At 45.6% G+C, this 144,179-nt stretch overlaps 1 protein-coding gene across 3 annotated transcripts; it reads right to left on the reverse strand.

Annotated features, from left to right (window-relative positions):
• Positions 1-17,368: 17,368 nt before the first annotated feature.
• On the reverse strand, positions 17,369-94,117 carry MCHR1 (melanin concentrating hormone receptor 1). Of its 3 annotated transcripts, none has more exons than XM_085601072.1 (3): positions 94,015-94,117; positions 46,586-48,360; positions 17,369-18,367 (listed from the first exon to the last, which is right to left on the reverse strand). In XM_085601072.1, the coding sequence occupies exon 2, from the start codon at positions 48,320-48,322 to the stop codon at positions 47,411-47,413; it is 912 nt and encodes a 303-aa protein (XP_085457198.1). In that variant the 5' UTR covers positions 48,323-48,360; positions 94,015-94,117; the 3' UTR covers positions 17,369-18,367; positions 46,586-47,410. The 3 variants fall into 3 exon arrangements, with proteins under 3 accessions (XP_085457198.1, XP_085457197.1, XP_085457195.1); XM_085601071.1 differs by lacking the exon at positions 94,015-94,117 and adding an exon at positions 92,428-93,625; XM_085601069.1 differs by lacking the exon at positions 94,015-94,117 and adding an exon at positions 92,432-93,623.
• Between the last annotated feature and the right edge of the window lie 50,062 nt (positions 94,118-144,179).

Genomic DNA, 144,179 nt, shown 5'->3' on the forward strand with positions numbered 1-144,179 from the left:
AAGCCTCTCTGTTAACCCATCATACACCATTTTCCTCCCAGACAAATTGGTTTTGCGGACACAGCCATTGTTCTTGCCTAATTTGTGATGCCCTTCCACATCGGTCAACATATTTGCTTGCTGGCATTCTATGCTCCACTTCACCCCTCTAAGGAGTAGGTGAGACTTCATCACACCAAGAGAGCACTGAGCTTCTAAATAGATTATACCAAAGAACACCAGGTACCTGATCAGTTCTTTTTGGGATTCACTGGAGCAAAAAATGACAAGGCTGTGAAGAGAACCATCTCTTGCTGATCACGCTCTGCATTAAGATCTACTATGCATTGGCTAAAAAAGCAGCATTTGGAAAGACTGTGTGCTCATTCTACTAGGCTCAATGCTACTACCACCGAATTAGAATGCAGATTCCCTGCAGTAGACTTCTGTCAAATGCAAAAAGAACAATTGATGGACAGAATGCAGAATAATGTCATACATTCACCCCAGTACAGAGATCTGGGCCTAACTCCATCTTTTTTTCGCTCACAATGCCATTCCAGTTTGGACCCAGCATATGCAAATCAGTCTTGACCCTGCAGCCAATGGGAACAGTCCAGCCCGAACTGCCAGGCCAGGTCCTCCCTGTCTCTCATTCCGTCCATCAATTGTTTCTTTTGCATATGTCACTCTAAGTGGTAAGGGTATGCCCAGACGTGGGTCCCGTGCTCACTACACCACTGGATTCAAGCTAGCCTGGCTGATGAAAGGTGATACCCTGAAACCGGTCCCAGGATGCTTGTTTCTGGTCCAGGGAGGACCTGGCTTGGCAGTTTGGGCTGGACTGTTCCCACAAGGAACAGGGTCAAGACTGATTTGCATATGGCTGGGTCCAAACTGGGGTGGTGTGGTGAGCAAACGAATGATGGATTTAACCCAGATCCTTGTGACTGAGGGTGAATGTCTGCATTGTCTCTCATTCTGTCCATCAATTGTTTCCTTTGCATATGTCGCCCTAAGTGGGAAGGGTATGCCCAAACGTGGGTTCCGCGCTCACTACACCACTGGATTCAAGCTAGCTGGGTTGATGAAGGGTGATGCCCTGAAACCGGTCCCAGGATGCTTGTTTCCGGTCCAGAGAGGACCTGGCTTGGCAGTTCGGGTTGGAGTGTTTCCACAAGGAACAGGGTCAAGACTGATTTGCATATGACTGGGTCCAAACTGGGGTGGTGAGCAAAAGAATGATGGATTTAACCCAGATCCTTGTGACTGGAGGTGAATGTCTGCATTGTCTCTCATTCCGTCCATCAATTGTTTCTTTTGCATATGTCGCCCTAAGTGGGAAGGGTATGCCCAGACGTGGGTCCCGTGCTCACTACACCACTAGATTCAAGCTAGCCTGGCTGATGAAGGGTGATGCCCTGAAACCGGTCCAGGATGCTTGTTTTCGGTCCAGGGAGGACCAGGCTTGGCAGTTCGGGCTGGAATGTTCCCACAAGGAACATGGACTGTTCTCACAAGGAACAGGATCAAGACTGATTTGCATATGGCTTGGTCCAAACTGGGGTGGTGTGGTGAGCAAAAGAATGATGGATTTAATCCAGATCCTTGTTACTGGGGGTGAATGACTGCATTGTTTCTCATTCTGTCCATCAATTGTTTCTTTTGCTTAGACCTCTGACAGGCAGCTACATGGGCGTCCCTTCATGTATCTACAAATCACTATAGCCTCGATGGTTAGGTTTGCCAACAGGGGCATTTTGCCTGCTCAATCCTGCAGGACTTTCGGGTTTGAGTCCATTCACAGAACCTACTCCAAAATGGTACTGATTTGGTATCTGTTCAAAATGTAAGGAATCAACAGCTAGAAGTCTCTATCAGAAGTGACTTACCTTCAGTAACGCTCTTTCTGGTAGAAACTCTATCTAGCTGCAGATTCCTCACTGACCATTCCATCCTCCCTGTTCAATGGATTGGACTGTATCCATTAATAAAATCCAAAGTCTAGGAATCTTCATAATGGTCACAATAATTTGATTTTGAGGCTCTGCATCTTGCTGTGTGAGCAGTCTCGAAATCGATGCCATTTCTGGATCAGAAAGGCTTTAGTGATGAGCCATGGCGATGTAACCTACCGTCCTACAGAGGTACTCTTGAAAAGTTTCTGGATCCTGTCTGATGCCTGGGGAATATTTAAAGGGTGAGGAATCTACAGCTAGATAGTCTCCACCAGAAAGGGTGTTACTAAAGATACATAATGTGTTCCTTAGCCCCCTCATACCAGGTGCTAGAATTTCAGTTAATATCAAAGCCTGTGACAACGTTTAACCAAAGAAAGAGGCTTTGTGTTGATTCTGGTCTTTTTGGAATCCTTTGGATGCCTTAAAAAAATATAGGGTTGATTGTTGGCAGAAAGGCTGTGCTTTTATATAGCAGCCAGTGGTACCCAAGCTGTTAAGGAATAAAATAGGTCATCCCTAAAATTCCTTGGTTAAATAGTAGGACACCAAAAGATAAACTACAAGAAAAGTCTTGGGTGCTCCTGTTGCCCTTTTGATCCAATATGTGGTCACTGGTGCTCGGTAAGGAGAACACTGATCTGTTACTGATTCCACAGGCTAGTATAGGTCTTAATGGGATTGGTTTAACAAGCAATAGGGATATCTAACAAGTAACGTTCCCATCCTGGATGGCCAGACCTCAAACTGAAGGTGTCATTCTGCTAGATTACAGGTGCCCAGTGGCACTGTATAGGTAAAGGATGATTCAGTCTCATCTTTCTCAATTTCATGAAGGTGTTTGTTCAGCTCTTAGACAATCCTTCTTACTTCTCCTAGGCAGCTGGGCTGGGGCGACTTCATGACCCCTTTCAGTTTCCTAAACATTTTTTATAATGGTCCTACCAGTAAGCTGGGCCTTTCGCTCTATCCATGGATTGAGGTCACTGCTCCTTGCAGGTGTTGTCCGGCTCCTCTTGTAGGCCAGTAGATCTTCCTTCTTTTTTTCAGGTCAAGCACATAGGAGGGTGACTCCACAGGATTCCCTACTTAGCCTCGTCCGAAGGGAGAATAACAACGCTGAGACTGAGGTTCCACTCTGGTTCCTTGTCTTCTTTTCTTACACTGGTGTGTAAACTTCCTCGGTGATTGCTTCACAAAAATAAACCAATGGGGCCAGCACATAAACTCTTCTGATTCAAGAGGCTACCTGCCAATAAAGGAGTCTCCTTCATTTAAAAGCCCTGAGGAGCATTTTTCCTGGCTATGCTTGACACTTTTGTGGACTTCTTGCCCAAGGTCCACAGTGAGACTAGTTTGTGTTGGCTCAGGTGTAATGTGTTTTGGCACTGTCTAGCAGCTCCACACATGGATGATATACATAGACCTCTCATGTGGCGTTCAGGTGTCACTAATGTGTATGCCTTTTGACTGGTCTGATCTATTCGGCGAGAAGACGACCCCGCACTAGAGAGCTTCAAAGGAAACAGAGCCACTTTGCCCTTCCTCTGACTCTCCACACTTGCCTGGCAAGTTCCTTAAGTTTTATCCCAATTGTGGTATCGCCAGGGGTTTTACTTACGGGCAACGCCAAGGTCCACCACTCCAGGCACAGGTACCGCAGTCTTTTCAGGGTCAGGAATCTAGTATACCACGTCCTGGCTCACAGGACAGCAAACTTCCCAGTTCTCCGCCCCTTCAGCAGAAGCCTCTAAGAAGCTGTAGTTTGACCTTAACAGCTCACAACCACCCCTGAGAAGAAGAATCCGTAATTTTCTCCAGGGGTGGCATGCCATAACATCCAACAAGTAGGTCCTGCAAATGGTTCAGTGGGGCCACACCCCGTCTTTCCTTTCCAATATGCTGCATCTTCCACCCTCTACAGAGCAGCTTTCGAAGGAGCACTTGTCCATCTTACTACAGGAAATTCAGGCACCTTTGGTGGAAGGAGCCATATAGAGAATCCCGGCCTTGAAAATCAGAACTGGATGTTACTCCTACTATTTCCTAGTGTTGAAAAAGGCTGTAGTCCTTAATCCTATTTTAGTTCTTCGGCCTCTCAATGTGTTCCTCCATAAGAGCAAATCTAAGATGCTCACACCGGCCCAGGTTCTATCTGTCCTGGCTCCAGGAGACTCGATGGTAGCGTTGAACCTGCAAGACTTCTCTTTTCCATGGCCCCATCCTGCAGGCGTTTCTTGCAGTTCAAGTGGGCCTGGAACATTTTCAGCATGCTGTGCACTCCTCCTGCCTCACCAGTGCCCCTTTGGTGTTCACCAAGGTGACAGCAGTGTTCACAGCATAACTTTGGAGGTCAGGTGTTCTAGTCTTTCCATACCTCGATGACTGGCTGTTAAAGGGCTTGCCACAGTCACACATGGACCATCTCCTTATGACAGTGAACCTCTTGACATTGTTGGGGTTCACTATCAGTGTGTCTAAGTCACACCTGACTCTTTTGTAGAGGCTACTTTTCATCGGAGCTATACTGGCTATGGTGCCATATTCTCCCTTCCCCCTGAATCAGCAAGGCCAGGACGTGTGGGCTATGATCCTGATGTTTCAGCCCCAGTCTTGGGACTCCGCGAGGGTGACTCTGAGGCTTCTTCACCTTTTGGCCTCCTACAATTTGCTCATAGGCCATGCCAAATAGCGTACGCGGGCTCTGCAGTGGGATGTGAAGTATTAGTGGGCCCTGCACCAAGAGAACCTGTGAGACTTCATCCAGGTTTTGGATGTGACAGCAAATGATCTGTAGTGTAGGCTACTCGACTGCCATTGGACTAGTTTCCCAGAGGCTCTGTCTTGGAGTCTTTCCACCTAGAGTGGAGCACAGGAGTGCTGTATGCCTTCTAGCTGCTATATCTCCTGTCCTGTACCCTGAAGATCAGGGTCATCCGAGCCCACGTCATCCTAGAGGTTCCGGTTTTGGCCAGGAGAGTGTGTACCCAAAACTTCTGCCACTGAGTTCTGTCCTCTGTTTGAGTTGCCATTTTGTAAGGATCTTCTGCTGGGGCCTGCTCAATCTACACCTCCATGCATGGAGATTGAGCAGTTGAAGTTGACAGCATTCAATCTTTCAGTAGTGAATGTTATTCTTGTGACTAGGTATCGTTCAACAAAGTCTGTTTATGCTAGACTCTGGAACACGTTAGTGACTTTGTGTGCCACCCGTAATATGGACCCATTGCAGGCAAAACTCTTAGAAGTATTGTTTGTTTTGTCTTTGACCTAGCAAGAACCTGCAGTGGGCACTGTTAAAGGTTATTTGTCGACCCAGTTTTACCTTTTTGCATCTACTGGACCAGTCTTCCCTGTTTAAATCACCTGTTGCAGTTTCTTAACGGCCACCTCCATCGGTTTCCTTCTAAACCCTTTGGGATGCCACAGTAGGATTTGTCCTTACATTTCATATCTGCACCTTTTTTGAGCTGATGCACATCTGCTGTCTTTGCCTCAGACTCTGAAGACAGCCTTTCTCATCATGATGACTTCAGCACATTGCTTGGGCGAGCTTTAGGCTTTTTCAGTCCAGCCACCACACACCACCTTTCATGACAAACTGGTGCTGAGGCTAGAGACACCTTTCTACTTTTCTACTAGGTTGTAACTCCCTTTGATGTTATGCAGTCCATCACACGTCAACGTTCTTTGTTTTAACTTGCCCCTTGAAGGAAGCGGAGAAACTCCATCATTTGAACCCCAATGGACAGTGAGTTTTTGCGTTCATTGTACCAAAGATCATTGGATAGACGATGAGCTCTTTGTGGGGTCCTCTAGGGCAGCGAAAGGCAAGGCAGTGCAGAAAATGACTTTGTCTGGGTACATAGTTCTCTGCATTATGTTCTGCTAAGGGCTGGCCAAGAAGCAGCCTAATGGAGGACTAAGGACCCATTCCACTGGGGCCAAGACCTCTTCCACTGTGTTGACACATGAAGTGCCTGTCCTGAATATTTGTAAGGCTGCAACGTGGGGCTCAGAGCACCCGTTCACAAAGTGTACTGCCTTCACAGCTTGGTCTGACTGGAAGGGCATTTTGGCGATTCAGGTCTGCAGTACTTTTGGGTCTGAGCCTCCTCACAGACCCACCACTTTGTGAGGTTCTACTTTGATATCTATTGTAAAGGTGAGGAATCTCCGCTTGGAAGTCTCTCTCAAAAGAACAAGCTACTTAAGCTTCAGTAACTCTCCATCTGGTAGATACTCTTATCTAACCTCTGATTCCTCACTGTCCTCCCTCCTGCCCGTTCTGTGGAATGGCTTCTTTTCTATAAGAAAAAAAGTCCCAAATTGCAGAGCTGCACAGTGGTACAGTTAATTGCTTTTTGGGCTCCACTTCCAATGCCGCGGACAGTATCAAGAAAGAAACTGACATCAGCAAGCTTGAATGGTGCTTATATGGAGCTCCACCCATCACTTTCAAGGTGGAAAGGAGTAGACGTAGAGCTGCAGTGTCGCCTACTCGTGGGCAGGGACTATACTGAAAATTCTAACGGATCTAGTCTGGCACCTGAGAATATTCTTAAGGTGAGGAATCTGCGGTTAGATAGAGTATCCAACAGAAAGAGCATTTCTGTTTAGTGGATGGAGGGGCCCTGATTCCCAAGAGGCGAAGCCTTCTGTGGTTCATAATGCTCCTCATCAGCCTATTAAAATTGCATATCGCACTCTGCGGATCTTCATGTATAGTTTAAGCCATGCTGTTTTTTTCATGTGCAATAGTTGTAAAGAAAGGATTCAGATGGACATTACTTCCTACTCATTCTTCACTTTTTGAATCTCATCATTGTGGTAAACTGGATTTGGAAACTCTAGCAATAGCTCCACAGCACCATGAGGTTGCTTTGACATGCTCCACCACACCTCTCGTTCCTCACTTAAGCCTGATGACCGAGTGCCATATGAGGTGCCATGAGCCGCGATAACGTCTATTTTGTTTTCTTTTTTAGGCCTTCAATTGAGATTCGGGGCTCCTGTGTTATGCATTTTGCCAAATAAATTCTCATTTGAAGCAGTGTGATGTTTTGTGGGGCCTTATCACCGTCTAAGGTGTCAGGATTCAATCCCTACAAAGCTTGTAAGACATAGATGTCTATTTCAGACCTATACCGCAACTTTCTTTGGTGCCTAGGCTCTAAACAAGACCACATCCTGCAACAAGTGTGCACTCATACATTCGAAGGCAATTAAGTTGAGGGAGACCAAGAGGCGGGACCAGTCCCGATCAGGCAAGTCTTTAGCAAAACGAAATCGTTTCAAGAAGACAACCTCCCACAAGAAGCACAAAATGCACCTCGAAGTAGAATCATATTCCCTGCTATCAGCCTCAACATCTTCTTTGGAACTGGTGCTGGAGGGCTTTGGCTGGAGTTTCTGGTGCCTACTGCCAACACTCCGCTAGAGGCGGTCTTTATCAGTTCATGTTCTACTTCCCTCTGGCGTGCCTCTTGGCCCCAACGAATCCCCAGGACAATCGACCATGCCTCCATCAGTGTCTCTGCCCTGACTTTAATCGGCCGTGCTATGAGCCACCCCAAGACAACTTTGACACTTGGCACCCTGTTTCCTGCCAGTTCTAGCAACTGTTCTGGTTATGGCCCTGTAGAAGAGAACACCACTCTAGGAACTATTGCTTCATCCTCCTACTACTTGGAAGATACTGACCTGGGCTATGGCAAAGGTTGAGGCCTACTTCTGTGTAGTATTGTGTAATTGTGTACATGGTTTCTGCTTGCATCATAATGCTGGTGTTGCTAGGTAGCTCTGTTGCATAGCTGCATGGAATGTACTCACACTGTTTGTCTTAACTGCTGAGCCTGGTGGAGCTTTTCTCCTCTGCTCCACGTCCGTGTAATTCAATAAACCTCATGTGAACCTGTCTCGCCTCCGCCTCAATTACTACATTCTGATAAATGCTTGAGAAAGCTACTTTCTTGAGCTCAAAGGTTCGCCAGGTTTAATGCCCTTTTTATCAGTTCAGAGTCCGGTGCTCACTGAGGCACCTCACAAAGAGGGCAATGGTGAGGGGAGTAACCTTCTCCCTCCACAGATAGCCTTTATCGTGATCTTTAAAACACTAGTGGTCTGAACACTTACCCTATGCTTGAGATGGACTAGATGGCAGCACTCCATAGAGGGTCATTGCCTTCTTGCACAGGAGTCATGTATAAGGCGTCTGAAGTCTTGAACTACAGTTGCCGAGGTAAGAAACCGGAGACAATTTGCTCACTGGGATATTATAACCCACAGCTTTGGATGCTGAACATCTTTTTATTGAGGCAATTCTAGACTGTCTGCTTGCAGCCTGGGACTAGAGCTTTTCGACCACTGTTGTGATTTCTCAGGATGACATAAGCCACTCAAAGTTCCTTTCCAATCATTGTTCATTCTACAATTCAACCTAAATACTTTCCCTCAAACCCTTCAGATCAAGAGTCCATGTGCATCAACACTCCGAATGTGGAGATTGAGAAGAGCAAAATGAGCGTATTCGATTTGTTGGCCAAGGCAGTGGATGTGATCTTTGGCTACTGAACAACCTTCTACTAAGTCTGCTCATTCATCTTTGGGTCCTGATGTACTGAGTTAAAGATTCAGTGGGGGTAGCAAGGGTGCGAAGGGCCATAATGCTTCCAAGGAAAATAGATCCCGTACGCACAGTTTTGTAACCATAAGTGGGTTCTAGAGGGCACATGGGACCCTGGGGTGCTTTTGTTCCTACTGCACTATTGATAGCTATGCCCATGGACAAGTTATCCCTGTGAGTACAAGCTTCTCTGATGATTTGATATATGTATTGTCTCTAGCAAGGCAAGGTTTTGCCCTGGCCACACAAAGGTTACTTGTTGGCCTTTTTGGCATCCCTCTGCTTGCCAGATCAACTCTCCTTATTTTGCTGCTTTTTTTGAAGATTGTACATGCACTTTTCCACCCTCTCCATTCATCATGCATGGCTGTTCGTTGAGGCTTCTTAACTTGAAGACACTGCTCCTTGTTATGGTCTCCTTGGCACGCTGGGCGAGTGAGCTGCAGGTTTGATCTATCTATCTGCTATTTACTTCATTCTCTCCGGAAATGTACTTGGGTCCTCCTCTTCATCTGCCATTGAAGCCATGATACAGGGGGACAAGCATTTCGCCAGATTCCTGCTGCAGGACGTTTTGGTGTAACCCCCTGTTCACACCACTCTCCTGATGTGATTAGTGAGGAGTATGCTGGAAGAAGTACCCACCACAAGAGTAAGTTACTTCCCTTCTTTAATTATCTTCCTGATATTTACTCTGTCTCACCACAGGCTCCATACTGCTTGCCCTCCTCTCCGTTCAAGAGTGAGGTCGTGAATGGGTAAACAGCGTTAACGCATGCGAAACAACGCATGGCATTACAATGCGGTCGTTACAACGGCTGCGTTGTTGGTTCGCATACCGTTACAATGCAAGTCGGAACAACGACTTGCGTTGTAAGGGTCCTAAGGTGTTGGATTTTCCCTACTGTCCGCACAGACTGGAGTTGGAATAGTAAATTATACTATTCCAACATACAGCGCCCCTTACACAACGCAAGTCGTTGTTCCGACTTGCGTTGTAACGATATGCGAACTAACAATGCGGTTGTTGTAACGACATGCGTTGTAAATGCATGCGAAATAAGGTGGCATATTCTTGTGAATGTCCTTAAAAGATTCCAAGTTAGCATTTCCTTCTGGTCCTGCCTCTTTTTCTTCCCATTGATCTCATCCTTATGCATCTGAGTGGGAAAAGAAGGATGGAAACAGACATCATTGCACAATGGGGACCGCATTTGTCTCTTTGCCATCATGTTTAGGGGAGCCCTGAGCTACAGCCCCTTGATGCCACTTGCCGGCACGGGGGGGCTATTGCAAGAGATTCTGGCTACAACATGCTGGATATTCTTAGGGTTAGATATGTGCAGGAAGACAGAGAATCCACCTCAAAAATCCTTACCTAAGGCAAGGAAGGCACTTGTTCAAATATTCAAATACAGAATCCATGGGGTAAAATCCATATAAGATCGAACCCCAATAGTTAAGCCTTGTGTATATGGCTACAGTATTTTCCCTGTTAGTTGATGATAGAATTGAGTCTGAGAGGTAGTAATCATTGTCTCGTGTCAATTACTCTTTACTGTGGTGATGAAAGGTATTTGAACTTTACACTGTAGTACTAGATGACAAAATGTGTAAATTACTAAACTTGGTACAAACAATGTTTTTGGGTCACATTTATTGTCACTACCGTTGCTAAACAGTATGTAGGCAGATGTGCAGAGTGTGGTGTTATTTGTTACCACTGTTGAATGTGGGGAGGGGCTATGACTTATAAGAAGTGTGACCTCGAGTGGGTCAGTCATGATATTCTTCCACTCAATAATAGTAGTAAATATCACTCAACACTTCTGCATAAATAAGATATGCCATGGCATTTTGCACGAGTGTTAAAAAAAGAATGTAAAGTAAGGTGAAACCACATCAAAGTGCCCATAGGACTATTAGGGAAGTGCTTTCCCTGTGTAAACTCAGGGTAACAATATGCCAGGAAGTAAACAATGTTTCTATCTCACCATTTTGACTGTACTCTAGAAGGGTAGAAACATGACATCGAACCTTCGCATTGTGGTAAGAAATGTGTGAATGTATTAGTTAAAGAGACTCAAAATAAGGAGTTATTGGTCTATATATATTTTCATGGCCTTGGGACACACACACACAGATGTGTGTGTATATTGTATGTATGTATGTGTACATATATATGTGTGTGTGTATATATATATGATGTGTATATTTATATATGATGTGTGTGTATATATATGTGTATATAAATATATATATATATATGTGTGTGTGTGTACATTACACTGGGGTATAAGTATTTATACACTATCTTGGAGTGAAGGCATTTCCCCTTTATGTGGATATACATATCCCTCTGTGTGTGTGTATATATATATATATATATATATATATATATGTGTGTGTGTGTATATTACACTGGGGTATAAGTATTTATACACTATCTTGGAGTGAAGGCATTTCCCCTTTATGTGGATATACATATCCCTCTGTGTGTGTGTGTGTGTGTATATATATATATATATATATAACTTCAAACTCCTTTGTGAGAATGAAAACCGGCACTCGTGGTCATGGGAAGCAAGCCTGTTTATTGGGTTGAGTACCCTAGATACAGGAACACAGAGACGCGTATATAGTCTTAAGAGAACAGTTTTTGTTTAGTGATTATTTGAATGTTCTCTCTACCACCTTTTCTTCACCTTCATAGAAGAATGCATAACCCCACCTGCTGGTAGTGGTCAGTCAGTACAACCCGTGGAGATGGTGTGCACACGGCACGGTTCTCTCACCAACAGTTGCTTGACAATGCAAATTATTTCTGAGCGAGCAAGAGACATGTATGCATGAAATGCAATCCGATTTCAAATTGTTTCAAAATAAAGACCATTTGCTGGAAATAAAGAATATGTTGTGATGTTTTAAAAGGAAAAAAGGATAAGGAAACCTACTCTATGCCTTGTGATAATTATCGGTATAAAGGATTGATATTGGGGGAGGGGTGGACAATAACGAACCACTTAAGTCAATATTTACAAAATGTTTGTACGTGAGCTTGCATCACAAAAAAACGATGCCTTTCTAGGCCTTTATCACGTCAAGTACTTAAACACCATCCTTTGTGGGGTGGAAATGCAAAGGTTTAGTAAATTTTGTCTTGGGGAGTCCCATGGTTATATGTACAGCTTTATTTTGCAACCATTGAAATCAGCAGATGAGTCCTGATTTCGGTGATGAGTCCTGAATTCAAATCATTGTACTGATTCATAGCTTTATTTGGCAATGATTTGAATTCAGGATTCATTTCCGAAATCAGGACTCATCTGCTGATTTCAGTGTTTGCAATATAAAGCTGTAAATCAGTACTATGATTTGAATTCAGGACTCATCTGCAGATTTCAATGTTTGCCAAATAAAGCTGTGAATCAGTACCATGATTTGAATTCAGGACTCATCTCTTAAATCAGGACTCATTTGCTGATTTCAGTGTTTTCAAAATAAATCTATAAATCAGTTTCATGATTTGAATTCAGGACTCGTCTGCTGATTTCAATGTTTGCAAAAGAAAACTGTAAACTTGCACGATGATTTGAATTCAGGATTCATCTCTGCAATCAGGACTCATCTGCTGATTTCACTGTTTCCAAAATAAAGCTGTGAATCAGTACAATGATTTGAATTCAGGACTCGTCACCAAAATCAAGAGTCATCTGCTGATTTCAATGTTTGCAAAATAAAACTGTAAATTTGAACGATGATTTGAATTCAGGATTCATCTCCGAATCAGGACTCATCTGCTGATGTCAGTGTTTGTCAAATATAGCTGTAAATCAGTACAATGATTTGAATTCAGGACTCATCTCTGAAATCATGACTCATCTGCTGATTTCAGTGTTTACAAAATAAAGCTATAAATCAGTACTTTTGATTTGAATTCAGGACTCATCTGCTGATTTCAGTGTTTTCCAAATAAAGCTGTTAATCAGTACCATGATTTGAATTCAGGACCCATATCTGAAATCAGGACTCATCTGCTGATTTCAGTGTTTCCAAAATAAAACTGTAGATTTGAACGATGATTTGAATTCAGGACTCCTCCTTGCAATCAGGACTCATCTGCTGATTTCAATGTTTATAAAATAAAGCTGTTAATCAGTACCATGATTTAAATTCAGGACCCATATCTGAAATCAGGACTGGCAAAGTAAAGCTATAAATCAGTACCATGATTTGAATTCAGGAATCATCTGCTGATTTCAATGTTTGCAAAATAAAGCTGTGAATCAGTACCATGATTTGAATTCAGGACTCATCTGCTGATTTCAATGTTTTTCAAATAAAGCTGTAAATTAGTACAATGACTTGAATTCAGGACTCCTCACCGAAATCAGTACACCTCTGCTGATTTCACTGTTTGCAAAATAAAGCTATGAGTCAGTACAATGATTTGAATTCAGGACTAGTCACCAAAATCAAGACTCATCTGCTGACTTCAATGTTTGCAAAATAAAGCTATAAATAAGTACCATGATTTGAATTCAGGACTCATCTGCTGATTTCAGTGTTTGCAAAATAAAGCTATAAATCAGTACTATGATTTGAATTCAGGACTCCTCTCCGAAATCAGGACTCACCTGCTGATTTCAATGTTTGCAAAAAAAAAACCTGTAAATTGGAACAATTATCTGAATTCAGGATTTATCTCCTGAATTCGAATCATCGTTCTAATTTACAGCTTTATTCGGAAAACATTGAAATCAGCAGATGAGTCCTGATTTCGGTGAGGAGTCATGAATTCAAATCATTGTGCTAATTCACAGCTTTATTTGACAATGATTTGAATTCAGGATTCATCTCCGTAATCAGGACTCATCTGCTAATTTCAGTGTTTGCAAAATAAAGCTGTAAATCAGTACCATGATTTGAATTCAGGACTCATTTCTGAAATCAGGACTCTTCTGCTGATTTCAATGTTTGTCAAATAAAGCTGTAAATCAGTACCATGATTTGAATTCAGGACTCATCTGCTGATTTCAGTGTTTGCAAAATAAAGCTGTAAATCAGTACGAGGATTTGAATACAGGGCTCATCTCTGAAATCAGGACCCATCTGATGATTTTAATGTTTGCCAAATAAAGCTGTGAATCAGTATGATGATTTGAATTCAGGACTTATCACTAAAATCAAGACTCATCTGCTGATTTCAGTGTTTGCAAAATAAAGCTGTCAATTGGAACAATGATTTGAATTCAGGACTTGTCACCAAAATCAACTCATCTGCTGATTTCAATGTTTGCAAAATAAAGCTATAAATCAGTACCATGATCTGAATTCAGGACTCATCTCTGAAATAAGGACTCATCTGCTGATTTCAGTGTTTCCAAAATAAAAATATAAATCAGTACTATGATTTGAATTCAGGACTCATCTGCTGATTTCAGTGTTTTCCGAATTAAGCTGTTAATTAGTACCATGATTTGAATTCAGGACTCATCTCCGAACTCAGGACTCACCTGCAGATTTCAATGTTTGCAAAATAAAGCTGTAAATTAGAACGATGATTTGAATTCAGGATTTATCTCCTGAATTCAAATCGTCGTTCTAATTTACAGCTTTATTTGGAAAACATTGAAATCAGGAGAGGAGTCCTGATTTCGGAGATGAGTCCTGAATTCAAATCATTGTACTGATTCACAGCTTTATGTAGCAATGATTTGAATTCAGGATTCATCTCCGAAATCAGGACTCATCTGCTGATTTCAGTGTTTGCTAAATAAAGCTGTAAATCAGTACCATGATTTGAATTCAGGACTCATCTCTGAAATCAGGACACATCTGCTGATTTCAGTTTGCATAATAAAGATATAAATCAGTACTATGATTTGAATTCAGGACTCATCTCTGCAATCAGGACTCACCTGTTGATTTCAATGTTTGTCAAATAAAGCTGTTAATTAGTACCATGATTTGAATTCAGGATCCATCACTGAAATCAGAGCTCATCTGCTGATTTTAATGTTTACCAAATAAAGCTGTGAATCAGTACGATGATTTGAATTCAGGACTTATCACCAAAATCAAGACTCATCTGCTGATTTCAGTGTTTGCAAAATAAAGCTGTAAAGTGGAACAATGATTTGAATTCAGGACTCATCTCTGAAATCAGCACTCACCTGCTGATTTCAATGTTTGCCAAATAATGGTGTTAATTAGTACCATGATTTGAATTCAGGACCCATCTGCTGATTTCAATGTTCGCCAAATTAAGCTGTAAATCAGTACAATGATTTGAATTCAGGACATATCTCTGAAATCAGGACTCATCTGCTGATTTCAGTGTTTACAAAATAAAGCTATAAATCAGTACTTTTGATTTGAATTCAGGACTCATCTGCTGATTTTAGTGTTTTCCAGATATAGCTGTTAATTAGTACCATGATTTGAATTCAGGACTCATCTCCGAACTCAGGACTCACCTGCTGATTTCAATGTTTGCAAAATAAAGCTGTAAATTAGAACGATGATTTGAATTCAGGATTTATCTCCTGAATTCAAATCGTCGTTCTAATTTACAGCTTTATTTGGCAAACATTGAAATCAGGAGAGGAGTCCTGATTTCGGAGATGAGTCCTGAATTCAAATCATTGTACTGATTCACAGCTTTATGTAGCAATGATTTGAATTCAGGATTCATCTCCGAAATCAGGACTCATCTGCTGATTTCAGTGTTTGCTAAATAAAGCTGTAAATCAGTACCATGATTTGAATTCAGGACTCATCTCTGCAATCAGGACTCACCTGTTGATTTCAATGTTTGTCAAATAAAGCTGTTAATTAGTACCATGATTTGAATTCAGGACCCATCTCTGAAATCAGAGCTCATCTGCTGATTTTATTGTTTACCAAATAAAGCTGTGAATCAGTACGATGATTTGAATTCAGGACTTATCACCAAAATCAAGACTCATCTGCTGATTTCAGTGTTTGCAAAATAAAGCTGTAAAGTGGAACAATGATTTGAATTCAGGACTCATCTCTGAAATCAGCACTCACCTGCTGATTTCAATGTTTGTCAAATAAAGGTGTTAATTACTACCATGATTTGAATTCAGGACCCATCTGCTGATTTCAATGTTTGCCAAATTAAGCTGTAAATCAGTACAATGATTTGAATTCAGGACTCATCTCGGAAATCAGCACTCCTCTGCTGATTTCAATGTTTGCAAAATAAAGCTGTTAATTAGTACCATGATTTGAATTCAGGACCCATCTCTGAAATCAGGAATCATCTGCTGATTTCAATGTTTGCAAAGTAAAGCTATAAATCAGTACCATGATTTGAATTCAGGACTCATCTGCTGATTTCAATGTTTGCCAAATAGAACTGTGAATCAGTACCATGATTTCAATTCAGGACTCATCACTGAAATCAGGACTCATCTGCTGATTTCAATGTTTGCAAAATAAAGCTGTAAATTGGAACGATTATTTGAATTCAGGATTTATCTCCTGAATTCAAATCATCGTTCTAATTTACAGCTTTATTCGGCAAACATTGAAATCAGCAGATGAGTCCTGATTTCGGTGAGAAGTCATGAATTCAAATCATTGTGCTAATTCACAGCTTAATTTGGCAATGATTTGAATTCAGGATTCATTTTCGAAATCAGGACTCATCTGCAGATCTCAGTGTATGCAAAATAAAGCTGTAAATCAGTACCATGATTTGAATTCATGACTCATCTATGAAATCAGGACTCATCTGCTGATTTCAGTGTTTGCAAAATAAATCTATAAATCAGTACCATGATTTGAATTCAGGCTTCATCTGCTGATTTCACTGTTTGTCAAATAAAGCTGTAAATCAGTACAATGATTTGAATTCAGGACTCATCACCAAAATCAAGACTCATCTGCTGATTTCAATGTTTGCAAAATAAAGCTATAAATCAGTACCATGATTTGAATTCAGGACTCGTCTCTGAAATTAGGACTCATCTGCTGATTTCAGTGTTTGTAAAATAAAGCTATAAATCAGTAATATGATTTGAATTCAGGACTCATCTCCGAAATCAGGACTCATCTGCTGATTCAGTGTTTTCCAAATAAAGCTGTAAATTGGAACGATGATTTGAATTCAGGATTTATCTCCTGAATTCAAATCATCATTCTAACTTACAGCTTTATTTGGCAAACATTGAAATCAGCAGATGAGTCCTGAATTCAAATCATTGTGCTGATTCACAGCTTTATTTGGCAAACAATAAAACTGTAAATGCAAAATACAACTGTAATTGGAACGGTGATTTCAATTCAAGCCTTGTCCTGCTCATCTGCTTATTTCAATGAATGAAGAAATACAGTTGTAAATTAGCATTATGATTTGGATTCAGGTCCAATTTCCGAAATTAGGACTCATCCACTGATTACAATGTTTGCAAAACAAAGCTTTAATCAGTGCCACAATTTGAATTTAGGACTCCTCTCTGAAATCATGACTCATCTGTTGAAATCAATGTTTACAAAATAACTGTAAGTTGCACAATGATTTGAATTCAGAACTCGTTCTGATAACAGGACTCATCTACTGAGTTCGGTGGTTTAAAATAATGCTATAAATCACAACGATGATTTGAATTTAGGATTCATTCCGAAATCAGGACTCATCTGTTAATGTTACTGTTTGCCAAATCAAGTTGTGTATCAGCACGGTGATTTGAAATCAGAACTCAATTCTAAAATTAGATCTGCTCTATTGATTTCATTGTTTGCCAAATAAAGTTGTAAATCAACAAAATTATTTGTATTCAGGGTTTATTCCGGACATCAGGACTCATCTACTGATTTCAGTGTTTGTAAAAGAAAAAAATCTGTAAATTGGTACAATGATTTAAATTCATAACATCTCCAAAATCAGGGCTCATGTTCTGATTTCAATGTTTATCAAATAAAGATGTGTAGTGGCATGATGATCTGCCCCCTTCGCTGCTTCTGTCGGCCAACGACCGTCGCGAGCACTACCTCTGTAGTGCTGCACACGTCCGTTTGCTGAAGCGGCCCTGCCCACTTGATCAAAGCGCCGCACCACGGCGGAATTTTCGCCGCGGTTTAGGACTCAGCCGCAAAATAAGGACTCTTTGCTGATATCAGTGTTTGCAAAATAAAGCTGTAAATTCATATGCTGATTGGAATTTAGGACTCATTGGCTGACTCCAATGTTTGCAAAATTGTAAATAACAAGCTGGATTAAATTCAGGACTCCTCGTCTGTATAGGACCTCATCCCCTCCAATCAAGACTTTGTCATTAAATTAAAACTCAGCTGCTGATTTCAGGGTCTGTAAAATAAGGTTGTAAATTAGGATGAAATTAATTTACTAAATCAGGACTTCTCTTGTGGTTTATTCAGTGTTTAAAAAATAAGTAGGCACATTCAAATCAAGGGTGCAGTAAAGTGAATAGAATTCCAATGTGTGGCTACTTCTAATTAAGTGTGCTGATTTTTTATTAAATAAGGTTTTCCTTTGAAAATGTAATTTTGTTATGGTCAAAGTGAGAGTGCAAGACAGTAAATCATGTTTTTGCTATAAGAATAAAAAGCAAAGCCACTAATTAGAAACATGATATTCATAACCATATACATTATTTATTTGTGTCAGCTTCTAAACACCATGAAGAAATATAATGCAGTTTTTGTAGAATGGTAGGTGGTCTGGTCATTCTCTGTGCTGACTGTTTGTTCCATTTCCAGATCCTCATGTGGTCTGTTCATCTCATGTGGCTCTCTTTTCTCTCTGCAGCTACTGTGAAAGAGTAAATTACACAAACGAGTTCAATGCTGAGAATGTCTCCTCAAAGATGCAAATAGTCTGCCCTCAATTAAAGGGAAACATTGATGCCAAACATGCAGTGAATCTGGTTTTAAAATAGAGAGGCCTTTGGAGTACATCACAATAATACTGCAAAAAAGCTTATATGCATATATGCATATATATATATATATATATATATATATAGTTTATTTTCACTGAAAACAACATATATATATACATATATATATATATGCATATACATATTTATATTCCAACCAAATCCGACTTCATATCAAAATCAGACACCGACACTGGAGATGCTTTCAGCCATCCGGCTTGGGTATTTATTCTTCGCGTAACGCGTTTCGGGACAACTCCCTTGATGACACAATCACATGCGAACAAATCAGTTTCCTTTAAAACCAGATGCAGATTCAAATGATTGGTTACTCACTAGACATGGTAAACAGACTAATATATGTTTTTTTCAACCGTATTGCGTCTCAATGATATGTTATCTTGACAGTGCCAATAATCTCTTAACATCATTAGTTCTAATTCACTCTTAGTCAAAAATGGATTAGATTTAAAAAGATACATATTATCTCATATATTTACAATTTAATCGAATCATCCATTTAGACAACATTTGATTACAGAGAAAATTTGGCACTATTTGATACAAAATTGGAATGCTCTAAATCATTGTTCGGTAACATGTAGTCCTTATCATTCCATGTAACAAGTTATTATAAAAATCATCGTCGAATAATCCTTATCCATATTTCATAGTTTTTGTATAAGACAACCCACGGTGATTATTTCATTTCAAACCGCTGTTGATAGAAAAAGGTAAGGGAGAGGATCAAAGGACATTTGATAATGTCTGTTTATAGAACATAGTTTTTGCAAAGACAGTGCTTGGATCTAATTCTAAAATGGTAAAGTGCTAGTGCTTAATTCAGTACTAGACTGTATGCGAACAATGCTATAATAAAGTGCAAGTGCCTCATTATGTGCAAAAATCGCAATCTTATCACATATTTATATATATATATATATTGTTTATTTTCACTGAAAAAATCAAAAGTTAAAGGGATGTTATAGTTTGTTGAAAATGTCAGTTAAAACATACTGCTTTAAACTAACAAAACCACGAAATTCACCACTTATAGTTATCTCAAATAATTATAGCTTGTGCTCTAAAGTAACTAAAACTCGTGCCCTCGCCATGCACAGTTTTGTCATCAATGATGTAATTTCAAATACTGCAGTGATGTTAGCATTGATGTCATAGAACATGACATGTGATGTAATTGTGGGGTGATTAGCAGTGGAAGATGAGGGCACGAGTTGTAGTTTCGTGAAGATTCGGTAAACAGTGCCAGTTATTCAGTGGGTGGGGGGTATTATATATATATCTCCTACTGGCGGTCGCCAGTAGGTAGTTATAGTTAGGACCTATTTTCCATAGGAAATCCGCAATATTCTATTCCCAATAACTTTGGCGCCGATTGACGAATCTGTAATGGGGCAGAGAAAAAAGGGGGGTCCCAAAACGTGTTTTCCCCATGCAATTTCCCATAGGACCTTTAGCGCAGCTACGGCCCGAACTGCTGAACGGAATTACACCAAATTTGGCAAAGAGGTAGTCCTCAGTTCAGACTCGTGCCTTTTGCTTAAATGGTGTCAATCTGTTCAGTAGTTCCTGAGAAAATCAAAATCACATATATATCTGGGCGGAGCCTAACCACACATCTCATCGTGAGATTTGATTGGCTGTCAGTACTTCATCCAAGAAGTGTTGGCAGCCATCTTGGGACCAATATACATGATAGCACCTCATTAAAAAGCATTGCAGTTAATAGAAGGTTTTAAGACTTTAGTTACATTATAAATCATTTGTTGATGGTATCATACTCATTTTAGGCATTCTGGTGTGTTCTAAGGTGATTTTACCATGTGAAAAAGCCTTCTGCTGGGATATCATGAATCATGTTAGAGAGAAAAATATTTTCTCATGCTTTTCCCACAGAGGTTTGGAAGGTGATCTATAAGCTAACCTGAGAGCATATTTTCTGTAAATTCACATTAGCTTTCTCAGTCATGTGAGAATGAAGTCTGACATTCTCAGTAAAACATGTACATCCAACAAGGGCAGAGACTGTCAGTTGATTCCTTTGTGTTCTCCTGCAGCTTCCCAGAGTGTTCTAAAGAACAACTAGAGCGCTAACAGTCCTACTTATGACAAACGTATGGCACACCTGAAGCCATCTTGATTGGAATTAAGTGGTAACTCTTAAAACATTTAATTTAAAAAGGAACAAAATGAGGGGGTTCATTTTGCCATAGAATGTATGATTAGTGCTGCAGAAAGAAAAATTAGGGCACATTTTGAGTGACTTCTCAAATCCTCTTCTATTTCATTAAAAAATTCTGACATGCAGACTGAAACATGCACTTTGAATACCAGCAGCAGACTTCCCTGGTGAGCAGTAGCTTTACTACAGTGATCTAATGAGCAACTAGAGTGCTAACATTCTGAATTTATGGCAAATGTGTGACACATCTGAATGCCTTCTTGATTGAACCAAGTAAACAAGCACTGAAAATGCAATAGGTTTAGCCCTCGTTTAAGTTAAAGCAATTCTGTCTGTAATTAGGTGGCTTTTTAGCTTTGCTTGTATTAGTGTTTTTCAAACTTTCATGTACATAACATGCATATCTATGCATATATGTATATGTATGCATGCATTTATATAGATATGCAGATTACATATATGTTTATATATGCATGTATATATATATATATATATACATACACACACACACATATATATAAATGCAGATGCATATATATATGCATATATATATATGTGTATATGTGTGCGAGTAGAGAGGTAGAGGTGTAGAGGTAGAGAGAGGTAGAGTGAGGTAGAGAGGTAGAGAGTGAGTAATAGCGAGTAGTAGAAAGTAGTAGAGAGTAGTAGAGAGAGTAGTAGAGAGTGACTAGTAGAGAGTAGTAGTGAGTGAGTAGTAGAGTGAATAGTAGAATTGTAGAGAGTGAGTAGTAGAAAGTGAGTAGTCTAGAGTGAGTAGAAGAGAGAGTAGTACAGAGTGAGTAGTAGAGTGAGTAGTAGAGAGGGAGTGGTAGAGAGAGTAGAGTGAGTAGTAGAGAGAGAGTAGTAGAGAGTGAGTAGTAGAGTAGTAGAGAGTGAGTAGTAGAGAGAGTAGTAGAGAGAGTAGAGAGTGAGTAGTAGAGAGTAGTAGAGAGTAGTGGAGTAGTAGAGAGTAGTGGAGTAGTAGAGAGCGAGTAGTAGAGAGCAAGTAGTAGAGAGTGAGTAGTAGAGTAGTAGTGAGTGAGTAGTAGAGTGAATAGTAGAGTAGTAGAGTGAGTAGTAGAAAGTGAGTAGTAGAGAGTGAGTAGCAGAGAGAGTAGTAGAGAGTGAGAAGTAGAGTGAGTGAGAGAGAGTAGTAGAGAGTGAGTAGTAGAGAGTAACAGAGAAGGAGTAGTAGAGAGTGAGTAGTAGAGTGAGTAGTAGAGTGAGTAGTAGAGAGGGAGTGGTAGAGATTAGTAGAGAGTAGTAGTAGAGAGAGTAGTAGAGAGTGAGTAGTAGAGTAGTAGAGAGTGAGTAGTAGAGAGTGAGTAGTAGAGAGAGTAGTAGAGAGAGTAGTAGTAGAGAGTGAGTAGTAGAGAGAGAGTAGTAGAGAGTAGTAGAGTAGTAGAGAGTAGTGGAGTAGTAGAGAGTAGTAGAGAGTAGTGGAGTAGTGGAGTAGTAGAGAGTGAGTAGTAGAGAGTGAGTAGTAGAGAGTGAGTAGTAGAGAGCGAGTAGTAGAGAGCAAGTAGTAGAGAGCAAGTAGTAGAGAGCAAGTAGTAGATAGTGAGTAGTAGAGAGTAGTAGAGAGTGAGTAGTAGAGAGAGTAGTAGAGTGATAAGTAGAGAGAGTAGTAGAGAGTGAGTAATAGAGTGAGTAGTAGAGAGTAGTTGAGAGAGAGTAGTTGAGAGCGAGTAGTAGAGAGTGAGTAGTGGAGAGTGAGTAGTAGAGTGAGTAGTAGAGAGTAGTAGAGAGTGAGAAGTAGAGAGTGAGTAGTAGAGTAGTAGTGAGTAGTAGAGAGTGAGTAGTAGAGTAGTAGAGAGTGAGTGGTAAAGAGTGAGAGAGTAGTAGAGTGAGTAGTAGAGAGTGAGTAGTAGAGAAAGTAGTAGAGAGTGAGTAGAGAGCGAGTAGTAGAGAGTGAGTAGTGGAGAGCGAGTAGTAGAGAGTGAATAGTAGAGAGTGAATAGTAGAGAGTAGTAGAGTGAGTAGTAGAGAGTGAGTAGTAGAGAGTAGTAGAGTGTGAGTAGTAGAGTAGGAGAGAGTAGTGGAGAGTGAGTGTGAGAAGTTGGCCTGATATGTAGTGCTCACTATTCTAGTGATCACTGTGTATCATTCCAAACGACCCTTATTGATGATTGGTTGTAGGTCAACCTTTTAGACCAGCTATCCTAGTAGCGTGGATACGAGCAGTCTTTAGGCTAAACTCTAGAGGGCGTGTTAAGCCAGCTGTTTACCATCACATATACCCCTTGAACACCAAGTGAAAGGACACCACACAAGTTGTTATGAAAATAAAAGGATATTTATTTATAACAAGACTACCCTGGCTCTTTATGAGTCAGGGAGCTAAGCACACTACAAAACTCTTAGGAAAATACTTCAGTTGCACAATTTACACAAATGCCCGAGGGGCACGAGAAACCATCTACACTAACAGTGAAATGCGAATGGTTAGAGTCTGGAGATACTGATTCCGGAGTGATCCGATCAGTGGGACTAAACGAAAAAGGAACTGGACACTTGTAGAGCGAACCTGCGATGGAGCACCGAGATGCTCGAGTTACCTAGCCCGGAGGCTGCGGCTGCGTGAAGTTCGGCAAGATGTCGGGAGTCCTCGTGTAGTCTCAGGAGCCTGAAAGAAGAAGTTGCTGGCAGGCGACCAGTGACGATGTTCAGAGCGATCCAAGCCTGGATCGGTGGTGAAGGAAAACCTGAAAGCAGAGGGGACTCAGTTCTCAACCGCTAGCCAGCGATCGTGTGGGTACCAGGAGGGTACCGGCTGAAGTCACCTCGACCAGGTGAGTGGGTGACGTCGGACTCGGCTGTTCCTCGGACCAGGAGGCGCGGCGGCGACCAGGATGGAGGGCGAGCTGTCCCACGAAGGTGTCTGCTGTCGATGATGCTGGGCCCAGGAAGGGGCAGCGGATCTTGGCAGTGGCCACCCAAGCGGGGGAGTCAAGATGGCATCGGGAGTGGACCAGGAGGGTCCGTGGTACTCCTCTGTTGAAGGGGAGCAAGAGCCAGTCTGGAGCAACCAGACTAGTGATGAAACAATCGTGGTGCGTCGTGAAGAGGGCCACAAGCCGGTCGGCAAGTGGTCGAACAACGCGGTGAACAACAAGGAGCGGAAGGGCCCCCACGCAGATCTCGGGGATGCTGGGGAGGCAGACTTCGATGCTGGAGCTGCTCAGGGTTAGGGCTTCTCAAACCCTAGGTGCACTCACTCGAGGGTCCCTCGGTGGGCGTGCTAGATAAGCGTCGTGCAGGTTCTGAAGATAGCCGGTCCCGCAGGTCTCGTCACACCTACGACTCTCAGCTGAGCTGATGAGGGAGGTAAAAGGTCAGAGATGGCAGGGAACTCGGGTCTCGTCGAGCTGGGCAGTCTTGATCCGTAGGAGAGACTTACAGCAAACCGCAAGCGCTTAGATGGTGCCTGCTGGTGCAGGGTGGCTACTCCTTAGCCACAAGGGAGAGTCTTCAGAAATAGTCAAGAGTTCCTTTCGTGGAAAGTAGTTCGTGATTCGGAGTTATCCGATTATCTGATTATCCAATTTGGGAAGGGGACTCGCTCCTACCTTTATTCTAAGAAAAAGGGGCTGGCCCGTGACTAGGTTCTACCTATGGGTGGAGCCAGGAGGGGGGTGGTTACACCCCTATCCTTTGTCCGGCTTCGCGCCAGCTCAGGGGCTGGTGTGCCCCCGAAACTGGTTTGAGCCGGGCTATGCACAGTGAGCACCGGGGTGCCACTGGCAATCACCTTCCTTTCAGCCCTGCCTACCTGGGATACACAAACCCTGTCTGGGATGGTGCTAACACCGCCCTCGACAGGAAACCCTTTGTCCAAGCTCCTTTCGCTGGAAGGTCTCCCAGCAGCAGGAGGTCAGACTTGTGTCTGGTGGCAGCATCCATTTTGTGATGCTGAGGCTTGAGTCAACTTTAACCGGGGTTCAAGGTTACTTCCATGTCGTGTCCCTCTAAAAGGGGGGAATGCTAGCCCCGTCACCAGGACTGGCGAGGGGTTCGTATTCCCATTCGTATGACACCTTACTCGACATGTATAGGTGATGCGATGCCAAAGTTAGCAAATAACCGCAAGGATTATAATGCATTAAAAGTAGTTGGCCCGCGTCACCATGGAACGGCTATTAGGACTTGGTTCCGCAAGCCGTCGACGGGCTCAGCTCGCGCCAGAGCACCGTCCCACATGATTCCCTGCACTCTGCCTTCAGGATTGTTAAGGCCTGCTATAGGAGTGACTGATAGGAATCCATGTGTCCATTTTAGGGTTTAGGTGTAGGAATACTACACCTACAGCAACGGGTGATTACACCACGTGGCCCCAGCTGTCGTGCAGCCAGTTGTGTCAGATTTGGGCGGCCATTCCGGGGGTGGCATAATACATGCTTCAGCCCCTGGTAGGCCCTGGGTACACCGATGCCCTGGATACCTGTGGTATGCTGAGACAGGGACTGACAAGGCGGCCCAGTTCCAATTAGTGGATGCACCTAATGTACATGTGTGTTAATTTCGAGAGAGAACAGCTAGGCTGTGGGTCTGATTGGCAGGCCCACAGCCGGAGAAAGTCGTAAACCAATGAAGCAAAAGCAAAAAATCTGGGTGATCATAGGATTGCAGACCCTACTCTCCTACAGTGAGTAGTAGAGAGTAGTAGTTTGATTTAAAAGGAACACAATGAGGGGGTTCATTTTGCCATAGAAATTATGATTAGTGCTGAAAAAAGATAAATTAGAGCACATTTTGATTGACTTCTCAAATCCTCTTGTATTTCATTAAAAAGTCAGTGTCAATCAGAGTCAGTGTCAGTCAGTCAGTGTCAGTCAATCAGTGTCAGTCAATCAGTGTCAGTCAGTGTCAATCAGTCAGTGTCAGCTAGAGCAGCTCAGCTGACCTGGTTCTCTGGCTCTAAAGCAGCTCTGCTGACCTTCTTCTCTCCCTCTAAAGAGCTCTGCTGACCTGGTTTCTCTGGCTCTACAGCAGGTCTGCTGACCTGGTTCTCTGGCTCTAGAACAGCTCTGCTGACCTGGTTCTATGGCTCTAAAGCAGCTCTGCTGACCTGGTTCTCTGGCTCTAAAGCAGTTCTGCTGACCTGGTTTCTCTGGCTCTACAGCAGCTCTGCTGACCTGGGTCTCTGGCTCTAGAGCAGCTTTGCTGACCTGGGTCTCTGGTTCTAGAGCAGCTCTGCTGACCTGCTTCTTAGGCTCTAGAGCAGCTCTGCTGACCTGGTTCTCTGGCTCTACAACGACTCTGCTGACCTGGTTTCTCTGGCTCTACAGCACCTCTGCTGACCTGGTTCTCTGCACTCACAATGCACGCACCCGACTTCGCGAAAATATATTTTAAAATAATATAAGTTTATTATAAGTACAAATATGTTATTTTTATGACTATCTTAGATAATCTCTTACCCTAATATGTATATTAGAGACACATACATATCATTTTGGAACACACATTTTTTTTGTGGGAGTTGCACACCCAGCGCGCCCCAGCACGTATATGACATCACGCAGGTCCCGCCACCGCGCAAGCATCTCGTACCGTATTGTGCATGTGTCGCGAATGCGCGGGAGCAGGAGTCGCGGACTAGTCGCATACCAATCGCGCACATCACGTAATATTAAATGTATAGGATGTAACTGAAAAACACGCCGCCGTCGCACACCGTACATGGATCCTTCACGACTTTTACAAAATAGCGGCAAGAATCCGCGCACCCACTGTGATGTGTACGCTTTATATATATATAATATATGAATATATTATAATAAAAATTGAAAACAAAAAAATTATTCAATATTTCAGTTTGAAGTGTTTTTAATGTTTTTTTTTTTTTGCAATTTTCAGAAAAATACATAATGTTATTTAATGAATAAAATATTTATAAATGAACAGTTAAAAAACTGTAGAAAATCAGTACAAAAAAATAGGTATAACTACTATCACATTTAAAAATTAGCATTTAAAAAACCTTTGAAATTCACTGAAAAAACATAGGTTTCAGAGACGTTATAGATAGAAATTAGCATTTAAAAAACCTTAGAAATTCACAGAAAAAAATATAGGTTTCAGGGGTGTTATAGTTAGCTGGCCATTTCACTCGTACAAAACCATAGAAATTCCTTTGTTATAGTTAGTTCTGCTAACTATAACTCGCGCGCCCGCAATGCACTGCTGATGATGTCATCATTCATGACATGGTCAGTGACATCACATCATATGACGCCACATATCCTAATATAAATAAATAAATATTCAATATATTAAATATATTAAATGTTAAATAGTAAATATCAAGTTTCACAACCTACATAGTCATTAAAATGTTGCTGGTCCCAGTAAAACCATATGTAGGTGCCGGAATATGCGTGACATATACACATTTACAATCAGTAAAGCAAATGATGTCAATCTAAATGCAGCTCAACGGATCCAATTTAACACAACCTCACTAGGTATAGTCAGTGCTAATTCCTATAAACAGGGTATATTTGATATATTCTTACCAGCTAGATAGGTATCTCAGTTTTAAAACATCTCTGTATAAACAAGTGTAAAGATCCTCCGTAATATTGAGGCCCCCAGGATGTTTAGAATCTAGCTCCAGTATGTACCTAGTTTCCAGTTTCCTCAATTTTGATTCACGGTCCCCACCTCTCCTACTTGCAGGAACAGGATCAATTACAAAATACCTTAGATATTGTTTGTCGGCATTGTGTTTTTCTCGAAAATGTCTGGCCACAGGATAGGTGTTATCCTGATTCACTATGGCCCTTATATGTTGCAGTATCCGTTTGTGAACAGGTAATTTTGTACTGCCAAAATATCGAAGATTACAGGGACAGTATAAGATATACACTGCATATTCGGTTTTACAAGTGAGGAGTCTGGAAATGTTGTACTGTCTGGGGCTAAATGGTTTCATACAAGTTGCAGTATTGATACCTAGTTGGCAGGCCTTGCAACTCTTGCACTTGTAAAATCCTTTATGTGTTTGTAGCCAGGACGTACCTTCCAACACTTCAGGGCTAGTCTTTACTAATTCATCTCGCATAGAGGGTCCCCTACTATATGTGATAGATGGTTTCAAAGGGAGAATTGGCCCAATGATTGTATCACTAATTACAAGGGGCCAATTCTTGTTAAGAATAGATGTAATCTGTGTGTGTTGCCTATTGTATTCTGTTATAATCCTGAAGCTACTATTCAATTCTCCATCATTGTTAGTGCACTGATATGTATTCTTATCAAGCAGCTGATCACTCAAGAGTTTCATAGATTTAATGATGGCACTGTTGACTACTTTTTAGGAATAACTAAGAATCTTGCTTTACACGCAACCTGAGCAGCCAATAAGCCACTGTCCTCACTGTGCATACGTCGCAGCCGCAACATTTCCCCATATGGGATACTGTTGATAGGTGATGCGGATGTGAACTATTAGCATGTAAAGTTGAGTTTCCCGCAGTCACCTTTCTATACAATTTTGTTTTGATTTTATTATTCGCTATGTATACCAGAGTGTCCAAAAAACTGACTTCAGTGGGACTTATGGTTGCTGTAAATTTTAAATTCAGGTTATTGTGGTTTATGGCCTCAATAAACTCTTTGGCCTCTTCATGGGTTCCTTTCCAAACTACCATCAGGTCATGTAATGCTCGATAGATGTTGCTGTTTGAGGACTAATTCCTCTCACCTCCCCATAAACATACAGGCATTGCTAGGGGAGAAATTGGCCCCCATAGCAATACTTTGTATCTGTTTATATAGCATATTGTTAAACATAAATGTGTTATTTGAAAGGCAAAAATTAACCATTTCAATCAACATAGCATTATGATTTACAGTATTTGTGGTCTTGTGAGTAAGATAATAGGTCAAAGCATGTATCCCATCATCATGTCGTATGCAGGTATAGAGAGAGCAAACATCAATGGCAACTAATATATACTCTTTTTCCAATTTGAATTTAGATAGTTTCATGAGAAAATCACTTGTGTCCCTCACATATGAAGGTAGAGTTTTTACCAGGTCTTGCAGAAAATAGTCTATGTATTGTGACATGTGCTCTAACAAACAACCGATCGCCGATATTATGGGCCTGCCTGGAATGTTTATTGGTCCTTGTGCACTTTCGGTATAAAGTAGATGGTGGGTGTCACAGGATTCATATTTTTTAGAAAATCGTGCTCCTCATGTGTTACTTGAGGGAACTATAGCTGGTTAATTTAATTGTTTTTTTAATTTTAAAACGTTAAGTTGTCACTGAAATATTCACCTAAATATAACGTTACTTAACCCTTGTTGTATCAGTGGAAATATATATATGTGTGATCAAGGCTCGTTCTGAGCCGAAACGCGTAATGACTGCATCGTAATGCACTTATCTGGTGGTCTGTGTGCAGGAAGAATCCAGGTAGACAACAGAATCTACGATATATATACTTCACCTACCGCAGGGCACATTCCATGAGGAGTGACCTAGTTAAAACTAGTCCAGAACTAGACACTAAGAGCATCTGGTTATCCCCTAAAAAGGTTTTTTTTAAATGCAGCACATGTAGGGCATGCAAATTTGGCATTAACACCAAATCCTACTGCACTCCATTTTCTGATGAATCTATCAATATCAGAGGTCATTTTACATGCCGGACAGATTATGCTGTGTACATTTTACAATGTGTTTGTGGACTACGCTACGTCGGCAGCACTAAGTTGCAGGTTTATGTGCGCATTTTGCAGCACTTAAGAGCCATAGTTAATTCCGATCCTTCCTATCCTGTGGCCCGTCATATAAAATCAGAACATGGCAACAATCTCAATGTTCTGCAATACTTTGTTATTGATAACGTCCCCCTGAACAAACGTGGGGGAAACCGTGAAAAGCAACTAAGGCAATTGGAAACAAAATATATAATGGAACTAGATTCTAAGGCTCCGAGAGGTTTGAATCTGTGTGAAGATCTGTTTCATTTTTTATAATTGTCCCGTTAAACATTTAGACTCACTGTTACCAATCACTGTATTCTGATTGAGTTTTTCTGTAGGCAACGTTCTGTAACCTTAATCAGTATAATGTTTTTGTGGTTTCTTTGGTCTCTTGGCTTCCCAAATGTTATCCTTTTTTTATATATAAACGACTTTATCTGTGTGACCAAACCTTTAGGGCTCTGTTGCTGTAGATTAGTCAGCTGACTTTATCACACATTTTACCAACAAAAAAACTAAATAGCTGTTTACATAACTAGGTTAGGGGAACTTTATTGATACATGCCCTATCCATTATTTAGGGTTTCATTAAACACTTTGCACTTTAAACGGTTAATACTTTTGTGGTTTCTCCATCTTTCGCACAACACAAATTGAATTACAAAAATTAAATAACAAGTCACGTTGTATTAGGCTCTGTGCGGGCTACTAATGAATTATATAGATTATTTTTATTCAGTGGTTTCGGATAACAAATTGTTGCCTCCAAGTATTTGTACCTTGAATGTAATACTATTATCGTACTAAAAAAATATGATTATACAATGTTAATTTGCAATGCTGTAGGTTCTGTTATGTATTCACAGCGATAGCCTTCTAGCATTGTCTTAGGAGGAATTTTCCAGATTGAACCCTAAGGCCATACAGTTTTTTCAATCTTTAATTTCAATTTTGTTTTTCCGACCACAATAATAGAAACATATAAATTACTCTTGTATTTGTTGATGTTATATATGTATTAGCACAGAAATTTGCATTGGAGTTATCATTTCCATTTATGTAATGAGTTAATTACAACTACTTGATACGTGAGGTATTTTCACTATGTCTATGATCATGTTGACAGACATTAACCAGTAATAATGAAAGCTAAGTTACCTCCCCTTTTTTTAGTTTGTATAAATACGTCACTTCCTTGCGACGCAATCATGTGAGCAAGGCCACACAGTTGGCCGAAACGCGTCTTCCCGTTTCATTTGCACTGAATCTATGATTTAAATAAATTCGTTACTGCGGCTGCAGTTTCCAACAAAGAAGAAGGTGTCCGTCTCTCTTTTCATGGTGCCGAGAAGCGCTTTGGAGTGGTATTTGTATGTATGTATGTATATATATATATATATATATATATATATATATATCTTCACCGAAAACACCATAGTTTTCAGGGGTGTTATAGTTAGCTGGACTTTTCACTTGTACAAAACCATTGAAATTCCCCCGTTATAGTTAGTTCAGCTAACTATAACTCGCGTGCCCGCAATGCACTGCTGATGACGTCACATATTACATCACTCATGACATGGTCAGTGACATCACTCATGACATCACTGATGACATCTCAAATGACATCACTGATGACATCATCCAGTGAATGTGTGTTTTTCTGAAAATTTAATATGTTTTATATATGTATATCTCAAGGTCGATGGAAGAATAAATGGGTATATAAGTGTCTAAATGGATGATTTGTTTTTGAACAATTGATTGTGTAACTGACTGATTAAGTGTATCATAGTGAATACATGGCTTAGTGAGTAATGTTTAAATATGTAAATATCTGTATCAGTCTCTCACTTTGTGTATAAGTGGCTGCATGGGTTGGTAAGTAGCTACATGGGTGTCTATATAGGTTATTAGTTGGTTTTTTGAGTATCAGTCTGAGTGTCTGCATGGTTCGGTGGGGGGTATTACGTAGTGCATAGGTGCATGAATGAGTGATTCACTGTTTGTATGTGTTGAACACAGCATGTGTGCAGGACTGTATGGGTGGATGAGTGTGTGTATGGGTGTGTTAGTGAGTGAATGACTGTCTCAATAGTGTCTTTATGAGTAACTACATATGTTTTAAACTAGTATATGTGACTATTGGTGTATATATGTGAGTATATGTGAGAGTGAGAGATTGAAAGAGTTCCTGTATGAATAAGTATGTGTTTCTATAAGTGATTGTTTAAAAGACTAAGTATGTGTAAGTTTCCGTAGAAGTAAGTGTGGTGGTGTGTGTATAACTGTATATGAAAGTAAATGTATGTTTGATTCTTTATTAGCATGAGTGACTATGTGTGTGAGTAACTCTATGGATGAGTGGCATTGTGTAACAGGATGTATAGGTGTATGAGTACATATGATGAGTGAGTACATGTATGAGTGACTGTATAGGACTGTTGGTGAATGAGTGGATGTGTATGTGGATCTTAGAATTACTGAAGAGGATGTTGTAACTGGTATTCGTATGTCCATTGTTTTGAAAATTTTAGTCTCTATTTTTGAATGTGTGTATCAAAGGTTATATTAGGGTGAGAGGAGGTCTGCCACTCTATCACAAGGATGATGTCATCAGTGATGTCATGAGTGATGTCATGAGTGATGTCACTGACCATGTCATGAGTGATGTAATATGTGACGTCATCAGCAGTGCATTGCAGGCGCGCGAGTTATAGTTAGCTGAACTAACTATAACGGGGGAATTTCAATGGTTTTGTACAAGTGAAAAGTCCAGCTAACTATAACACCCCTGAAACCTATGGTTTTTTCAGTGAATTTCGGAGGTTTTTTAAATGCTAATTCCGAACTATAACGTGCCTGAAACCTATGGTTTTTTCTGTGAATTTCAAAGGTTTTTTAAATGGTAATTTCTAACTATGCCTACAGAGATAGGACATGTGAAGAAAGAAGAAAAAATGCACAGAAAGAAACAAAAGAAGTGCAGAAAGAAGCAACAGAAGTCCTCAAATACGAAGATAAGTGCAGGAAGAAGGATAACGTGCAGAAAGAACAAAAAGAAGAGCAGAAAGAAGCCTTGTTGCAAAATCATCCTGTACCCTCAACTTTTTCAGACGGATACTGGTGGTAACTGAGTCTGACTAACCAGTCCTAGAGCCAGTGCTATGTTAAAAGACACTTAGAATACAGTGAAAACACCTACATACACTAGGGAACATTATGCGTTGGGGTCCCCCTGTGATTAGCATGACCTCCTCTGTAAGCCCCTAGTATATAATAGGGCATGGGGATTAAAACTACCTCTTAAAACAGGCCACAGGGCGTTTTTGCACACGTTAACTCAGGCCCTGTCCCCTCCCTTCACCACTGTGTAAACACGCCCTGTGTCCGTTTTTAGTTGGGAGATTAAGTTCATTTGAATCCTGAGGGTCCCTAGGGTCCAACTAGCCCACTAGGTACCTCCAGTAAGTGCCACAGAGCTGCGTTGCAGAGAGGTGTAAAAAGTGGCACGGCCTGGACCACCTCTCTGCAATGCAGCTCAGTGGCGCTTACTGGAAGCACTTGGTGGGCTAGTTAGCCCCCAGGGGCCCTCAGTATTGAAGGGAAATTATATCCCCAATTTAAAACGTGCCATAGTGTGTGTTTGCACACGTCACCTCAGGTCCCGTCCCCTCCCTTCACCACTGTGTAAACGCGCCCTGTGGCTGTTCTAAGTTGAGAGATTAAGTCCACTTGAATCCTAAGGGTCCCTAGGGTCAAACTAGACCACTAGGTACCTCCAGTAAGCGCCACAGAGCTGCGTTGCAGAGAGGTGTAAAAAGGGGCTTGGCCTCAGAACACCTGTCTGCAGCGCAGCTCCCTGACGCATACTGGAGATGCCTGTTGGGGGCGCGTTTGCAGAGTGCTGCACGGAGGGGGCATGGCCTCCGGCACGATGCCAGTCTTTTATTTATTTTAATTTTTTAAGAAGGGGGGCTGTGTGGTTCCCCTTCTCATTCTAATTTATTGGCCCTGATTACCCCATCCCCCAGGGCCTGTCTCCTAATTATATTTTTTTGACCCCAATCCCCAGGGCCGGCCACTGTTTTTTATTATTTTTAAAAAATATATATTTATAGACACACCTAGGACATGCTGGACAAACCGTACGTACCTATCACCATGACGATTTGCGTGATATTCATTAAAAGGCGACTATGCATGCAATGAATCCACGTGGAATGTATTTACACCACTAGTGAAGCTCTGACATGTCTGATGCCCTACCGTGCCTAATCCCGGTAGACACCCTTGTCGTTTATTTATACAAACATGGGTAGCTATTGACGGGCACATTTAATACACATGCACACCAAGCCATTCAAAGGGGATTCAACAAAAATTCGACCAAAACTATGCAAGAAACCCCCCTCACGGTTAATAAAACACACATCCACTGCCGGATCTGTAATACTTTTTATTTTACTCTCTGGAAAGGGGACGAACTACACTTGAGAGTCACAGCGCGCTCCTGACAGAGCCCAATGCTGTGTTACACCCACCATTGCCTGCCGAGTGCCACACACCTCTGTGTTGTATTCCACTAGCTAGTGCATATGCTATGACACTCTCTAGCCCATGTGCACTGTAACACCACCCCGTGAATATGTCATGCCACACTTGTCTTCGCACGGGTTATATTGCCCCATCTAACGTGCCTTCCTCGATGCCTATGTTATAACGCACAGTGCTATGCCATACATATTACAATCTGGGATCCATATCTTTGTCACAGTGCATATGCAACGTTACACTCCCCAGCACATATTTTATATTACAACTTTAGAGACTAGTTAGGTTACACAACACTGCCCTGTGCATATTACACTCCAAGGCGCATATCGCATAGCAGGCACTAGTGCCTGTGCTATCTCGCGCTCTCCAATGAATCTGTCATTGCGCACAATGTATTGCATATTATATTTCACGCCCGGTTCATCTTATATCACACTTTTTGGGGCATAGTTTATACCATACACTATATCTAGTTTTCATTTTCAATCGTGCTCTCAGGACTATGTTCTATATAACACTGTGTTCACCTACCCTATTAACGGGCATTACTTTTTGCGATAGGGGGTGGAGGGTCAGGGGGTGTTTCTGCCAAGTGAGCCCGGAGTCACAGTCACAAACGTCCTCTTCTTCCTGAATAAAAGTGAGATTATGCTGCATACTTGTTCATATTTTAAGTAGTTCGCACAGACACAATGTTTTAAAAACAATAAAGTTCCTAATACCCGCCTTCTCTGAACAGTTAGCTTGCTGCCCCATCCCCCTCCTCCCTATCCTCTGTTGTGTGAATCCATGGACTAGCCTCCTCCCTCCTGCCATGCATGGTCTGATGTGCTGCCACTGCCCTCAATTTAGTATGATGTACCAGTCCACTCCTCCTGCCCTCCATTGCCCAATTCTATGCCCCATCATTGACCTCCTGCTTAAACTCGGTGCTTAGCTTGCTGCCCCTATTCTCCTTCCCCCTGCCCTCCGATGTCTTTGTGCATGCCCCTGCTCCATCCTTTTTGCCCACCATGTCCCATGGACCTGCCACTCCTATCTACTCTGAGTGTTCTGTTGAGCTGCCACTCCCCTCCCACCTGCGTAGCATCGTCAGATGACTGTAACCTGTCCCTGCCACCTCGTCCCTGCCACCTCCACCCTGCCTGTCCACATGCCATGCCCCTATCCTCTTCCTCCTGTCCTACATGGTCCATTGTACTGCCACACCATTCTGCCCTCCCTGGTCTGTTGTGCTGCAACTGCTCCTCCTGCCTGACCCGTGTGGTCTGTTGTGAGGCCCCTTCCCCTGAACTTTCTTGTCTGTGCACAGGTCCTGACCCTCCCTTCTATCCTCCATCGTCCTGTGTGCATGCCCCTGCACCCTCCTTCTTGCCCATCATAGCCATTGTGCTGCCACTAACCCTCCCACTTGCCATGCATGGTCTTCTGTGCTGCCATGGCCCCTCCCACCTTCCCTGTGTGGTCAGTTAGCTGCCCCTGACCCCCTCCCACCTTCCCTCCATGGTCTGTGTGTATGCCATCACAGTCTCACAGTTGCTCTTCATGGTGTGTCTTGCTTCTAGTGCCCATCCTGCCTGACCTCCATGGCTATCTTGCTGCTCCTGCCCTGCCCCCAGCCCTCTGTTTACATGTGCAGACCCCTACTCCCTCCCTCCTGGCTTGTCTGTTCCATTGTAATGCCCCTGATCCGTCCCTCCTGCCCTTTATGGTCTGTTATGCTGCAGCTTTCTCTCCTGTCTGTCCATTATGGTCAGCTAGCTACCATTGCCTCTTGCCCCTCTGTTCTCTGTTGTCCATGTGCATGGTCCTGTCCCCTCCCTCTTGCTTTCTATGGATTGTTGTGCTGCACTCCCGTCCTGCATGCCCTGTGTGGTGTATTGTGCTGCTGCAAACCCTGATGCCTGCCCTGCAGGGTCAGTTTGGTGCACCTCTCCATGTCCCTCCTGTCCTCTGTTATCCAAGTCCATGTCCCTATCCCATTTCCTTCCATGATCCAATGTACCATACTTGCGAACATTTTGAACTTGGTAAGAGGGAGATTTTGAAAAAACACTGGGGTATTGATTTTCCCCTTTGAGTTACATTGAAAAAGAGGATATTGTAGACAGGAGACAGATCAAATAAAGCCCATTTGAGCTTAAAAAACATTGGACGTTTCCTGGCTGAATCAGGTCTGTTGGCATGTATGGTTGTACTACCATTGCCTCTTCCTTCTGCCCACAATGGTCTATTACATTGCCACAGCCTCTCTTGCAAGTCCTGTATTGTTGGTTTGTTGCCCCTGCCCCCCTTTCCACTGCCCTCCATAGTCTGTTGTGCTTCCACGGCCCTTCCTGCCTGCTCAGTGTGGTTACATTGTTGCCTTTGCACCCTCCTACCTGCCTTCAATTTTCAGAGTCCGTGCCCCTGGCTTCTGCCTCTCAACAGTATCCTAATGAACAACTAGATTGCTAACATTCTATATTTATTACAAAAGTGTGGAACGCCTGACATCATCTTGATGTAATCAAAACTGTAATACCTAGAGCATTTCCTTTAGAAATTACATATATGAGGCGGTCTTATTGGCATCAAAATTATGGTTAGTGCTCTAAAAGACTAAAATAAGGACATATTTTCTGAGTTTTCAAATAGCGACAAAGCACTTTTAAATTATTTGTTATCTTTATGTTTTTTTATCCAGTTGACCACTTGATTAAATGTTGCACTTAGGGGAGAGGATGTGGTGTTACTTCCAGAACTGCAGACTTTGCAACTGGGGAACCAGGTTGAAGTTTCTGCTTCAGCTCGACATTCTGATATTCTGGTCAAATCACTTAGTCTCCCCATGTCTACAACCAAAATGAATTTGTTCTTGTGTGATGTAACCAATGCTCATGTAAAGCACTCCCATACCTGACAAGTCTGCACTATATAACACTGCAAAAACACAAAATAATAAGTGTTTTGCACACTTCTGTCATTGGGCTATATTTGGGCTAAATCTGGGTGATTTTGGGCTACATTTGGGCTCTTTTGTCTCCGGTGGCCATCTTGGGAGATTTATTTGTTATGAAGGTTCCTAATTTCCTCATGTACTGCAGTCTCCTCAATAGGAAATGCTTTCAGTTTTTTACTTTGATTCCATCATGAAGGTATTCAGATATGTCACACATTTGCCATAAATTCTGAATGTTAGCACTCTAGTTGCTCATTAGATCACTGTAGTAAAACTACTGTTCACCATGGAAGTCTGCTCCTGGTATTAAAAGTGCATGTTTCAGTCTGCATGTCAGAATTTTTTAATGAAATCGAAGAGGATTTGAGAAGTCACTCAAAATGTGCCCTCATTTTCTTTCTTCAGCATTAATCATAATTTCTATGGCAAAATGAACCCCCTCATTGTGTTCCTTTTTAAATTAAATGTTTTAAGTGTTACCAGTTTATTCCAATCAAGATGGCATCAGGTTTGCCATACTTTTGTCATAATGAAGACAGTAAGCGCTCTAGTTGTTTTTAAGAACATTCTGGGACATTCTGTCATTGGGCTATACTTGGGCTACATCTGGGTGATATTTGGGCTACATTTGGGCTCTTTTGTCTCTGGTGGCCATCTTGGGAGACTTATTTGTTATGAAGTTTCCTAATTTCCTCATTTACTGCAGTCTCCTCAGTAGGAAATACTTTCAGTTTTTTACTTTGATTCCATCAAGAAGGCATTCAGATGCGTCACACATTTGCCATAAATTCAGAATGTTAGCACTCTTTTTGCTCATTAGATCACTGTAGTAAAGCTACTGCTCACCAGGGAAAACTGCTGCTGGTATTGAAAGTGCATGTTTCAGTCTGCATGTCAGAATTTTTTAATGAAATAGAGGAAGATTTGAGAAGTCACTCAAAATGTGCCCTAATTTTTCTTTCTGCAGCACTAATCATACTTTTTATGGAAAAATTAACCCCCTCATTATGTTCCTTTTTAAATTAAATGTTTTAAGAGTTACCACTTTAATCCAAGCAAGATGGCTTCAGGTGTGCCATACGTTTATCATAAGTAGGACTGTTAGCGCTCTAGTAGTTCTTTGGAACACTCTGGGAAGCTGCAGTAGAACACAAAGGAATCAACTGACAGTCTCTGCCCTTGTTGGATGTACATGTTTTACTGAGAATGTCAGACTTCATTCTCACATGACTGAGAAAGATAATGTGAATTTACAGAAAATAAGCTCTCAGTTTAGCTTTTGGATCACCTTCCAAACCTCTGTGGTAAAAGCATGAGAAAATATTTTTCTCTCAATCATGATATCCCAGCAGACGGCTTTTTCACATGGTGAAATCACCTTAGAACATACCACAATTCCTAAAATGAGTATGGTACCATCAACAAATGATTTATAATGTAACTAAAGTCTTAAAACATTCTATTAACTGCAATGCTTTTTAATGAGGTGCTATCATGTATATTGGTCCCAAGATGGCTGCCAACACTTCTTGGATGAAGTGCTGACAGCCAATCAGATCTCAGGATGAGATGTGTTGTTAGGCTCCGCCCACATATATATATGCTTTTAAATGCTATTTTCTCAGGAAATACTGAACAGATTTACACCAGACCTGCAAAAGGCACTTCCTTGACCTTATTGCCAAATTTTTTTTTTTTTTTTTTGAAACCGTTTATTACAGGTCTTAAAAGTATACAAGTATGGGCCCACAACCTTCCGGCCGGCCGCTAGCAATAGTAGGAACATACAACATATATTCATGGAACACGTGGTATTACAGGAGGAGCATTTCTCAACAGATAACCATGTCGAAAACCACATCATCCAGGCCCCATTATGCGGTTTCATTTTAAATTAAGAACAACAAAAATTAAAACCACACCCACAAGGCAACCCACAATCAAAAATAGCAGCACGTGCTCCCCAAGAGGGGGGATCCCAACTATACACAGAAGTGTGAAGAGGGGGAAGTGAGCAAAGCGAGGACTGGGGGAACCCAATGCCCGGCAGCGGGGGAATGAGTCGTCTAAGGGGATGGGGCTGGCGAGGGATCAGGCAGCAGCGGTGGCGCGCAGATACCCCCTCGGTAGGCGTTCCAGGGGCCCCATACTTTCACCCATGTCCCAGGCTTACCCCTCGCCACATACACCACTTTTTCGCGAAACATGCACCAGTCCATGTGTTCTTTCCAGGCCGAGACCGTCGGGGGCCTCTGGGATCCCCACAGTTGAGCAATATCACGCTTGGCTACCATATATCCCAGAGTCACCCACCACGTCTGCGGCGCTGAGTAATCAGTCGGTTCCCACACATTCAACAGGCATCTTCTCGCTTCAGGCAACAGCGCCACATGCGTGACCAGACGCAGCACCTCATGTACACCACGCCAGAACCCCTCTACCTCCGGGCACTCCCACAAAATATGCAAAAAAGTCCCCAAAGCACCACACCCACGCTTACATAACCCATCTCCGGCATAGCCCATACGAAGAAGCTTTGGCCCCGTCATGTAGACCCGGTGGAGTATCTTGAGCTGGACGAAGCGAAGGCGAGCCGGTATGGCCACCTCCTTCGGGGAGGCCACCGCGGAGGTCCAGTCCTCGTCGTCCAACTCCAGCCCGTCGGCAACCCAAGCCGCACGAAGGGCAGTCAACAGGCCCGAGCGGTCGTTTATCAGCTTTTTGTATATAAGTGAGATCGTGCTGTCCGGGACGTGCCCATCCAGCACTCTATCTTCCAGGGGGGAATATTCCGGGATGGAGGCAACGTCCGTGAAGACGGAACCCAGCGCATGACGGACCTGCAAATACCGGAAGTATTCACTGCCCTGCAACTGAAATTCCGTCTGCAGCATATCGAACGTTTTAAATCCTCCCCTCGTCCAAAGATCCCCCACTTTACTGATACCTATTATGTCCCACTTCTCAAAGCCCTTAGAGGTCCACAGGGAACCTAACCGCTCAGACGCGTATAGTGGTGATGCCCGGGTCAAACGGTCCTTCCACCCCATAGCTGCATTGGCCGCGTGCCAGACTTGCACCATGACACGCGTGGGGCCCGTCAGACGAGCGTCGGGCGCGCTAGAATAGAGCGCTCGATTGTAGTCGCCACCTGGCAGGAGCATCTTGTCCATTTCAAAAGCCGGGTTTAAGGCGGGCCCGTAGAGGCCATGGTTAATGGCAGCGAGCTGGGAGGCCCAATAGTACCGTTTAATATCCGGGAGGGCGATCCCCCCGTCAAACCATGGGAGCGTCAGCTTAGCCAGAGCAATGCGCGGCCTCCCGTCCCAGAACAGGCGGCGTTGCAGACTCTCCACCTCACGGAAGTAGCGCGCCGGGACCAAGTCCATAGTGTTCTGCAAAGCGTACAGAAAACGCGGCAGAGACATCATCTTGAACAATGCCGCCCGGCCGAGCGGCGAAAGCGGCAGGCGCCGCCAGCGTGCGACATCTACCCGCAGACGCTGGAGGGGGGGGGAGCAGATTCCGTTCATACCGGGCCTCCGGGTCCAGAGTAATGAAGACACCCAGGTACCGAAATCCCTGCGGGGCGATCTGGATTGGACAGCCCCGCGGGAGAATAGGAGCCTCCCCAGAGAGAACATACACACACGATTTAGCCCAATTGATGACGAGACCGGAGTTACGACCAAACGAGTGTAAAACATCAACTAGGACTATAAGTGATTTGCGTGGGGAGGCTAGGTACAGAAGGATGTCATCAGCGTATAGGGATACGCGATCCTCATACTCGGGGGTCCAACGGAGACCACGGATGGAAGGCTCCCATCGCAGCCACTCCGCCAGGGGTTCCAAGGCAAGCGCAAAAAGATTATTGCCAAATTTCAAGTAATTCTGTTCAGCCGTTCGGGCTGTAGCTGTGTCTAAAGGTCCTATGGAAAAATGCATGGGGAAAACGCGTTTTGGTACCCCCCTTTTTTCTCGGCCCCTGCTTGACGAATCACCCCAAGACTTTCAGGGTAGGAGCTGAACGGAGCGCCCATTAGTTTTGAAAATTTCGCGAGGATTCGTCAACCGGCGCCAAAGTTATTCAAAATAGAATTTTGAGATTTCCTATGGAAACTAGGTTGTAACTATAACTATCTACTGGCGACCGCCAGTAGATAATACATACACATATATGTACACGCATGTATATACACACACACACACACACACACTCAACGCAGTCCTGACAGAAAGCAAATCTCTGCTTCCACCCTGCAGGAACAGACCTCTCAACACAGGTAAAGTATTTTCAAAGTTAGCATTTATTCAGGTTTCATTCTCAAATGAATCAATGTAAAAGGCATTCACCTTACGTCCTTGACGCGTTTTGACCGCTGATGTGAGGTGTTGATCACATGATTAAATATAACGTTATTTAACCCTAGTTTTGTCAGTGGAAATATATATAAATATATATATATAAAACAACCACCATACTTCAACAGGAACTCCCATGAAGAAGGCACGGACATCAGTAGTCGGTATACGGCTTCTTTTACTTTATTGGGTCACCCACGACCCCGAGACACAAGAGACGCGTTTCGGCTTCTATGAATGGCAATGGCCAGGTACACATATGTAAAGTTTCTTCAATGCATTTTCACATATGTATATCAGGACTCCTAAGTGTTTGCTATTTGTTTTCTGCTGCATTTAGTGCTGTTTTTTTAGCGCAAAATGCATCCTCGCATTAAATGCTGGTCATAAATTGGGGGTGAAATCCTATTCCAAGAGCACATTTAGCAAGTTCAAGCTCACACTCGCCAATTGTGTTCTGTTGCATGTAGCACTATTTCCTAGCGCAAAATACATCCTTGCATCCATTTTGGACGCAAGGGGACATTTTTGCGCTAGGGAACAGCGCTAAACACAGAATTCTTCTTCTTGCATAATTTAATCATAATCTTGTGGAATTCTTAGGCAATTCCACGTGATTATGCTACACGGAATTAGAGGAGTTACACCCACCGCTACTTTTTAACAACATTAGGATAATGAAAGACTGGGGAAAAATATAAGTTCTAACCTATATCATGTAGTTTGTATGCAACTCCTTGTAATTTATGAATTGCATGAAACTAAAGGATCTCTGTGACCAAAGCAGTTAGCCACTGAGCTATTCACATAAAATATAGTTCTGTGATCTGCATGGTACACAGCCATTGCTGCAGTTATATTAACCCTCGGTGCTACTTTATGATGAGTCAGATCTGCCACTAGACAAAAGATCTCTTTCCAGCAGATACATTAATCACCAGAGTTAGCTTGACATTTTTTACTGCTGGACATGTAAGGAGCTCTGCAGCAGGTGCTTTTAAAACCATCAGTTATTTTTAAACACAACACCCACCACGAGCTCAGCGCCAGGTGGGGCTGCACCTGTTGCACCGTCTTAAAGCTTGCCTTGTGTGTACCTAAACCCCCTGATCAGCTGTCCGTAACTCAAAAGATGTTGTTGCAGGTCCCACTATATGAAGCAGATTTTGGAATCTATGTCCTAGGGGGAAAAAGTGCCATAAAAGAATGTGAGAGCACCTCCTGACCCCCTAGCTCTATGTGCCCATTCCAGGGGTTAAATGTAAACAAGCATTGGCAAAGCCAATAGGTCTCAGCAATGCAGAGCTATTGACTTTGTCAATGTTAATGTCAATGTTTTCCAGCATTCCAAGGCCAGATGGTAAGTGTTCCCCAGGCAGATGCAGCATCCAAGTACCCGCAGCTGATGCACAATACTCCTTTGTGTAAATACGGGCATACATGAACAAGGCCTCCAAATATGAAATGTGTCAATTTCCTTTAACGAGTGTAGCCAAAATTACCTAGTAAAATCATTATAGTTATTTTGCTCACCTTTCAAGAACAGAAGGTAACGTCTGCCTTAGTGCAGTTCATATTTGTGACTTGCATGTTACACACAGTATCACGGCCAACAATCATCAAAAAGCAGAGATCATGAAGTGAAGGGCAGCTGACCTTGCACGGCAATAGAGACCTTGGAGGTGATTGCTGATGTACTGTGCGTTGTTCCGTAAACCACAAAATGCTTACTGTACATCTTAACGCTTACTGTACAGATGTACTCCAGTGCCTAGGAGTACAGTCAGTGGCAACTGATCATACTGATTTTGATTTTTTCTAAATAGTTTAAACCCTAGTTGTTAGTGCCTAGTGTTAAGTCCCACAGAGCAACGATATAGAATTTTAAAAGCATTTAAGTTAGTTAAGCCTTTAAAAAGTACTTAGAATTTTTGGAAGTTTAAAAAAAAAAAAGTTGTCTAAACTACCTTATTTCCATGTCTGAGGCAGGTTCTTCCCAGGAGCTCAACCTGGGACCCTACGGGAAACTTACGTTGGACCGACTTAAGTCTCTGCTAAGCATGAAAGCTTCCCATGGGATCTAGACCCAATAAGGCACACCTGCAAAAACTGCTTGAAGAAAATCCTGGATCCCTGGCCGAGGAAGGAGCTCCTAATGAAGGAGGAGAAGAGGACCCTGAAGTGGATGATGTAGACGATGATTCCACCAGTTGTCCTACGGAAAACAACAGCACTGGTGATACTACCGGTAGTGCACCAGAAGACTTAGAGAGTGAAGATGCTGATCTTCAAAGGCTAGTCAAGAGGATAGATTTAGAGGCTAAACTCTGAGCTATAGAAATTAGAAAGAGCTGAATTGGCCTAGGATCCATCTCTGGTGGCAGCAAAATAATAAATAGGAAGAAAAAAATAAGCTTTTGAACCCAAGATGCCCAAAGGGATTGTCCACAAATACACAGAGGGTGATGATATCACCAATTGGTTTACAGTCTTTGAGAGGGCTTGTAAAATGAGGCAACTCAGCCAAACGTATTGAGGTTCTCTTCTCTGGGAGCCGTTTTCAGGAAAATGTAGGGATAGGCCCTGTACACCAAATTAGGAAAATACTATGATCTCATGAATGATACCCTGCTTGAGGGTTTAGGACTCACAACTTAGGAATACAGGATGAGGTTTCAGGAGACTAGGAAAAACCCAGAGGCTGACGCGGGCAATTTTGTAGACTTTTCAGTGAAAACATTAGATGGCTGGTTGAACGGTAACAAGGTACAGGACTATGATGGGCTTTATAATCTTATTTTGAAAAAGCATCTGTTGAGTAATTGTGTTCCTGAGAAATTACATCAGTACCTGGTAAACCTAGGTCCTCTTGCTCCTCAAGAGTTGGGGAAGAAGGCAGACCCCTGTGTCAAGACAAGGGTAACCAAGACAACTGATGGTAGGGGTGACCAAAAGTATGGGGTTGATAAGCGCTCCGAATGGAAAGATTGTGACCTGTTGAAAAACAAAAACCAAGTGTCTTCTCAAGGCACCCAAAAACCTGTTCTGGAGGGTGGGCCCTGAGCAAATACTCAGCCTAAGGGTGGGTACCAGGGTAAGAACTGGGGTCCTAAGAAGGCTTGGTGCTTTAATTGCAAGGTCAATGGGCCCCAAACTAAAGACCCTAGCTGTCCCTGAGAAAAAACTCTCTCTAGTGCACCTGCAGTAATTGCAGTGGTAAGTCTTCAGATGGGATCCCAAGTGAGCCCTGACCATGTCATAGAGTTCACCAAAGCAAATGTAGTCTCCGAGGGTGGGGAGGATGTAGGTGCCCATTAACAAGGAAAATTATAGACAACAGCCTCATATAAATGGGACCAGAGTTTGTGCTCGGAGGGCTACATGTGCAGGGTGAGTGACAAACTGGTATCCACACGACAATACCTGACTGATGAGACCGTCACAGTCCTCAATGATGATAATTTGGCTAAACTCTGTCCCATGGTGATGGTGTCCTTAGAATGGGGAGGGGTTACAAGCCAAAAGTAGGTGGTGGTATCCTCTGCAATTCCTGTTGAAGGTCTGCTAGGCAATGATATGGAGACCTCAGCTTGGGCTGAGCCTAATAGAAAGACTCATGCAGCTATGATGGGTATACCTGAATGGGTATGGGCAAACACAAGAGCACAATGCAAAGCCCAGGGTGAAAAGGGAGTTGGAGCCTGGAAGAATGGCCCAAACCTCCAAGAGAAAAGGGAAGTCTGGGAAAACAGCTTCAAATCAGCCACAAGCTCAGATCCCCTCTCCTCAGGGAGAAGCCCTGTCAGCCCCAGTGGGAGCTGAACCCCAGGAACTTGGACCGTATATGGCAGAGCTCCTAGATTGAGGGGGGGGCTCTAGGGAAGAGCTGTCCAAGGGAAGAGGAACCTGTCCCACTCTTGAATGCCTGTGTCAACAAGCTGCTGATCAGGAAAAGTGAGATGTCAGTGGCTGCCACAGAACCTATTGGGAGGAAGGATTCCTTTACACTGAGGCCAGAGACCACAAACCTGGTGCCACTGAGAGAGTAGTAATGCCTCCCATGTATAGAGAGTTCTTACTCACTTTGGCTCATGACATCCCCTTAGTTGGATATCTTGGCGTGGTCAAACCATGGACTAGGTTAGTTACCCACTTGTACTGTCAAGGTATGTCCCAGAAGTGTAAGGAGGTTTGGAACTCCTGTATCACCTGCCAAGCCAGTGGCAAAGCAGGTAGCCCTTAATACCACTTCCAGTGGTTGGGGATCCCTTTCGAAGTGTAGGGGTTGACAATGTTGGTCCCCAAGACGACCCTCCAACAGCATCAGGAAACAGATGTATACTGGTGGTGGTGGATCACGCAACCATATACTCTGAAGCAATATCCCTTACAAATACTACTGCTCCTGCAGTGGCTAGGGCTCTCATTGGTATCTTTACCAGAGCGAGTTTCCCTAAGGAAACCCACTCATTGTATTGGAATGATTTTTCACATCTGTTTTTAAGTAATTTGAAGTGATATGTAAATGGTGATGTGATTTTGAAATTTATGCTAAAAATCATTCACGAGGACAAATCCATCTCCATAATATAACAAATGTTTTTATGGAATATATTATGTTTTAATATGAATTTGATACAATAAATGTTTTATTTATATGTATTTTTGTTATATGATTCATTAACAGGGAAGGTTTTGGTTCAGTGGTTGCTGTTGGATTGACATTCCTTTTATACATTGAAGCACAGAGGGGAACTTTGTTTTGTTATGTGCAACTTTCTTACCCAGTCCCTTCTGGCCTAACTGGGGTAACTCTCTTACTTTGTAAGTCCAAAGGTATAAGCAAATGAAACATTATTTTTTTCAATGGAAACTCTGATCTAAGCATAATTTATATATGTAACTGTGCAAACAGATACAAGCAATATCTGTAGTTCTACCGTACACAGATACATTCTGCTTTTATACACATCTGTACTCCTATACACATTGGGCCTGATTCACAAAGGTAAACTGAGACGAAAATTAAACTTTACGACTTTCGGTATTCACAAAGGGCATTTACTAGGAGTAAAGTTAGACTTTTGTCTCAGTTTAACATAAGTGTTGGTCTTAAATCTAACTGAGACAAAAATTAAGTTAAACTGAGACAAAAGTCTCACATTACTCCTCATCAATGCCCTTTGTGAATACCGAAAGTCGTAAATTTAGACTTTCGTCTTAGTTTACCTTCGTGAATCGGGCTTATAGATGGGTAATTTCTTCACATAAAGTCTTAAATCGTAAAAATATCTGCTTTATTACCTTATACATTGGCAGAATCCTGACGCACTTGCAGACAGGTAAGCGACCAGTTCAGTTTCCCAGAATTCAATGCGCGGCCGGAGTTCCGCTGTGTCCTTCAAATTCTGCCCCGATCAATATATCTCACAGGCTTCCTTCCGTCTGTTGTCTTGGGCCAGAGAGTCCGAGAAACACTGCAAGTGCCCAGAAGAACCAAAAAACATGCAAATGTTATCTTTCTGAAGCAAAGTGTCACCTTGAGCGTTAAAAGATACACAAAAAACAAGAAAGAACACAAGCAGGTGCAGCCTTTTTCTTTCTGTGAGGCGGCGTGGAATTAATTAGCTTCCTGTGTACCCATAGCAATCCGTTTCATTCGGGGAACTGAAGACCCACTGTCCATGGCAGGTTTTCGTGTACAAAAGTCCGGGTATCAGACCGTTCCCGGGACCTCCCCAAAAGTGAGTCGCTGAACCCTCAACACACACGGTTGAACGCCTCAGGACAATCCATTGCTTCCCAGGAGGGGGTTACACTTCAGTCTTTCAAAGGCCGCACACGTAACAGTGCTCAGTCGAAACCTGTATTTCTTGCAGCTTTCTAAGATGAAGCCATGGTTTCCTCAGAATGTTCTGTGTCCTAAAAATAAGGTGAACATATTAGGTATTCCCGTGCTCACATCAACATGCTCCGGGATCACACACAAACTCCAGTCTGCTAAACCATGCAAATGTCTAATTTTCTTCTTGGTCTCTCTAGCTTCTTGGCCTCTTAGTTCACCTACAATATGGTGGGCTGGACGAGAAAATAACCATCAACTGCTTTTATGCTTGATTGTTGGGTGCGTTATGGCTGCCCTTCATCTTCATCATCTGGTGTCTGAAGGTGGGTGGCCTGGTGTGCTGGCTTGATTGACAGAGCCAGGTTTTTTCGAAAGGTCTCGCAGAGCACCATGTAGACAAAGGGGTTGAGGCAACTGTGTGCATAGCCCAGGCTGATAGCAACATTGTAGGCATAGTAAAAGAGCCTGCTGGGCCGGCTGATGGACAACTGGCTTAGCTGAAGGACATAGTACGGTGCCCAGCAGATGAAGAAAAACAGGCAGATGGCCACGGCCGTGCGGGTCACCTTTCGGTTGCGCTGCTGAATACTGCGTTTGGCGGCTGGGGCGACAGCTGAGGTTATTCGGTGCAAAATGCGCAGGTATGCCACTGTGATCACCAGGAAGGGCAAGGCAAAGGCCAGGAAGAACTGATAGAGGGTGTACCAGTAGATGTCACGCTCTGGGTTTGGTAAACGTATCCCACAGCCCTTGGCACCACCAGGGAAGGGGATGAGGCCAGCGTAGAGCCAAACTGGAGTGATGCTAGTGAAGGAGAGTACCCACAATAGACCTATGGTTAGAGCCGCAGTGGAGGGCCTCCTAAACCGTGCGGAGGAGATGGGGTGGACAGTGGCCAGGTAACGGTCGATGGACATGGCAGTCAGGATGTAAGTGCTGGTGAACTGGCTGTTGGCATCAAGGGCAGTGATAACGGTGCACATGGACTCGCCAAAGTGCCAGACGCCGTTGCCCACAAGCTGGTGAATGAGGAAGGGCATGCCCAGGAGGAAGAGGAGGTCCACCAGGGACAAGTTGACGATGAAGATCTCCGGCACACTCATCCACCGCAGTTTGGACTTCTGCACCACAGCGATGATGAGCACTGAGTTCCCAATAGTGCCCAGTAGACAGATGGTGCCAAAGACTGAGGGCATGAGGATGCTTGGGGAGTACGTAGAACCACGAGGGACACCTGCCAGGATAAAAAGGAGAGGCTAATTAAAAAGTGCAAAGAAGAGCACAAGTTCAATAAAAGTAAAAGTGTACAGGGAAGGAGTAGTTTCTTTTCTGTAACTCCAGTTCTGTAGTAGGGGTATCTCTGTTATAGTCATAATCTAGGGAATAGTCCCGCCCATGTGCGTGGACCCCGGAGCAATAAAAAATAATCTCTAAAAGGTGACAAATCATGCAGACCTGCATACACCTTTAAGAGAGAATTTAATTTAAAGACAGATAATGCAGCCTATACCCACAGGCTACACTGTCCAGTACTTCAACTAGAATTCCACCAACATCCACAAACAGCACTGCCTGTCTAGTTTTTCTCCACATAGGAAAAAACCCTGCCTCTACCAGCAAAATCCTCTGGAATGATAGAGAGGAAGGAGTGGACAGACAAGCCCCATAGGCTGCCATTATGTGGCTTAGAACAGGATACTGTGCCTTTAAGAAAACTTTCCAGATTTCCAGAACTTTCCCCAGTATCCCAGAATGCCCAGCAGGTCCCATTTACTTTCAGTTCTTTTTGAAGGCGTAGCACGCCAGACCTGTAGCATTCTTCATATGAATAAATATCTCTCCACCGGGGAGGAGGGCGGGCGCTTATGACTATAACAGAGATACCCCTACTACAGAACTGGAGTTACAGAAAAGAAACTACTCCTTCTGTAGTAGGGGATCTCTGTGTATAGTCATAATCTAGTGAATAGAATGGCAAGCCCATCCCCACACAACAACAGCGGTGGAGAACAAACAAGACAAACCCACTACTGTGCGAACAAATTTCGCAGCGAAGCCTGCCCAACCTGAGCATCTGCCCTGGCATCCGAGTCCAGACAGTAATGCGCAGCAAAGGTATGGACCGACTTCCAAGTGGCCGCCTTGCAGATTTCCGCAATCGGAACATTACGCAGCAAAGCCGTCGTGGCAGCTTTGCCCCTGGTGGAATGAGCCTTAGGTTTACCCCCTAAGGTCTTATTAGCCTTTTGATAACACAATTGTATGCAGGATACAATCCACCAAGAAATGGACTGCTTAGAGGTCGCAAGACCAGTCCTGACTGAGCCATAATTAACAAACAATTGGTCAGACCTACGAATATCCTTGGTCTTATCCAGATAAAATTTCAACACCCTCCGAACATCCAGGGAATGGAGAGACCTTTCCGCTGGCGAAGAGGGATTCTGAAAGAACGTAGGTAAAGTTATAGTCTGGTTGACATGAAAATCAGAGATAACCTTAGGAAGAAATTTAGGGTGAGTACGCATCACAACCTTAGCAGCATGAAATACAGTATAAGGTTCTTGACAACATAAAGCCTGAAGTTCACTCACCCTGCGGGCCGATGTAATGGCCACTAGGAACGCCGCCTTCCAGGATAGGTGCTGCAACGAAGCCTTGTGGATGGGTTCAAAAGGCTCCTTCATCAGTCTGGACAGCACCACATTCAAGTCCCAGGAAGGCGAGGGAAGTCTGACGGGAGGAAACACTTTCTTCAAGCCTTCCAAAAAATCCTTGACCACAGGGATCTGGAAGAAGGAAGTCTGTGAAGGGCATTTCCTGTAAGCAGTCAAAGCAGCCAGATGAACCTTAATGGAATGGAAATTAAGGCCCGACTGCGCCAGATGTAGAAGGTATGGAAGGATGACATCTTCCTTACATGTCGTCGGATCAAAGTTCTTGGACTTACACCAGATACAGAACCTCTTCCACTTGTAAGCATAGGATGTCCTAGTGGAAGGTCGTTTAGACTCCTTCAGTATGTCCATACAATCGTCTGGTAGATTCAGATGGCCATATTGCACTATTTCAGGAGCCATGCCGCCAAACTCAAAGACGAGAGGTTGGGGTGCACCATCCGCCCCCCGAACTTCGTGAGAAGGTCCGGCCTGCACGGCAACCGCATGTGAGGAAGGAGAGACCGGTGAAGTAGGTCCGTGAACCACCACTGCCTGGGCCACTCCGGGGCGATCAGGATCATCCGCGCCCTGGACTGGGACAGCTTGATGAGCACTGCCGGAATCAGGGGAATGGGTGGAAAAGCGTACAGAAAGCTGTTCGACCAATCGATCCATAGCGCATTCCCCAGCGTCCCCCGTTGGTAGTACCTGGATGCGAAGTCTCGACATTTGCTGTTTTCGGCGGTGGCGAACAGATCTACGTCTGGAGTCCCCCACCTTGCGAAGACTTCTCCTAGTACTTCGTCGTTTATGACCCATTCGTGGTTTTCCTGAATCAGCCTGCTCAAGGCGTCCGCCTGAGCATTCTGCACCCCTGGCAGATGCGTGGCCATAATCGTCAGTCCTCTGGCCAGCAGCCAGCGCCAGATCGCCTGCGCCTCCTGCGACAGAGTGCGCGATCTCGACCCCCCCTGCTTGTTGAGGTAATACATCGTAGTTGTATTGTCCGTCTGTATCAGCTGCGAGTTGGTCTGGAAGGACAGAAGGAAGGCCTTCAGTGCCAGGAAGACAGATCTGAGTTCCAGGAAATTGATGTGGTACGTCGATTCCAAAGCAGACCACTTTCCTTGAATCTGCAAGCCCCCGGAATGCGCTCCCCAGCCCTGGAGAGACGCATCCGTCACGACACTCGTCATGGGAATGTCCTTGTGGAAGGGAACCCCCTTGAGGAGGTTTTCCGCCGAACACCACCACTTCAGAGACTGAAGAGCATGCAGCGACAGTCGTATCTCGTCGTCCAAAGAGCCTGTCCTCTGATCCCACTGATCCTCCAAACACTCCTGCAGTGGTCTCATGTGTAGCCGAGCGTGAGGCGTGAGGAAGATACAGGAGGCCATCGATCCCAGCAGCGAAGACACCTTCCTCACTGTCGTCGATGGAGCAGTCCTGAGGTCCTGAGCCTTCCGAAGGAGTGATAACCGTCTCTCCTCCGAAGGAGACACGCTTGCTGACCGCATATCGATGGAGGCCCCCAGGTACTGTATGCACTGGACCGGAGTCGTGACCGATTTGGACATGTTGACGTGTAACCCCAGCTTGTGCAGGAGCTCGCACGTCCATCGGAAGTGTTCTTGCGCTTCCGCGCAGGATGATGCCTTGATCAGCCAATCGTCCAGATACGGGTAGACAAACACCTTGTTCCTCCGTAGGTGTGCCGCCACCACCGCCATGCACTTCGAAAAAGTCCTGGACGCAGACTTTAGCCCGAATGGCAGTACTGTGTATTGATAGTGATTGGCGCCGACTTGGAATCGCAGGAACTTCCTGTGCTTCCGTGCTATGGGCACATGGAAGTACGCATCCTGTAGATCTATGGCACAGAGCCAGTCTCCCCGTTGCAGCGGAGGGTAAATCTGGTGCAACGATAGCATGCAAAACTTCTCTCTGCGAATCCATTTGTTTGCCTGTCGCAAATCCAGAATGGGCCTGAACTCGTTCTTGTCCTTCTTGCGAACGAGGAAGAACCGGGAGTACAGACCTCTTCCCCTTTGAGACAGAGGTACCTCTTCTACCGTCTTTTTTCTCAACAAGATGTCTGCCTCCGCCTGGAGCTCTCTCAGCTGGAATCGAGAGCTGACCGGCGGAATCGCTGGAGGCGGGCTGATAAACCGAAGACTGTATCCATTGCAAACAATATTCAGCACCCACTTGTCCTGAGTAATTTTTCTCCACTCTGCCGGAAAAAATGGAATGCTTCCCCCCACTGGAGTGGGTAACGGTTGAGGGGGAAGTAGCCGCTCAGGGCCGAGACCCGGCCGGGCCCTTGGTCGTGGTAGTAGCCTGCTGGCCTCCTCTACCCCTCTGTCGCTTCTGGAAGGGCTTGCGGAACTGCTGCTGTTGTTGCTGCTGCTGTCCCGAGCCCTGCCCACGCCCTCTGCCCGAAGACCCGAACCTCCTCTGGAATGGGCGCTTCTTCTTCTCGGCCTTCTCCAACCCGACGGCCGTCAGGGTTTCCGCCTCCGCCTTCATGCGGGCCATCTCATCGTCCGCATGCTTCCCGAACAGGGTTTCCCCCGAGAAGGGCAGGTTGGCCACTCTTTGCTGCGCCTCCGGCTTGAGGGACGTCAGGCGCAACCACGAATGACGCCGTTGGTGGACGCCATGACAATAGGCGTGGGCGGCCAATAAGGATACATCCGCCGCTGCGCTGATCGTTTGGTTCGAAACCAGCATGCCTTCGCGCACTGTTTCCAAGAAGTCCTCCTTCTTGTCCCGTGGCAGCAGGTCTGCATATTGCTGCAGGGACTCCCACAGGGCCCGGTCGTAACGGCCCAACAAAGCCCCTGCACTCGCCGCCTTCATGGTGGTGGCGGCGGTCCCACACACCTTCCTGCCCGCAGAATCCAGCCAGCGGCTTTCTTTGTCAGGCGGAACCGTGGATGACGGGGCGGTCGCATGTTGTTTTCTTGCCGCCGTCACGATCACCGAATCCGGCTTCGGGTCCACTCTCAAAAAGGAAGGATCCGACTCCGGGGCCCTATACTTTTTCATGAGCCTGGAGGGAGCGGCCTTTGTCGTCGCGGGAGTGAGGAACAGCTCCAACGCGGGTTTCACCAGTCCTGGTACAAGAGGCAGTAGGGGGCGAGACAGGTGTTTCTTATGAAGCGTCTCGAATATCACGGATGTCGTGGGTGTTGGAACCGTCACCGTGATACCCAACTTTGCAGCCCCTCGCAACAGCACCTCTTGGAACGAGACCAAGTCGTCCACCGGAGACACCCTAGTCCCCGGGGAGTCCGACAGCGGCGGGGAAAGGTCTCTGTCCGAGGAGCGCGTGTGCGACCTGGACCTATACCTCCTACGGCGTCGTCTTGAGTCCGACGAGGACCGTCCACGGCTCCGTGACCTTCTCCTCCTGTGAGAGCGGGAGCGCGACCTCTTCGGCTTCGGCCTGTCCGCCGGTCTAGCCGGTCCAGGCGACCGCGGGCGTCGTGGCTTCGGGGTCCCCTGCGGTGGAGTCCGGTACCTTGGAAGGGAAACCGACCGCGGGGGAACCGGCGGCGGACCCACAGGAGTGCGTGGCAGCGACTGAGGCTGGGGCGGCGGAGGCAGTGTCCGCGGTTGAGGTGGCGGTGGTGGCGGAGGAGGCGGCGTTGGTGGAGGTGGTGGATGAGTCGGCAGAGGCGGGAGAGGAGGCGGCGATGGAGGCATCCGAGGAGGCGTGCACACCACCGAGTACACCGATTCCGGTGACTCTCTCTTCCTCGACGTCGATCTTCTCCTCGACGTCGATCTTCTCCTCGACGTCGATCTTCTCCTCGACGGCGACCGCCTCGTCGGCGACCGCCTCGACGGCGATCTTCGCCTCGACGGCGACCTGTGCCTCGACGGCGACCTGTGCCTCGACGGCGACCTGTGCCTCGACGGCGACCTGTGCCTCGACGGCGATCTTCGCCTCGACGGCGACCTCGAGCGTCTCGACGTCGATCTCCTTCTCCTCTTCATCGACGGCGAACGGCGATCCATCGACGGCGAATGCCGACGACGGGTCCGATCTCGACGACGGCCGCTGGACGGGGCCGAAGACGGCGTCGTCGCCGACGACGCCGATGTAGTCGACGGCGGCCTATTCAGGTCCCTCGACGGTGATCGTCGATGCCGCTTCTCCCCAGAGCCCTGGGGAGACGGCGAACAGACGGTGGTCATCCTCCTCGACGAGGGCGTCGACGTCGACGGGGAGTGGGAGCGCTTACTGGTCTTCCTGCCCTTGGGGAGCCCCCCAGGAGCCTCAGTATGGGCCAAATCAGCCCCTCCAGACCCACCTGGTGCCTTCAGTCTTCTCTCCTCCAGAACTTGAAGCCTGATTTTCATTCTGTCCCTCAGGGTCCTGGCTGAGAACGAGTGGCAGATGGTACAGCTTTCAGGCACGTGGGACTGGGGAAGGCAACCTATGCACACCTCGTGTGGATCAGTTTTAGCCTTCTTTCGACCACATTCCGGGCACTTGTCGAACAAGCCAGGCATGTTGACAGTACCAGCTACTAAGCACAAGAAAAAATGACAAAAATTGCCAAAATCTCAAAAAAAGCCTTGAAAAGGGGAGAGCTCAATGCTCCAGGGTCCTGCTAGCAGGAGCCGGAAAAAAGAACTGAAAGTAAATGGGACCTGCTGGGCATTCTGGGATACTGGGGAAAGTTCTGGAAATCTGGAAAGTTTTCTTAAAGGCACAGTATCCTGTTCTAAGCCACATAATGGCAGGGACCACTATTCCCTAGATTATGACTATACACAGAGATCCCCTACTACAGAAATAAAAGGTTCTTCCTAGGGTGTGTGGGGGTACCAGTGTCATTTTGGGATGTGTCAACCGTAAGTGGCTTATACTAGAGTGTGTGCATGGAGTCAGATACTACAAGTGTTTAACCAATCTGTAACCCAGAAAATATTTTTTTAGGACTGTCATTAGCCAAGACCTACATAATATAATTATTTTCCACTTATTTCTTCAAAAGGAAATGAAGCAAGCCACACCGGAGCATCAACTTGCTTCCAAATGTTATTGTCCAGTAGAGTAACTGACATTCTTCGACCCAACCGGATCTTGAGCTCATAAATTAACCAGAATCCAGTGCATAATATATCAATTTAACAATGATGACAGACTTCCAATTCTTTCAACTAAAAACACTCAAACCGCGCATAAGAAAATCGATAGTCCACAAAATAAAATAAAACTTTTTTGTATTGTACTATTCAGTAACATGTAATTCAATGATGATGTTTCCCCCATATTGTATTAGCGAAAGTCATGATCACATAGAGGAATTTAGAAACAAAGTTCATCATACCGCTATAGTGTAAAAATTAAAAAAGATAGAACAAATACTATCAAATTGTATGTTTATATTCTTCAAGTTCTTGAAAACTGTTTATCAACTCAAATATGCCATAGCGGCCCATGACATTATAATCCATCACAACAGAAGCCATGTTATCAATTGATTCATTTGCAGTTTTCGTTTGTCAAGAACTGATGTCAAATTCAATACGACCCAAACTCTAAGGTCTACATACATAGGTGTTCGATCTAGGCCAGATCATAGAAACCATTGTAGGCAAATGATAACATACACTGAATAATCAATGTACGGATGATATGTTTGTTTATTGTGCATTTGTGTGTCTGACCCCTACATGCCTTTAACATCACGCTGCCCAGGGCATTTGCTCATGCATGGCAGGGGCCAACTGTGAGAAAGTGGCTCTGTATATACTGTTCCTTAATAGGTACAGGGTGTACAGAGTCCACAGTCCCCAAGGGTTGACAGAGGTTAAAGTTAGATATAACCTTACTCTCTAAAGTGGTAGCTTGGTCGAGCAGTAAGGCAGTATCAGAGGACAGTGTAAAGCATTTGTTGTACACACTCAGTCAGCAAACGGTCTCACACTCTCAATAATTGAACTCTAGGCCAATGGTTTATATATAAAAAATATATGCTTGTTTTATTTTAGAACCAACACTTGGATTTAAAATATACTTTCTCAGCAGGAGATGTTTCATATAAATACTTTTGCAATAGGCAATAGACTTTTGTAAACAGTTACAAGTTGTTGCAGTAGGCAACTCTATTTTTAAACACAACAATACATTGTGCTCAATGGTAAATTCAAGTTATTTGCAACAGATTACTTTTGGAATTCCAGGACTGGATCCTAGATTCAGTCCTGGGTCAGTTCTCAGAATCAAGGGATGAAAGTCGACTCAATTACTGTAATGATTTTTAAACAATATTTAGCTATTTTAAAAGTTGACACTTAGAAAATATTTCAGAGAAAACAGTCAATGATTACCTATGGAGGAAAATTCAGGTTACAGGTACAGTAGGTTCTCGTTACTTTTGTAATCCAGTACTGGGTGCCTAGACTCAGTACTGGGACCTTTATCCAAAACAGGTAAGTAATTACGTTTTCAGATATTTTACGATTTTTTAAGAATATTTAAAGATTGCAGAAATCGACACTTTGAAAAATACTTACAACTGCACTTACCCTTAACTCAATTTTCTTCCATAGGAAACCATTGACTGTGAAATTTCTTCTGAGTCAGTGCTGGGCACCAAGATCCAGCACTGGGAGCTCACCTAAGAGCAGGTGAGTACTTTCGTTTTTCTCACTCAGCTGATTTTTGGTGAATATTTTAAGATTTGAAAAGTCCACACTTAGAAGAAATTTCAGGCAAAAGCCAGTCAATGTTACCCTATGAGGAAAATAGAGTTTGCGGTTTAAGGGTAAGTACTCGACTGGTAGAGTTGAGGTTCTGGGCACAGACTCAGGGGTCTCCCAGAGTCAGGTAGGTACAGTTGGTTCACCCTCAGCGGCTCTAGGGCGGCCGGGGGCAGAGAGAATTAGGCCCAATGTTATCCTATGAGGGATAGGGGGGCCTTGGTTGGTGGCTGCTGACTGGCAAGCCACGCGGCCGTGGGAGCTGGGCTCCTGGTCACTTACTCAGGGCAAGTGGGGATGTAGGTAGGAGTAGAGTTTTCACTGCCAGGGCCACTCGGGCGGCTGGGTGCAGAGGGCTTTTGAGCCTTCGGGCGCTCAATTGATTTCAATAGGAAATCTCCCGTTTAGAAAAAGACTGCAAGCTCGGGGACGAGGACTCTTCAGGTGCCACCACCACTTCGAGAGGTAAGTTGGGTAGTTGGAGGATAGGTAGATACCCCGGGATTGGGCACAGGGGGCCGTGGGGCGCCGCGTGCAGGGGTGTCTTTTGGTGTCGGGAAATCTTACCCTCTGTTGATCGCAGTTGGGGGGGCAACTTGTTCTGAGGCTGCAGGCTTCTTCAGGAGTGTCGAGGGAGGTCCTTGGGTGCCAGACTCGGGGTCACAGTCACCGTGGGGTCGTCCTCAGGGTCTTTGTTCACTCCGGCACTGGCCAGGCTTGGCTGTTGCAGAGTGTGCTGGGTTCGCGGTTCCGGGCTGCTGCCAGGGGTTAGATAGGTTTTGAGTAGACCCTCTACTCATGGGAGTCCCAGGGGCTTAGAGCCAAAAGGTAGCCAGGTCCTCCGGGGTTGGTGAGGTTGCTAGCCACAAGAGATGCCGGGATGGAGCAGGAGCAGGTTCGAGGGTCGACAGGCCGGTAGGGCTGGGGCCAAAGCAGTTGGTGTCTTCCTCTTTTCAGCAGCTGCAGGGCAGGTCTTCTTTCTTCTTGCTCTTCGTAGTTTTGAATCTGGAATCTAGGGAAGGAAGGTTCAGGGTGCCCCTAAATACTAGATTTAGGGGCGTTACAGGTAGGTGAAAGGCAGGGACCAATGGGTCCCCGTCCTGGGGTGGGTACACCCCCTATCCTGCCTCTCTCCTGTGGGAGGGGGCAGTAGCCTAGTCCGGATAGGGTAGGGCTCCCCATCTTCAAGATGGCGAGAGCCCGGAGATGTGCTTCACCTCGCCTCCCCCACCTGAGGCGTGGGGTTGGCAGGCTGGCACATCCCCTGTCCTTATTTGGGGTTTCCGGCCAAAGCTTCCCGCCAGAGTGGGGGGTTGCAGGGGCCTGGGGAAGCTCACAGAGGTGGCATGCCTTTGAAGCTTCCGCCTGCCCATCCTGGGGGAGGAGATTTAGCACCTCGCCCAGGATGTGCATTGTTGCAGGACCAGGAGAGCAGGGGCTCTCCTACCCAGGGGGTCCAGCAACATGTCTGCTGGGTGGCAGCCTAGGCAGCCTCAGAGCAGACGTGGATTTGTAGGTTAGGTTTAAGGGGGCACCTCTAAGATGCCCTCTGGGGTGCTGGGTACATTAAATCCCACACTGGCATCAGTGTGGGTTTAATGTGCTGAGAAGTTTGATACCAAACTTTTCAGTCTTTAGTGTTGCCCTTATGGTGCTGTGGAGCTCGTGTTTGACGAGCTCTCAGCACCATGTATTCTTAAATGGCAGCACTGCATTTACAGGGCTCAGGAATGGACCTGGGCACTGTAGGGGCACAGGGCTCCTGCTCCTGTGCCCACACCATTGGCATAAGGCACCCAGCTAGAGGGGTGACTGATGTATGCCATGGCAGTGTAGGTGATGGGCATGGCACACAGGGATGTGTGCCATGTCGACTTTGTTTTTGTCTTGCACCCAAACACTCAGCCTGCAAAGGCAGTGTGTGTGTGTAAGGGTACAGGGCCTCTAAGGGTGGCACAAAGAGTGCTGCAGCTCTTAGAGGCCTTCCTTGGTCACAAAGCCCTGGGTACCTAGGGTACCATTTACCAGGGGCTGACATGTGGCCAGGGTTTGCCAATTTGGGTTTGGTTTGTTTTAGGGAAGGAACATAGGCCCTGGGCACCTGATTGGCAGGAGTCCAGGGCACACTCAGTCAAAGTACATTCAGCAATTCAGCAAAAAGTGGGGGCATACCTTGCAAGAAAGATGGCACTTTCTCACACCAACCCCCCAAAGGCAGCCAATCCTACACCGCACACAGGGGTTAGGCCCAGGGCCTTTTTAAAACATTTAATAAGAGGATGGGGGGCCCTCCCCGAACCTATCATGGCCCTGGGGACCCCATCCCCAGGGTCATATATATTTTAAAGGGGAGAGGAGTCTCGTGGCCCCCCTCTCTGAGCCTCCTTAGGTCCTGGGGACCCCATCCCCCAGGGCTACTATTAAAATTAAAAGGAGAGGGGGGGACTGCACAGCCCAATCCCAGAGCCCTATAAGGCCCTGGGGACCCCATCTTCCAGGGCCATTTAAATAAATTAAAAGGAGCGGGGCCACATGGCTCCCCTCCCTGAGCTTTGATTGTCCCTAGGATCCCCAGGGCTACTATTGAAATTAAAAGGGTGGGGGGCCAGGGTGCCACACTCCCCGAGCATTGTAGGGCTCTGGGGACCCCATACCGGATGAATGTTTTTAAAAATTAAGCGTCTTCCCCTCTCTGAACCTTAATAGACCCTGGGGACCCCATCCCCCAGGGCCACTAATAAAAATTAAGGGGAGGAGGGAATGTGGTCCCACTGCCGGGCAGAATTTGGGCCCAGAGACCCCAACCCCGGTGCATTTTTTAGGGGGGTGGGGGGGAATGTGACCCCCCCCCCTCCCTGGGGCACCTTTTGCACCAGAGACCTCATCCGTCGGGCCCATCAACATATTTAAGGGGGAGGGGGACACGCAGCCCTGCTCACAGCTCCATATGCAAAGGGGCACATGGCCCTCCACCCTGGGACGATTTCGGTCCCTGGGACCTCCTCCCGGGGGCTCAGCCAACAAAGGGTGGGTGTCCTGGTGCCCACCCAGGGCACCTACCACACTATCATTGGAGGCGGCAGGGAGAGCCCCACACGGCTCCCCGCATCCAGCGGGAGCTGGCATTGCCCCCACCCATAGAGAGCAGCCAGTCAGGGTGTTCCTACCTTGCCCCCTGGTGCCTTTCTTTAGTGTATTTTTAAGGACTCTAAACCGGGTACTAAAATGGATGTCACCACTTCTTGGTTGAGGTGGTGACAGCCAATCATATCTCAGTTTGAGATCTGTTGGAATCGGTGGAGCCTCCGCTTTCCTAGATAAACAAAGATTTTGAGCATTAGTTTCTCAAAACCTGTGCACAAATTTACACTAAAACACATAAAGCACCCTGACTGGACCCACATCTAGCTTTCTGCCAAATTTGGTGTAAATCCATTCAGTGGTTTAGGCTATCGCTGTGTCTAAAGTTCCTATGGGAAAATGAATGGGGAAAACATGTTTTGGGTCCTCCCTTTTTTCCCGGCACCTACTTGCCAGATAAAATAAATATATATATATATATATATATATATATATATATATATAAACAACAAACTAAAACATACACCACCCCAGTTCCCTCCCTCCCAAAACGCTCAGCTAGCATCCCCAAAATTGCACCGACAGCATTATCAGAGTCCATCGCGTGAGGCCATCTCAGTGCGGGTGGTGGGGGTTAGCCCAGGTAACTGCAAGATATGGAGGTATTTAGGGAAGTTAATTCCCGAAATGGGTTGTCGAACGGGGGTGTCAGAGGAGAAGGAAAGGACAATAGTCTGTAACTAGTGCTACCCGATACCAGGCGCCCTCGGTCGTTTTCGTTATCGGAGAGGTAAAGGTTTGAGGGTCTATGCGCCTTCTTCAAGAAGGGGATCCTCCATAGAGGGGTGACAGCCAGTGTGCGGTCTTGAAAAAGCCAGTGTCATTCCGATTCACTCTTGTTTCACTCAAAAAGGAACCTTAGTTGGGCTGTCTGAAAATATAGCTGAAGATTCGGGATACTGAGGCCCCAGTGCCCTTTCGGGGGTGCCAAGGGGAGTGTTAGAAACAGATAGAGAATTTTGGCCAAAATAGTCATCTTAATGGCCAAGATTCTGCCAAGCCAGGAAATAGGGTGGGGTTTAAAACGGGCAAGTTCAGATTTAATGTATCTATATAAGGACTGGTAGTTAAGCAAGGATGTCGTTTGTATGGTATAGGCCAGGCGGATCTCCAAGTAAGGGACCGTGGACTTAGCCCATTGAATAGGGAATTACTCCGCAAGTTGGACTTCCAGCACGGGAGATAGAGATAAGTTCAGAGCCCGAGATTTAGCAATGTTGACTCAGAAGCCCAAAGCGAGGTCAAATATCTCCAGGGCAGGGAGCGCTGAAACCAGATTATCCAAGGTCATCAGCATTATTTTATTTTATTTTAGGTTTTTATAGAGCGCGTAGTCACCCAAAAGTATCCCAGCGCTAAACCTCGTGGTCCTGATAGAAGAAGGTACGGGGGTGAACGTAGTTTAAGGGAAAAGAAAGGTTTTAAGAGATTTCCTGAAGCGCAGGAGGTTAGGTTCTGATCTAAGTTTCAAGGGGAGCGCGTTCCATTGTTTCGCTGTGTGGACTGAGAAGCGGCGACCTCCTGCGCGGGCCTTTTTTACCCTGGGAACCACAATAAGATTTTCATGGTCCGATCGAAGCGCTCTTGTCGGTCTGTAGGGTGTGATCCAGTTGTTAAGAATTGGTGGGCCCGCGTTGTGAAGCACTTTGTGAGCCAGGCATTGGGCCTTGAATCTCACTCTTTCCCTGATCGGAAGCCAGTGTAGTTTTTTCAGTGCGGGTTTGGCTGATGTTCTGGCTGGGGTATTCGTGAGCAGCCGGGCAGCGGCATTCTGGGTTTTCTGTAGTATTTGGAGAGTGGTTTCCGGGGCTCCTAAATAAATGGCGTTGCTGTAGTCCAACCTGGACACAACTAGGCCTTGGATCAGCAGTAGTCGGGACTGTAAAGGGAGTAGGGAGAGCACCTTTCTACATGATCTTAATAGGCCGTAACAGATGCCAGCCGTTTTCCTTGCCTGCGTTCTGAAGGTGAGGTCTTTCTCTAACCATACTCCCAAACTCTTAACTTCCGTCTTAGGGGCAGGGGGTTCACCCATACAGACGGGCCAGATGTTTGGGGGTAGAATCAGTGTTTTTTGACCTAGGAGAAGGATCTCCGTTTTTGACCCATTTAATTTCAGTGCTGAGTCGCTCATCCATTGATGTATATTGGAGAGGCAGTCATGGAGATTGGAAGGCTCTAGCTTGGGGTGAGAGAGAGTTACCACCAGCTGAGTGTCGTCAGCATAACTGACGATGGTGACTCCAAATGGGGAGACCAACTCCTCCAGTGGGGCCATGTACACGTTAAATAACGTGGGGCTTAGTGATGAGCCCTGTGGCACACCACACCGGAGGGGGATGGCGGGGGAACGGCCTTCACATTCCCAGACTTGGAAAGAGCGTTGGTAGAGAAAGGACGAGAGCCATTTCAGCGCTGTATCTTTCACTCCGATGTTTTCTAGGCGTTGGGTTAAGACCTGGTGGCTGACAGTGTCGAATGCCGCGCTCAAATCCAGGAGGACCACTGCCACTGATCCTCCTGTATCGAGAATTTCTCTGGTCTTCTCCACTGCTGCGAGGAGAGCGGTGTCAGTGCCCTGACCTGGTCGAAAACCCGTCTTTGAGTTCTTGAGGAGATGGTTGGTTTCCAGGAATTGAGACAGTTTTTTATTTACGAGTTTCTCTGCGACCTTACCAATCCAAGGGAGGAGAGAGATTGGTCTGTAATTTGATAGATCCTCAGGGTCTAGTGATGGTTTCTTAAGAAGCCCTTTCACGACCGCCTCCTTCCAACTCGAAGGGACTTCACCTTGGACTAAAGAGGTGTTGATTAGGGCGGTCAGCGGGGGCACTACGGTTTGAGTTATATCTTTGAGAAATCTTATGGGTACTGGGTCACTGGGGGCGCCACTCTTGATTGAAGCAAATGTTGCTGCAACTTCCTCCATGGTGACCGGGCCTAGTAACGCCAGCTGGGGTGTATCGGGTTTCTCAGAGGAATTCCTCTGTAAGGGAGGTAGGTCCTTAATTTTTCCAGTGGTGTCTGGTTTAGCAGCGGGAAGGGAGGCAAGGATTTTTTTTAATTTTTTCGTCAAAAAAGGTAGCTAGATTGACACATTTTTTTTCCGCTGCTTTGGGGTCCATAGGTTTTTGTGGGGGGTTAGGGACATGGAGGAGCTCTTTAAGGATAAGGAAGGTCTCCTTGGCTGAGCAGGAGGAATTCTTTATTTTTTCCTCGTAAAAGGCACTTTTGGCATTACGAAGTGCTAGTTTGTACGCTTTCATGGACAACTGAAAGGCATCTTTTTCCTTCACAGACTTATTTTTCCTCCAAGTGCGTTCAGTTCTTTTGCACTCCTTCCTTAATGCGTTCAGGGAAGGTGTGTACCATGGAGCTGGGTTGATCCTTTTGATATGTTTAAGGATGCTGGTTAGTGGGACAAGGCTGTCTAGGGAGTGGGTGAGCCAACCGTTAAATTCTCTATCCGCCGTGTTGGGATCCGAGGAGAGAGGTGCGGTGGATTCTCTTAACTTAGCTTCCCATTCCTCTGGTATCAGCTTGTGCCACCGTCTCCCGAGTGTCCTGGTTTTCTGTGTTAGAGCCGGGGTAGTTTGGAGGTGCCAATACATGGGGACCAGTAAGTGGTCTGTCCATGGGAGGGGGGTGGGATCTTGGGTTTTGAGGTTCCTAATATTTGTAAAGATCGGGTCCAAAAGCTGGCCTTTCTCATGGGTAGCTTTTGAGTTCAGAAGATGTAGGTCAACTGATGCAAGATCTGCTAGTAGGTTAGCTGCGGTGTTATCCGCAGAGTCCAAAAAATGCAGATTCAGATCTCCTAGGAGGAGAAAATTGGAGGCAGTAATTGTTTTTAGTGTGATGTGATCCATCAAAGTACCGAAGAATTCCCCTAGTGAGCCTGGCGGTCGGTACACTAGTAGTCCCGACAGTGAGATTGTTGGCAAGATCTGGAAAATTAAGTTGCAGTTTTCACAGTCTTTGACAGTTCCACTGTCGATTCTGCAAGTGAAGTAATCTTTGTGAAGTATTACTAACCCGCCGCCTCTGCCGACTGGTCTATTCAAAGAGCAAATTTGATAACCTGGTGGGACTGCATTAACCATGTCAAAGTCACTGTTTGGTGTCATCCATGTCTCTGTCAGAAACAATATGTCCAGCATAGAATTCTGGACGAAGATATTTATCTCATGAGCATGTCTTACAAGAGACCTGCAGTTCAGAAGGCCGAGTCGAAGTGCTTGCCCGTGTTCCGTTTCCTCTGTCGGATTGCAGAGGGTGCAGCCTGTGAAAGCGGTGTCTTCCTTAAGGAAGTACTTACACTGGGGATGTTTATTCGTGTTCCAAGCTCGAAGCGTATCTTGGGTGTAGGTTATGCGCCTTTGAGAGTCGGGCATAGTGTCTAGGCCTAAGGCCGTCTGGGCCCAAACGGGCCCAGACGGGCTTGCCTTTGGCGCGCCTTCGGCGCGCTGACGGCGCGCCCGCTGCGCCCCCGGAAGTGGCACATACTTATAAGGGGAAAGTGACGTCTGAAGAGGACGTGGCCTCGTCAAAGGGGGCGTGTCCCTGCTTGGTGCCGAGGACGGCGAGGAAAAGCCTAACACTGCTTTGTTTTGCCCGTGTCAGCGATAAAATCCGCTGCGCGGGAGTTACAGATGTCGTGGAGAAAGGTGAGCGAGTTTCAAGAATATTTTTAAAATCACAGGATGAAGTAACAATCAAGGTTAAAATTGCGCTAGCCTAGCTCCCAGCTTCCGCCTCAGGAGACACGAGTGTTGCTAGGGTCGCTTGCATTCAGCGGCGCCTAAATAGTGTGCTCTGGTGGGCGTGGCCTCGTCAAAGGGGGCGTGTCCCTGCTTGGTGCCGAGGACGGCGAGGAAAAGCCTAACACTGCTTTGTTTTGCCCGTGTCAGCGATAAAATCCGCTGCGCGGGAGTTACAGATGTCGTGGAGAAAGGTGAGCGAGTTTCAAGAATATTTTTAAAATCACAGGATGAAGTAACAATCAAGGTTAAAATTGCGCTAGCCTAGCTCCCGGCTTCCGCCTCAGGAGACACGAGTGTTGCTAGGGTCGCTTGCATTCAGCGGCGCCTAAATAGTGTGCTCTGGTGGGCGTGGCCTCGTCAAAGGGGGCGTGTCCCTGTTTGGTGCCGAGGACGGCGAGGAAAAGCCTAACACTGCTTTGTTTTGCCCGTGTCAGCGATAAAATCCGCTGCGCGGGAGTTACAGATGTCGTGGAGAAAGGTGAGCGAGTTTCAAGAATATTTTTAAAATCACAGGATGAAGTAACAATCAAGGTTAAAATTGCGCTAGCCTAGCTCCCGGCTTCCGCCTCAGGAGACACGAGTGTCTCCTGCATGTCATCAGCATAGAGGCTGATCGTGTGCTGTTCTCCCCCGAATGTGGTGCCAGTGATCTCCAGGTTATTGCAGACCCTCTGAGCCAAGGGACCCATATAAAGGGAAAACAGTAGGGGTGACAGGGAGCACCCCTGTGGAGTCCCCCTACTCACGGCAAAGTGAGCGGAAGCACAGCCATTCATCCCGACAGACGCTGTGGGGAAGCGGTAGCAGTTTAAAACTCAGGACCTAAATTTCTGGGAAATTCCAAAATGGGCCAGAACTGGTTATAAAAAAGGCCATGGACCCTGTTGAAGGCCTTCTGGGCATCGAACGCTAGGAGCATGAACTCTCCCGATGTGCGCGAGGCCTTTTCTATGATGTGCAGTAAGCGTTTAGTATAATCACTGGTCTGGCACTGAGGAATAAAGCCTGCTTGGTCTGGGTCTATGATAGATGGCATGTGTGGACCCAGTCTGGTTGCCAGGATGCTGGTGAACAGCTTGAGGTCCACATTTACGAGTGAAATTGGGTGATACAAGCTACACTGCTGCTTATCTTTGCCTGGCTTGGGGATAACCACCACCGAATCCGACAACATTGAAGGGGGAATAGCCCCAGCGGCCGAAAAGGGGTTATAGAGCCACGTTAGAATCGGAGCAAGAACATGACAGAACCTTTTATAAAAGGTGGATAAATCTGCCTGTGCCCGGGGCTTTCAAAGACCTGTTATCGAGAGGTCGCTGAAATAACTTCCTCCGCCCAGATATCATGTTCCAGCTTGTCTGCCTGGGACAGGGACAGAGGTGTCGCGAGAGAGTTGGCAAGGTACGAAGCGCAATCTGCGGGGTCAAACCACTGGCCAGTATATAATTCTGCATAGAAATCCCTAAATAAATCAGCGATAGAAGCATCATCCATGATCTGCTCCCCGACGAGTTACGGAGTGAATGCACGCCCATTATTAGCTGCTGCATATGCAGTTTGTTGGCTAGAGACGGTCACTCTTTACAGTAGTTTAAAGTGTATTTAAAAGTTTGTATCTTACCAATAAGGCAATACAAACAATACATTGATATAAATTAAAAAATAGAAGAGAATAGCAAGCTTCTTAAAACCTCCATTCTTCATAAATGAATTTCATTATCCCAATAAAATTATGCATCTATATTACACCGACCATACCAATAAAATATTCTAAAAACCACAATCAGGAATGTACCTATAATAAGACAATATCCGTATTATTTGTGTAATATACCATTGTTAAACTCCGCTTGATGGCCCCATCAGCTGTGACAGCCAAGATAAGCAGGATCAAGGAACCCCCCCCCCCCCCCCCCCCCCCCCCAGTCAACAACTCGATCAGTCGATCAGTTACATGCCAGAAACAGGTCAGGCACAACTGACAGCCCAGGGCTAACAACAAATTTCGAGGCAGATATAGACACTACCCATACGCAAGTAAAATAGCGTGGTCATCAAGCCCAAGACTCACTCAGGTGATAAGAGGTCCCAGAGGGACAAAAGGTGTGATCGGCTCATGGACAACATCAAGGGACTTTTCTCATTGTTTAGTGCCATGTGTACCTTTTTTCCTTTCTTTTTCTTCTTTACTGCAGGTTTTGAAGTTAAGAGGACTTTCATGGAGATACACTCTCATCCTGCACATATTTCAATGTGGTCACAATTGGCCTACTGTTTGTATGTTACAATAAATGCAAATAAATTAAATAAATTACTGACAATAAGTTGCCACTGCGTCAAACCTGTAAATTTCTAAAAACAGGAAGTAGCAGACTTCTGACTCTGTCGAAGCATGCGCAAAATAGAATTATATGCACAAAGACAATAGAGCATTTTGACAGAGGGGACACAAACCACTTTCTGACCCAACCCCTCTAACCAATTTTCACTTTATAAAGGCCCGGACCTGCTCCAGCCCAACCTTCAAGGCCCATTTCCAAATGTACCAGCTTTTTATATCACGCAAATAAGGTTAAATCTGATCATTACAGACTGACTCCATTAGACGTTGCAGGGTATCTATTGCCCACATCATCTATGTCACTCTTCCAGGAGCACTCCTTTATCATGCATTTTATTATATGTTTCTGCTGTGATATAGACAGGTTTTGCTGGTCAAACCCTAAGGGGATAGATAGCCAAAGAGGTCTAAATATCTTGTAAATTAACAACCCATTGGGCTGAGCTCTCTTCCTGTAGAATGTTATTGTTTGCTTTAGGGAGCCCTCATTCGACCTTAGGAGACAGGCCCAATGATTAAGCATCCTCTGTTTGTAGTCAAATAATATGTTCGTCAGGGATAGCTACAGCCTCGGGGCACTGCTCAACGAGCCTCTAAGCAAGCCGAGCCATCATTTTCAGATATTAGTTTCAGCAATCTGCAACCTCTTTCTTTACTGGCATAACCTCACAGCCTTACAAAAGTAAACTTCTAATGCAAAATTCGGAAGTCTCTCTTACAACTTCGACAGACTTATGCCCCAAAGCTAGATCAAACCTATATAGAGCCCCAGCAATTGATTTGGGGTGTCCTTTCTGAAGGTCTATGTGAGTTTTAAAATGTAAGTTAAATCTGAAGAGGGGGCCTAAATATCTAGATTCTTTTACCACTTCCACTCAAGTACCACTTATGCCTAATGGACTGCACGCTTCTTTTCGAAAAGATAGTGACCTTAGTCATGACCTTAACTGATTTATTTTCAGATCCCTTACAGCATTACAGTACCCCGAGGACACATCCAGTTGCCTCTGTAGACCCACTGGCGTAAGATCTAGTAGCACAGTGTCATTAGCATGAAACATTACGGAAATAGCCTAAGCTGCTTATTTTGGCGGGAAAGAATGAACCTGGTTTATTACTACCATAGCATCAGCAATGTAAGTTGAGAACAGGAGTGGAGACAGAATTCACCCGTCTAAGGCAATTCAATTCAATTCTTTATTGAGATTAGGATCTCAAATGAGGCCCAAAAAAAGTTAAGACAATGCAATACAAAAACTATAATCACATTACATCTTAAAAACAATTAAGAAGATGATGCTATTAATAGATATGCATACATGAACTCCTTCCCATAACAATCATTCAAATTAATTTGCCGACAGTTCATAAAGGCCTAAAATACACAGCTTTTATAAATACCTTCATGGGTCTTTTTAAACAACTAAGAGCTTTTGAAGCTAGAAACAATTCATGAATCACGCAAATACTACGCTGTGTGCAAATTACTCTATATATAGGCTGTCCGGTTTTAGGTTTAAACTTATAATAACTGATAAAACCCCACCGGAAGGGAAATAGCCCTCACCAGTGTAAACATATCAACACTGAAAAACAACCTGCACAACCACAAACTAAATGCCATTCAAAGAAAGGAAAAGGAGAGTGAAAGAGTCATTTTTATTTCTTCCTGAAGGGGCAAATACAATGTAACTTTTTTATATCATGTAGCAGTGAGAAAGACTGGGCTAACGTTATTCTGCTTGCGGTTTTTTGTGTAGGTATGTCACTAAAATAGTTTCTTCTTTCTGTTTTCAGTTTTGTGGTCTTTTGTCTAAAGATACAGGGGTTAGAGGCATGTCTTAGGTGTTTTTAGTTTATTTTATAAACTGTAGAGAATCAGGAAATATCAAAATAATATTTGATTTTTGGGCTACGTTTGAGTCTTTCACTGATAGGAAAAATGTAGGTTTCATAAGAATCTTTCCCAATTTGTACCATCACATTTACCCACAGAGACGGGGTAATAACCCTTGATACATCAGCCCCCTTTTCTAGTGAGTCAGTATTGATAGTAGGTGAACTGCCAAATACCCCAGGCTTTAAACATTCAATGCAAGGTATATTGACAGGTATATGTGAAAAGAGTGCAGTCACAAAGCATCTGGGATGGTGATGAAAACATGACACCAGACTTTTGGAAAAAATGGAACACAGTGTCACTTGGAATGCTGCTGCAAAAAGTTCTTACCAAGTACAACAAAGATTGGAGTGATATTGTATGTATTTACAGTGATTCAGCTGCATATATGAAAATGTTGTGATGACCTGTCAACATTAATACCTGAGCGGAAGTGCTTCCCTGTAAGAGATCCTTGCCACTTGTTAGATGGTATGCTGAAAGCATCTTTACAAACTTCAGAGTTAATGAAGAATGCTATTGACTTTTTAGTCCATTCTGGTGCACTGAAATATTTCTCATTTTTTGCCTTGTGTGGCATCAAAGAAAGAGTCATCCCAACTGTGTCACTTAGCTGGTGGTTCTCATTCCTAGAGGCCATGAATGCTATACTATCCATGTGGCAACCGTTTACGGAACTTTTGCTGAGCAATGATGCCAAAGGCAAGAAATGTGAGGATCTTTGATCACAAATTGATAGTGAGTTGAAAAAAGCACACTCTACTGCATTCTTAGATTTTTATTGGGAAAGCATGACTGCTGTAGTGGACATAATAAAAAAACTAGATTCTGAAAACAGCCTTGCCTACCAAGTGTTCAGCATAATTGGTGTAGATGTGAAACATTTCCTGGAGAGTAGGCTGGGATACACTTTTAGTGACTTTGGCACTGCAACATGTTCCATGTTAGAGTGCTCGCCACTTGGTAAGCAAATAAATGTTGAGGAACAATTCAGGAACTTTTATTTTACAATGTATCAGAAATAGCCCTTCACCAACCATGGCATTTGAAGTCAATGAAGACTCGCTGTGGTACTCTGCACAAGTTATAGATCCTGTAAAGGGACATTTTCTCCGGAGTTTCAAAAGTGCTACTTCATTTTGACTGCATATGCGCCCAGTTCAATGTATATGTTGCAGAATTTGTCACAGAGAATCACAATCTTCAGGTGCACCAGTATTGGCATGGAAAGCTATGCCAGTGGCCAGAGTTAGCAAATTGTGTACTAGCTATTTTGGTGTTTCCGGTCTCAAGTGCCAATGTTGAGAGGGCCTTTTCACAGATAAAAATTTACATGGGAAGAAAAGAGCGAGCGTGCATGACCAAAGACTCACTGAAGAAGTATTGTATGGTGTAGTATGATAAGTTTGATTTGTAAAAATGTATTTGGACCTCATATACACTGTACGTACACTGTGTATATACCATGCACTATCAGTGCAGAAAGCAAGCAATAATAAACACAAAAAGTTCCATAAACACCAGAATAACACTGTTTCTGTTGTTTTTAATGGCACCAAAATGTGTAACCACTGATAACCAATGTTTTTTAAAGTATTGAAATCACTTGAAAACACTTAAAAAACCCCACCAGAATTTACCAAAAATACACACTGAAAACAGGAAAGCCTATCTATAAACCACATCAAAAGAGCAAATTCTCCCCCCAAATTGCTCCAACATGTGTAACCATATGATAATCTTCCCGAAGGTCTGCGCGTAGGTCCAGATTAAAAGATTGAATTCATATCAAATTAAGAATTCAAGCACCCTGACATAATAAACATATTCAATTTACTCCATCACAATTTCCCAAAGAAGAGCCCCCCAAACATACAATCATTATGTGCAAATTATCAGCAGTAAGCAACCAAATGAGTTCCCTCCCCTAATATAGCTGCAATCCTGGGACCATATAAAAATAAATACAAAAAGTCCTTTAAAAATGTTTTTCAATTTGTACAAATGATTTAATTCTTTGGATGGAACAGAAACTCTTGTGCTGCCACTAGAGTTGACATTGTTTTGTAAAAACATTGGCCACAGCAGCCAGCGGCACTGAGAAAACATTAACCTCTTATTCAAACCCTTAAGTGTTAGGTCCAAAATTACTATATCATCTACATACATCAAAAAGGGAAAGGGATGCCACCTATCTTTGGAGCATCTCCCATGTTAGTTGCAAAGCAGTTATGTGGATCCGAGACATACAGGGAGAAAAGTAAAGGGGCCAGCAAACAACCTTGTTTCAGACCATTTTTTGTTGGAATTACAGAGGATAAACCTCAGTCTCCCCCTAAAAATACCTGGCACCAAGTGGAAGAGTACAGGGCAATTACTAATAAGAGATGGGTATCAGGCTTACCCAGCTGCTGTAATTTTTGCCAAAGTATGGCCGGTCCACCTTATCAAAGGCTGTTCGAGTAAGGGTATACTTTTCCAAAATCCGTTTCAGCAAACAGATGTTGTCTAAAGTGCAATAATCTTTCCTAAAGCATGCTTGTTTGATAGGGAGGATTTTCTCCTCCACCACACAGTCAGTTCACCAAAATACTCAGAGCAAAAACTTTCCTTACCGCATCTAGTAATGCTATTTTGTGTTAGTTGCCAGGAAGGAGCCTACGTCCTTTTTTAGGTCTTGCCTAGGCAGCGCTGGCGCGGTCTCTTCGAGGCATGCTGCATTCAGGTATGGACTTGAAGCTCCGCCCATCTTTACAATTGGCTCCTATTATTGTCCTTTCTAAATGGTTGCTTTTGATTCGTTAATCGGCTTACTAGTCTCTCCTTAGTACCTCCCTGGCTTCTGTTGTATCCTCCCATGAAGACTGCCCCGGTTACACCTGTTCTAACTTGTGATGCTACATAGAGAGCTACAAGAGCACTCCTTTTCCTTTGTTGGCCTGCCTCTGCTGTTAAGTGTTCTTTTTACTTAGGTTCGGCAGCTGTATTTGCCTTGTTTTCACCTAATCGCCCTGTGCCGTCACCCCCTCCCCCCAACACTGCTTGCCCGCCCAAACACTCCTACAAGATCGCTGCTTTTTTGGGTTTCATTTATATTATAATTTGTATACTTTATCTTTGTGTGCCCTGTCTCCTCACCCCCTCATACCTCCCACAACAGTACATGCGCGCCCTCACCACCCCTACAAGATTGTTGTTTTTTTTCTTTCAAATACATTTGTACATTTACATTAGGTGCAATTGCTGCTTTTTTCTCTCTATTACATTTGTGCATTTATATAGCACAGGCAGGTGGGACAATAAGTGATTTACAGAAATTAACAAATATTTATAAAATATTGAGCCCACGCCGAGGTTCGAACATGGGGCCCCAGCTCCCTAGTTGGCAGCTTGCAGGAACAATACAGTGTCAAAAGGCTCACTGATTGACTGTATCCTCTCTCCCACCCCCTATCCCTCCCACAACAGTACATGCATGCCCCCACCACCCCTACAAGAGCGCTATAATTTTGCCAGGAGTCATTGACTTTTATTGAGGGTCTGGACACTATGTCTTATGGATTTCCTTCCAGAGGTCCCTAAATTGTTGGTGACTTAATAGCCGCTTCGCTTGTGAGCCACAGACCGCGGGGGACTTCAAGCCCCAGGAGACTTTGCTGCTTGCGCCCGGAGGCGCGGACGCTGTTGCCGAGCGCCCAGGGGGGCATATTTAAAGACTCGCGGCTCCCGGCCGCTTCGCTTGTGAGCCACAGACCGCGGGGGACTTCAAGCCCCAGGAGACTTTGCTGCTTGCGCCCGGAGGCACTGACGCTGTTGCCGAGCGCCCAGGGGGGCCTATTTAAAGACTCGCGGCTCCTGCTTTGCAGGAGCCGCTTCGCTTGTGAGCCACAGACTGCGGGGGACTTCAAGCCCCAGGAGACTTTGTTACTTGCGCCCGGAGGCGCTGACGCCGAGCGCCCAGGGGGGCATATTTAAAGACTCGCGGCTCCCGCTTCGCGGGACGCGCTCCGGGCGAAGCGCGAACGGCTGAGACCGGACCGGGCCATCGCTCCTCCACCAAGACACCAGCATGGGAAAGCGAAAAGACTTATGTTCCGTTGTTTCCAACAAATCCAAGGCAAAGATACCACGCAACTGTGCTTCCATTTTTTCTTATTTGACAACAGCTGTGGGGGCTATAACTAACGAGATTCAGGATGTGGAGGCTCAGCTGGGGTTGGGGACTGATGGAACAGTTGAAATTGTCACCGAGGGTGCTACAGGTCCAGATCCCGACCTAAGCCAAATAATGGATGCGGCTGTAAACAGTACCTCTAGAGAAAATGACATTGCTCCTATATCTTGCCCCAAAGGTCAATTAGAGAACAAGGGGAGCACGGAACCATTTAGAGACAGGGCTGTGGCCTCTGCAAAAAAAAAGGGAGGAAAAAATGTTTAAAAACTGGCCCGCCACAAAGAAGTTATCAACACGGAAGGGGTGTGCTGATCAACGGTCCACAGAGATAATGATTTCCTCTAATTTGACTAATGCGGATATGGACCCGGTTCTCTCACACATTGACACGCTCATTGGATCACTAAAAGAGGACTTATTTAAGTGTTTTAAATCTGGTCTAGATCATGTGATGGATAGGTTAACTAAAATAGAGTCCAAACTTGATGATCTCAGTGTGGGAGGGAGTCAGGCTCATAAAGTAAATATCATGGGTAATAAATCAGGTAAAGCTGAGGATGCCAGGAGTCTATTAACATCTTGTATCACGATCCCCGATGATGATAGGATACAGACTCCGACACCCTCGGGGCCTCTCATTAGAAATGACGTATTTAGTGGCCAAATGGGCGTTATCGATAAGGGAGTTGCGAGTCCTGCCAAGCGGGAGCCCAATATACCATCTTTGACAGGGTCAAATTTAACATCATCAGGAGCACCTGCTAAACAAGTAGTTCTGAATCTGCCACCGGAGGCTTCTCCTCTAGTGGCGGTTTTAGTAGGGGGTGCCTCCTCTTAAAAGTAATAGCACTGAGACAACTGAGGAGCTCATTCGTAAAGTCACGTTCTGGTGTAGTAGGGCCTCTGAAGGGGGGTTTAAGAGCATCTACACATATTATAATGGCAAGGCGGGCAGGCTGGGTGGGAAATGGCCCTAAAACGGAAGAAAGCGACTGCATATTGATCAATTTTGATCGGACTGATGTGGCAGGGTGGCTCCTTCATGGGAGCTTTAACCGGGCCAGGGGAGGGATCACAGCTTTACCCCTGGGTTTCTTTTATCCTCCTGACATGGGTGCAAGGGGTAGAGACAGCAGGGGGCCACAAAGATTTACGGTAGGAAAAGGGCTGTTTGGATCTACTTCCCAAACTATGTATAATGCTGCTCAGTTCCCCAGGGTAAATATTGTTGATCAAACCCGAGGTCACTTAAAAGGGAATACCACTGCAGACAACAGAACTAAAGAGAGTAGGTTTGTGACACCAAATAGATTTGCCTCATTAAGCCAGCTGGATAATAATGACTGACTAGACCCCTGTTTCGAAGGGCATAACGGGGCTAGAGTCAATAACATGATTTGTCTGAGTAAACCTACCCAGGGGGCAAAGAGTTACTTAGGACAGTGTACCAAGATATTAAGCTGGAATATAGCAGGACTTAAAAATAAGTCAGATGACACTAGGTGGAAAGATTTCCTAAGTGAGTTTGACATGATTGGGTTACAAGAAACTTGGGATACTGATAATACCTTCTGGATGGATGGTTATACCATTTATACGGAACCAGCTAAACCCTTTGTAACAGGCTGGGCAAAGGATGGTCTATTGACCTTGATTTCTCTAAAAGTTGCAGGTAACCACTGTAAATTGGACTCAGGTTCATTGAATTGTCTGGTGGTACAGATCACTTTTATAAATGCACCAAATCGTCTCATTGTTAATTTATATAATTAATTCGATAAAATGACTACAAACGAACATTTGGTTAGTCTGACTTGTTTCCTTGATCTATATAGTAGGAAACAAACTACTTCTTATTCAGTTATTGTTTTAGGTGATTTTAATGTACATCGTTGCCATTTAAATTGTTATGTTTCGGATAGCCTGGGCCCTACTAATCACTCAGAGATGCATTTTGAACATTCATTGCAGGGTGGCTTTTTGGAGAGCACCTTGGCGGATCATGGCCTATTTTACCCCAATATAATGCACAATGGTGATGATGTCCCCACCTTTAAAGGTAGGGGAGCGCATTCCACCATTGATTATATTTTTATTAGTGTACCTCTGACCCCACTAGTGATAGGTTACACCACTAATTGGTCTATGTATAGTTACCACAACCCTATAAGTTTGATACTGGCGGGAGGTCTTAAGAAAACCCGAAAACCCAACAGATCTGTTTGTATCCCTATTATTCGACCCAAAGACCAGGCCCGTAGACTCAAATGGTGCTCGGTAGTGCCGGGGGATTTTCAGGAGAACTTGTTGCACACCGTTGAAAGAGAGATGAACCTTTGTCTAGATGACAACTCGAGGGACAAAGAGGTCCTTATGGCATATACTAAAATCTGTACCCAGGTGGCCTCTGATCTTAAACGCCCTTTTAGGGAACATCAAAACAAAGGGGAGAGATGGATTGATCACAATTGTTCAGTCGCCCATCGAAAGTTGCTAGTGGTCTTAAAGTCTAAACCACAAGATAAGTGCGCCATAGCAGCTATAAGGAAAATATATAAATTGGCAATAAATAAACGCAAAAACGAGATTAAACACAAGGCATGGAATGATCTATTGTCTATTGATGTCATTAAAAATAGTGCCAAATTTTGGGACATTGTTAACAAACCTTTTTTTCAAGAGTCTATGTTCTCCCCCCTTGATTGTAACATACAGGAGCAAGATTGGCACAATCCTTTTAAATCTATATACGGTGATCAGGTTAATAGAGGACCCTCAGGTACCACCTTTGAAGTTGAGGCATACACTCTGACGTTTACGGAGTGAGAAGTAGCGGAGGCTATAACCCAAATGCCCAGCAAAAAAGCCCCTGGACCAGATGGTGTCCCAGCCGATCTTTTTAAGTTTGATATAATGTTTTGGTCTAAAATATTGGCCCACGTTTTTAACATGGCTTGTAAAATAGGACTACCTAGATCATGGTCAGAGTCAGTGATTGTCCCAATTTTAAAAAGGGTAATAGAGGGGACCCAAGCTGTTACAGACCAATATCGCTCATCGACTCTGCCGTAAAGGTACTTGGAAGGGCGGTACTTAGTAAACTCAAAACTTGGTTAATTGATTCAAATACTCTATCAGATCTGCAATACGGATTTAGGAAAGGAAGTAGCACCACTGATCAGTGCCTTAATCTACACCTTTTAATTGGGAAGTATACCATTGCCAAGAAGGGAACACTCTACCTGGCGTTTATGGACCTTTCCTCGGCCTTTGACCGAGTGAATAGGCCCAAATTATGGGTTATGCTCCTCAAATTAGGTGTGGATAGAAATATCGTTCATTTCCTTGCCAATCTGCATAGGGATCTGACTGCCACTGTGAGGTATGACCAAAGGGGGAATTGCACCCAGGGAATATGTATCGCTAACGGTGTTAGGCAGGGGTGTATTCTGGCCCCCTTACTCTTCACCCTTTACATTAACAACATGGGTCAAGTTTTAGGGGAAGCCAGCAAAGACATTCCGCGTGTGGGGGAGCGACTGATCCCGGCTCTCCTATATGCGGATGATGCCGCCCTTTTGGCAAGAACGGCGGTTGGTTTACAACTTCTTTTAAACTCCTTTGCTACTTTTATGAAATCCTTGGATTTAAGTATTAATTTTTCAAAATCGCACACAATGATAATTGGCTCTAAGCCTAAAAGGGTTAAAACTCTCCATTGCGAGGGTAACGTGATTACCAGGGTCACCACTTTTCCTTATTTAATGGAATGGATTTCAACTTGGTTAACCCCCGAACTAGAACTAAATCGTGAAGTCATGAGAGATTGTTTGGCTCTAGACCAAGTGAGCTGTATCCCTTGGCTGAGTCACGTTAAAAGGTTGGCAGTGAAATTGGGTAGGCCAGAGCTATTTAATTCGCCAGATAAACTAGTAAAGGGTGATTGCAGTGGGTTAAGCAATCTTATTTATAAATGGCCTCTATGGAAAGAGAAGAAAGGGAGTTGGTTAAACCAACTGTATGCGCCCACCAATTACTAAAAACGTCTTGTGCAATTGAACCGTATCTGAATGTGGTTCTTAATCCTAACCACCGCTTCCTCCTGATAAGATTTAGGTTGAATCAGCTACATTTTCTTCTTGCTGACCCTCCGGGATGGAGAAGGGTGGAGGATTTGGATGTATGTTCATGTGACAACTTTTCCACTCAGGACACATTGCATTTTATTTTATTTTGTGAGCATTTTATGCACATTCGGAAGCGTTTCATCCTCCCAATTCTAAAAGACAAAGGTTTTTTACAAGCAAAACCAGCACTCATGTATTTACAGTTGCTGTCTAATGTCTGGGAGATTTTTAGCATAGCAAGTTTTCTTACTGCAGCAGTTAGAAAAAGGAGGAAAAATTGAGAGCGATTATTATGATCCAGCTTATATTAATTGATTTTAATGAATCAAGGTTTTTTATAATGTTACACTTTAGATAGTCTCTCCCTGATCACTCAATGTTTATAATTAGTGTAATATTTTTGCTGCTAATCAACACTATAGAACATGGAGGAAAATATTGAGATCGATTTTTATGATCTAGTTTATATTAATTGATTTTAATGAATTAAGGTTTTCCACAATGTTATATTTTAGATTGTCTGTCCCTGATTATTCAATGCTTATAATTTGTGTAATATCTTTGCTGCTAATTAATGTTTTATCAATTTAAATTTTGTGTATGGAATGCTTTTATGGTTTTAATTAACCGAATAAAGTACTTTGGACTGACTGACTGAGTTTTACAGAGCATAGGGACATGACCAAAGAAGCCATGTGGTCCTGTTGCAACCATTGTGATGAGGGACAGCGCACTCAGCAGATCGAAGGCACAATTTCTTGTGCGGGCTCATCCCGGGAAGATAAACAAGTTTTTTCAGAGAGATGATGCGAAATGCCCGCGATATGGAGAGGTGGGTGCAGAATTACTTCACATGATGTGGGCATGTGCTGAATTGCAGGGCTTTTGGGAAGAAGTAACAACTACTACTGGGGAGACAATAGGCAGACCGATCCTGTCCGCTCCTGCTCACTGCTTATTGGGATTGTTACCACACAATGCTAAGAATTGGGTTACCAGACGATTTCAGGACCTAGCACTAGCCCTTGCGAAGAGAGAGATAACTAGACATTGGAAGTCCCCCGAGAGACTAAAAAAGCCTCACTTTGAGGGCTGAATTAGAAAAATGGGTGGACTGTGAGGGGAGGGTTCCTCTCTGGTACGCCAAGAAAGGGATTGGGATACTGGAGCGGGCTCGTGCCTGGGGGCCCTGCCCATTAGCAGAAAAGAGCCTGATCTAGCCTTGGGAGAGTCGACCCCGACTCGGAGGTCCCCACGGGAACCCCAGATACACAAACAGAGTGGGAGGAAGACATAGGACTGTAGATAAGAGCCGCTAGCATATCACCTACACTGGAAAATAATGAAGAGGGGACCGGATGGGGGGGGGGGAGGTGGGAGGATTAGGTCATGTCGACCAATTTAATTACAATCTGGGACTACCACAAATATGGAAAGACTGTTGGAATCTGATAAGGGGGGTGGGAGGGGGGAGTTGATTGCTGAAATTAATAAAGGAATGTGTAATAACAATGGGGAACTGTAAAAGTGGATATAGAAATAGAATAAGTATGAAGTGGAGTTGGACGCGGACGATCAATAGTGAAAAATGTATACAGATATGCAACAAAATGTATGTTAGATGTGACACTTGAAACCCCCATAAAATATGTTTAAAACATTTTCTTGTGCAGACTCAAGCTGTTATCTCGTCAAAAGTGGGTACATCATGCTCTACCGCTCTGGAAACTCACACCATCGCAGGATGGATAGCGGTCCCGGAGATCCATCGCCTACTCCTCCCTGGCACCAAACCAAAACGCACATACCCTCTGCAGGTGTCAGTGGCACGTAGGTGCATGCTGAGGATACACCGCATGTCCCCGGGGACCCCGTTGTACTCCCCTCTACTCACCCTGGCGGGATGGCCCAAACAGGAACACTACTACACAACAAACGCGGTCCGCACGTGGACATCGTGTGGTATAACGGAAGTGGAGTCCCTTTTTGAGGACGGGCAACTAAGACCGTTCCACAGCCTTGTGGCAGAATACGATCTCCCCCCGGGACAATTCCTGCTTCACCGCCAACTCCTAGATAGCTACCGACCATATCAGGACCTAATCAAAGGGGAACCACGCACACATCCAGTTCTTCACACGATCCTACACATGGGAACAGGGCAACATTTAACGACATGGCTTTATAAAGCCATTCGAGAACTGACTAATAAACCACTGGAGACCCTGAGGGCTACCTGGGAGGCTGAAATCGGGCGCACACTACATGATAGGGAGTGGGAGAGGGCTTTGGAGTACCCTAAGAAGGTCTCTAGAAACGCACGCTTTAAGAATATCCAATATTACATTCTGCACAGGGCCTATTTAACACCTGCACGCCTCCAACGATTCTACCCCGACACTCAGTTCCTATGTCCCAGATGCCTCGAACAGAATGCAGATTTCCAACATATGTTTTGGAATTGTTCCGTCATTAAAACTTTCTGGCACCATATTCATACTGCTTTGGGTACCCTCACAGGGCTGGCCTGCATGAACACGTGGGAGGCCTGCGCCATAGGCATCTTTCGCGCAAGTAAGCAGCACAAGGTGCGGACCCGTTTTCTCTCCCTTGCGGTGCTCTTAGCCAAACGCAGCATCGCCATGCACTGGCGCTCCCCCACCGGCGGCTTGGGTGGGAGCTACACACAAATGGGCGGTGGCTGAGTAGGAGACATTACGGGAGGAGGAGGTGAGAGGGGTCCGCAAACACCCAATATCTATGGAATGGGCCATGCTATTATATCAGTTCAAGCAGCTAACCCCGGGAGCAGATCCAACAGATGGCCCGCCCGCATTGTCAGCCCTGCACTCGCAGTCACAGACCCCACCCAACCAATCTTTCGAAATAACGACCGCATGAACTCCACACAAACACCAGCATCAGGTGTGCTATTGTGGCTTCAGGTCAAATCGAATATGATAGGCAACCGTGAGTCACAGTGGTGCCTTACCCATACGACGTTCCATACCCTCGCTAGCGATTCTGGAGAGGTTCTTCCATGCCCGTTCCCTAGGTTATGCCCCGTTACACCCCAGTTCCTGTGCCATGTCTGGAACCTGAGACAACAGGGTACACACATCACGATATATCTGTAAGTTGTTTATGCTCCCACTTGATGTATCACCAGTATATACAGATATTATGTACCACCATGGAATGTACAGTCTAACTTCACTATTCGAAAACTTTGTATGATGTACGATGTGTGAAATATGAAAATGGCAATAAAAATATGTTTAAAAAAAAAAAAATCATGCTCTACCGCTCTTTCTGTCAGCGGGAAAGAGGAGGTCTCTAATTTTTAGATACTCGTGCAACTGCAGAAGATATTTGCACAATTGGAAATTGCTATGCACCTTTACAGAGGTTCTCTGCAAGTAAGTATCCAGGTAGGAAAAAAACATTAGTGCATAAACGAGAATTACACAAGCATGTGGTTATGCACAGGTGTTGGGGGTGATGTGTAGCGAGGGTGGTGTCAGTAAACCGCATACAGGGGCGTGGCTGCCAATGGTACAGCAGGTGCTGGCACTGGGGCCAAGGATTGTGAATGGCCCTCTGGACCCCAGTTATTTCTGTCATTTGCTGCCCAATAAAGGCTCTGGGTCCCATTTTCCTCGCTTTCATTATGGCCAGGGTCACTCTTGCTATTTTACTGACCATAGATGTTGTATCCAGCTAGTCTAATGGTGTAAAGGTAAGCGCCAACCATCGCTACACCAATGTACAGCTCTGCAAAGAGTGAGCATAGTTATGCTTCTGCGGAAGTTTTAGGGAACCCTTTCGTATTGTGAAATCATGACATGATTTGTTGTAATTTAGTTTCTTCTGGCTGTCGATGGCATATTTTCATGCGCATTCATTGTTTGCTGTAATTCATGGAGCACTGCGGATCATTTAAAAACTAATGATCACACCTGGAAGAATCAATCAATAAATTGGCTTTGTTTAAAAAAAATGACAGCAAATAATTAAAACCCGATGACTGCAGGCCCCCGCCCTATTCCAGTACTCCTAAGCCCAGGATATCCGACTTCTTGGCCCGCCTCCTTTGAGTTTATTATGAAATTATAATAACCTTAAACAAAACCAGCGTAAGTCAAATTTCCATGCATGTCGCTGTTTGCTTGTGCATATCTGGGTCCTGCCCCTGCATCTGGGATCTAGCCTTCCATTCTTCTGCTTCCACATTTGGAGCAGCGGAGGGCTTTGTGGCGTGATGAGATGCCCATATGCAGGTCTGCTACGTTTTCAGCCTCCGTATGCATGATATTTGCACAAATGCAATAGTCTTCTGTGTGACATTCTCATGTCTATGTGTGACACTTAGAGTGACACTTCCCAACTTCATTCATCTGAGGAAGTGGAATAGCCTCTAGAAATACCTGGCAGTGTCCCCTGAAGTGTATAAAAGCAAATCCAAGCACAGGAATTGTTTCAAGTAGTTCCAAAACTATCCCGCAGGAAGCAGACTTGTGGGTCTTCTGGCTGCTACAGAGCTGTCAAGTTTCCCAGGTCCATGTCTTTGTAGCTCACCTGGAACAGGTGTTTTCTACTTGAAGCTGTGAATTTATAAGGGGTTAAACAGGACTACATGTAACAGCGTGCAGATTAAAAATGCACTGGACGAGCTATTTGCATATGTGCGCCCCACCCCTACAAAATTGCTAGGATCGCTGTTTTTTTCTTTCAATGATATTTGTGCGGGCAGAGGGGACAATAAGTAATTTACAGAAATGTAAAATAATTTACAAAAATATTAAGCCGATGCTCGAACATGGGTCCCCAGCTCCCTCGTCGGCAGCTTGCAGGGAGGTTACAGTGCCAAAGGGCTCACTGATTGGCTGTGTCCTCTCTCCCCACCCAACTTCATTTTGCGGACACACTGTTATACCGCGAGCTCGCCCCGATGGTATTTAATCACTTAATGGTTATTTTGAATTGTTGTCAGGCTCCCTTTATTACTATGGTGAAATTGCTAGTTACTATTTTCTGTAAGTTGCATTCTAGCCCGCAGTGCATATCTTCCACAATGCAACTTACAGAGAATAACATACAATTTCGCCATAGAAATAATACAAAACAGGTGTTGCTTCGCTTTCCCCCACCCGATGTTGTTTTGTCTTTCCCCTGTGTTGCTTTGGCTACACCCTCCAACCTCCTTTGTGTTGCTTCTGTTCCCGCCATTGCTCGCCGTCATCTGCGCTTTTGCTTTAATGTAAATGGTGTAGTAGACTTGTTCCACTTCGGCGGGAAGGAGGATTTTCGATATTGAGTCCTGATTGTAGAGAAACAGTTTCAGAGGCAGTTTCTGGGGTGTTCTCAAAATAGGACTGCATATCATGCAGCTTTAGAATGTTTCTCTGGGAGCTCTGTAATTGCCAGACAAAAAAAACTTCTCGTAAGCAAGCACTATAAGTACAAACTGCGTGTTTACGCTCCGCTTGCAGGTTTTCAAAACACATAAATAAAAGGCATTGTCATTTATAATGTGAATTAGCTCACACTCTTACAAATGCGAGACCTATTGCATTGCAAATGCTTGTTATGAAGTGGGATTTGAATGCTTCCACACCAGGAGGGGGTGTCACCTAGTGGTAACAATAAGCAACAAGCATTTGCAATGCAATAGGTCTCACATTTGTGTTAGAGCTCTGGGTGTTGAAAATGCTGAAAAAACGATGCGGTATGTGCTGTGGGTGGTCTTTGCAGCAGGACGCAAGTCTGATGTATTTAAAGACGCAGGCAGTGGCAAATCGGAGGAGTGGGCCGGGAGGACAGCATGCATATTAAAGGGATGGTGATCTTCTGAATAGGCGCATGGGTGCCATTGTTAAAGTTAAAGCGCAGCACTGGAGGGCGGCGTTTGCGCGATGGGCGGGGGCTGAGGGTACGCTCCGGGTGCAATTGGCCCTTCGGAGGGACGATGAGAAGGCACTAGCGACGGCCCGAGGATGGGAAGCGTTGGTGGTGGAACTTCAGGGGTTGATGTCTGATGCTGGGGAAGGGGAGAGCACATCTGATGGGCAGGAGGTAGCGGGGAGCGGGGAGTAGAAGGGGAAGGGCGGTGGGTCCTGGGCGCATACTCCGTGGGTCGGCATGAGGGAAGGCTCTGTTTGCTTAGGGAGAGGTTGGGCTCCCGTACATAATTTATTAGGGAGGAGGGGCACTTCAGAAGAGGGGTAGGTGACGGGGGCACACTGACATGGGGTGGGGGAGGGGGGTGGAAGGGGACTGTGTGGGAAGGATGTTCCTTCTCCTGGATATTTGATATTGATGATAATTGTGCGGTACTCCTGGGACGGGTGGAGGTCGTGGGATGTGTGTTGAAGTTGTAGATTTGGAAAACAATAAAAAACGTTTCAACAAAAAAAAAAGTTAAAGCGCAGCATAGCGCACTGTAGACACAAAAAAAAAAAATGTTTTAAAAGTTGATTTAGACGAGCCACGCAGCACAAAAGAAAGGTGCGAGGCTGCCATGTTCAATGTGAAGCCCGGTGTGACGCATTGTAAAAATAAACATAGTTATAGCGCGATGTCGCAGTGTGTGGCCAGCACTTTTTGTAAATCTAAAGCGTCAAATGAATTGCAGCCTCCAAAGCAGCTGTAGCCAAGGCGGGGTAAAGAGAGTTAAGCTAAAAAAAAGAGTGCTCAGACACTAACAAATAGCATGACAAGTAACACCACTTGTAAAAGGGGCAATCCTAGTGGGAGGTTACAAAAGTAAGAAAAGGAGGGACTCGTGACTATATTAACCAATGGAAAGCAGCCATTTACAAATGACAGTGAAAGGTGCCAACTAGAAAGATGGGTGTTACTTAATTCCCATATCCTGAAATACAGCATGTCTCAAAGAGATAGAGCAAGCGCTGCCTAGGCGAGACCTAAAAAAGGAGGGTAAAGTAGTAGACCTACAGCAAGGGCCCCTTTTGAATAACTGACATAGGAATTTCATCTGGACCCATTGTCCCTGAGGCTCTCATACTCGTAATAAATCTTGCACGTCGAGGGAGCATAGCATAACCGCAGCGACGAGGGAGTTACTGTCGAGGGGGAGGCAGCCAGACTGAATCAATGTTTTCAGACTACAGTTACTTGAGATAGGCTCTCCAGGCTGCTTCATTTGTAGGAACAGGAAAAGTTTACCCTGGATCCACAGCTGTCTGGATCCACAGCTGGTTGGGGAGACGCCTATTTAAGGCGGACTCACACTGTTAAGTGTTCTGATCATTGCTGCACTAGCGCAGGTCGCGCTGCCAGCGGGCTTTGATATTTTTAAATACCTTCGTTTATCTTGGCTGATTTTCGTTTTTTCCCCTGATTTTATCCATCGCTCTGCTGGGCTTCTGTCCCCTTACTCGCATTTAATTTGGTGAAAACTCACCGCCATTTGGCGGGTCCGGGTCCTGGGGCTGGATAGCTGTGGGTGCCATCTTTAATTGGGGTGAGTGTGTCATTGCGCGGGCGCCATCTTGGAGCGTCCCGACGCTCGTGCTGGTTGGGGAGACGCCTATTTAAGGCGGACTCACACTGTTAAGTGTTCTGATCATTGCTGCACTAGCGCAGGTCACGCTCCCAGCGGGCTTTGATATTTTTAAATACCTTAGTTTATCTTGGCTGATTTTCGTTTTTTCCCCTGATTTTATCCATCGCTCTGCTGGGCTTCTGTCCCCTTACTCGCATTTAATTTGGTGAAAACTCACCGCCATTTGGCGGGTCCGGGTCCTGGGGCTGGATAGCTGTGGGTGCCATCTTTGATTGGGGTGAGTGTGTCCTTGCGCGGGCGCCATCTTGGAGCGTCCCGACGCTCGTGCCGGTTGGGGAGACGCCTATTTAAGGCGGACTCACACTGTTAAGTGTTCTGATCATTGCTGCACTAGCGCAGGTCGCGCTGCCAGCGGGCTTTGATATTTTTAAATACCTTAGTTTATCTTGGCTGATTTTCGTTTTTTCCCCTGATTTTATCCATCGCTCTGCTGGGCTTCTGTCCCCTTACTCGCATTTAATTTGGTGAAAACTCACCGCCATTTGGCGGGTCCGGGTCCTGGGGCTGGATAGCTGTGGGTGTCATCTTTGATTGGGGTGAGTGTGTCCTTGCGCGGGCGCCATCTTGGAGCGTCCCGACGCTCGTGCTGGTTGGGGAGACGCCTATTTAAAGTCGTCTTCCCCCGCGCAGCGGGAACGCGCAGTGGGACGCCGTCGCTTAGCCGGAGTCGTGCCAGAGTCCTGCCCGTCTGCGCTCGTCCGCGTCGAGGTAGCGGGTGCGGGCTATGGACTCTGGCTTCCTGCCATTGCACCATCATGTGTAGCATAGCGGCACTCAGGTACGGTCGTGCTGATCTCTTTTCCATAAGAGACAGCCTTTTGGCGTGTAACTCTGTCCCTGTACCTCCTCTCTCGGGACCTTATGACTGTTCTTGCGGCAGTTTTTCCCTGGCTACTCCCAATGGGGTACGACTTGCTGTAGGGACTGCTCGTGGCATTCATACGGATTGCACCGAGCAGGAACTTAATATATGGAGCTTGAATGTTAGATCCTTGGTCAAGCACCATCAGTCACTACGGGACATGATAGATACGGACCTTCCTGATATCATTTTTCTTACCGAAACTTGGTTACAGGACGCTGACACTGCCATTATAAATCTGGCTTTCCCCTCTACCTACACGGTGTTTACCTTGAACCGTTCGACTAGCGGAGGTGGTATAGCCATGGCGATTAAATCCTGCTTCCCAGCTGAGTGGAAGGCTTTTGATCTTCCAATGTGTGAAAGCGCCTCGTTTAAGGTAAGGGTTAGTCATCAGTTTACCTTCAGTGGTGTGCTTATCTATCGTCCACCGGGGAACGACACTGCTTTTAAGGCTGCCCTTGCGGATGTGGTTGGCTCGCTGGCTCCTAGGTGTGCTAACTTTAGCATAGTAGGTGACTTAAATATACATCTTGATCAGACGTCATCTCTATCCATCAGCTCCTTGTTAGCGGACCTGGAAGCGATGCAATTTAACCAACTAGTCACCTCCCCCACCCATATAGGAGGTCATATACTTGACCCCTTTTTTATCACCCTAGTTCGGGCTAGATCATCTGACCCGATGGTGGTGGGTTGGACTGACCATTTGTTGGTCAAGGTGTCATGCCCCCTAGAAAATCCGCAATTTAAACCTGTGGATAAACAGATCTTAAAGCGCAATTGGCGTAAACTCAAGTTGGAGGAGTTTGTCAGGATATTGGAGGCACAACCCCTGGGCAAACTGCAGAATGTGGAACAGGGATATGACCAGTATTGCAACTGGGTCCTTACTGCCCTCGATTCTCTTATACCTCTGCGCTGGGCTAAATGTCACGTAAAAAATCGCAGCCCTTGGTATAATGAGACTCTTGCCGAACTTAAGAGAACTTGCAGGCAAGCTGAGAGGGCCTGGCGAAAATCCTTTGATCCCACGTTAAAATCACTGTACTTTGCCCAGCTTAAGACCTATCACAGAGCTATCTGTCAAACCCGGGCCGCTTACTATGCAGCTGAGTTTTCCAACAGCCCTAACCCTTCTAAGTTAATTTTCAAGGTACTCAAAGACCTGATGGGGAAACGGGCTACCTCGCAAGAAATCTGCACGGACTCTCACTGTGAAAGTTTGGCATCCTTTTTCGTGGGGAAGGTGCAGACAATCTATCGAGGATTTATACCATCTGTCTTCGGGGATGCTCTTAGTGATATGAAGGTCCCGGTGTCCGAAACTCTGTCCATCCTGCCGGCTATGTCTAACGAGGTATTTGACACTCTGAGCCTTAAAATTAAATCTGGCTCCCCCTTAGACCCATTGAAGCCGCAGTTCCTTATTCGTCTCCCGCCTCTCTGTCGTGAACCCATTTTGGACGTGATTAATCTTTCCCTCAGTGAGGGCGTGGTCCCGCCATCCTGGAAGCAAGCTGTGGTCAGCCCTATTCTGAAGAAATCCAACTCTGACCCCTTGCTCCCGGAGAATTACCGGCCCATCTCCCTCCTGCCTTGGACCGCCAAGGTCACTGAGGCACACGTGAATTCCATCTTGTCTGCCCACCTCTCTCGTAATAACATTCTTGACGAGAGTCAAAATGGTTTTCGCGCCCAACACAGCACTGAAACTGCTTTGCTCTTCATGACCGAGCATTTGCGGTCAGTGCTGGATGCGGGGCAGACTGCGGCACTCCTATTGTTAGACCTGAGCGCCGCGTTTGACACGGTGTCTCATGACATTCTGATGCGGCGCTTGGAGGAAGTGGGTATTGGGGGGAAGGCTCTTCAGTGGTTCCGCTCCTTCCTCTCGGACCGGTCTTTCAAAGTAGCCATTCCACTTGGCCAGTCCTCTTTCCATTCTTTGGAACTGGGAGTCCCTCAGGGTTCTGCTTTAAGCCCCACATTGTTCAACTTGTATGTGAAACCGTTGGCCGCTGTCGTCAGGCAATGTGGCCTTACCATGACATCGTATGCCGACGACACGCAGCTGGCGGTGACACTCAGTGGGGACCCTGAGGTGACTGCGCCCAGGTTCCGTGCAGGACTTATAGCTGTGGCTAGCTGGATGCGTAGCAACTGCCTACAGCTTAATGCTAAGAAAACCGAGGTCCTGGTTGTGGGGAAGCAGGCGGAACTTTGGGGAGACCAGTGGTGGCCTTCTGAACTCGGGGTGTCCCCCATTCCAGCGGCCGAAGTTAAAAATCTGGGGGTGTGGCTGGATTCCAATCTTTCTTATACCAGCCATACAAAGAAGACAGCAGCTACCTGTTTTGGTATTCTGCGAGGGCTGAGGTCAGTCCTCAAATTCTTTGACCCCCCACTCGGCAACTGGTGGTTCAGGCCTCTATTCTTTCCCGGCTGGACTACGGGAGTGCCTTGCTTCTTGGAGTCAACCAGGCTGAGGCTACTAGGCTTCAGAGGGTGCAGAACGCTGCTGCACGGGCCATTGTTGGCCTTCCGAGACGAGGCTCTGTCTCTGCTGTTCTGACCTCCCTTCACTGGCTTCCGGTCAGACAGAGAATCAAATTTAAGGCTCTCTGTCTGACATTTAAGATCCTGAAGCTTTCCTCTCCCCCTGCTTTGGCGGGCCTTATTTCTCCTTACGTCCCCACGCGGTCTCTCAGGTCTGAATCTTACCATCTGGCGACTAAGCCTAGGTTCAGGCTGAGTAGGATGGGAGGACGCTCTTTTCGTGTTCTGGCGGCTGATCTATGGAATTCCCTTCCTTTACATATTCGCGCCCTAAACAGCCTGACTCTTTTTAGACGCGCCATTAAAACACATCTGTTTGCCCCTGCTATCTGATTTCTCTTTTCTTGGCCTTGACCTGTTGTGTTGTGTACCTGATCAGGCGCCAGGACGCCCCTTCGCTGGGGCAGCTGTGCGCCTAATAAAAGTGAATAACATAACATAACAACAGCTGTCAGAGATTACTTCCCAGTATCTTTTAGCATCAATACAGGATGCTGCCTCTTTTATCTGGACCCAGTTACATAGTCTTACTTTTTTTTTCTTAGAGTGCATTTTTGTCTCTATCTTCTCCTCTTAAGGAGATCAATTAAATTGATGCACTCTATAGAGAAGTACTGAAATTGTGTCCTCACCAGTTTACTTAGCTCCCTATTTAGGGCCATTATCGGATGTCAAAGTGGTCTCCGCCGAGAGGGTAAGTAATTTGTTTTACAGGCCGAGACCAGGTTTTTATACAGGTTCCATGCGATATCGACAGGTCTGAGAAGGAAAGCTGTCGTTCTCCTACTAAAACAGTCAGTGATTTTTTAAATGGTACCAATGCTTTGGCATTCCAATACATTTTGTCATTTGATTTTTTTAACCCAACTTCCGTTAGGCTAACGCCCACCTTACAGGAGATCAGCACGTGGACACTATATGTATTATCAAGGACTTTCATGCACGATATCCTATTAAAAAGTGACACCTGAATAATTACATAATCAATTATAGAACCGCCAGAGACGGACTTATGAGTAACCTTCACAGGGGTGTCATTTTCTATTCTCCCATTTACGATTAATAGTTCCGTATTCCTCAAGCCTTCTAATAAAAGCAGTTATTTTTTTTCTACTTGACTGCTATTAGGAAAAATAGCTGGGGGAATTTTTAGAGCGTCCTCTTTCAGGACATTTGCAAAAAGCCTTAAGGTGTGGTTAGAGACTTTAGCGTTCAGGTCGCCTAACAGAATCAAATGTGTAAAATCCTCTCTTACCATGGTAATAGTTATAAAATCAAATATGCTCTTCAACAGGTAAGTATGAGAAGAGTATGGTGGGGTGTAAGCATTTACGACTAATAATGAGTCAGTACCTTCCTGATTCTCATTACAACGTATTTTTACCGCCTGAATTAAATTTGAAACATGGGGAATATGTTTATATTTCCATCTACAGTTAGTACTAAGCAACATGGCTATACCTCCTTTCGCATGACCCCCTCTTGACAGAGAATGCTAGATAGCTTAACACAATATAACCTTCTGCTAGTCAATAATTTACAATCCAGGTTTCTTGAATGCACATTATATTTCAATCCTTTTAAGAATAGAAATGTATTTTTGTCAGTGAGTAAGCCGGCAGCATTCCAAGAAATTAATTTGAGACCATTAATAGGAGCAGTTTTTAAACTTTAGCCCTGTGGGGCAATTGGAATTAAGGACACCCGCAACCCAGCTCCATTTCCTGTCTTCCTCGTCACGGGTCTGTATCTGGTTTTCCTCTTTCTCAGGGAGCAGTGAGACTCTCCTACGCCTTTTCCAAGAGAGACCCGAAATGTACTTTCCCTCTCACCCTGGGGGGCTTCTAGGAGAGGAGGGCCAGAATGGTAATTGCCCTGGCCATTGGAGTTGTGTGCGGGGATTTTGAAAGCTCTCTTCTCCTGTGGTACGAGTACATCAATGCCGTGACAGCGCAGCTTGTCGCTATTCAAGATCACTAAATTAGATACCACCTTAGAGCAAAAGGTCACTCTAGCCCCGCCATTCTTCCCTTGATTACAAGCTTGAACCAATGAGAGGTCAGTACTCTGCACCATTTGGAGATCAGGATGACTGAAAAACAATTCAACAGGAAAGACCTATTCAAGTAAAGCTCATGGTCAAAGGTTAAAAAAAAATCTAAAGACAGTGGTACAAACGCTAAATTGACAAGAATAACCCCAACTTAACCCCTCACATTCGAGTATAAATAACATTATCCCCCACTGTACAGGTAAACATTTTGGCATGGGGGTTCAGAATAGAGGATGGAGTCACCGATACAGGAACAGGTGCATACAACACATTATCTCCTTCCAGATTGGACATGAACTCCGAGGAAGTCCCTAAGGGCGGAGTAGAGAGAGGAAGACTTGCTCTTTATTCAATTCAACCTACCTCCACCTTTTTAGCAATCAAGAGACTAATCTGGAGTCGGGAGAGTTTGACACAGCATTTAAGTCAAAGCAAAGCGTACTTGGTCGTTTTTTATTCATTCGACTGAATTTTTTCCTCCTTGCATTCCTATGTACGCTCTTAATCTTATTCTTCTTTTCCTCCACTGAGGGTAACAGAACTACAGCAGGATCCTTACTTTGAAAAATGGGGAAGACATTTTTTCTTTTCTTTTATTTGAAGGCAAGGAGGTCTGAGGCAATGAAGGACCATCCCCTGATTTAAAGAACTTCTTTAGGGAGAGTGACTGATCCTTCTCAAATAATTCCCCATTATCTTTGCTTTTTTCACTACATTGAGGCGGGCGGCCTGAGTACTTGAATCCTTACAACCATGGTCAAGAGCACCACCGCCCCACAAGGCTTACTTAAGAGGTGGGTGCGGTGATAGAGTTCAGAAGAGCATTCAATCTAGGAGGGACCAGATTTGACCACAGAGGACGAAGCCTTTTCTACTAAAGTTCTTTGATCCAAAATTAAAAATGTAGTTAAAGACAAGAGAGAATCCAGGATGTGGTCAGAGTTATTCACAGATTTCTCCATTAAGAGCCAATATCGAGGGCAGGACTCTTTCTAAGCAACGAAGCGAGTCAGACAACAGATCCTTGCTTCCAAGAGGATTACACGAAGAATGTGTGCCGAGGCATGGTTCTGTAGAAACAGACACCCTTATATGAGAAGAGGGCCTTTCACTAGGAGTACTGCTAAAATGCTGCATCTTGGGGGGAGGAACTAAAGGGGTACCCCATTTATGACACATAGAGGGGCTGTTTTATATTGAAGGCATATTCTTCAGCTAGAAGATTTAAGAGTAGACAGCAGCCATCCGTTGTTGAATTACTTTTACGGAAACCCATTTGAACCTTTGGTAAAACTCTGGCACTGCTTACCCAGTCCTCCACTAAACGCAGTGGGTGTTTCGCGTACATTTTACTGGGAATGTCCAACAGAGTAATCATATGTTAACTCGAGGGCAGGTTCTGTTCACTTTTTTTGTACAATGGGACCCTAAAGCTACCTTTCCAGGTTCTGGTAGATCGTGTCCACGTGTTATCACACCAAACACTGGAGCCAGGACTTGTGCCCACAAACTAAGATTACGTCTGATTATAACCGACAGTAAGCACATCCACACGCAAAGTAGTTTCCTTCAGTGCCATGGACTATTGTGGTGACAAAGTGTCCTTTTTAAGACCCAAATTATTTTTACATTGGCGAGGAGTTGACAACTCACTCATAAATACTTTTTTACACAAACTATGACAAAATATCTAGTAGGAGAGAGTAAAAAGTGTTGACATATTCTTACATTACTTTATATGTGCGCTTGCTTATACTACAATGCTAATGTTTCCTTGGGTGTATTTTGATAATATAGTTAGGTGCTTGTAACGCTAAAGCTTGATAAACATTAAAGTAGTTCACATTTACAGAACTGCCTTTTTTTTTTTACTGTATAAGGGAGTGGGGTTTTGGAGGGGGTTGGGTTTTGTGCTGAGCACAGCCTGAGGCACTTTGAGTCACTGCCTCCCTCTTACCACACCATAAAAAACAAAGCTTTGATGCAGTGACCAATGTCCTAGCAACGTTTCACATTGTGGGATGATCATGGGCTGAGCAGAGCCTCCAAAGAATTATCTGGAACCCTGCTCTCTGCAGAAGTTTCCAAATAACTGTGTTGACCATCTGATAAGGGCTCCCCATGGAGTGACTGTGTCAAGGATCCGATATATGATGAGACACAGGGCAGGGGGGCACACAGGGTGAGTTGGAAGGTGTGGAAATACACGGGGTATGATGTATCCGTTTGTGAAACAAAGTATATATATATAAATATGAATAATATGGGCAAAAAATAAATTTAGAAAATTAAAGACATCTAGACTTAAAATATAACTACTACAGAACTGGGAGGCCTAATTATTTCCTATACAGAGCGAGCGCCCGGTGGGGATGGGGGAAAGCAGGGGGTAGTATCACAGACCACATACTCACGGGCCGTGCTGAGGTTGGCTCCCGGCGAGGAGTTGAAGCGGTCCACCTCCGTCGACAGGTCCATGACCTGTTCCCAGCCCCGGGGCGACCGGCAGTGTGGAGGAAAAGGGGGAGGCAGAGTTTGGGGTGTATCTGGAGGTGTGCAGATTAAGAGTGGAAGAGGGCATGAGTTTAAGTGCTTCTGAAGGGTCGAATGTGGATTTGTAGTAGAAAGGGCCTAGGACTGTGAGGCGAGGGGTCTGAGAGGGAGCAGTGACGGTATGAAGGGTCTGGATTGCGCTGTAGAGTGAGACGGTCAGGGGGCGTGGGTGGTAGGGAGAGGATGAGGACGGATATGGTTTGCGGGGGTCTGGCGTCTATGTTAAGACTGTCCGAAGCGTCTTAGGTGAGAAGGATTGTGTGACTGGTCTGTGGATTCAGAGTTGTTGAGCGATCTGTGGCGCTGTGCGTGGCGAATGTGTGAGACCGGAGTTGGTTTGAAGGAGCCTGAGAGGGTTTGTAGATAGACTTAACCTGAGGAGTCTGTAAGAGAGCAGGGATGGGGGGTATGGAGGGGCTGAGGGGACAGGAACCGATCTGATGGGTTCTGAGAAGAGATCTCTACGTTAACCATTTGTGTAGCGTCAGAAGCGCCCCAAGCGCTGAGGAGGATTGGAGATGGCTGTAAGAAGGTAGGCTGGGACGGAGCCGAATTTGTTTTAGCGGGTCTCGGAGCATTGGGGCGGGGGAGGGGGTTCATGTACGGAGGGGAATTTTAAGATACTGCAGGAGTCTGAAGGGGATTGAAGCGAGCTGGAGGTCTGACGGGTGTGAGTAAGGACTGAGGGGGAGGGTTGTGAATGAGTCTGGGTAGTTAGAGGGGGTCCGAAGAGACGCGGCTTTGGGTAGTTTCGTAGGGATATAGGGCGATGGGGTCTGGTGTTTTGAAGGGTCCATGAAGAAACGGTGGAGTTCTGTCGGGGTGAGGGTATGCAGCGGACAGTAAGGGGGTCTGCAAAGACTGAGGGCGAGCAGCCTGAGACGAGAGGTCTGGAACGCGAGGATGTGGATGGAGTGGGGGTTGCTGGGGGTCTGAGATGATGGGGAGCGGGGGGCTCTGATGTGAGAGATAAATTGGGGGCGGGGTGGACTCTGGTCTCGGGCTCTGCTGCAATCCAGTTAAAGCCCCGCCCACTCCCGGATAATGGTGAGGGTTTAACCCCCTCTATGCCGGCGACCGAGGTCGAAGGGAGAGGCAGCGAATTTACCCCCTCCCGCCCCTGCACAGACTGGCCTCTCTTTTCCCTCTGCAGAGCCTCACCCCTCCTCCCCTTGCAGAGCCTGGCCTCTCTTTTCCCCTTTGCAGAGCCTCACCCCCCCCCCCCCCTTCCCCACCTGCAGAGCCTGGCCTCTCTTTTCCCTCTGCACACCCTCAGCCCTTTCCACCCCCATCTCTCCCTGCAAGCCTGGCCTCTCTTTTCCATCAGCAGAGCCTGACCCCCCCCCCCCCCTCCCCCTCCTTCTCAACCCTGCAGAACCTGGCCTCTCTCTTCCCTCAGCAGATCCTCACCCCCACTATCCCCCCCTGCAGAGCCTGGCCTCACCATCTCCCCCTGCAGATCCTGGTCCCTCTGTCACAGGGATCCTTCCCTCGGCATAGCCTGGCGTCTCCCTGCACAGTACGAACTCTGTGGGCCTCTCTTTCCACTGCAGAGCATGCCAATTTCTCCACAGCACAACCAGGTCTGGCCTCTGTCTGCACCTTAGAGATTGGCCTCTCCTACCCCTACGGAACGTGGCCTCGCTGGACCTTTCCCTCGCACTGCAGACTAGTCCCTCTGGGTCCCTCTGCTGAACTTCAGACACAAATACGGACCCACCTCTGGTCCAGGTGTGAAAGACTCCATTACTTTCACTTTGGGGACCTAATCAAATAGAGATAAACCAAACCCGGACCACCCCTAAATCTGCATTAGATACCATATCTGTGCCGCTCCCCCAAACTCTGCAACTACTAGGCGCACCTCAGAGGCGCAACTAGAGCCAAATTTCGGGGGGGGGGGGGGGGGGCTGAGCAAAAATTTCGGGGGGGGCTGAGCAAAAAATTCGGGGGGGGCTGAACTTTAAGCAATAGGCAGAGTGGAGCTGCAGGGACTCTTAGAGGGGGCGAAACAACAGCAAGGCCTCATTAACATGCAAATGGTCTTTTAAAGACCTGTGAAGTGCTCGGGTACGGCTGTTTTTTTGCCCGGGAAGGTGTCTCAGCCCGGGCTGCCACACACGACGGGGGGGGGGGGGGGGGGGGCTGAAGCCCAGTGAGTCCAATGGGTGTTGCGCGCCTGGCGCACCTCCAGTTTCTAGGTGCTACCATACAGCGCTTCTATGAGCCTTCACGGCGCTGTTCTACAGTAGACGCTAATCCATGTCACACCGGATACCACGTTCATTGAATAATACGGAGCATTCTAGGAGTTGTAGTCTTTGTCTGTTTCAATGGCACCAAATGGACTTATTCAGTTACCCCAAAACAAGGCAGGCCCATTAGTACCCCCAGGGGCACCCCGCTTTCCCCCCTCCCCCAAATTAGGTTACCCAATGAAAACACAAGAAACAGTTGTAAGTGGGTAACAAATGCTGCAGGTTTATTACATAATTCCAGTATATGTAATAGGTGGGTTATCTTACGGGCGATCCAAGGGCAGGTGGCCATCTACTTCACCTGCCCGCCTGATGAGCCGGGCAGCACGGGAACGACCCGCAAGTGCTGCCCCCCAAGTGATTCTTTTTTACGATCACGTGCCGTTGAAATTCTACTCACACCCCCCCTCTCGGGGCGGAGCGTCACATAGCAAGCCCCCGGTTGTTCAGGCCCACAACCGCCCGCAGGCCTAGCGGGGCGCCAACCGGCTTCCGGGACCTCTCTGGAGGCTCCTCGTTTTGGCTCAGGCACCACGTGGTGCCGCGCAGAGGTACCCTTTGTACCGGCCTGCTTCCAGATCGCCCTGTAACTCCGCCACAGCCCTGGAGGCGGCTAACCGTCGCAGCCAGGGCCCCCCACCAACCCGCTATAGTCTTACCTGCACCTCTCCTATCTAGGGCTTCCTGCAACTAGCTGCCAGGGAACCATCCCTGCAGACAGAAGAGTTTGACATTCTGCCACCTCATGACAGTTTGACAGTGCTCGCGGGACTCGAACCCTTGTCCTGTGAGACCATTACAACCGTAGGCACAAGACTTATTGAGCTATGGCTCCTGGTTAAAGAAGAGTTGGAAATTTTGCCAACTTATGACACTTTGACAGCGTTTGCGGGACTCGAACCCAAGACTTACCATTGAGCTATAGCTCCTGGTGTTGTAGATGGCCCCATCTAAGCCCCCAAGGCCCGAGACGCTATCCTAATCGGAATAGGGTCTGCTGAAATAAAGGACCCGTTGGGCCTGGGGAGATGTGCCAAGAACTATTCGCCCCCCATGCGGGCAGGTTACCCTCTTCACAATTCTGGGCCTGCCCTCTTAGGCTATGAAGGCGAGAGGAGGTTCACTTAACCTTTGGCCAGCCCCCTCTGATTGCTAAACCTGGAGCACAGGAGTGCTCCTAGCTGCCAGCGCGTGACCGTGGGCAAGGGGCGACTCCTGCCCCTGCCCACCATCCCCTATTCCTTATGGGAATTATGCCCCTACAGATCCCTCAGTGATGTAACCCCCTAGGTATACCAGCTTCGGGAATCTGTCTGGCTTAACATTGCGCGCCGTCAGTAAAGTTCAAGCATTGAGGATTGACTAAGTCCTACTACGCCCCTCCCATCATGCTCCTCAGAAGGAGGGTGGCGGGGGGGCCCCCCACCGCAAACCCAGAGCATCCCCAGCGGTGCCAAATTCCTGCTACGTTGAAGTGGAGATTTAGTGCACCCTGGGCGTGTCAAATGTACTATTGACATACTGTCCCCTTCCGATTGCCCCGCCGACACCCCAATTACTGGGACAGCAGCACCGTATGTTTGCTGGCAGCGCCCCTGGCGCGGTAACGTGTCCGTAAACCCGGATCCCAGTCTCCCGCAACTGTGGTACGCGACCAGGGAATCCGGTGGGGGATACCCCCAACCGCAATGGTCCTCTAGACATTAAGAAAAACCCTATTTTCCCTGGGCCCAGCTGTGAGGCCCGAGGCCCGCCTATGGAGCCTATTTACTTGTTTTGCTACTCTGCCCCTTTATGGGTAGGCCTCAGAATTAGGGCAACGCGCGTGCTCCCAGGGCACGGTGCTCCCAGAAAGCAGATGTCCTATACCCACACGCTGATACTTTCATCTGTTGCTACCTGCCCACGGCTGGAAGCTTCCCAGGAACCGTAGACTTCGTGGGCCCACCTAAAATGATCCCATCGACTGGAGGGAACCCAGTGGTGGCAGGACCTGCATGGTACTCCATCCCCGCGTAGCTAACGCTTATTTGTGACGCCCGAGCAGGAGATGCCCCCTTAGTCTCAGGTTCCACCCCTAAAGGGTAACCTCGGGGGCGGACAAGTCTGTGTGAACCAACCGGAAACTTTGGTGCAAATACCGGCCCTATTCTGAATGTTGCGAATGCTGCATGGTCCATAATGCCCTGACGCCATGAGGCTCTACGTGGTGTTTACCAAACTTTTTGAACGACCGCACCCTTGCTATATAACAACTATATCACCCACAAGCCGCTCTGGCTAAAGCGCGGGTGGAAGGTCTTCACTGAAGCAACCCGAATCTGTCTTTGGTTGCAGTGGTCCAAGACACCGAACAACCACGGGTTAAAATCTGCTCGCGAGCGGCGCACCCGCAACCCCCTGGTCAATCACGCCGGTAACCTATGTGGTGCTAAGTCAGTGCGTCCCCGTATTCAATGCGATTGGGGCACTGAGCTACACCCATATCTACACCCATCTAGTGGCTCAAACCAGACTTCCTTTAACATTAGATAATAACTACCATTCTATCTCGGTTGCGTTGCCCTGCCCGACTAGGCACCCACCTGGGTGTCTAGGTTACAGTTAGTTATGTGTGGTTTCCCCCATATCAGTGCCACTATGAGTGACAGTTGAAGGCGGCCCACATAAGCATGTTGGCGGGGCAGAGTTGCGGGCATAAGCATACCTCTTATAGACTGTCGGCAGCGACCCGTGTTTAACTGTTACTAATATGGCAATGACCGTTCTACGTTAGGACTATCCCGACTCTGGTCCGTCCTACCCAAGGACTGATGCACTTGGGAGCGCGAGGCCGTAAGCAATGGGGGTGGGTGTCGAGACAACAACAACAATGACAAACGACCCAAGCCCCCTTTCAGCAAAAAGGTTGGAGACGAGCTACACGTGGTCACGTGTGGTCAGGATCGTACCGCGCGACCCTTGCTGTAATTAGCACTCTCATATTGCGCGAACTCGACCCGAATGGTATGGCAGCGCTGTGCATGAGCAACATATTTACACACATATTCGGGCACGGGAGTGAGATCATGAGCCGCCAGGTCCGTGACGCTCGGGAACCCAGGCATACCAGGTCCAGCAGCTCGCATACATATTCGGGCGCAGCGATATTCATTGATTTACCCAGCGTCGCAACCCAGCGCGAACTCGATCCGAAGGTAATGGCGCGCCGTTCATGAGTACCGTATATACATGCATCATCGGGCACGTGGATATTAAATTATCTGCCCAGAGTCACAGCGTGACCTGCCCGAAGGTGTTGGAGTGCAGTACATGAGCCCCGTATTCACATACCTATTCGGGCACGGTCGATTAGTGATTAGCTCAAACCGTAATGTGCGTGAAATTATTCGAGCGCCGGACACAAGCACCGACCGAATAACCCATTCGGGTGCAGGGGGTGTTGTAATGCCCGGAATCATCTAATGCGGGCGAATGTGGGCACAAGCAATTCTTGTGAATAATACGTGCACTTGTATCATGTGTCTGCATTATAGCAAGCCAGCACATACATGTTGCATATTGTATAGCGCGAACTCGACGCCAAAGGTATTGCACCGCTTTACATGAGCACTGTATTTACGTTACACATACAGGCACGGGGAGCGTGAGAGATTCGTACCATAGAACACGAACCCCGTTCCAGGTCACGCGAGCACCGCACCAGATTAACCCTTGAGGTGCGGGGGGGATTAGTAATACCCGTAATCGCATGATGTGAACAGTGCATGTACTGGTATCATGTATCTGCCTTATAGGAAGCCTGCAATTACATGATACATATTTATATAGTGCGAACTCGACCGGAAGGCATTGGAGCACTTTACATGAGCACCGTATTTACATTACATCTTCACACGGGGGTGCTTAAGAAATTCGTACCATATTACCCGCTCCCCAAACCGGATCACGCGAGCACCGCACCAGATTTTCCATTGAGGTGCGGGGTGTTTATTAATGCCCGTAATCGCGTATGTGAACAATGCACGCACTTGTGTCATTTATCTGCCATATAGGAAGCCAGCACATACATGTTGCATATTTGTATGGCGCGAACTCGCCGCCAAAGGTATTGCACCACTTTACATGAGCACCGTATTTACGTTACACATACAGAGCACGCGAGCACCGCCCCAGATTAACCCTTGAGGTGCGGGGGGCCCAAAGCACAACTATGTGCTCAGCATACTGTGCGGGCCGACTTGTAATTTCGCTGTTTCTGACCTAGCTCCTAGCTGTATGATACGCGTAACATCATACCTACCACAAGTCCGCACTATTGGCTTCGTTCGTGACTCGCACAACTGTCCCCTTTACATCACGCGACAGTAGCGGGGGCGCTTCCCCCAGCTCAGCGTATGGAGCGATAGGCCACCACGTCAATCTACCGGCCCCAATATACGCGAGGCCAAACAACCCGTTTACGCGAAGCCTCTGTCGCTAACGCCACCGCGCGCCAAGGCAACTGAGCCTGGACGCGAGCACCGTACCACCTAACTCAGGTCAGGTGAGGGCGCATGTACTGGAGCGCTGGACGCCCGCTACATGCTACACATGCCTGCGCGGGGAACGACGAAGTTCCTTAAAACAGTAATACGCGCCAACGAGTAATGTCCTGAATCGCCTAATGCGCGCGCATATAGGCACGATCGAGATCTTGCGAACACTTGCCTGCACATGAGCTCATAGGCCTCCAGCAATCGTAGCTTGCATATTCATCTAGCGCCAACACGACCCGAAGGAATTGGCGCCAAATTCTTGTGGCCAAGCAATCTATGCATCGCGCATCTGCCCATGTAGGCAACCAACCAATACCTGTTGCCTACTATATAGCCCGAAATCGACCCGAGGTATTGAGCGCTTTGCATGAGCATCACAAGGCACTGGGAGCTCAGTACCGTATTAAATGTTCCAATACGAAATCGACCCGAGGTATTGGAGCGCTTTACATGAGCACCGTATTTACATCAGACAAGCAGGCACGGGGAGCGTGAGAGATTCGTACCATATAACACGAACCCCGTGCCAAATCACGCGAGTACCGCACCAGATTAACCGTTGAGGTGCGGGGGGTTTAGTAATGCCCGTAAGCGCGTGATGTGAATAATGCTTGTACTTGTGTCATGTATCTGGCTTATAGGAAGCCAGCAATTACATGTTGCATATTTATTAAGCGCGAACTCGACCGGAAGGTATTGGAGGACTTAACATGAGCACCGTATTTACATTACGCATTCAGGCACGGGGTGATTAAGTGATTCGGCCAGAATCACAGGATGTGGACGCGACCCAAAATGATCGAACTCTGGTTACCAGCACCCAAATCAGCAGTCCAGCCGAGGCCCATCCCTTCCGCTTTCTACCTGACCTGCTCGTTCAAATCCCATGCTAACTGCACTTGGATCCCCATATACGTCACTTAAGGCCCTAAAGGCAGCCAGCAGTTGCAGCGTGCATATTTATGTAGCGCACTCTCAACCAGAAGGTATGGGCGCAAAATTCTCCTGCACCATGCTGTCCCTGCATCAAGCATCGGCCTTCTAGGCCGCCAGCCACTACATGCTGCCGGTTTACATAGCGCAAGACCAACCTGAAGGTCTTGGAGCGTTTTACATGAGCGCCGCATTTAAATCACACGGTCCGGCACTGGGTGCTTAGTACCGTGTCTCCTGCCCGACTGTCCCCGGTCCTGATCACCGTCCAACATACCCCCGGGGCCCGGGGGGGCTTATCCTAATCTTCGCATGCTCTACCGTCCCCGATCTCGCGAGCCCCGCCCCCGTGTGTAGCATAGCATGCCGCCTGTTGTATTTATATAGCGCGAACCCGACCCAAAGTTATTGGGGCGCTTTAACATAGCCCGTATTTACGTTACACATTCAGGCACTGTGCGGTTGAGAGAATTGCCAAGAATCGCAGCCCATCGGTTCAGAGGGCTAAGCCCTTCATACTCATACAACCGTGCCCGGTCCGGTACTTCCCATGAACCAACACAGGAAGACTGCCAGCCAAAGCAGAGACTTACTTTATATTCTAACGCTCTGCCGGCAGAGCCACATCGAGCATAGCAGGCCGCCGGTTCGAAAATCGAGCCGGGCGCGGTTCCCCCGGACCAGGGCACCGGGTGCACGACCCAGTGGTCAGCCGCCGGAGCACTGAAAGCACCCCAAACATACATCTATAATCCCAGGACTCCGAGGTTCGACCCCGGTTCCCGAAGCTCCAGAGACGGGCGTGGGTCCCCACGGACCAGCCGTGAGCACCAGGTGAGGCGGGGTGTCCGCGCAAAACCGCGCGTTAGGCCCCGAGACGCGAAAACACAAACCAGAATCGGAATTTGCGGACACGATGCGCGGTCCTTGTATACGTTATGCTTTTATGCATATTTTAATATAGCGCGAAATCGACCCGAAGGTATTGGAGCGCCTTACATAGCACCCCCTCCGCAAGGCGCATTGCCCGCTCTGAGAAGGTCGCGCCACCCCTCCCCAGCTGGTTAACCCCGCACAATCACGCCATAAAGCCCCGCAAGCCACTGCCCCAGCCGAAGCCGGTCACGCGGCCCCGCATCTAAGGGGGGGACGGCGAGTGGAACGCGACACACGCTGGTGACAGACCCGAGCGCCGAAGGGGGGGAGCACACCATTCGCGCACGAAGCAACGTCCCCAGCCATGCACCCACGCTGGGGAGGGAGGGGGGGCAGGGTCGCACACAACACCCAGGGCAAGCAAGAGCGGGGCCCCCAAACCGAGCACCCACGACCCCCACCACCCACGCTACTACCATCCAGGCCGGGGAGAAAGGAAAGCCGCGGCGGAATAATTTCCTGAACAACCCCACGAGCTTTGCTCCGAGCACGGCCCCCCCCCCCGCCCGTGGTACTCCGACCACAGGGCCCCGTCTCCTGGTACTGCCCAGGGACAGGGCCGGGGCGAGGGGGTCAAACCGGCAAACTCACCGCCAATTTATTCGAGCAGCTGACGGTCGACGATCAACGCGAGACGACCGATAAAAGGCGAGGTGGGCGACAAAAGAGGTCGCCAGTGAGGGTGGGGGAAGGCTAAATAGCCTCCCCCTCACACCTGGGCCCGGAAGTGACGCGCATTGCGCGTCACTTCCGGCCCTGACACGGAGGGGGGCACCAGTCTGTGTCCCTGCCCCCCCCGAAGGAGGGAGTGGGGAGGGGTGACCGGGGCCCCGGGGCCACTAAGGCGCCGACCGCCGAGTGGCCCCCTGCGGGGGCCGCGGTCAGCGGCATATTGGGAGCACAAGCGTTCTGCACCATTTTGGGATGGGGATGTGGTTCCGGGCGACAGCCCCTGTTCTCCAAGTGCCACAATTAATTCACAATATTGCGTTCTCTCCTTTGGTTTTGCTTTGTTCGCCATAAGTTGGCAGGGTATGCTCAGACGTGAGTCCCTTGCTCACTTTGCCACTGGATTCAAGCAAGCCTGGCTGAAGACGGCTGAAATGCCAGAAACCGGTCCTAGGAAGCTTGTTTCCGGTCCAGGGAAGACATGGCTTGGCAGTTCAGGCTGCACTGTTCCCATGAGGCACAGGGTCAGACTGATTTGCATACGGCCATGTCTGAACTGGGGTGGCAGAGTGGGCTAAAGAACGGTGATGGATTAAACCCAGATCAGTTGACTGGGGGTGAGTGCTTGCAATGTTCAACACTCCGTCCATCATTTCCTTTGGTTTTGCTTTGTTCGCCATAAGTTGGCAGGGTATGCTCAGACGTGAGTCCCTTGCTCACTTTGCCACTGGATTCAAGCAAGCCTGGCTGAAGACGCCGGTCCTAGGAAGCTTGTTTCCGGTCCAGGGAGGACATGGCTTGGCAGTTCGGGCTGCACTGTTCCCATGAGGCACAGGGTCAGACTGATTTGCATACAGCCATGTCTGAACTGGGGTGGCAGAGTGGGCTAAAGAACGGTGATGGATTAAACCCAGATCAGTTGACTGGGGGTGAGTGCTTGCAATGTTCAACACTCTGTCCATCATTTCCTTTGGTTTTACCAAATGGACTTATTCAGTTACCCCAAAACAAGGCAGGCCCATTATTGGGAGCACAAGCGTCCTGCACCATTTTGGGATGGGGATGTGGTTCCGGGCGACAGCCCCTGTTCTCCAAGTGCCACAATTAATTTGCCACAATTAATTCACAATATTGCGTTCTCTCTGTCTGTACAAATCTTCTCTGGCATGAAGCATCTCATTTAGAGAGTAAACAATCAAACAACCAACTCTCAGGCAGCTTCAAAAACTCAAAGACGTATCTCTCAAAGACATTTAACAATCACGGACAGCCCTCTCTTTAGGAAAGGGACCTCTCAAAGGTATACATCAATTACCAACATACACTTCTCAAAGTTAAAACAATCACGGGCAGATGTTTCTCAAGAGGCTAAAAAGACACAGAAATCTCTCAAAGAAGCTAAACTGTCAAAGGCATCTTTCAGAGGCTAAACAGTCAACCCACATCTCTGAAAAATAAACAATGCTATACAAACATCTCAAACATGTAGAAAAATGTAAAGGGGGGACTAGCATAAGCAGTTCACAATGTCATCACATGCAGTGACATCACAGAAGTGATGCGGCTTCTTTATATTATCCCTAATGTAAAAGGGAGCGAGTCTATATTATACTCAAAACACAGGTTGTTACATCAATATTTATACAAATGTGTAGGAAAGTGGGTTTCTGTTGCAGTAACCCCCCACTTTATGCTCGACACTTGATGCTGTTTGACTTGATGCACACTGGGACACTGCCAATCAGGACCCCAGGGCCTGTGTTCTTTCCTAAAACTAGACCTCTGTATCCACAACTGGCACCTCTCTGGCCACAGGTAAGCACCGTGTACAAGGTACCATTGGTACCAAGGGCACTGTGACCAGGGAAGGCCTCTAAGGGCTGCAACACTTATTGTGCCACCGTAAGAGATCCTGCACCTTAACACACACACACACACACACACACTGGCATTGCAGGCTGCCTGTTTTGGTGCAAAGAAAAGTGTAGAGTCAACATGGCATTCATCCCTGTGTGAAGAATAAATATAAGTGACAGTCGCACACTCGTGGTATATATGTTGTAGAAATATTGTATTTACATTCCTTGTTTTCTGGGTGCCAGAGAGTATCACCTCCTGATCATGAGGTGTGGAACAATAGCAATTCAGAAAACCGTTCTCCAACAGGGAAGGAACGAACCCTTCCGGCACTCCTTTTGTGCGTTAAACCTTGTAAATCTTTCAACACAATGGTAGTTTCAGTAAACTTTATTTTGATGCTTTGTTTTCACATTCATTTCCAATCAATCCATTTAATCTTCTTCTTTTTCTTTTTATAATGTTAATTTCACATCTTCATTTTTTTATAGCCATTGAATTTCACCTAATTAACAGGGTCCCCAATGCATTTCGGGCATTTGCCTTTCTTCAGGGGGTTATTTCCTGTAAAACGTATGCGAAGACGAGTGAGTCCTGTTGCCAGAGCGTTTCTGGAAAGTGTTTGTGCCATGCCTGCAACCCACTGCCTGTGGCCTAGGCAAGTCACCCCTCTAGTAGTGTGCACTAGACCACAGGTGAGGGTACAGTTGCAGGAGCACTATACCCATACAGTGTCTAAGTCCATTCTTAGACACTGTAAGTGCAGTAAAGCCACTGAGAGTATATGGTGTGCAAGTTGGTCATCACAAACTCCCCAGCACTATAATGGCTTTACTGAAACCTGGGAAGTTTGGTAGCAAACATCTCGGCACATTAAACCCACACTGATGCCAGTGTGTGTGTTTTTTTTTTTTTTTTAATAAACTTTTTTATTAAAGTTAAAGCACAGAATCATTGGTACAATACATTTGTGGGGTATATCACTTATGCAGTACAGTAAATTGGTGTTGAACACATCATAAATTAAGGAATTATGGGTTCTCAATTCTAGTCCGTTTCATTGCCATATCTTCTGTGGGAGATGTACATATTTCCCCCCTAAAGGCTTTCCAACCTCCCCATTTTTTATCCCACTTCTTAGGGCAGCCCCTCCTTTTGTAGACCTCTTTTTCTGCAATCATACATTTGTCCATTTCTGCTACCCAACCAATCATAAGCGGCAGTTTGTTGGAACCCCAGGACATTGCAAGGCTCGTTTAACCAATAAGTATCCCAGGGCCACCCATTGCTGCTCAACTTCCGTTAGGTCGGTGGGCTCACATATATTTAGGATCCCCATTTTTGGCGACAGTTGGATGTGTTTGCCCAAGGTGTCTTTCATCTTTGTGGTGGTTCTAACCCAAAACGGGCGTATACGGGGACAGTCCCAGAGGATGTGATAAAAGGAACCGTCTTGTCCATATCCCCTCAAGCATAACGCATTGCTCCGGCTACCTATTTTTGCCAGGAGGATGCCAGAGAGGTAGGTTCTATGGAGTATTTTTAATTGTATGAGGCGGAAGCGGTGGTTCATGGCTGTTTCTCTGGGGGACAATAAAGCGGTCTGCCAGTCTTCATCGTCCAGTTCCCCTAAGTCTGCTTGCCAGCGGTTTCGCTGAGCTTGAAAGGTGTCGGGTAAGTTATTGCAAAGTTTGCGGTAAGTACAAGAGATGGCTTTAGTCAGAAGTGGTTCGGTAAGTAGTCGGTCCTCTGAAGGGGAGGCGTCTGGTAGGGAAGGGAGGTCGGGGATATTGGTAAGAATGGCGTGTCAGATTTGTAGGTCCCGTAAGATCTCTCCTTGTGCGAGCGTGTGTTTGGTTTGCAGTTCTTTAAATGTGAGAATTTTCCCTTTAGCAATCAAGTCCCCCAAATTGGTGATTCTAATAGTATCCCATTTGTCAAATCCTTTATGAAAGCAGAGCGATCCTAATCTTTGTGAGGACCACAACGTTGTAGCCTTGGGGAACTTATCCGCCCAACCCAGGCGTTTGTTGGCTTTATGCCAAACTGCCACCGTATGTGACAAGGGTCCTAAGTTTCGGCTATTTCGGACTTTGTAGTAGAGAGCTCCCATATATCCTTCTCGGCCTGTTTGGTATTTCCCTAAATGAAAGGCTGGGCTTGTTGGGGATCCATGGATCCACTGGTTAACGAGTACCAGTTGGGAGGCCCAATAGCGATCCGGAAGGGCTATTCCTCCGTCATACCACCCCTTGGTGAGTTTCTGAAGGGCGATACGTGGAGCTTTCCCGTCCCTTAATTAGGTATGGAGTACTCCTTTTATGGTGGTGAAATAACTATCTGCTATGGGGAATAGGCAGTTCTGGAGAACATATAAGAATCGGGGAAGTGCAAGCATTTTAAATGGAGCTGCTCTGCCAAGGAAGGACAGGGGCTGCGACCTCCAGTGTCGCACGTCATCCTGTAGCCGCTTTAGGGGGCCTAGGAGATTGTGTTCATGGAACAGTTTGGGGTCGGGTGTGATGAAGATGCCCAAGTATTTAAAAACTGCCACGGCGCACTGGATTGAGTATCCGCGAGGTAGCCGAGGCGGAGGGCCATGGAGCACGTATAATACTGATTTGGACCAGTTGATAGAGTAGCCTGCGTATTTGCCAAAGTTGGTGATTATATTAAATAAACTGTTAAGGGAGGTTCGGGGGGATGCCAGATATATAAGGATATCATCTGCATATAGTGATATTTTGTCTTCTATAGCCTCACTCCATTTTAGTCCCCTTATTGAAACATCCCGTCTTACCCAATGGGCTAACGGTTCTAAGGTAAGTGCAAACAATAAGGGGGACAGAGGACAGCCTTGTCTGGTGCCTCTTTGCAAGGCAAATGTGCGGGAGGTGTGATTGTTCACCCTGACCTGTCCCAGTAAGTCTTTGTATAGTAGTGCCACCCATCGTCTAAAATTGGGGCCAAAGCCCAGCCGAGCCAGTACCTCGAAAAGATAAGGCCACTCTATCGAGTTGAAAGCCATGGTGGAGTCTAATGACAGTATGACCGCATCTTCACGGAGATAGGGTTGCCTACCCAGGACATTTTGGAGTCGTCGAATATTGAGGGCGGTATTTCGACCTGGTATGAATCCTGATTGGTCTTCATGGACCAGAGAGGGGAGCACAGCTATTAGTCGGGCTGCAAGAAGTTTTGCCAGCACCTTGGCTTCTGAGCTAATTAATGAAATAGGCCTATATGAGCCACAGTGTGTTGCTGGTTTACAGATGACCACTATAGTCGCTAATCTTTGATCTAAAGGAAGGACTCCTCTCTCCCTACTCTCATCATACATGTTTTTAAGGTGTGGAGCTACCTTAAGAGCCATCCCTTTGAGGAATTCAATGGGGATCCCATTGGGTCCTATCGCTTTTCCAGAATTTATAGCAAAGATAGCTTTGCAAACCTCTTCTGCCGTAATATCGGCGTCCAAGGCATCCCTGTCAGCATCTGATAGTGTTGGCAGAACCATTTCTTCCAAGAGCTGGCAAGATTCCTTGAAGGAGTAAGAGGTTTTAGAGGTGTATATGTCCTCCAGGTTATTCGCAAACGTATCCGCTACCTCTTGGGGGTTTGCCACTCGCCTCCCAACTTCCAGTACGAATTCTGGGGCCCATCGCGACTCCTGATCTCGTTGTTCCAGCCAGGCCAGCATTTTTCCAGCCCGTTCCCCGAGTTCATAGACCCTGTGTCGAGTTTGGAGTAGGCTGATTTGGGCTTTTTCTCTTGCTAGCTCTTTGTACTCCAATTGTTTATTTCGGAGTTTGTGGGCTGTGGTTTCAGTGGGAGAGGTGTTGTGCTCTGTCTCCAGAAGAAGCAAGTCGCTCCCTAACCGGATTAGTTGTTCGCTGTGGTTCCTGAGGTATCCTATTTTTAAACCTAGAGCGCGACCCTTGATTACCGCCTTATAAGCCTCCCATATGGTATTTGCTGAGTCTACAGAGCCTAGATTTTCAGCAAAGTAGTGATCTGTATGTTCGGCTAGGTCTTCTTTAATGTCTGGAATAGTGAGTAGCCATGAATTGATAATTATGGGGCCGCGGGCCAGGCGTTGATGAAAGGTGAGTTCAACCCTGAGGGGAGAATGGTCAGAGATACCCCTTGGGAGTCCCTGAGGATGTTGGAAGTTCCCTACATCTGGGAGGAAGGTGAAAAGATAGTCAATGTGGGACATGCTGTTATGTGCATTAGAATGGTGCGTGAAGTGAGATCCATCTGGGTTCAACGTGCGCCATATGTCTGTAAGTTCCATAGCTTGGGTAAAGTCCGCTAGGGAAGTGCGGCGTCCGGGAGAGGTTCTTTGGGGGTGTCTGTCAATTGTATTGTCCATAGTCATGTTGAAGTCTCCACCTAGAACGAGTGTGCCCGGGGGAAGATCTAGGAGTATTGTGCCTTGTTCTTGCAGTGCCAGTTTGCCCAGGGCTGGTAGGAGATAAGCTGAAATTATGTTTAGTTGTTTTCCCTCCCATGTGGCCTCTAAAACGGCAAATTTGCCCTGCGGGTCAGCCCAAATGCGGGTGGGGGTGAGGGCTAGGTTTTTGCGTATTAGGATACTGGTGCCTCTAGAGCCAGACGTAAAACCTGCGTGGGCCACAAGCCTGTATCCCCATCTGTGGAGTGCTTTGCAGCTATTAACTACTAGGTGGGTTTTCTGCAGTAGTACAAGATCTGGTGAATGTCGTTTAAGGTATTGCAGGACTATCCCCCTCTTTATCTTGCTACCTAGCCCAATGACGTTCCACGTCAGTATGGATAGTTTTATATCTTTAGAGTCAGCCATGTCTAATATTTCGATACAGTGAGTATGGAGCCGCTAGCCAATAGTCGCAGCTCTGGCAATGAACCCGGTGGAGAAGAGCAGTATGTGACCGTGGTGTACTTGGGAAACCCTCTATTCTACATCTCTTGATTGTCAACAGATGTTGTTGTGTGCTATGGGGAGTTAAAAGTTCCCCACTGATTTGTGTGTACCGTGCAACGAAAACCAAACAAACAAAACCCCAACTGATCCCCGCCCAACCCTGAGCCCCCCACCCAGCCCTCCTGCCAGTGGAATCTGAACTATCCACTCCCCAACAAGGCAGAGTGCCTGTCGCCCTCCCTCCCATTTGTGAGGTGCCTGGCTAACCGCCTCCAGCCCTCGCCGTCTATCATGATATTCGTATTATGCTATTAAATGACTTGTAATACTGTCCAATCCAGTAGTAACTTATTTCGATAGTGTCAAAACAGTGGAACATTCGTTTAGTTTCGTAAGTCCCCAAACTAATATGCAATTTAATGTAATCTCATGGGTTCTTTGTATGAGATTATAGGGTTACTGATTCAGAAGGCGTGGATCTAATTCCTGAGTGAAATTCATGGGACCTTACAGCATGAGTTAATGTGTGTCTTTCGGGTCACCCTATGACTGTTTCACTCTCGTAACAGGAAGTGTCTGCTGGCTACAATTAGGACCACCATTATTTCGTCCATCTGAGTGTTTGCCTGCTCGGCGCCAGCCTTCTATCCAATCCCAGGCCTTCTCTGGGGACAAGCAGAACCAAGTCTTACCTTCGGACTCTACTCGGAGTTTGGATTGGAACAGCATGGAGTATGTGATATTTTTATCACGGAGAGCTTTCTTTACTACTGTAAAGCTGCGTCTTTGTGCCTCTACCTTGACCGTGTAGTCCGGGAAGAATGTGATGTTTGCATTATCTATTTTCAGTGGTTGTCCGGCTCTTGCAGTTTGTAGGATAACATCTCTATCCCGAAAATTAAAACTTTTGCAATCATCGGTCGTGGAGGAGCTCCGGGTTTAGGGCGCCCACCGGGAACCCTGTGAGCTCGCTCAATGGAAAAATAGCTGGAGAGACGTTTGGATTTGAGTTTATTGAGAATAAGGTCCTCCACGAAGAGGTCGGCTGCTGGTCCTTCCATCCGTTTGGGTACTCCAAGGATACGGATGTTATTCCGTCGAGCCCTCCCTTCATAATCGTCGAGGAGCTCCTCCAACCTTTTCTGCTGGTGCTGTAATTGTGCGACCTGGTCTTGGAGGGCAGAGGTGTCAGTCACCAGGGCTGCCGCGGTAGTCTCGACTTCTCGAACTCGAGTGTCCATCTTTTTCAAATCCGCTCTCAGAAGAGTCCCCTCAATGTTCACGGAATCATTGCGTGATTCTAGGGACGTCCTCCAGAGTAAGGGTTTTAGCCGGGGGACGAGGTTGTAATGTTTTAGGATCCTCTCCTGGAGCCATACTGGTTTCTTTACCTTGCTTCGTCCAGGCAAACTTCGCCAGTTGCTTTTGAACTTGTATTTTTGGACCTTTGTTGTTAGCCATGAGGTTTTCTGGGGGATCATAACTGTAATGGCCACCGCCTGCGCGTGGGAAGGGCAATCCCTTGCCGGCCTGTCGGTGTTCCAGGTGGATCCTGTGGGCCAGGAGACGAGCAGGGGCTCTTGCGTTGGTTACTCTCAGTGGCCTATGTCCAGTGATTGTTGATTGCCTAAGTTGACAGAACTGTCACCGCTGTCAGTACCCGGGCCCGAGGGTATCAGGCGAGCCCCGGATCCCAGTTGCGGCGGATCGAGCAGTTGCCAATCCGGGTATTAATGATCTACCCAGCTCTTTGCGCCCCTCGCAGTCGCCTCTGTGGGGTAGGGCTTGTTACTGTCAGTACCCTGCTGGGGGCTGTGTCGATCTGGGCCGTGCGGCTGTCTGGCAGGTTGCGCCGGGCCTAGCGCTACGCTCTTTTGCCGTCTAGGACACTGGGGAGGAAATAGGTTCAAAATCGGGTGTAGTTGCAGGCGAGAGCGTGTCTTTTGCGGCGTCTCGGGGGATCCGTGCCAGAAGAGCCCACGTCTGAACAGTCTCTGTAATAGCAGGCCGCAGGGCCGGGGGCTCGATTTCTGCTCGCTGCCCCAGCTGCTCAGCACGCAGTTCGGACTGTGGGGTGGGCGCTGCCTGTGTTTCCTTTCGCCTCCACCCTCAGCACACACCTCCTCACCTCAGGTTGTCGGAGGGCCAAGTGTAGCCCGATGTAGCTCCGTAGTCCTCAAGGAAGGCCTCCAAATCCAGGGACCTCGATTGGGTCAGCAACCCCGACGTGAGAGCCATGCGCGGTTGGTTCTCGCCGCAGTCGTTTCACCTCGCCTCCGCACTCGGCGAACCCACCTCAGCGCAGACTGAAAAAGGATCGCAGGAGCCGCAGCAGTTGTAGACTGTGTCCAGTTAATGTTTTAAGGCAATACAATCACGATCCGCGGATCATGATCTTGGCCGCCGGAGCCGCTTGTTCTCGGCCGCCATTTTGAGGACTCCAGGGCCGCTCCGAGTCAGATGTTTCGCCAGGCTCTAACTCTTGCTGTTGTACCTTAGAAGTGACCCCTCTGATGGGGATAGGTGTGTGGAACGTTCCCCGTTGTTGGGAGGGGGGCCGGGGGGGGGGGGGGGGGGGAAGTCTCCTGTTCGTTCCACGGATATATTATCAGATTTTTCTGCAAGGGCTACGGAGCTGCCTTAGCAAGCAAACATTTCCATCGGCCGCTAGCCACGCCCCCACCCCGAGTGTGAGTTTTAATGCAAAATGCATACATGGGACATTTCAGAGATTCCCCTGAAAAATGACCAGCCCTGGTGAGGTTTCTGAATGGCTACCCACCATATGCCACTACCAGACATGTTTCTGGACCCCTGGGTAGAGTTCCTCTGCTCTCTAGGTCCCGAAACAAAGCACATCCTGGGCAGAGGTGTCATGCCTCCTCCCCCAGGATGGGCTGGGTCAACGAAGGGGAAGCTTCAAAGACCTGCCACCTTTGTAAACTGTCCCTGCCTTTTGCTGCCCCCAGCAACTGGCTCCCACTGATTCTGACCCCCACTTTGGGCGGGAGGATCAGTGGGAAAACAAAGTTAGGAAGAGAGGTGTGCCCACCTTTGCCAACCCCACCGCTCAGGTGGGGAGGCAAGGTGAAGAACACATATCAGACCCCTCCATCTTTAAGATGAGGGGACACAGCCAACCAGAGAGAGGCTCATGCCCCCCTGCCACTGGAGGGTGGAATAATAGGGGTTTACCCACCCCAAGGAAGGGACTAATTGGTCCCAACCTGCACACCTCGTAACGCCCCTAATTGTAGTATTTAGGGGCGACCCTGAACCTTGCCTCCTCAGATTCCTATGACCTATGAAGAAGGACGGAAGAAGTCGCACAGCAGAGGAGACTGGCGTCCGCGGTTTCCTCAGATTTTGCTCCAAAAGTCGACTTACCCTGCAGCCAGCGACCTCCAGAACCCCTGGGAGGACTGACTGCCTTCAACAAAGACCGGATCTCCTGCAAATAGCAGCTCTGTTCAAAAGAAACTCCACAGAAAGACTCTCAGCCTGCTGAGGACAAAGAAACTCATTGTCTGGAACCACCACTGCACCCGTCGTCTACGACTCAAGTCCAAGTGGCCCACCGGTGGTGAGGACTTGGTGCCAACCTGGGACCCCCTAGGCTCCTGAAACCGAGTGGCCTGTCCATGAGCAGTCCCGGACCAAGGTGCCCCCAGCCCCATTAGCTAATATTGGCACCCTGCACTCTGCACCCGGCTGCCCTGGTGCAACTGGTTGTGCACTTTGAGTGCTAACCTGAACCTTGGGGAACCTTGGTTCCAACCCCAGACACCCAGCATTGTAAGTCGTTTACTTACCTGCAAACCATTAACATTCTTTTCCCCCATAGGAATCCATGTTGTGGTTTTTCCTCTAAAAATGTTCGAAGTGTCAACCTGCTTTTATGGAACAAAAGTAACTGTGCCTTGAAAAGTAAATTGTCTTACTTACCTTTGTATTGTAGGATCCACAGTGTGCTATCTAGGCATACCACCCAAAGTAGTCGATGTTACTAAAAAGTAATCCAAAGTATTTTCAAAGTATTATGAACTGTTTTTAAAGCAAATACAAACTTGTAATGATTCCAATTTCATCCATAATTGCATTTCTGTGTACATTCTGTGTTGCATTTGAAAGTATATTTTACCCCCTGTGCTAAGTTCTGCTTGGTTCTAGAAATAAATCATAGGTATACCTTTTTTATACTTACGCAATTGGTCTTGATTCAATCTCCGAGTGTGTGCCATCAGTTCTTGCCTGAGTGAATACAATAAATGCTTAACACACCTTCCTGATAAGCCTGACTGCTCAACCACACTACCACAAAAGAGAGTAAGGAATTACCTACTTTAGCCTCTGCTAGAGCTCAGGGGATCCACTGGACTCTGAACACTATACCTTACTTTGGTATAGTACATACAGTGCCAGCTTCCTACATGTACACAATTTATATATTTATATCTAAACCAAACCTGCATGTACATCAGGTTATCTGTGAATTTAAAGCAATTCATATTGTAGACCATAAAAGTGATCTACGTTTGAAACATAATCCACAAATTTATAAACATTTAGTCATTTAATTGTGTGAAATAATGGACAAATATAAATGCCTGATTTGCAAATAAATATGAAATTGATGAACACGCTTTTAAAGCGGTCAGTTATATTAGGAGCTAATGAATTTGGTATCAGGTCTGACATATGAAGATCAAACCAATTATTTGTAATACATTAAAAATGTATGCTGCAGGTTTGTGGTCATGTGTAAGGAAATGCCTCTTTTTGTTTTGAACCCCAAACTTTTAGGCCAATGCTGCTGTGTTTTTTTTTACCTTGAGAGTGCACTGAGGCCTGGTAACCAGACCACGGTGCCTGTGCCCTGACCCTAAAACATGTATGTTGTGTTCGCTTATTCTCAATTGGCATATGCTAACTTACCTATAAGTCCCTAGTATATGATGCCCAGGATACCTAGAGAATGTAAGTTAGAGGGTCACCCCAGGGATTGCACCACTGATTGTGCCACCCTGGGTATGACACAGGTAAAACAATTCTCCCACTCTGCCATTGCAGACTGGAAGAGCAATTTTAAACTGGCAGAGAACGGGGGGTATTAATTAACACAGGATAAAATGGCGCTTGCCGGGTAACGTGAAGTTTACACACAGAGCACAGTGAAATACGGTGCAAAAGGTGAGGGAAAAACCCCTAAAGCCTCAGTTTGGGACGCTGGTGTCCGTTAAGTTACAATAAACAAGTCCTCTGCACACGCATGTAAGTGAAGGAAAATACAACACAGTATTCATTGGTGAAAGATGATAACAATGTAGTCCTCTCTTAACTGTTCACTTCAATGGTATGTTACTTGACAGGCCAGCCAACACGTGTTTCATCAGTGGGGTGTGAACCCGTGACTTCTTCAGTGCTGTATCGAAGTGAACAAACTCTTAGACTTTGAAACAGGTGATAATTCCGACCCGTTAGGTCATGTAAGACATCCATGGTGAAGTGCAGTCCTTGTTAAAGCTGCACTGTGGATCTTTCAGTTTAAATTATCCGATTACCATCCATTCTGATATCTGTCTTATGATCCAAAGACAGTACAATTAATGTTTCTGTGCCTTAAATGGTTGTACATGGAGGGTTTGTTTCTGAGACAGCTGTCTGCCCTCCATGACTCCCAGGAAAGGTTACAATAGCAGCCTGCACAGGAGAGAGGTCTTGCCTCCCTTCTGGAGGAATACTCAAGTAGACAAAAAAATGATGAATTAAATGCTAGAATTAATCTCAGCAACCGATAATTGCTCGGGCCGCATCCCAATACAGCCTTGTTTTGCACACCATGTCATCTCAGCTTGGACCCAGCTATATGCAAATCGGTCTTGAGCCTCCTCTAATGGAAACAGTACAGCCTGAAACAAAACAAAAGCAACCCAGAACTGGTTTCGTCCTCGTTATGGGGTCATCAGCCAGGTATAGCTTGGTTCCAGTGACAGTGTGCACAGGACCAAGTCTGGGCATACCAGTCCCACACAGGGCGATATGCTAAAGAATACAAAAAAGTGATGGATAGAATGCTTGAATAAATCTCAGCCACTGGTAATTACTCGGGCCGCAGCTCAGTCCATCGTTGTTTTGTACACCATGTCACCTTAGTTTGGACCCAGCTATGTGAAAATCAGTCTTGATCTTGCTCCAAAGAGAAAAGTCTAGCCCGAACTGCAAAGCCAGGTCCTCCCTTAACTAGAACACAAGCAACCTAGGACCGATTTCTCCCTTGCTATGGGCTCATCAGTTGGGTATAGCTTGGTGTCAGTGACAGTGTGCACGGGGACCCACAACTGGGCATACAAGTCCCACTTAGGGTGACATACTAAAGTATACAAAAAATAGTGATGGATTAGATGCTTGAAATAATAGAAGCTTGCACAGGAGAGAGGTGTTGCATTCCTCCTGCAGGAAGCCACACAGGTGTTAGCCAAAAGGTGAGCTTCAAAGGGAAAGCTGCCTTTGAAAGACAAAGGGATATGGACGGCTCTATTGTTTAGGCAGACAGGCTGGTATTAGTGACAGGGAAGCAGAAGTTAGTTGCCAAACCATTTTTCAAGGGGCGTGTAGCCCTCTTGGTAGCGACACATCTGGGTTGGGTTAAGGCGCTCTGGTAACTGAGAGAGGTGTAGGAAGCTGGTTCTTTATATAGAGTACCAAAATGAGGTGCACTGTGTAGCGAGTCCTGGTATCCCTTACTAGTGTATAGGGGCTTGCTTTAACAAACCCGAGGTGCTCTGTTTGTGGTAGTGTTGTCAAGCAGCCTTAGGCTTATCAGAAGGGGGTGTTAGGCATTTGTTGAACACAGAGTCAATAAATGAGACACACACTTAATAAGGAATTCCAACACCAATTTACAAAAAGGACATTTTTTAAATATTAATTTAGACACCAAGATCTTCAAGATTAGGTAAATTCAGAAACACAGAAAATACAGCTGTCAGATTTGAGGCATGAGCCTTGAACGTTGTAATGTTATCCTATGGGAGATACATGCACTGCATAGCGGGTCTTGCAATCGAGTTACAGGATTGATCTTCTGGACTTAACGCAAGTAGGGGCCAAGGTACTTAGAACCACCAGCGGTTTTGGTTTACCTGCCCTGGTGTATCAGGGTCCAGAGGTGCTGATCGCAAGGGTAGCCTTGAACGCTACCACTACTGTCAATGGGAAAACCTGTAACAAGAAAAAGTAAACAAGGGGGGCTGGGGTACCAGTCCGGCAGGACCAAAAGGGAGGCTCGGCTCTTGAGGGTCTCTGGAACAAGGGTACCATCGGTAGACTCAGACTTGGGCTGTGGGGCTCAGGTGCAGAGGTGTTTTGTCCAGCGGGTCGCTTGCGTTGGAGCGTCTCACTTTTCAGGTCGAACTGGAGATGGGGACAAAACAGGACAATAGGGCCACTCCCGGTGTGATGCTGTTGTCCCTCATTGGCTAGTTGATCTTTGCGGTGCTGGGGTCCGGATTAGACCCAAACAAGCTTTGGTTGGTGCAATGGACCCTATACTCCGGGTATTCGTGCAGGGCAGCTCCAGTGGTCCTGGCATCTTCACATTTGGTGGGCAAACTAATCTTACCTCTTGGAGCATGGTGACCTCCTCCTGGGTGGCTTCTGCGTTGTTGGATCCAGTGGTCAGCAGAACGGTGAACTAGATGTTGTAGTCTGTGTCTGCAGGCTACAGGCAAGTGGCTCCTCCTCTACAATGTAGTGCAGATGGCTTAGTGAAGTGCTGGAGGCCCTCCCAGGCTTTGGGAGGATACACAGTTGCAGGAAGAGTTGGGTTGTTGTGATTGTCAGGACACAAGCAGGCAGGCAGGCAGGGTTTGGTGCCAAAGTCCACAAGTAGTCTGCAGTTCTTGCTTCTTCGGCTCTTCTTGGTCGTCCTTCTTGTATCAGGGGAATATGAGTTCCTGGTGTCTGGGGGACACCTATATACTGAATTTAGGGGTGTTAAGGGAAGTGAAGGGTAGTAGCCAATAGGCTACTTACTCTTAGGGTCACTAAACTCCCCTACAGGACAACCAACTTCTGGTGGGGAGTGAGCATAACCCCTTTCCCAGAGTTCCTAATCCCACCAAAATCAAAATGTTGGAACCCTTCTTTAGTGGAGCACATCAGGCATCCCACATTAGGGTTGAAAATGGACTGGTAGTGCAGCACGCCTACCTGCATAGCTAATTTCCCACCTGTCCTGGTGTAGAGGTGGGCCTTACCAAGGCCTACCGGTGCAGGGGTTCGCCCTTCTTTGCGCACTAGTACTTGGACCAACAAATCGAGATTGGCACGGAAGCTGTAATATTAAAACAATAGTTTATTAAAGCCTCATGAGTGGGACTACATCTATCCAGAACCCTCAGGCAATGTATGAGGTAGTACAAGGAGTACAGAAACCATGGGCCTTTCATACGCACTTTGTAGCTGAGTAAGCATGAGGGCTCAAAAGGAGGCGGTACAAGTATACACAAGAATAGATATTCACATATAAGAACTAACAGAAAATACTTAGTCAACAAAGTGGGAGGGGAGACTAAACTGCTTACATCAGTTAAAATAGCCTGACAGTTATATTTCCAACAGGTGCATTCTAGCAGCTACAGGCCTTTCGGAGCATGCGCAGTGCTCTGGTCCAGTACTGAAGGAGTTAACATATGTTGATGACTCAGGTGAAATAGAGAAGCAGGCAACAGTGAAGACGGAAGAAGCACATGGCGAGCACATGGTTAACTAAAATGGATGCCACAAACAAAATGGCTTCAGCTCATGCTAACAATGATCTCTGCCAACTTCCACACTGGTGCCACATGGGCCTCCGAGCAGGGGGTGGCATCTTCTAGGTCTGGGGGAAGCAGGAGTCACATATCAAAGGTGGCAGGGGCTTAGAAGTCCCTGGTCTTGGTTTGCAGATTCACTAGCCATCCTGCTGGAGGAGGTGTCAGCTCCTTCCCCTGGAGAAGGTAATGTTTCTGGCCTCAGAGTGTGCAGGGTCTCACCTACAGGGGGTCAGAAACATGTCTGCGGTGGCAGGCTGGATGATACCAGTCAGCCAGCACACTAAGAAGCTGTTAGGTTTTCAGGGGCAACCTCTAAGGTGCCCTCTGGGTGTATGCTTTAATAAACCCTTACTGGTATCAGTAGGGATTTATTAAGATCAGGTGCTTGATACCAAACACTATAGGTTTCAGTGAAGCCATCATGTATCTGGAGAACTCGCAATGACCAGTGCTCAGTTCATAGAATTAAGATGGCTTCCCTATTCACTTGTACTATCTAGCAATTGAACTAGACAGCACAGGGGCATATCTGCTCATGAAGATATGTTCTCGCATGTATTATAATGCACCCTGCCTTAGGGCAAAAAAAGGGCACCCCTGGAACCCAGAACTCAGATCTCGACTGGACTGGAAGAATAACTGAAGAAGGACTGCTCTGCTGCACCAAGAACCCAGCAAAGAGAGGCTGCACATGTGTGGACTGCACCTGCTGAACCTGGTTGTTAGCAAAGGAGAAGCTGTGTTCTGCTTGGGGAGAAGTCATCTCCGGAGCCCAGATGAAGCAAGAGATTCCAAGGATCAAGGAAGGCTGACTTCCTGTTTGCAGCACAGGGCGCAACAGCTGAAATAAGCCTGCTGGGACAAGCTGGTATCCCAGAAACTTCACACCATGGCCGTGTAGCACCAGAGACTGGGAGAATCAACGGAGTGCAGCTTGGTCACCCAGAAGATGAGTTCTCCCCCAGTGAAGGTTTTTGCTGTTGCCACGATACCGGGCCACTAGTAGCCCAGTGGCGACTGTAATTCTACTAGGACGAAGAGGACTTTGAGGGACATTGGCCAGGACCACCTTACTCCCGCCATGGACCGAGGAGTAGCTGCACAAACACCCTTGTTGACTGCATTGTATCCACAGCATCCTTGAGCATTTTCAGCATTCTGCAGCCTTGCATCAGGACTACTTCCATAGGAAACTACAGCAAAGGATAAAAGTGGATGGAACTGACTGAGGACTGCTCCCTCTGCCGACGTAACTGCTTCTGAGGACTTTACTGCTGTCCTGACTGGGCGAACAGTTCTGGCTGGAAACCAAAGTAACTAACTGACAGCAAAACAACTAGACAAAGTTTTTGCTCTAAAAGTTTCAAAGTTACAAATTTTGTTGGATGTGCCAGTGCTCGTTAGTGTTTGAGGAAGAAGAGCATATTTACTATACGTTGTAAAATCTGTATCTCCAGAACCCTCCAGTGGATCTTTTTCATTTTGGTGTCCAAAGATATTAAAAAACTGTTCTATTTTTATAAATTGGTGTCGGATTTCTTGAGTGTCTTGGTCATTTCTTCTTCACTTGTTTTGGTGCTGTTTAAAGGCTGTAGGCTTGTTCCTTTGTGTAAGCCCTGCTGCCCGAGCCGCAACTAGCCAAGGTTGAGCTAGATGGTTTAACAAGCGAAACCTACTGCTCTTAAAGGGGTTGATAAGTTTATTACACAGTGATGTCGCACAACCACACCATATAATAGACCCCATTTCCACACATCATGTTAGTCAGTGCTGTGAGGTGGCCTTCTGACCACATGTGAGCCTTATAAAAATGATAAATTAAGGAGGTCACACAAATGAGTCATGAACAATTTTGAGTACCAGTTTTACTTTTTATAAGTCATACGAATGTGCTCCATATGTCCATGTGCAACTGGGCTTCGAATCCATCGTAAACTGACATGTGGGAACAAGGTTATTACATATTTAAAAAGCTGTTTTGAGGTAAACATAATGCATTGGCTGTATTTTTAGGTATGGCTAAGAGGCAACTTTAGTTGTTTCATCGGTGACATATATAAAAAAAGTACATATATTTACAAACATGGAGGGACATTAGGCCAACCCTCTTCAGCCACTGGTGTGTTTAACTGCAATTCACATGTTGCATCCACATGCTGCAACATGCAGCATGGGGCAGTGGGTTAGCACTTACTGGCACTGGCTCGCTTGCATTGGGAGTGTTTCATCACAAATACTTCTGCCTAAAAAGAAGTGTACTTTTGGACCAGGGACGGTGATCCAATGGTTTACATTGCCAATGTTTTTTAAATTGATGTCTTCATGTTACAATAAATCTAAGCTAATAGAATCTTTTTTTTGTACCAATAATAATTATCAGAGTCATATTAAGGATTTTTGTGGCCCTGGGCAAGACATATTTTGGGGCCCTCTGTTTGGAACAACTTAGATTTTTATTTCCCATTTTCTGCTAATTCTAGTCTGTATGAGACCGAACAATATTGAAATGTATGTTAAAGTACTAGAAATGGGGTCACACAAAACCAGCGAAAATAAGTCTTGGCTGGGACCCCAAATCCTTAAGAGAACTTTGAGATGAGAGAGACAGTCTCAGGTGGAGGTAGGCAGACAGATGGTGAGCTAGATAAATAGAATTTATACGGGGAGACAAATCACTTTCTCATGATGTGTCTTGGAAAGGGTGGCCCTGGGCAATTGCCCACTTTGCCCATACATTAAAACTTCATATGGATCAAAACTATAAAGGGTTTCTATACCTGTTCAATGTACATTTGCCTGCTAATAAGCATCCATACCTCTATATTAAAATTATATGCAATGGTTCATTTTCATTATAATTTAACATTTAATTGGAAGTATAAAACAGTCACATTTAGGCTTAGGAGAATGAATGTCCATTCTAAAAAAAAAAATGAGGGGAGGGGGACCTCAATCTACCCATTATTTGTGCACTGGGTTCACAACAACAGACAGCGACTGCCCAAATGGGTTCAATATTCACAGGTACACTTCTTTGAAAAATATGTATGGAACCTCTAGGAAGAGACTTGGGTGGTTTTCTTATGTGGTGGGTCCCGGGTTTTAGTAAGGCAAAATACAAATTGAAAGGTACTCTCCGTAGATTTTATTGAAATGTATTCTTTATTTCGTCATTTGTGTATCTTATTTTCCTTAAATCAGCCATCACATGTTTTGTAACATCAAGTCACTTCTTCAAAGCTGTAACAAAGATCATGAAAGCAAAATCAACATCTAATAGAACAAGTTACTTACCTTAGGTAACACTCTTTCTGGTAGAGGCTCTAGTGAACCGCATATTCCACACCTTTTAAATATTACCCCGGCGTCAGACTAGAATTTTTTTCAGAAGTACCTCTGCGCGCTGGTAGGTGGTGCCGTAATGCTGTTCTGATCCAGAAATGACATGCAGAAATTATATAGGCGCTACTCTCACTCGCTGATGACAGGCGCTTTTGAAGCTATCCACGGCTCCTGACGCAGAGCCCCAAAAGCAAATTGGTAGAGACCCATGTGCAGATTCATAGACTTGGGATCTTCTTAATGGAGAGAGCTCGATTTACAGAACGTGGAGGATGAGAGAATCAGTAAGGAATCTGTGCTTAGATAGAGTCTCTACCAGAAAGAGCATTACCAAAGGTAAGTAACTTGCAGCAGCGGCTACTACCAAACGAGGGTGTGTGCGGGAGACCAGAGGGAATAAAAAAAAAAAAACATTTACTTGAATACGACCGCTGGCCGCCCCCTATCCTTCGTCCTCTTCTCTTCTCCTGGGCAGCAAGAACCGGGAAGCGCACAGCCTCCCAGACTCCCCTGACCAATCATAACGCTTCTTTACAGCAGCATTATGATTGGATTGAGCACCGTGGTTCAGCGTTCAGACAGGGGCTGGGAGGCTGTGCAGTTCTCCACCCAGGATGTAATGCAGCCTGGGTTGACAATATGTAAAGTGCGCATGATTGTTTGGCCGTCCCAAAAGGGCCGGCCAAAATATCATGCACTCTTAGGAAGTGCCTACCACTCCTCCCCCAGCTCTAAACAGCCCAGCCTGCCTGCCCCCCAACCAACTGAGCCAGTACGGTTAAATAAAATGATAATAACATCGCGTTATTTTATTTTTCTGTTTTTAATTGCACAGTGGGCAACACTCCTCTGCTTCAGTGGAGGAGCCGCCACTGGTACCTTGTTCGTCTGATAGAGACATCTAACTGCAGATTCCACACATTTTGAATAGATACCAAAGCAGTACCAATTAGGAGGTGGGTCTGTGAATATGGCTCAAACCAAAATGTACTGTAGGACAGAGTGAGCTAAATGCCCCTTTTGGCAAACATGGCTGTCCACACAGTAGTGCTTCATGAACATATGGAGTGATGCTCGCATAGCTGCCTGACAGATGTCCAGGACAGGAACCTTGTGTGCCACAACAGTGGTAGCAGCTTTGGCTCTGGTGGAATGAGCAGGCAGCCCTTCCGGAGGTTGCTTCTTGACCAATGTGCAGCAGATTGACTTTTTTCACACTAGCAACCCCACATAGAGCTTATCATCGGTGGTCTTTGGTACGATCAAAGTAAAAGCTCAGCACTCTTTTGGGATATAAGTGATGAAATCTCTTCTTCTTAGTGGGGCGAGGCAGAGCATAGAATGCTGGCAGTGTGATAACTTGGCCGACACAGAACAGCTTTCGGAAAGAAAGATGCTGCTTTCCTCAGAACCAGCTTGTCCGGGAAGAAGGTGGTGTTACAGCAGGTTAACACAAATAACTTGAAGCTAACTCACTTACCACACTGATGTGTTGCCGACGAGAAACACATTTATAAGCCCCTATTACCACCACAATGTCACTTTTTACGACATTGTGGTGGCGATAAGGGCTTCGCCTTATTTACAAGGCAGCGTTAGGCCAGTTAACGTGGCTTAATGCTGCCTTGTAAATTAGGTACCCTTTCACGCTATACTTAGAGTGAAAGGGGCGGGCAATGGGTGTTGCGGTGGGCGTTCGTTCCACCCCAACACCCATTGATTTTGATGCTTCCCGATATTTACAAGGGTGGCGTAAATATGGGGCAGCGCCAAAATAAAGACCAGGGAAAACCTGGTCTTACCCTGGCGCAATGAGGATAAATGTTTAATTTCTCCTCGTTTTTGCTGTTTCTATGTGTGCTGCATTGTGCAGGGTGCCTGCATTGGTGCTAGGCAGCCAAATTTAGCGCCAGCGCAGGGGAAAAGCAGGGCTGTAGCATATTGTTGTAAATATGGTGCAGCCCCTGCGTTTCAGAAGTGGCAGAGTGCGCGTTAAGCCAAGGAGACTAACGTAGCGCTCCGTCACTTCTATTGTAAATATGCCCCACTGTCTTGAGGGGGAGGAGCTACAAAGTAGAAAGCTGTGAAATGGCTCAAAAGGAGTGCACCTCAAATATGTGATGACCAAGTTCAGGCCTCACTGTAACATGAAAAAGGGAGAAGGAAGAAACCAGTGTTGCAGGCCTCTAAAAAAATCACAACTCGGTGATTTAAACAATAAAGGCTGGTCCTCAAGCCTTGCCAGGTGAGAGACAATAAACAACAGGACGTCGGATAACTTTACCTGAAGGGGACCAATCTGCCGTGCTTCGCACCAAACCACACATTTTTCCCACGGGCAGACGCATACAGTTTTTGATGAGGAATGCCTGGCTGCCAGGATGACATCAACCACCTCTGGAGGAAGATGAAAGGTGTTCACCTGTCATAGCACAATCTCCAAGCATGAAGGTGGAGATTGCAAAGGCCAGGGTGCAGAACCCTGCCCTGTTGCTGCCACAGCAGGTCCTCCAAGAGGGGCAGCCTAATCGGAGAATAGATGCTCAAGCTCAGGAGCTCTGGATACCATACTTTCTGTGCTAATCCGGGGGCCCTAGGGTGACGTTGGCCCAGTGCGCCCTGATCTTCTTCAGAATTCGGGGCAGAAGTGGTATGGGCAAGAAGGCATACAGGAGTCCAGAGTTCCACTCTAGGCAGATTGCGTCTCCTAGGGAGAGACGCATTGAAAGCTCCAACGTGCAGAAGTGCTGACATTGCACGTTCTCTGTTGAGGCAAATGGATTTAGCCATGGTTCTCCCGATTTGCAGAAGAGCCCTTGTGCCACCTTCAGGTGTAACTGCCTCTTGTGATCAGCTAGGCGACGACGGCTAAGTTCGTCCACCCTGGCATTCAAAGATCTTGTCAGGTGGTTCACCACCAGGAAAATCCCTTGATGATCTAGCCATTTCCAGGAGGCATAGAGCCTCCTTGCTAGGGCCCAGGACGCACTACATCCTGTTTATTGCAAAACCACACGGTGGTGGTGTTGTCTGTGAGCACCTGCACCAGCTTCTCTTTTATGGATGGGAGAAAGGCTTTCAATGCCAAGCAGATGGCCTGGAGCTCCAGGGGGTTGATATTTAGCCGGAGAGCAGAGACCTCTGATCTTCACTTTTCCTGAAGGCCGTCCAACACTGGAGTGATGTATCGGGGACCAAAGTCAGCTCTGGGTGGTAAAGGGAAGGTATCTGCGCTCACCCAACTGTGGTACATTAACCACCGCTGCAGATCTTTCGCAGTCTCCTCCAAAATCTGGATGTAATTGGACAGGCCCCTTGATGTTGGGCCCACTGAGACTTCAGATGCCAGTGCAGAGCCCGCATATGCCACCTGGCATGCTTGACCAGCAGGATGCACAAGGTCATCAGTCCCAACAGACACGGTGTTGACCTCACTAAGATTCAAGACAGAGGCTGAAAGATCAGGATCATAGGCTGAATGTCTTGGATTCTCTTTTCCAGGGGAAAGGCACGAAACAGAACCGTGCTCAGAATGGCTCCGATGACGAGGAGTGCCTGAGAAAGAGTGAGGTGTGCCTTTGGCACATTGATAACGAACCCCAAGGATGACAGGAGGTTTGCCGTAGTCTGTAGGTGGGTGACTACTGCCTGGGCGCCTCAACAGCAGTCATGGAAGTACAGGAAGACTGGGATCCCCGACCTCTGAATGTGTGCTTTGACCACTGCTATCACTTTTGTGAACACCCCAGGTGTGCTAGTGAGGCCAAAGCACAGCACAGCAAAATGAAAAAGCTCCTGTTCCACCATGAACCGCTGGTAGCGCCAATGGGACTGCAAGTGGGTATATGGAAATAAGTGTTCTGCAGGTCTAACGCCACCACCCAATCTCCAGGGTCAAAGGCAGGCAACACCTGGGCTAGCCTGAGCATCTTGAATGTTTCCTTACAAAAGAAGGCGTTGAGAATAATAATGACCTTTTTCTGGTATAGGCACCATCTCGATAACCCCTTTGGCCAAAATGTCTTGTACTTCCTTCCCTAAAACAGACAAATGGTCCTCCATCAGTCATTCTGGGGATGGTGGAAGGTGCAGTGGGGTGGCAAAGGATGGCAAGGTGTGCCCCTGCCAGACCTTCTGCAGAACCCACCTGCCAACCTAGAAAGAATCTTTGGATCCTGCCTGCAACCAGGTGGCTGTGCTCTACTAAGGACGTGTTAAAGAAGTTTGTAAAGTGAGGCTGCAGGAGGGACAGTGGACTGAGTGACTCACTGACCTTTAACCACGGGGAGGCTGGTGCTGCGGCCTAGGCTGCGGAACTGGTGGGCGCCTTATTGAGGCTGAATTTACTGCTGGTGTGGGGTACCTCTGCCGAAGACATGAGAGGACTGGCAGGGCTGATGTGGCTGGTGAGGCCCAGGGAGTATGCTGAGGCCCTGCTCTCTTTGGACTGCCCCAGATTGGAATTTTCCTTGTCCCCAGACAGACAAGTCCCATCCAAGGGCATAGCCATGAAGGATGAGTGAATATCACCTTAAAAACCGGTCAACTGCCATTGGATGTAGTGGTGAATGGCGAAGCTGGTGTCAATGGCCCACCCGATGAGATCAGCGGGAACCTGATTGCGGGTCCGGTGGGACAGGTGTGGGAGACGCCCGTGGTGCAAACCAGACCTCACATCGTCTGCCGGGTAGCCCTGATTCCCCTGATGGTGACGGGACCCTGGTTGTTGACTTTAAACATTCAAGGCAGTGGGTACTCTGGGGTTGTCCCGCGGCATCGTCCGGACTTGACCCCCCTACCTTGAGACCGCAATCAAGAACGAGTTAGACGGAGCAAAGAGGGGGCTTGGGATTTCCCTTCGTTTGCCCGCCGTTCTGCTGCTTCGGTCCCCCTGCCTCAGGATAGCGATTTCAGGGGTGGTACTTCGGGCACTTGATCTCCCCTAGCCCAGCGGAGGATCCTACGACAGCGCAAGCACGCTCGCTGAGGGTCCTGGGGGCATGAGGCAACACCATCACCGGACCTAGGAAGAGCGCTGCCGACAAAATCACGGCTTTCAGTTGACTCCGGCATTGCGAGAACACGGAGCCTCCCCTGCCCGCTCGATAGCAGCGTTAATTAACGACTGATTCGGTCTGAGGCAGAAACCCAGACTCACGTTATTGAGAGAAAGAAGTGCTGCGAGCTCTCAGCGATATTACCCAACCCCCGTTTTATTTGGCGGGTCTTTCCCCAGACATATGGCTGGCCCAATTACAATCAACTGTACTAGATTTTTGTGACATTGATGCACTGGCCGGATTACCTTTACAGCCTACAAACAGGGGGAGACCATTTTGTGCCCTCCAGTAAGTACCTGTCCCTACAATCTATTCAAAATGGCAGCGCTATTGGTGCAGATTGGGGTGTACAAATTCTTCCTACTTCCACGGATAGAGTAATTCCACAGTTACATGCACATACACTCATCATACACTTGGGCCCATTTTACTAGCATACACTCGAATACTCTATCAGCACTAAACCTGTGGAAGAAAAGACTCCTAAACACCCTGCATCTACACGGAGGTCGATAAAACCTAATTGTTACTGTCCTGAGTCATTATCTAAACAATCTATACAATAATAATCAAAATAGAGTACTCAATAATTGACAAGAAATAACCACCAACACTGTATTTAAATTTATGGTACTTTATCTAAATTAGTCAAAGAAATTCAATCAGAGTAAATCATTATTCTCATAATTACCTATTCTAGCTAAATGTCAAAATGGGTCAGGACAGGTCTCTCAGTAGAAATCTCCCAAGTCGCCGTCCTTACAGCATCGATCTTCACCAACGCAAGTTCGGAAAGAAGTGGCCTCAAAATCCCGAATGCAACGACCACAAACCCTCTCTAGTCTAGTATATTTATAATGAAAATTACAAAATAATAGCAACATAAAATGTTCTTGTTTTCCGTTGAGCCGCTGAGCAGAGCAAGCAGGAAAGGATGTAGCATCGCTACATTTGGAAAATCTCCGCTCAGAAAAATCACAAAAATAAAAAGACGGAAGAAGGAAACTCTAGGTTTATAAATGTTTCTTTTTCATTCACGTTTCCTCGGAACCAGCACTGCAATCACAAAGTTCATTGTGGCTCCCTTGTCCTCCAAGGACATTTGGACATTCGCCCAGAGCTGCTGTCCTCACGGAAAATTTTAAACCAGGCGAAGACTGTGATCAGATGACTCTCGACCATGTTCAGCAAGGCCTTTTCATCAGAGTTCGACTACCCAAATGCAGGCTTTAAACGGCAGCCATTTTTAATAGGCCAAAACGTACCATCTTAATTAAAAGAGACAAAAACAACGTTACCACAGCATAGTGATTAAACAGTGTTAACCCCACTAATACCCTTATGTGTATGTAATTATCTAGCCTTTGCAACACAGAAAAGCATTAGTACACGACATTTCAAAAGCATTTTGTGCTTTAAAACAAACAGCACTCAGCAACATTTATTTAATAAAACATGCACATTATTATTAAGCAACATAAATGCGTCCCCAAGTGTAGTTTTCTCTTGTTAATTCGTATTGATTAATCAGAACATTTACACAAAACAAATAATTAATAATTACAAATTAATATTTTTAATCATCGACAAATAGACAAACCAGAGCTTAAAAACCCAATAGATTTTCAACAGAAAACTCTGCTCCAGCAATCCCCCCTTTGGTGATATTATCACCAAATAAACAACCCAAAAAAAAGAATTTTGTAAAATGTAATCCCCTTTTTAGGAGAAATTGGAAATGTCTTTTTCTCCTTACACAATACTACACACCAGACACCCTTTCATCATCCCTCTTTGTTTCCAAGTAAACACTCTCCCTCAATTCTTCTAATTCTATTTCTTGTGGTTCTCTTTTCAACCTTTTATTTCTCTTTTCAATATTTCTTTTGATTAATTTCTTTTTCCCTCCCCTGTTTTTACAACACAAACACACCAATCTCAGTATCAATAAAGCAACAATTATACAGGTCAAAGGAAACAATATTTTACCTATAATAGTACTACCTATTTTTGCAATAAAACTCTTAACAGCAACTATCTTATTAGCTATTTTAGTCCAGATATTCTCAGCTTCTAGTGGTACTAATTCTTCATGCAAATCAGTAATATTTTTGATATAGACCTTCAGGTCTTTGCTTTCGTCTGGAATGTAAGTGCAACAATGTTGAACTTTCAGCATTCCACAGACTCCACCCTCCTTGGCCAATAGAATATCAAGGGCAAGTCGATTTTGCATAGACATGGCACGTACGGCAATCAATTCCGTATTTACCAAAAGAAACCCTCCAGCGGTACTTGTCGATAAGCGATCCACCACTGTTGACAGTTTCCGAATTCCATATGCATTTAAAGAAATTCCCACTGCTGGAATTAAAGCACCAAAAATATCACCAACTATTTCGGACCAAGTTTCTCTCTTAAAACGTGTTAGTAAATTAATATGTTCTACATCTTCTATTCTATCTATATGAAAGATCTTTGGAAAGACCAGGCCCACATAACACGTGCCATACCAATGGTCAGGCAACTTGTAATAAGCCTTGTTCCCACAAACATAATACACTCCTGGGAAAACTGGATCCTCTCCTCCCTTGAAACCCCATCCTGTCGCAATGAAGTATGTATCATGACACTCACTAGTCCCAACAAAATATGTATCATATTGGGATTTCTTCCTTGTAATGCATAGTTTACCCTTCTGTGGTGCATCTAGAGCTAACGTTGGACTAGCCCCATTTTTCAACTCTTTCCCCATCTCAATGTCCCAAATTGTCTCACTCACTTTGTATTTCCCTGCCTTTTCATGCATGCTCATTCTCCTTTCTTCCACCATATTTAGGAAAGCCTTCTCCTCTTCTTTCAGACTGCAAGTTAAATTATTCTTAAAAATGTATTCTAATGTTAATTCTTCTTTCTCAATAAAAATCTCACCAAAAATGTTAGCTTCTTTAGCTGGATTCAGCTTTTTGTTCATAGGCAATTGCCCAAAAATGTTATCTTTGTTAGACATCTCATAATCTATTTTCCCTAACAGATAAAAAACACTACTTAACACACTACAAGAAATTCCATACGTAGCTGGTAAATGGTGATAAGTAACACCCTCTGAAACGGATGCAGGTAACTGCATACATACGTAGCAATCCCTCACTTCCATTGTCTTCACATATTCGTACAACAACTTTGAAAAAACATTACTAGAAAAATCATTAATTGACCTATCTTTATGCATGTAAGTATTACTAATTCTAGTTGGAACTACTTTTTGTGAACTTTTCTCTACATTAGTCTCATTCTCAGTATGTATTTCAAATGTACCTATTGTAACTCTAAATGTAACTAATAAAGCTAAAACACCCCATAGTAGCATTAATAATCCAGTACAGCAACAGCACATTCTACACCATCTTTTCAAAAAGGCACATTTACTTTGATTATTCTCTATGTTAGCCATTTTACTACTTTGACCGTGTCTTTTGACTTAGCCTCTACTACTCCACTACTGTACTACTCTTTATTTCTGAATTACTTCAGACAGCTAAATTTCAGACTTTCTCCTTTTCACTTTTCTCCAAGTGATTTCTTCAGTTCACTCAATTTGGATATTCATCACTTTTCACTCCTTCTTCAGCAACATCAAATTGTATCAGATCATCAACAACATCCTGTGCATCCGACTCTTCTCCAATGTCAGTCAGGATAACTTTTAAGATTCCAACAGATTTTTCCTTTTCCTCAACCACTTTTCTCAAGATCCCCTCCGGATTGTCTCGATTCACTGTTTCTTCTTCTTCTCCTCCTTCAGACAGTGCCACATAAGACCATTCCGGTGATCTGTACTTTTGGTTGGGTCTTCTAATTCTCTTTATTTCCTCGGGTTCTCTTGACTCCTTTTGCTCCTTTCTTTTTACTTCATTTTGACTCGACACCTCATTCACTTGTTCAGCTTTCGAGGTATTTGCTCTTATCAGTCTGTATCTCAGCCTCTTTACTCTGTTGTTAGGCCAAAAATCTCCTCTTACAACCTTTTTCGGTCTTGTCTCTGTATTATTTCTTTCTCCAATCCAAGTTCTCTTTCTCAGAACTCGACCTTCTGATTTTTCATTCTCACTTTCATCCGATTCTGTTTCAAATGCCTCTTGCTCTTCAGCAGTTTTCTTTCGCTCCACAGTCTTTTTCACCACTTTTTGAGACCTCCCTATTTCTGTCCCTCCTCGGGTCTCCGACACGCAATCTTCTTGCTGTCTACTTGTCCCTTCACCTAGCTTATCAGGAATGTTCCCTACACCTCCTCGAGGGTCTTCCGCAATCTGTCCCTCTCTATCTTCTTCTGACCCTACTTCTTCAGATATAATCTCAAGTGGTTCTTCAATAATCTCCTCTTCTGATTCAGGAGTAGTTTCTGTGGAACTGCTCTTTTCTCTTCTTTTTCCTCCACTGCTTATTGGAACTTCAGGCTCTCTTACAGAATCTGATCTCCTTTCTGAGACTCTCAATGGTTCTCTCTCTGAAGTTTGATTTTTTCTCACTGGTTCTGTGTCTTCATCATCACTGGAATTTGATTCTTCAAAATACTCTTTACCAGTCCCGTCTTTTGGGTTTGGAACTCTCAGAGTATGACTTGCATGTACCCAGTTTTTCACACCAGCACACTTCACTGCAGTTGTCGTAGTCAGAATGACTTGTCTTGGCCTTCCCCACCTTGGAACCAAGCAATTTCTTCTTCTGTGTACTTTAATCCTCACCCAGTCCCCTGGACTCAGATCATGAGCTTGCTTCTTCTCAAGTGTGGTAGCTTCTTCTCCAACCTGGTGAAACACAGAATGAACTGCGTCAGCCAGGCCTTTACAGTAATCCAAAATCATGTCATCAGTTATTGTCATCAATTTATTGACAGGTACAAATGCATGACGCATTGCACGTCCCATCAAAATCTCGTGTGGACTCAAACCAGTAGTTCTATCTGGAGTAGATCTAATAGTCATTAGCACTAGAGGCAAGACATCAGGCCATTTCATTCCAGTGGCTAAACACATCTTACCAATCCTGTTCTTGATTGTGCCATTTATCTGCTCAACAACACCAGAAGCCTCTGGCCTGTATGCACAATGTAGCTTCTGCTGTATGCCCAATGCTTCACACATCAAACTCATGAGCTCATTATAGAAGTGTCCACCTCTATCAGACTCAATCGTTACTGGAAATCCGTACCTAGGAATCAACTCTCTTAACAGTAACTTTGCCACTGTTATTCCATCATTTCTCCTAGTCGGATAGGCCTCCACCCATCTTGAGAACAAACAGACTACCACTAGACCATACCTCAGTCTGTTCACTTGGGGCATTTCAATAAAATCTATCTGCATTCTCGTGAAAGGACCACCTTCTCTGCCTATCGTTCCCAGACTCACCACTGTCTTTTTCCCAGTGTTAAATTGCTGGCAAATCAAACATCTCTGACAGATGCTTTCTGCAATCGTCCTGAACTTTGCATTGTACCAAGTTTGTTTAAAAGACCTGATCATCGCATCCCTTCCCAAATGTCCCTGGCCATGATACATCCTTGCCATTGTCGACAGCATAGAGTTAGGCATGACTGGTCTGCCATCTCTATAGACCCAAATATGGTCTGTTTCTCTTGGGGCACAACCTGCCTTGATCCAGTCTTTCTTTTCTTCCTTTCCTGCCTCATCCTGCAACTGTTTCACCTCATCCCACGTCTCTAGGACATTAGTAAACATCACAGAACAAAAAGACATTTCTCCTTCTCGTTCCCTATTAATTGAGTGATTGTTTTTCGCGCAATATTGTGCAATGTCGTTAGCAAATCTGTTGCCAACAGTTACAAAATCATCTCCTTGTCCATGAGCAGCACATTTCACAACTGCTAATTCTTTAGGCAGCTGTATCGCCTCAAGTAATTTTCCAATCACTTCAGCATTCTTTATCGGAGTCCCACTCGACGTCAAGAAACCTCTCTGCAGCCAAAGTTGGCCAAAATCATGCACAACTCCAAATCCATACTGACTATCAGTCATCACAGTCACTCTCAGATCTTTCCCAATTTCACAAGCTTTCGTCAATGCCACCAATTCAGCAACTTGTGCAGATTTCACTCCTTTTAATGGTGATGCTTCCATAACTTCTGAAACCTTGCACACTGCATATGCTGCACTCAGCACACCATCATCATTCCTCAGACATGATCCATCCACAAACAGCACATGATCACTCTCAAATAATGGAAGATCCCTTATGTCTGGTCTCGGTTTTGTACAGTAATCCAGCACATCCAAACAATTGTGATCATCTTCTGTCTTCACACCCACATTTTCAATATCTGGCAACAATGTCGCTGGATTTACATTCACACATCTCTCAAGAGTCACATTTGATGCTCCCAGAATGACTTTCTCATATTTAGTCAGCCGACTATGTGACATATACTGAGTTCTGCTTCTTGTCAAAAGAATTGCCACATTATGAGGTACGAATACCCTTACAGGATATCCCATTATGATTCCCTCACTTTGTTCCAGGCTTCTGCATGTTGCAGCCACAGATTTCAGAAAACCTGGTAAACCCACAGCTACAGGGTCAAGTGTCGATGAGAAGTACGCAATAGGCCTTCTCAGTTGTCCATGCTTCTGGATTAACACTGAAAGTGCACATCCATTTCTCTCACTGCAGTACAACTCAAACTCCTTTTCATAGTCTGGCATACCCAAAGCAGGGGCTTCACACATTCTGCTCTTCAGCTCCTCAAATGCTGCCATTTGTTCTCCATCTAGTTCCAATGGGTCTTTTACCTCACTTTTTGTCAGCTTAATCAGTGGTCTTGCTATCAGAGAAAAGTTACTAATCCACTGACGACAATAACCCACCATCCCCAGGAACATTCTCACTTCCCTCTGGGTCGTTGGGGCCTTCATTCCCCTGATGATTCTAATCCTGTCATCAGTCACCTTTCTCAGACCTTTTTCAATATTGTGTCCAAGATAATGCACCTCTTTTTTGCAAAATTGCAATTTGGCTGGAGATACCTTTAACCCTCCATCTGCCAGATGATTTAGTAAAGCTATGGTATCTACTTCACAAGCTTCTCGTGTCTTTGATGCCACAAGTAGGTCATCAATATACTGCACTAGTACTGAGTTTTCAGGCATAATCAAGCTCTCCAATGATTTTTTCAATAACTGATTGAATATCGAAGGACTCTCTGTATACCCCTGTGGGATACGACACCATGCTAAAATACGCTGGCCAAACCTAAATGCAAAAATCGGCTGGCTGTCATGATGCAATGGAATCGAAAAGAAAGCATGACACAAATCAATCACTGTGTACCACTCAGCATCATGTGGAATCTGATACAAAATCACTGACGGATTTGGCACAATGGGACAAGATGCCACCACAATTTGATTAACTTTTCTCAAATCCTGTACAATCCTGAACTTCCCATTAGGCTTCTTTAGCCCCATTATCGGTGAGTTACACGGGCTACTCAGTAGTTCTCTTAAAACTCCTTGCTGAATCATTTTCTCAATTATAGGAGTTATTCCTTCAATTATTTCTGGTGTCATTTTATACTGAGGAATGTTAGGATAAGTAATTCCCTCTTTCACTGAAATTTTCACTGGATCTACATTATTCATCAGTCCCACATCCTCTCCAGTAAAATCCCAAACTGTCCTTTTCAGTGTGTCTCTCAGCTCTTGAGGCAAATCCTCCGGATCAAACACAGCATATGCACCAATCAACTCACTCTCTCTATTTTCTAGAGTCATTCGGTACAAAACATCCTCATCTGGTGTTTCAAAAGCTATTCCATCCGGTGTACAAAAAATTGTACAGTTCATCTTACAAAGCAGATCCCTGCCTAACAGGTTCACTGGACTAGTGTCACAGACAATAAATCTGTGCATGTCTGAAAATTTCCCTATTTGTACCCTTACTGGTTCAGTAAGACGTGTCTTGATTTGTGTATTGGCTACACCAACTACTTGGATTGCTTCATCCGAGAGAGGAAGATTTCTAATATCTGTTGACCTGACAGTTGATCTTGTCGCACCTGTGTCTACTAAAAAAGTAACACTTTCTTCATTTATTTTCCCATCTACAAATGGTCCTGCCTGGTCTATTTCTAGAGTTGCACCAAGTATGCACTCTTCCTCCTCTCTTCGGCACCGTCAATAATCACCTTCAGACTCACTCCCTTCATTCTTTAACAAGTACTGCTGTACCTGGTTAGAACGCCTTTGTTTGTTTACCTGCTCATCATTGTAGAATCCTGAATCCTGATTGTACTTTTGTGACCCTCTATTCTGCGGCAAGGGCGGTTTTGGCTCTTGACTCTGCTGTCTCACAACCTTCTGTTGTTGCTGCTGTTGATTATTCCCCTCGTTCTGCACCTGTTGATTTAAGGTTTTACCCTCATTATTCGCTAATGGTGGATTGGTACATTCAGATCTCCAATGTCCCAGTTGGCCACAGTTGTGACAAGGGAACTTCTTCTTTGCTTCCTCAAGATTCCCCTTTCCTTTCCCTGCATATCTGGGCCTATTCCCTGAATTATTTGCCTGTTCCACCAACTGTGCTTCTTGTCTCTCCGCAACCTTCACTTGTGCCCACATTGCTTTCTCTTTCAGCTTTCTCTGTTTTGCTTCAATTTCATCACTGAAGTACTTTGCATGTCTCAGAATCTCATCTATTTTCTTACTCTGCCAATCCACTGTATGCTCACGAATTCTCTCACTAATCTCAGGTCTCAGGCCATATACAAATCTGTATACAAAATGACTCAAATCTTTGTCACCCAGGTGCTCATCCCCACTGAATTGTTTAAAAGCCAGTATCAGCCTCTCATAAAAAGCATGAACTGATTCTTTTGCTTCCTGATGTGTTCGATCTATTTTAACCCAGTCTGTCTCTTTTGGAGGTACTTTACTTTTCAGGTATACGATCACCTGCTCATACTTTCTCATTACCTCTGGATCTGGTGCTCCTGTTCTCTGATCTCTTGGATATTCCTCAGTAGGCCAACTTACAACTATTTTACACTCAGCCCACAAGTCTGCTGGAACAATTATATCAAACAGACTATTCAGGTCTATCCACAGCACTTTTGACAATTTCACAAACCTGTCTACCTGCCTATACCACTCGACGGGCTTTTCTCTCAATCGAGGGAAATCATTCGTAAATGATAAAATATCCTGTCTGGTCCATGGAACATGTACATATCCTCCTCCAGGTATTTCTCTCATAGGATAAGCATCCACTGTTTTCTCTTTTTCTCTCACAGGAAATGCTGAATAAGTCCTGTCCACTGATTCTTCTCTTTTCTTGTACCACCTATCCTTCCACTTCTCTACATCACCCCATCTTCGCAACAATGCGACCATTTCCTTAATCTGTCCTGTTCTACCAGCACCATTCAGATTTTCAATGTCTTTGTCTGTGAAATCCATCCTGTAAGACTTCTGCAAAGCTTTCACTTTATCAATGTCAACTCCCTGTTCATTCGCTATTGTTCTTAACCTGTCATGTGTATTTCTTGCTCTCCAGGTGATGTTTTTGCACATAAATAACAATTCACCATCATGATGATTTTTTAGAATTTCTGTAGGAATTGTCCCTGCAACAAGCTCCTCTAATTCTACACGTAACCTAGCCACATCAATTGCCTGTGAATCTTTATCCCTCTTTTGAAGGACTTTCATCCAATCATTCAAATCTTCAGCTGTTATTTCAGTAGTTTTTCTCACTGGAACCACTTTCTTCTGCGGTTCTAAAATCGGCATCCCTGAACAACTAGCTTCACTAGCATCCAATCTCAAATTAGATTGTACCTCTAATCCTTCACTACATGTATCATGTCTGGATTGTCTCAGATCACTACTTTCTGTCCTTTTCCCTGAATCTCCTGAGGGACCAGCCAAACTTGTTATCTTATTCCCAACATATGGAATCACCAAACCATTCTCACCTGTCCTCTGCTTATCAAAAACAGGCATAACCGGACCTATGGTTACAGGCACCGTAACAGCTTCCAGATTCTTCGTCAGCTCTCTAATCTTTTCAGTCAGCTCTGATGTAGTTCTGGCTAATTCTCTCGTATTCTCGTCACCACATCGATTCTCTCTCTCCTTGAAAGGATTACCACTTCTTAACTCAGGGGTCACATTTTCTGTTTCAATAATACGCAATGTATCTCTTATCGGAGAAACAACTGGTGTGCTCTCCTCTGGTTCTGGTCTATATGGAGGTGGTCTCTTGTAAATCATGTCATTCAAGACCTCATCCACATACTCATTAACTCCATATCTTCTCACTTCTGCCTCAGGAACCCTTTCTGTACCCTTCCTTTCTTCCCTCTCGTCAACTGTTCTCATAGGATATAATCCCTCTGACATACTAGCATCTCGCCATCTCTTCATTCTATCATTATGAGTTTCACGATCATGCCTTCTTCCAAACATGTATCTGTAATTCCCTCCAGACCTCTGCTTTTCTCGCTCATGTACTTCCTCTTCCCATTCTACTAAAGCCTCAAACTGTGTCGGCCTTGGTCTTGGGTCAAGACACAACATCTTTTCCCGTAAATTTTTCAACACGGCCAGATTAAATGAACCATGTTCTGGAAATGCTAGGACACCATCTTCCTTTGTATACCTTACCCAATTTTCCAACCATATACAGGTGTGATACCCATATCTTGCAGCCATGAAGGATGCAGGCGTTTTCATTGGAGGTAACAATTCACCTTCTCTTGTTTTAACATCTTTATCCTTGTCAAACCATCGTTTTATTTTTCCGAACAAAGATTTCTTCTTTTTCTCTTCTTGGTAATACATTTTAACGTTTACCAAAACTTTTTAATCCCTTCCGTATTACAACTGTACAATACGATTTTTCATCCAATAACAGCGCGACTCACACCAACGCACCAATCCTGGAGCGTTTACGTCACTCTGTACCTCTTCCAATCCTTGCGCGGCTCACACCAACGCACGAATCACAGCGCTAGCACTGTACTGATCTAGTATCCAATCAGAGCGCGGTCTGTTTGACGTCAGCAGTCGCTGCAGTCGCTCCTACTCCTGTCTCCTGTCACTCGTCTACCCCTCCTTTACAAAATTTCTCAGTAGACTTCGTGTCAAATTCTACAAAATCTATTAGTTACAACATATAAACATCTCCATTGTCTGCTTCGCTAACCATAGAATAGTAAAGAAAATCTATTTCACAAGAATCCCGTCTTTCACTCACTTCTGTTCCAATACGGAATTAATACTCTCGTTGACACAGTAGCACATCCCTCTACTCTGCCCTTCTAACATGCATTCATTAACTGTTTCCTCTAGGACTGATCCAAAGAGTTTTACAACCAACTAAATGCTCATACATTCACGCACATTCATTCTAGAAAATGTAGTACATACATACAGAATTCTTCCCGAGAACAGCGAACAATCTGTCCCGCTACAGAATTATAATACACGTTAACCAAGCAGCTTACCTCTGCCCAGTCCTTCAAACAAGCTCAGAGAATACCTATTACTTCTCCCGCGATAAGCTTTAACGGTGAACCTTACGGATCCCTGGGACTTAAGACCAGAGTTTCACAGATAACCTTCGCTACCATACGCACTCCTTTTATACCAGAAATATTTCTAATAGTAACATACGACAATGTCACTGATTCCGAACCCAGACAATGTGACGCGCAACTTCAATTGTCACACGTTTTTCCTGCATACGTACAGGACCAATAATCCAGTCTTTCCTGAGAGCAGTATATACTTCCCCTCTGCCCTACTACGGAACTGCTACCAGCTCCCAAGTTCCAGAAGCACTACATAAAACTCAACACGACGACTCCAACATATAGTATTAGTACATATACCATCATCAATCAATAATCAATAAATCAAAGCCAATGTACAAGCAATCTAATCAGATCAAGACAATAATCAATAACCATCAAATTCTGCTACCAGGAAATTGGTGCAGATTGGGGTGTACAAATTCTTCCTACTTCCACGGATAGAGTAATTCCACAGTTACACGCACATACACTCATCATACACTTGGGCCCATTTTACAAGCATACACTCGAATACTCTATCAGCACTAAACCTGTGGAAGAAAAGACTCCTAAACACCCTGCATCTACACTGAGGTCGATAAAACCTAATTGTTACTGTCCTGAGTCATGATCTAAACAATCTATACAATAATAATCAAAATAGAGTACTCAATAATTGACAAGAAATAACCACCAACACTGTATTTAAATTTATGGTACTTTATCTAAATTAGTCAAAGAAATTCAATCAGAGTAAATCATTATTCTCATAATTACCTATTCTAGCTAAATGTCAAAATGGGTCAGGACAGGTCTCTCAGTAGAAATCTCCCAAGTCGCCGTCCTTACAGCATCGATCTTCACCAACGCAAGTTCGGAAAGAAGTGGCCTCAAAATCCCGAATGCAACGACCACAAACCCTCTCTAGTCTAGTATATTTATAATGAAAATTACAAAATAATAGCAACATAAAATGTTCTTGTTTTCCGTTGAGCCGCTGAGCAGAGCAAGCAGGAAAGGATGTAGCATCGCTACATTTGGAAAATCTCCGCTCAGAAAAATCACAAAAATAAAAAGACGGAAGAAGGAAACTCTAGGTTTATAAATGTTTCTTTTTCATTCACGTTTCCTCAGAACCAGCGCTGCAATCACAAAGTTCATTGTGGCTCCCTTGTCCTCCAAGGACATTTGGACATTCGCCCAGAGCTGCTGTCCTCACGGAAAATTTTAAACCAGGCGAAGACTGTGATCAGATGACTCTCGACCATGTTCAGCAAGGCCTTTTCATCAGAGTTCGACTACCCAAATGCAGGCTTTAAACGGCAGCCATTTTTAATAGGCCAAAACGTACCATCTTAATTAAAAGAGACAAAAACAACGTTACCACAGCATAGTGATTAAACAGTGTTAACCCCACTAATACCCTTATGTGTATGTAATTATCTAGCCTTTGCAACACAGAAAAGCATTAGTACACGACATTTCAAAAGCATTTTGTGCTTTAAAACAAACAGCACTCAACAACATTTATTTAATAAAACATGCACATTATTATTAAGCAACATAAATGCGTCCCCACGTGTAGTTTTCTCTTGTTAATTCGTATTGATTAATCAGAACATTTACACAAAACAAATAATTAATAATTACAAATTAATATTTTTAATCATCGACAAATAGACAAACCAGAGCTTAAAAACCCAATAGATTTTCAACAGAAAACTCTGCTCCAGCACTATCTTTACCTTCAATCAAGAGGAAAGGATTAATCAAGTCCCGCTGTAGTTAGAAAGAGATATAGGGCTCCATCTTAAAATCCCTCCAATAGAAAAGAAAGGACCAATCTTCACACTTGAAATGGAAACAGGACTACACCCCTAGGAGACAAATGAATGGAAATCACGAGAGGACCTCCTCCATAGAACAGACATTGGTAGCAAAAAGGGGCGTCCATCTTGGACGGTCTCATTCAAAATGATTTCGGCTCCCATACACTACAGACATCATCTTCAATTCTTTAATCAACAAAATCACAGGTGAGAGTTATTCCTTTCTATCCTAGCTCCTCTACAGTCTTACAGGGCACACTACCTCACGTATTCCCAGACCCTTTCTTACCCCCTCTTAAAAACTTTCAACTCCACTATGGAGCTCACAGGTTTACGCACCTACTCCATTATATACACCCCAACCTTAAAAAGAAAGCAGCCAAAGGCTTCAAACATAAGTTACTAAAATCTCACTCCGAAACTCCTATCTCCGACCCCTACTTCTCAAACAACAAAGGTCATAGAACCAATGACATCATCTTCTATACCAGAAGACGAGCCCAATGGCGAAAAGCCTTTCTAGCACTATTCTCGATCCCCTCCACTAAGAAAACAGCACATAGGCTCCCGATATCTATCATCCCCTCCCTTTTCTACAAAGCTGCAGCAACAATCTCCATCTGCCATAACAGGATCATCCTCATGCAATGATCGGATCGTAACTTAAACCTACTGGATAACATCTTTCCTCTCATCAAAGAAAGAGTTGTTAGACCCCATCCCACCTCCCCAACCGATCACACCCCTAATTCACCTTGCTACTCCTTGTCTGATCCCCATCATTACTTCACAACGCTGCATCCCATCTAGCATATAGTCCCACCCCAGTCCTAATCAACACCACTGCTGATGACACCCATCTCCCCAAATATTACTCGCCCCACAGCACCACCACGATCCCTATTGTTCCCACCACACCCCTCACCCTCATTTCTTCTCATCCTACCTTCCTACACGCCCCTCCCCTCCCCATTTCTTCCTCTGGCCCATATATACCCCACAGCCATTCCCCCTCTCAGCCTCAAGATAGCACACAACTCTCCTCTTCCTTCTCCACCCCCAGCACCACCAATACTAACTCTATTCCAACTACAGCTTACTCCCCTACAGCTTCCCAGCCCTCGCTCTTACTCGCCCTTGCTCCCCCATCACTAATCCCTCTGTCCCGCAACTAACACACATCCCTTAACCACATTCCACACTAGACTTGATCAGATATTATTATCACTACAACAAATCAAAGAGGGCCTCCAAACTCTACATGACCTGATTCTGCTACAACCCAAGTCCACGCGGTCCACACTAGAATCTAAGACATTCCTACATATCAATCACTCGAAACTCACCCAACAATGGCATGCAAGCTGCCTGAAACATGAGCCCCCCTTGGTAGAGAACAATACCCTTCCCCAATGCCTCATCCCGGCCGATCCAGGAAGGTCTTAACCTCTCTACTCCATTCCTATGAGCCTCCGTCACCGCCCCTTAATATGGAGCATTCAGACAGCCTCCATAGATTTTCTACAATACAATCCATCCCTTCTAATACCTTTAGAGCTACCAGACACATCTCCAGAGGTATAGTTGAAAACAACCTCATGTGAGTCCCCATATCACACGATCCCAACACAACCTCTACCAAAGCTCGGGTAAAATGTATGCTTCTACATTGTAGGTCAGCCTCAAGACATGCCGCCGACATAGCTGACCTCATAATCACTAATGAACTGGATCTTCTAATCCTGACCGAAACATGGCTAAACGAATCCTCCACTCCCATCCTAGACATACTAGTACCCCCAAACTATCACATCACGAGACTAGATAGAATTGAGAGACTAGGCGGTGGTATCGCTTACATACATCGGAGCAACCTCCCCGTGAATCGATCCGACTCCCAGGTACCCTCCTCCTGTGAATACATGCGGTTAGAGATCACTAGTAACAACAAACCATTATGTTCATTACATGCATTCTACCACCCACCAAAGGATAACCGCACCTCATTGAACATCTCATCGATATCCTAGCTACAATGCGGGTCAACAAAATATTCAAATATTCCCGGCAGGAAGGATCCCTGATTGCTGAACACCGGGGAACGGGGCGCATGGGCAGCTCTCCTTGGGCACCTAGAAGGTGATGAGTGATAGGCCTTAGGCACTGCTAACAGGGGTGGGCGCCGATGGGGACGGAGGCTGTGGACACGGACAATACTAGTGTCAACCACTTCGAGGGGTTGCTTCCGGCTGGCGGTATTTGGTTTTGGGGAGGGAGTCTGATGGGAATAAATGCAGATACTATAATAGGACATGGACCGGGCTTCGCTATGAGGTGATCGTCATAATAATATGAATCACTGTCTTACCACGCCGCCCGGCCCCCGGGATGTGGGCTGAATGGCTGTGTGCATTGTTCTAACGATGGGTGTGATTTGAGATTATAAGCGGGTACCGGTTGCCCTAATGGATGTTTTGTTTATAATGCTGCAATAAAAACATGTTTAAAAAAAAAAAAAAAAATATTCAAATATTCCTTGGAGTCTTCAACCTCCACTGGAACGACCTTGACGACACAGGGGTCAACAGCCTCAAAGCGTTTTTCTCAGACCTTAACATCTCCCAAATTTGTGACAGCCCCACTCATGATAAAGGCTCAACCCTAGATCTAGTAATCTCCGAAGCGTAATCCACCCAGCTTGAATCGATCCTTCCCTGTGACTGGTCGGACCACCACTTCATCGCAATCCACATCAAAGAATCAGTTAAAATACTTTTTGTCCAACCCACAAGAACAAAAATTTGGAGGAGAAACCTAAAAAATGTAGGTCCCAACTTGCTCGCATTTTCTAGTCCTAACCTCATGCTTCCACCGGAAGGTTTATCCGATTTACAAGATCTGACTAATCATTATTTCCACTCCATGTGCAGGGTACTAGACAACATAGCTCCCTTGCAGCTGAAAAGAGTCACTACAAAAGTCTCCAAACCCTGGTATGATGGTAGGCTAAACAAAGACTGGCGTACATTAAGAGTAATTGAATGTCGATGGAGATCTGGACCATCCTCTGACCATCTCAAGTTACTTAGAAGCACAAGAAACACCTATTACAGAAAGATAAGAAGATCAAAAGCAGACTTATTCAGTAAGCAATCAGACCAAGCCAAGAATCGTCCCAAAAAACTATTAGAACTAATCAAATCTCAATCCAAGGCTGTCTCGCACTTACCCCAAGCTATCACAGACACACTACCTAAGTGCAAGGAATTTGCCTCCTACTTCACCAGGAAAACAGAAAACATAAAGACAGACTTGCTCAACGACCTATTATCCCATACAGATACTCACATGCACACTTCATTGCCCCCACTAAGCACCCCTCTCCTATGCACCGCAAAGTTCGACCTCAAAAACAACGCTTCCTGGTCCTCCTTCAATACCTACAGCGAAGAAACTATATTAAAAACGCTCACGTCCCTGAATCCATCCAGTCACTTACCAGACCCTCTTCCCGCAAACTATTTAAGAGACTTCATTCCAATGATATTGCCTCTATGGACCAAGATCATAAACCCTTCTCTCCTTCAAGGAACCATCCCTGAAATATTTAAAGCAGGACAGGTATGCCCAGTCCTAAAGAAGACATCGGAGGACCCTTCAGACATGAATAACTATCGCCCAATATCCAAAAGCCCCACCATGGCCAAACTGCTAGAAGAATGTGTTCACACGCAGCTTGGCAACCACATAGAACAATACAGCCTGCTCGACCAATACCAATCTAGGTTCCGTGCAGAACACAGTACTGAATCAGCCATGACCCACATAATAGGTGACGCATTATAAATCCTGGACCAAAACGAAGCCTGTCTACAAATCTTACTTGATCTATCCTCTACCTTCGACACCATCAAACATGACAACTTGTTAGACCTCCTGAAATACAGAATGGGTCTATCTGGTTTTGTTCTTAACTGGTTCTCCTCCTTCCTTCAAGATAGAACAAAAAAATTCAAGACCAACCAATCCTTATCCAAGCCCTCCCCAGTTACCTTAGGAGTACCGCAGGGATCATCCCTCTCGCCTACACTTTTCAACCTATTCATGAATCCACTCACTTGAGGACATCAAGTCTCTCAATGCAACGCTCCAAAAAACGCAGAACTGGCTGGCCAAAAACCATCTGAAACTAAATACCCTCAAAACCAAATTCCTCTTAATCGCTCCCCCCAACCAATCGGCCACCATCCTCGAGTGGATGAAACACCTAACAGCACTCAACGGTCAACCTCTCATTATCGACTCAGCGAAATCGCTGGGAGTAACTCTGGACAGTAAGCTAAATATGCAGAAACACATCAGCGCCTCCACAAAAGGAGCACATTTTCAGATGAACACTTTAAGAAAACTTAAACCCTTCCTGGCTGCAAATGACTTCAAACAGGCAGTTCAAGCGCTAGTAATCCCCAGTGTGTATTATGGGAGTGTCGCTCTTTGTGGCCTTCCTAGATCGACGACGGCCCCACTAAGAGCCTCAATCATTTCAGCTGCCAAACTCATCACAGGCTCCAAAATAAATTGTCACATCTCCCCTGACCTTCGTGCCATCCACTGGCTGCCTTTCGAGGCGAGAAATCATTTGAAAATCGCTTGTATGACACACAAGGCATTACACCACAGAACAACGAAGTACCTAACTGACAAATTGGTGCTCTCTTGTGGCAAAAAATCTACCAGGAGCTCAAACAACCTGCTACTGAAACCACAACCATTTGCCAGAAGAAAACTTACAACTGGACCTTCTCAGGAATGGCTCCCAGGATTTGGAATGCCCTGCCACCAGAAATAAGACAGATCCCTTCTACGGCATTT

The sequence above is a fragment of the Triturus cristatus genome, chromosome 4_2 (genome assembly GCF_964204655.1).
Source record: "Triturus cristatus chromosome 4_2, aTriCri1.1, whole genome shotgun sequence".
In the NCBI taxonomy this organism is placed as follows: domain Eukaryota; kingdom Metazoa; phylum Chordata; class Amphibia; order Caudata; family Salamandridae; genus Triturus; species Triturus cristatus.

Bases quoted from the DNA above. Each gene is read 5' to 3' on its own strand.
- MCHR1 (XM_085601069.1), bottom strand. From the start codon at position 92,495: ATGGACCTGTCGACGGAGGTGGACCGCTTCAACTCCTCGCCGGGAGCC. The intron at 48,361-92,431 runs GTGAGTATGTGG...TTATCCTGGCAG, and splicing joins AGCCAACCTCAGCACGGCCC to GTGTCCCTCGTGGTTCTACG.